Below are 144,179 nucleotides of genomic sequence, written 5' to 3'. Positions count from 1 at the left end.
TGCTATGTAGAATTTTCACTTTGTTCTTCATAACAGCTGCACAGCTCTGTGGGTTTCCTTGCTGGGCTAGCTGATCTTAAAGCTGCTCCAGTAGTTTTTTTTTGAAAAAGTGATGTTTTGAATTAGTTTGCATTCTTACGTCTGTTTCTTGATTTTTACTGCTGCTGTGATTTTCTCGACAGTAGAGCCTGTCACTACCATCATTTTTTTGTCGTGTGGCTTTAAGCACACATCCATGAATTTGGATTCATGACAGACTAGTTGAGGAGAAGGCAAGGTCAAGAACTATTTCAGGTTTAGGCTCCTATCTAAAACTGGCAATAAAATTGAAGATTAGTTACCACAATATATGATGTTCAAAGATATACCAGGTTCTGATCCTACTGTTATAATATTGAAAGACTATTCAATAAACTCTACCACCAAATGCTAGTTGGTTGACTCCACATGCTGCTTTGCATGAATTTCTAACATCTTTCTGGCTAGATTTCTTTGCCCAACTCTCCAAGTGTTTCTCAAATGCAAAAAAAAGGCAAAAAGTACACCAACAAGAGATTTTCCTTCAATTTAATAGATACAAATTTCATCATACCTCCACTTGTCCAATGAATAGTTCTTCAGGTTACTAGCAAAGTTATGATATATTCCTGTAATCGCACTCCAACTCATGCATGGCACTAATAGGTATTAAAATCAAAACTGTATACACTTTTACAAAGTAAGAACTGTTTACAAAGTTATAAAGTATCAACAGCACAGAAACAGGCCATCGGCACAACTGCTGTTACGTCATTTGCTGGTCTTTCTACTAAGGCAGGTTTATTTGGTTGGGAAATTTCCCACTTTAGCCATCCACCTTTACAGCAAAAATCCAGCCTTAAGAACCTTCATGTTATTGAGGAAGACCAAAGGGGAATCTTCTGCTTTTTTTCAAATAGTGACATGATTTAATCATATCTATTGAGAGTTATATAGATGTCGCTGCGTTTTAGCTGAACTGAAGTGTACAGAAGGGAGAAAATGGGAAGTTGGACAGGAGAGCATTGGAATGGTCTTGTCGAGAAGCAACAACAGCCTGGATCAGGATTTCAACAGTAGATGGACTAGTGAGGGAGTAGGGACGTTGGGAATGGGCAATGTTACATGGGTGAACATTGTCAAGGCAAGGACATGGGGTCAGAGGCTCAGCTGAAGCTTTAAGAGGATGATGTTAACCAACTGATATTGAAAATGAGTAGAGAGAGAAATCGAGAGTAATTTAACTCAATCTTACTGTCTCTATTCTCATAATCCTTAATACTCTAGCCTAAAAAACACAACCTCAGTTTTGAAGTTTGCAGTTGATCCTTAGCTTCAGCAGATGTTTTTGTGGGTAAAGTGTTCCAGATTTCCATTCCCCTATTTTGTGAAGAGATATTTGCTGACATCATCCTGAACTAGTTTTAATTGTTCTAATTTTAATGTTCTGCACCTTGTTCTGGACTCTCCTACAAGAGGAATAATTTCTCTCTAACTACTCTATCAAATTGTGTAAACATCTTAAATATTTCAATTACATTATCTCTGAATTTTCTAATTTAAAGTGAATACAAGCTCAGTCTATTGCTGTTCTGGTACACTGGTACTGTTTTATTTATTCACAGATTATGGGTGTTGCTGGCCATGCCAGGCCATCCCTAATTGCCCAGAGGGTGATTATCACTTTGCTGTGAGTCTTGAGTCACGTGTAAGCTAGGGCAAGTAAGGACAGTTACCTCCTTCCCTGAAAGTCATCTGTGAACATGACCAGAAAATCCATTTTTATTAAGCTGATCATGAAACCCTTATTTGCTGCTAGATCCACACAGGGGAGAATCAATCAGAAAATTTCTGTGACATAAACTCTCCAGGGAACCAATCGGGAGTAGAGAAGGATGACTTTGAGGGAGGAACAAGCCATGATCTCAGTTCTGCCAAAGGGCCACCATTTTCACTATTACACCTTTAATCTTTGCTGATCTAGCATCTCTGTTTATGGTCAGAAATCATAGTTGCTTCCTTCCCTAAAAGACGTCAGTGAACCATGTAGGCTTTTCCAACAGTTGACATCATTAAATTCTTAATTCCAAACTTTTATTGAATACAAATTCTACAGTCTGCCATGGTGGAATTCAAACCCAAGTCCCCAGAACATTACTTGGGTCACTTCCTCTTGCTGAGGTTCTGCAGACTTGAGTTCACCATTGCATGAAGGACATCATGTTGTGGCTGTACAAGACATGGGTTAGGAAACTTCTGGAGCACTGTAAACAGTTTTGGTTGCCCTGCTATAGAAAGGATGTTAATAAACTGAGAGGGTGTACAACAGATTTACGAGGATGTGACTGGGACTGGAGGGTGTGATAGGGAGAGGCTGGATAGGCTGGGACTTGTTTCACTGGATTATAGGAAGTTGAAGGGTGACCTTATAGAGGTTTATAAAATCATGAGGGGCATAGATAAAGTCAATAGCAACAGTCTTTTTCCTAGGCTAAGGGAGTTCAAAGCTCGAGGGCACAATTTTAAGGGAGAAGAAAAAAATTTAAAATCGACCTAAAGGACAACAGTTTCACACAGAGGGTGTTTTGTATGTGGATTGCCAGAGAAAGTAGAAAATGCATTTAAAAGATACTTGGACAGGTACATAAATATGAAGGGTTTAGAGGGATATGGGCCAGGCACTGGCAAATGGGACTTGTTTAGTTTGGGCAACCTCGTCGGCATGGACAGATCTGTTACCATGCCATAAGACTCAGCCGCATCATATCTCAATGTATTAACAATGTGGGTGTTCACCTTACAATCTTGCATGATTCATTTCTGGGAAAGATCTTGGGTCATTTTCAAGTGCTTAGTTATTTTAGTTGATTTGAAATTGTTAGAACATAAATATTTTGTACTATTCCCTGTTGTTTAATGATTGTCTGTATACTTACAACTCACAATTTGCATTTTCTCTGAAACCAGATTACCCAACCATTCAATCTGGTGTGCTCCTAGTCACAAATGCATTAAACATCCTGGACAAAATACACTGATCAATGTCACTATAAGTCAAAATACTTTCTCTATCTTCTTTTTCAGTTCCTTTCCCACTTCTAATGGTATATGAGGCATACAGAGTAAGTATGATGTCTATTTCCATGGTGAAGCTCCCTGAAAGAGGTCACCAGCCTGTCACCAGAGGTTACAGGTTGAAGAGTACCACTCTGCATCAAGCATAACCCATCATGACATTCTCCTGCACTTAATACTTATCACAGACATATTGGAAGGATTTACAGGTTGATCTTAATTTGTTTCTCCAATTTATTAAGTACTTTACTTTTTCTGTGAAAAAAAAAAGTTTGTCATTATGATTCATGGCAGTGTGGAGGAACAGGTGGTCCACATCCATAGACCACTCAAAGTTGCCACCCAAGTGGATAGGGTTGTTGAGAAGACATATGGTGTGTTAGCTTTCACTGGCAGGAGGATTGAGTTTAAGAGCCGCGAGGTTAAGATGCAGTTGTATAAAACCCTGGTCACACTTGGGGTATTGTGTTCAGTTCTGGTCGCCTCATTATAGGAAGGATGTGGAAGTTTTAGAGGAGGGAGCAGAGGAGATTTACCAACATGCTGCCTGGACTGGAGGGTAGGTATTATAAGGAAAGGTTGAGGGAGCTGGGGCTTTCCTCATTGGAGTGAAGAAAGATGAGAAGTGACTTGATAGTGGTGTAAAGATGATGAGAGGTGTAGATAGAGTGGATAGCCAGAGACTTTATCCCAGGGCGGAAATGATTACCATGAAGGGGCATAATTTTAAGGTGATTGGAGGAAGATATAGCGGAGATGTCAGAGGTAGGTTCTTTACACAGAGAGTGGTGAGTGCATAGAATGTACTGCCTGTTTTATTTATTTGAAAACACAACCTTTTGGAGCCTCACTCCTTTTTCAAGTGTTAGTGACAGAGGTAGCATCAGACGTAGAATTTAAAAGTAAAAGATTAAAAGGTCAAGTCACTGATGTGGAGGTATTTGACAAACTCAAGATGCTGTTAAATCTTTAATCAGTTAGAAAGTTTTAATTGATTAATGTGTATATGTAAATCCCCAAATTCATTTCAAGACCCTATCCTGAGAGATCTAAAAGTTTTATCAGTGTAAGGGAGAGGGACCATTTCAGGTCAGACAATGTGTGTTAGGTGTGAGGCCATGTTTAGAACCTGTCTCTGTTTTAGTTTGGAGTCAGACTGGTTTTATTTCTAAAAGTGGGAATTTATAAAATGCCACATTGACTATCTATAAATAGTGTACTTTTTGAGTAAAATAGAATGTTTAATATTAATCAATTAAAACCTTCTAACTGATTAAAGATTTAGCAGCATCTTGGGTTTGTCAAATACAGCCTCATTAGTGGTGTGACACTTTAATCTTTTACTTATAAATTCTATGTCTGATACTACCTCTCTCACTGACACCTGAAGGAAGAGTGAGGTTCTGAAAGCTAGTGTTTTCAAATAAACCTGTTGGACTATAACCAGGTGTTATGTGATTTCTGATGTTGTCCACCCCAGTCCAACACTGGTACCTCCACAGCATCTCAGTTTATGGGATAGTACACCGAAGACTCTATGGAGATGAGGCTTTTAATCCTATAGATCATCCCCTCATAAACCCTATAGCTTTCCTTCAGGAAGTACCATCCCTAGCCCATATCATACTTTCTGTAAATATTCCCACCAACTTTGCCTCCGATTCTCTCTCAAAGATTTCCCCTTCCCCTTCAGCGTAATTGTTTTCTCTGAGCTGATATCCCAAACTGATACACTTACGTTGATTCAGTGATTTCTTTTGACCCTCCATTACTCTGCTGTGCACAGGTTCATACTGATGTCACATGGACACATCCCTGGAATCCCTGATTATCCAACCAGAGCATTCTGAACGAGTATCCAATCAGGATACTGAAAGCTGAATCAATCAGGGTAGTAAAAAGGTGTCTAATGGCAAAGTGAGTTTGGGAATGAAATGGTGGTCAATATTTACTACAAAACCAACACTGATGCAGACAACACTGGCTGAAAAATAGTTATAGTAGATTCGCCAACTTTAATACATTTAAGTCATCATTGGACAAGCATATGAACGTACATGGAATAGTGTAGGTTAGATGGGCTTCAGATTGGTATGACAGGTCGGCACAACATTGAGGGCTGAAGGGCCTGTACTGTGCTGTAATGTTCTATGTTATCCTACAAGACCTTTTGGTCAGCATATAATTTGAGTAATCCAGAGCCTTTATTGTAACAGTCCTCACAAGATATTGTAAACTCTTCTGAGGATGTTTAAAAGTTCTGTTACCTACGTCTCTCAATGCATCAGAGCCTTTCCAACTAGCAGGCTAAGAACCGGGAGATCAGTAGCTGAAAGGAGGGAGAGGTTTGATTTAAGGAGTGGTGGGGAAGAATCTGAGTGCTGAGGCGAGGGCAGTGCAGGTCCTGGGAGCAATGGGCCAGGAGTTGCAGTATTGGTCAGTAACCCTACCAAAAATAAAGAAAATCTGCTGCCTTCCAATGCAGCATCCAGAAGAACTCCCTCAGGACAGGAATCCACACAGATAGCAGTGAAGAGAATGAGTGCAAGGATCTGCACAAAGTACAGTGAAGTGAATCAGTAGTGAAGACACACTCCCATTTTACTGTAATAACCAGCATAACATAAACATCCTGCACAAATGTTTGTGCATATGCAACTGGGTCTGTGCATCATTAAGTCAGGTGGTAGACCATATAAATGGGAATGTAAGTTGCTAGGTTTGATGATGTAAGTGGGTATGTGAGTCAGGTGACAGTTGAGTCAGATTGGGGAATGGGTGGGATATTTTGGGTGCAGTCAGTTCAAGAAGTTGTTTTCAGGTTTGGGGCTCATCAGCGTGTGGACAGGTGGTGGAGTATAGTCAGAGTAGGTTAGTTCTCGTAGTGTTGGTGGTAGGGAGGGCTGGTCAGAATGTCAAGCAGGGAGTTACAGAGAGAATCAGTCTGCGTGATTGGGGTCAAGTCTGTAGATACTCAGGAATTGGACTACATTTTTTCACATGCATACATCAGAATTATATGAAGTCTTGGACTCAAACTCAGTCAGAGGTTCTCTTCCAGAAGGTACCGAACACCCAGGAATTTAAAGTCAGACATGTCTATCTCCAAAGCAGTTCCCACAGAGTCAGTGAATTGGGACTTATGGAAAGCCCCAACATCTTGAGTTGTACATCTGATCTTGAACAATCTGGAGAAAGGAATATCAGGCACATTTGTCTCTCTGAGTTGATGACTTCCAGTTCATATTTATTCTGTTATTTCTTGTTGAACCTGGGAGATTTTACACTCTGTACAAACATCATCAACTTCCTTCAGAGAGAGCTGCTGTTGATAGCAGTACCTCAGTACTGGTGTTATGATGTGAGTGAAATCTACTTCCTGTTCCTTGAACCAATACCATCCTTTGCAGTGAGTTACGTAGAGAATCTCACTTTGATGACAGATAAGTATGAATTTAACTAGGTATTTGCTTTGTGCAAGGCTTTATTACAGAACCTACACTGATAGGATTCCTTCCACATGAGTGCATTGATAGACCATGACATATACTGACTGTGTGAAAGCCTTGTTTCAAACACCATCTTGGAAATTTCTCCACTGTGTGCATTTTTTCATGTTCTGGATGGTCAACTCCATCATGAAAGTTTCATCATAAATCTCACATTTGAAAGTTTACTCCCCTGTATGGATCCTCTGATGGAGCAGGAGATTCCATGACCTCGAGAATGATTTGTTGCACACATTACACGTAAATGGTTTCTCCCCTGTGTGGATGCGTTGGTGTACACGGAGGCTCACTGACTGCGAAAATGCTCTGTCACACACACCACATTTAAATGGTTTCTCCCCAGTATGAACCCTCTGATGAACCAGAAGTCTCGAAGAGTCAGAGAATGATTTATCACACACTTCGCATTTGAACGGCTTCTCTCCTGTGTGAATGCGTTGATGTGTGTGGAGATTTCCTGAGTGTGAGAATGATTTATTACACACCTCGCATGTGAACGGTCTCTCCCCTGTGTGAATGCGTTGATGCACACAGAGATCCGATGATGATGAGAATGATTTTTTGCATACATCACAAATAAATGGTTTCTCTCCTGTGTGAATGCGTTGGTGTCTCTGAAGATCTGATGATGATGCGAATGGTTTGTTGCACACCTCACATATGAATGGTTTCTCCCCTGTGTGAATGCGTTGGTGTCTGCGGAGGTGTGATGAGTCAGAGAATGATTTGTCACATTTTGTGCATGTGAACGGTCTCTCTCCTGTGTGAATGCGTTGATGAACACGGAGGGTTGATGAATGCGAGAATGATTTGATACACACATTGCAAGTGAATGGTTTCTCTCCTGTGTGAATATTTTGATGCACGAGAAGGGTCGATGACTGTAAGAATGATTTACCACACACCCTGCACGTGAACAGTTTCTTCCCTGTATGAATGTGTTGATGGTTCACGAGGCCTGCTAACTGTGGAAAGGCCCTATTACACATTTCACATTTGAGCAGTTTTTCCCCAGTGTGAATGCTTTGGTGGTTCGCAAGCATTGATAACTTTGTAAAAGCTCAGTTGCACACTTCATCCATCCCCTTTCATGAAGTTGCCCTTGTGTTAACAGTTCTATAAGAATCCTGTAAACAGGATGCATGAACTAGTGCAACCTTCTCACACTTGAACAGCCTCTCCCCTATAGGAATGAGTCAGTGGTTCTCGAGGCTGAACGAATGAATGAAGTTTTCACCACACTTGGAACCACTTCTTCCCAGCCTCACCCTGAGGTTGGTTTTGATGGAAATTCAACTTCAGAGTTTCAGATCTTGTGATGTGTCAAAGCTCCCTGACCTGAAAAATTTCCAGCTGATAGGTTCACTGCCCAATCTTCTCTGTGTTCAGCACTGCTGTGAAGGAACTGGATCTCTTCCCACAGTTGTGCGATTTTTCCTTTAGTGATGGTCAGGATCTATTTGCGATGTCTATCCTTTCTGTATCCTCTGGTGTAGTACGGTGCAATCCTTCAGTAAAACAGGAAAAGGAAACATGATTTCCTCCAACTCCCTCTCCTCCTTTGCTGGAGGGGCTGATTCCTAAGTGTGAGACAGTTAAACAGCAAGTGCCAGTCTGCTATTCCTCATGTTGGAGGTCGATCAGAAAGAAGTCCTTTCCTTTCCTCACTTGACTGTCACACGCCCTCTGTTTCCAGTAAGGACACTGGATAGTGACCTGGAGTAGACAATGTGGCTACTTGCTCTCCTCCATCCAGACCCCCATTTCCCAGGCACCATGAAAACAATGGAAAAGACAATTGGACAGAGTGTTAAACAGGCTCTCAATTTGCTGAGTTTGTGCATTGCTGGTAAAGACCAGTCTTACCGTACATAATGTGTTTAATATAAAAAACACTAAAATAAATAAAATTTCTTCTTATGTTTTCAAATTACTTTCAGAAAACTCAATGGGCATGAGTGCAGGGGATGGAGCGGAGGACAGTTTAATGTAGCTGGTTGAAGTGTTCTGGTTTATCTTGGGAAATTATTCACACTGCACTCACTGAGACTACACATCCCAAGTTCAGTCGTGAGCTACAGCTCTGGGAAAAAAAATCAAATCCAAGCCCAGGTTTTAAGCATTAAAAGATATTTCAAGAAATGTAACTCCAGTTTTGACAGCTGGATCAACAATCCAGAGACTGAGAGTTCAAATGAATCCATACGATGACAGTGAGAAACTGGTCACTTGCCAAACGGTCCATGCTGGTGTTTGTGATTCATGTGAAATAAAAGTGTGAAAACTTTTAGTTTGTCCTAAAAATCCAAATATTATCCTTCAAGGAAGGGAATCTACACAAATGCTTCATCCTGTCTACATGTGACTCCAGTCCCACACAACATGGTTGACTCTGAACTGCCCTCTTAAGTGACCAAGCCAACAATGATAAACAATCACTAACAAGTCCAATAATAAGTAATCTCCCTCAATCCTGCCCATCTGAGGAGGGAGCTCTCCCTTAGTGCTGCCCCTCCGATTAAGCAACACTTCCTCAGGGAAATGTATTATTCCAGACCTCCACCATCAGTAATCTACAGGAATTTTAATTACTTAAAGAGAAATGAAAGGATTCTAGGGTTAAACCTTCTGGAAATGATCCCATTCTACCTTTAAAATTAAAGAAGGGAATACAGTCCTCAGGCAGCTTGGGAATGTCTGATATTTACGCTCACTGGATGCACAGAAAATGTGTCCCTCACCAAGAAGGTTGCTGCATGTGTTAAAACCACATCATCATCATCATTCACCTCAACATTCCAAATCTTTGCTGCCTACATCCTCACTCACACCATGTACCATTCACTCATTATACTTGTGCTGGCTAATTTGTAATTGCTCCCACTCTGAAAACACCTCTCTTCCTGGTTTGAAAATCCTTCTACAAATTTTGTCTTCTCTATATCTGTCATCTCCTCCATTCCTACAACCTTGTCAAGCCCCTGTACTACTCCAGATCTGGCCTCATAAACTTCTCCCATTTTTTTCCCTCATACTGGGGTCCGTGGCTTGGAATGCCAAGGCCCCAACCTCTGGAATTCCCTCTCAAAACTTACCCGCTTTTCCACATTGCGATGTCCTTTAAGAGCCACTTGAAGACCAACTTCATTGCCCAAAATTGTAATAATCTGTCCGAATGTCTTCTCATCTGATTCTGAGTCAGTATTTGCCTAATAACTGAAACCTGGACGGTTACATAAGATCAATGAAGATTTATAGCTCCTACCAAACATCCAGTCAGTTTTTGAAGAGACAGTAGGAACTGCCAATGCTGGAGAATCTGAGATGACACGGTGTGAAGCTGGATGAACACAGCAGGCCAAGCAGCATTTAAGGAGCAGGAAAGTTTGACGTTTCTTCTGAAGAAGGGTCCTGACCCAAAACATCAAACTTTCCTGCTTCTCTGATGCTGCTAAGTCAGTTTTTGAAAATTTCCATTGTAGGATAGGAGAGTGCTGTATTATGAGTGGTGCTGGAATTTAGCTATGTTGTTAAATAGATGCTTTTTCTCCTCTCTCTAAGGTGAGAGTGAAAGATTCCATGGTGTAATTTTGAAGATTATGGGAGTTACCATTGGTGATGTGGGCAAAATTAAATCTGCATCAACACCATCAAAAACGACTGTCTGGTCGTCACTACTTTACCATTTGTGAAGCCTTTCCGTGCACGCATTGGCTGCAAATTTTCCTACGCTACAACAATGACCATCTTCAAAACAGACTTCTTTGGCTGTAAAGCACTTTAGGTTATTGGTGGCCACGATAGCCCTATAATAATTACAAGTCTTAGCTCTTTTCTGGTACGATCAGAAAGATAGAGTAGTGGGAGCTCTTCAAAGGTTTCGAAAAGACAGAAAACGTCCAGATCCCAACACAGAGATAGAAATAACCATTCCCAGTTCACACGATCATAACCACTTCCCAACACACATAGAGAACTTAACATCAGGAAATTGACGAGAATCCTCAGACACCCGGCATCCAATTTCAGGAATGAGCCATCAACAAAACTCAGCCTGCAAATCAAAAGGGAAATTCAACACCCAACACTCAAACAGTTCAGCACAAAGCGCCGAGTAAACAGCTCTCTCAGCTGGGTCTTCTCACACAGCATAAGGGACATTTCCACCCCTGATTACCCACAGGACAGTCAGACTGCCTGAAGATTGGTGTGGATATTATGGGATACAATTTGTATAAAAGCTGCTCCTTCACTCACCATCTCCTCACTTGGTTTTCAGTCCCTGTAGGAAGTGAACCGGCTCTGGAAGAGGAAGAGGATAGAATGGGCAGAGTGGGTGGGCTCTCTAATGAACAAAGCTGTGAAGCTGGATGAACACAGCAGGCCAGGCAGCATCAAAGGAGCAGGAAAGTTGACGTTTCGGGTCGGGACCCTTCTTTAGAAATCCATTTCTGAAAGTATATTTTTTCACCCAGAGAATGATGAGGGCTTGAAACTCACAGTCTGGAAGGGTCATCAGAGGCATAAACCACTCATTGTATTTAAATAAAACATTCGGATAAGAACATAAAGGAATCATTTGTTCATGCTTAAAATGAGGCTAGAAATAACTTCTCCATGTTTACACTCCATCAAACTTTCACAAAAGATTCAGCATTTTCTGCGCTACCCTCTCCTGATCTCTGGTGATCAGCGCTGCCTGCTACACTCTCTCTCAAGCCATACTGATCAATACCGTCTGCTCGGCTCTTTTTCAGGCTGGAGAAGAAGCAGGTCAAGGGGAGTAGAAATAGGAGATGACATTGTCCTGAATGAGGACACTCATAGAGCTCTCTCGACAGAAATCAATTCCCCTCCTTCGTCCGGTGTTGATACCCGTGCCTGAGGCAATTCTCATACAGAAAAGCGAGTGGGATGTTGAAGGACTTTTCAGGTACTAGCTACACCTGGGCGGGGATCAGAATGTTCCCTAGAAAGAGGCAGATTGGCCACAATCATCCTCGTGTATTGCACGCTAAACGATATCTCTGATACGAGGCCTAGACTTAGGACAGCCTGGTAAAGGATCTGGGAGACAACGGAACAAAAACAACTTAGAAGTGAAACAAGACGTTGTGAGTGCTGAAACTCAGAATCGGAGCGGGAGGCACTGAAGCTCAACAGCAGGTGGCGTGGGCACGGCTGTCAGTTGCCAACTCACGGGCAGCTTCCTACACGATGAGACCCACCTCATGCCCTGAATCGTTGAATTACTTTGCAAGTCCCGGAACCTGTGCATCTCCCTTCTGTGTACTTCCAGCTGCATTCTTTTCTCTCATGCCCCTCTCCCATGTGTCCATTCCTTCTGTGCAATCAACTCCGACATCCCTCCATCCTGTGCATGTCATCAATGTCTTGCATGCTGTGGGTCTTTCAGATCTGATTTCGTGTCAGACGCATCCGAGGATCAACATCTCACATGTTTCAGTTTGAAAGTATCCGAGGACGAAGAATACTATTCCCACACGAGAAATATCTATCAACATTTACAGGGGAACTGAAACAGTAGCTGTAATAAGTGAGGTTTTATTCAGATGGGACAATGACAAGTTTAAATCTCCAGCTGATCTGCTGCTCAAAGTCACCTCCATTTCACTGGTCAGTTTCACAAGCTTCAGGGAACTCATGTTGCTGCAGAAATATTTGGATTGGCTGTGAGAGACGTCAATCAGAGAGCCCACCCACTCTGCCCATTCTCTCCTCTTCCAGAGCTGATTCACTTCCTGTAGGGACTGAAAACCAAGTGAGGAGATGGTGAGTGAAGGAGCAGCTTTTATACAAATTGTATCCCATAATATCCACACCAATCTTCAGGCAGTCTGACTGTCCTGTGGGTAATCAGGGGTGGAAATGTCCCTTATGCTGTGTGAGAAGATCCGGCTGAGAGAGCTGTTTACTCAGTGCTTTGTGCTGAACTGTTAGACTGGAGCTGTGTGTTGGATATTGAGTGTGTTTATTGGAAACATTTCCCTTCTGATTTGCAGGCTGAGTTTTGTTGATGGCTCATTCCTGAATATAAGAAGGTAAGTTGTTATTGTGCGGGAGGTGCAGAATGTCTGAGGATTCTTACTGATGTCTTATTTTTGTGTTGTGTATGTGTTGGGAGCTGATGATTATCCTGTTGCCCTGGGAATAGTCAGTTCTTTCTAAGTTGGGATCTGGATGTTGTGTGTCATTTTTAATCCTTCTGAGATATCACACCACCCTGACTCTGTGAACCTCTCATGAAAAAAAATACGATTGCTTAGATCTTTTCACACAGATGTCCCATAGTTTTTAAAATTTAGTTGAATTCTCTTGAGGTGTGTTCTCTGTTGTAATATCAGAAACATGGGGATCAAAGTGCACAGAACAAGCTCCCCCAAGTAGAATGTGATAATTTAGGTTATTTATTTTTGCTGGTGCTGATGGCTGACGTATTCATGGGATCCAGAAGAAACTATGACTTTTAAAAGATATTTGAAATCCTAATTATCATCTGATAGAAATCGTGACATGATTTCACATTTTATGATGTTTATTCTGGCAAACCAAGATTGTGTTGAAACAATTCCTATTCACAACTAAAACAGTAGACTGCAGAAGTGTCCTCCCTTCTTAATTTTTAACACCATGATATACTTATATTGTATTTTACATCCAACTTTCATAGCGGCTGGTCCAGTGATACCCTTAACTTTCAATGGGCTCGGCCATTAACATATGCATTAGGCACAGAAGTAGTCCATCTGGCCCTTCAATACTGCTCTGCTATTCAAAACGATCATGGTTGATGTCTCTATGATCCTTTTCTCATGTAAGGGGGCAGTATGGCAGTCCAGTGGTTAGCACTGCTGCCACACAAGGATCCAGTTTCAATTCCAGCCTTGGGTGACTGTCTGTGTGCTCCGGTTTCCTCACACAGTCCAAAGATGTGCAGGTTAAGTGGATTGGCCATGCTAAGTTGCCCATAGTGTCCAGGGATCTGTGCGTTAGCCATGAAATATGGGGTTACATGGACAGGGTAGGGGAGTGTGTGTCTGGGTGGGATGCTGTTCGGAGGGTCAGTGTACACTCAATGGGCTGATTCGCTTGCTTCCACATTGCATTATATGATTCTATCTAATTTGATGATGATAATCCTAGAATGAGGGCTGTGAGATTGTGATGGAATACAATCTTTCTTCTGCTGATGGCTCATTGCACCTGAAGGACACCCCGTTGAGGGAGGTGTCCTCAGTCTACTTCATTCATGATGATGAACATGGTGAAGGTCGCATTCATCAGTTGGGAGCGAAGTGGAATTTGTTTCACCTGAAGCCCTGATAATTCATGGAGTCAATATTAAGGACGGCCCCATCTCTCAGTGGAATGGAACATACGCAAGGACGTGACCAGGAGTTTGGCATGTTTCTCGGTCAAAACAATTTAGTGATGATAGTTAACCATGAATTAATGGCCATTCTAATTCAGACTGACTGTCTTTTCCATTGCCCTAATGATACCTGGGATGATAGGGGAGAGGGTGGGGGCATGGACTGGTTCCATTAGGCGAAGGAAAGAAAGAAGCCACATTATCTGTTCCTGCTTGCTAACCAGGGTTCCTGCTGGAACCACAGGGTGTGTGGCATCAATTTGTTGAAAAAGAAAGGAGCTGATCCACCGCACACAGGGGAATAGCAGACTGGCACTCACTGTGTAACAGCCTCTTACTGAGGAATCAGCTCCTTTGGCAAGGGAGGAGAGGGAGTTGGAGGAAATCATGTTTGTTTTTCCTGTTTTACAGAAGAATTGTACTGTACTACACCAGAGAATCAGAGAGGATGGGCACCATAGATAGATCTTGACTATCACCCAAGGAACAACTACACAACTGTGGAAAGACATCCAGTCCCTTCACAGCATTACTCAATGCAGAGAAGGTTGGGCAGTGAAACTATCGTCCGGAAATCAGTCAGTTCAGAGGAGCATATCATTAGATTTGAAACTGGTCAGTGGTGTGCATCCTTTCATCCAAACCAACCTTTCTGAAGGTTCGGCTGTGAGAGATCAGTCTTTGTGATGCTGGGAAGAAGTGAGAGCAGGCTTCAGGTGTGGTAAGAACTTCATTCATTCATCAAGTCTCATGAAATACTGATTCATTCCTACAGGTAAGAGGCTGTTCAACTGTTGGGTTTGTGAGGAGAGTTACACAGATTCATCAGCTCCCCCAGCAACAGGGAGTCACTGTTAATACAGCTGCATGGAAGAGAAACCTTTCAAGTGTGAATTGTGCAACAAATCATTCTGGTGCTCATCAGACTTTCTTGTGCACCAACGCATTCACACAGGGGAGAAACCATTTACCTGTGACGTGTGTAAGAAATCATTCTCTCAGTCAGCGACGTTACGTGTTCACCAACGCATTCATACAGGGGAAAAACCATTTACGTGTGAGGTGTGTGACAAATCATTCACGCAGTTATCAAGCCTCCGGGTCCACCAAACAATCCATACAGGGGAGAAACTCTTCAAGTGTGAAGTTTGTGAAAAAGCATTTGCAACATCTACAAGGCTCCTGGAACACCAGAGCGTCCACACAGGGGAGAAACCCTTCAGGTGTCAGGTGTGTAACAAATCATTCTCACGCTCAACTCATTTCCGTACACATCAACGCATTCACACTGGAGAGAAACCATTCACCTGCCAAGTGTGTAACAAATCATTCTCACGGTCTTCGAACCTCCTTGAACACCAACGCCTTCACACTGGGGAGAAGACTTTCAAATGTGAGGTGTGTAATAAGAGTTTTGCACAATTGTCAGGCCTTGTGAAACACCGGCACACTCACACAGGAGAGAAGAAAATATTCACGTGTGACGTGTGTAATGAGGAGTTTGAACAATTGTGGGGAATGTTGGATCACCGTCGCATTCACACAGTTGGGGAAACCAAATCAGGTGTGTGACTGAGTATTCACACAGTCAGCGATACTCAAGAAACACAGACACAACCACACTGAGAAAGGGTTTGTGCTAGGCTGTGTGGCAAATGCTTCATAAGGCCAAAATTACTGACCAGGGAGAAACCATTGAAATGTGAGGTATATAGCCATGATTACACACTGTCAGTGACAATGACGTGTCCAACTAGTGCAGGGTGTTTAATGAAGGCTATGTACAATCATTGGGCCTGATGTATCACAAACGTATCCCTGCTGGGGAAAAACTTGATGTGTGAACTCTGTGACATTTTCTTCACACATTTGTGAAAGCTCCTGCTCCCTCAGAGAATCTCCATGGCGGAGTGACTGTGCAATCCTTGACTCTTGCACCACCAGAAGGTTCGGGAAGATGAACTATTCTGGTGTGAAGCTAATAACAAGATATTTATCATCTGATCTCCAAAAATACCACTGGATCCAGACTGGTCTAAAATACGTGACAAGGCTGTTACACAGTGTATTCCGATCCATCAATGCATTTGCATAAGGGAGAAACCCTGTCTGTGTGAGTGCTGTAATAAAGGATTCAATTATTGGACCTCATAGAACATCAGCGAATCCACACGGGAGACAAACCCTTCCAGTGTGAAGTGTGTCCACTGTTTCACATTATTGTTCTCCTCCTGTCATTGGACACCATGTCTGCATATGGACTCGAAGCTGGGTCACCTGCCTCTATTGCTCTGAGAGCTGTCTGTATTGTTTACCCTCTGTGCTCACAAAGGGGAGCTATCATTCCAAAGTTTTGTCTATGTCGACAATATCTATCTCAAACCTCTCCCACCATTGGTCCTATTGTTTCAAAAAAAGTGTAACCTTTGACCTGAATACCAAACATCACCAGAAGACATCAATATGTACAAAAGCTCCTGTGTAAATATGGCATCCTTTCAGTGCTGTGTCAGGAACGAGTCACTCACTGACTCTCACTCTGACCAAGAAGACAATCAGATACTCAGTGGTTCGAAAGACTTCAGCTTCTGATCAACCAGCACATGCAGTCAGGGGAGGAGCCATTCTTGGGGCAGTAATAGAGGTACATCAATTAGCCTCAATGTCTTTGGTCAATGGAGGAGGAGAATCAACCAGGAACCCTATTCCTCACCAGTGAGTCCAGCTGGGGAGTCAGGGGGAGGGCAGGATGTGCCTCAGCTGTGACAGTCTCCATTGTTTCACAACATTCAATGTTTAGCTCTCCACATGGTGAATGGGCACTCAGAGCACTAAAGGCCAATCAAAATCCACAGTCTGCCCTCTGGGTCAGTATCTTGAAGACTGAAGAGTGAAAGGACAACAACTTGCATATATTTAGCGCCTTAATATAATAAAACATCCCAAAGTATATCCTAGAAATGTAATCAGATAGAAATTAAAATAGCAGAGACAAAGGAGTGCTAAGAAAGGGATTAACAAAAATTTGGTCAAACCGATGGGTTTAACAAGGGTCCTCAATAAACGGACAGAGGTATTGATGCAGAGAGGTTTAAAGAAGGTATCCTGAAGAATACTTAATGTCCAAGGAGCATCTGTTCCAAGCACTGTTAACATGGGTGGGGGAGAAGAGAAACCCTTCAAATAAGATTTACATTCAAGCTTTCATTATGTCTTTGAGCCTCCTGGGACACAGAGGAATTATACAGATGTGTGAGGCGTATGACTGATTCTTCAACCCTTGTACTCCTTCTTGCCTTCTCCCCATGGTACATTCATTCTTTGCAGTTCTCTCTTGAATGCTCAATCGAGCCTGTCTCCACCACTCTTGGGCCTAATGTTCCAGACCCCAACTGCTCACTATATGAATTTTTTTTTCTGATGTCATTACTACCGCTTTTGCCAATTACCTTAAGCTTGTGTCCCGTCAGTCTTGATCCTTGCATGAGTAGGATCAGTTTTTTCCTGTTTGCTCTGTCCAGACTTCTCATAATTTTGAAAACTTTTATCAAATATGCAATCAGTCCTCTCTTCTCCAGTGAAAACAGTCCCTTTTCTGCAATCTTATTCTATAACAGAAGTTTGTCATTCCTGAAGCCATTCTTGTGAATCTTCATTCCACTATCGCGAATATATAAAGCCTAGTCCAGAACTGGACACACTCCAGCTCAGGCTAAGACAATGTTTAATGTGGGTTTTGTAGATAACTATCTTGCTTTTGTAGTCTGTGCCCTTGTTGATAACTCCTGGGATGCCATTTGCTTCATTAACTACTTTCTCAAACTCTCTGGCAACGTTCATTGATGTTGCACAGCTTCACCGAGGGGCTTCTGCTCCTCTAGCCTTTTAGAATTGTACCTTTACATTAGGTTGTTTTTCTGTGTTCTCTGTACCGAAACAAATCACTTCACATTTTTGTGCATTAAATTTGATCTCCTATCTCTCTTCCCATTTCACATACCTGTTTATCTCCTTAAGAAATTCTGCATCTTCCTTGTCACAGTTCACAAGACCCCCGAATTTAGTGTAAATGTTGTTATTATGCTGTGTACACCAAGATCTAGGTAATTAATTATATCTAAGGAAGAACCATGTCGCTTAGCACCTAACCCTGAAGAACATCACTATAAACCTTTCTTCAGCTTGAGAAACATCCATTCATCACTTCCTCACTAGTCCTTGTCACTCAGATCATGTTGTAACCATGAAGCTACTTGACCTTTGCTTCACTTTACTCTCAAAGCTGCGTGGGGCATGTTATCAAATGCCTTTTGGATGTTGATATGCACCACATTATCCAGGCTTGGGCTGACATATGGCAAGTAACATTTGCACCACAAGAAGGCCAGGCAATGACCATCTGTAATAAGAGACCATTTAATCAATCCCCCTTGACATTCAATGTTAGCATCACTGAATCCCCTACTATCATATCCTTGGAGTTACCACTGACCAGAAACTCAACTGGTTACATAATACATTGCCACATAAACACGGTGGCTACAGGAGCAGGTCAGATGCTAGGAATATTGCAGTGAGTAACTCACCAAATGAATCCCCAAAGCTTGTCCACCATCTGCAAGGTATAAGTCAGGCATGTGATGAAGTACTTCCCAATTGCCTGGATGGGTGCGGTTCCAATAACACTCAAGAAGCATAACACCATGGATCATCAAGCCTTTCTGCTGCATCATCAGAAAACTTCTGGAGGTTAGTTAAATATTCGTTGTTCTTTATAGATCTGTTGTATCTTTCCTTAGTTAACTCACATTTGCCCAAGTGACTTATTTTGTCCTGATTTATTGTTTCTAGAAGCTTTACACCCACTAATGTTAATTGCTGCATCTATCTTTAAACCTTATTTGAACAGGGTGTAGTATTTGCAGTTCTTCCATTCTCCTGCTCCACTTCCAATTCTCAGGAAGACTGGAAAGTTATGGCCAGTGCCTCCATAATTCTTACTCCAACCAAGTAATCTCTTCTTTAAAAGGCAGTCCATTGTTCATTTACCATTTCACCTGACAACCTTTTAATCCAATTTATCTGGCCAAATCTGTTCCTTACCCAACTGCTGTTGGTTTTCCCCAGTTCATTATTCTTGTTCATTATTGTTCCTTGTCCTTCTCAATCCCCACACCTAAACCTTCTGATACAATGATCACTGTCCCCTCAGTATACTCCTCCTGACACTTGTACCCACTCGGTGACATCCTCGATCCTGGTATTAGCAAGGTTACATACAATCCTGGATTCATGTCTCCAGCCACAGAAACATTTGTCTATTCTTGGAACTATTGAGTCTCTTACTGCTCTTCCAGTCTTCAGTGTACCTCCCTGTACAGTTAAGCCGACTGTGATGCTGTGGACTCCCGGATCACCCACCTCTTTCATCAGGATTTGGAGCTCAGTACTGGCTAGAAAGTGAGAAACATTCAGAGGTCTTGCAATACTTGCCTTCCTCTCACTTCCTAAACTGACCCCTTAACAGCCTTGTTCCAATTTTAGTGCAATGGCCACTGTGCTTGTAAGGGTATCCAACTCCCAGGAATAGAGAAGGGGTAGAAACAGACCTGTTGTGATATGAATTATAGACAGATCCTCCTCAGGTAATGGGTGTTTGACTAATACCATTGTGAATGTTTGTACTCTCCTGTCATGAAAACTCCTGAGTATTCATGAGTGAGGAAGTGAGGATGAGACTGTACAGATCTCCGAGTATCCTCAGCCCATAAAAAGCTTGATGTTGTCACAATGTGGTATGTTCACCTTACACCGTTCTGAGGTTCATTTCATGATCTGAGAAAGATGTTGAGTCATTTTCAAGTGCTTTGATGTTTTAGCTTCATTCTAAATTTGGTGTAAGCTAAATGTTGTGGTGACATTCCTCAGTTGTTTTATCTCACAATAAATTCACTGCTTAGCGTAAGCCAAGAAATTTAATATCTTAGCCTGGTGTTTTGTTTTCCACAGAAACAATTAGGATCCTATGTAAGAGTCTGATATACAATATATTGGTCAACGTCATTATGAACAGGGACATTTTGTCTATCCAGGGGTTTATAATTTCAAAATATACAGCATAGAGCATGGAAACAGACCCTTCAGTCCAACCAGTCCATGCTGACCAAAACCCCAAAATAAACTAGTCCCGCCTATCTACACTTGGCCCATATCTCTCCAAGCCTTTCTTATTCATGTACTTACCCAAATTTTATTATTGCTTTTTTTGAATATTAAAGATCCAAAAAAAAGTAAAAATCTTAAACTACAGAAACGTAATAATAAAAACAATAGTAAAGTTAGAAGTAAGCCTGCAATCTCAGCAGCATCTGCAATATCCACACTACTCTCAGTCTACCGTTTTTCGTCAAGCATCCATATCCCTTAAAGAAAGACTTGCATATGTCAACTTTCACAACCTTAGGGTGTCAAAAATCATTTCACAGCCAATGAAGTTAAGGGTTTGTAAGTAACTGATTCCATAAATCTTATGTTCCCAGAAACAGCGGCATATCAGCCTCAGTGCTCTTGTCTCTACAGAGAGTCAAGAAACTACAGCTTTCTAACTCAGAGACAAAAATGCAAACTAAACCATAACCAGCCTTCAGTTGCACAAACAGCCTTTACCAGCACCCTCCGTCTCCTTCCACTACACCAATTTTCTAACTTGCAAAATTACCTTGGATCCCATGTGCTTTTACCACCTTTCATCATTCTCCCATGTGGGACCTTGTCAAAGGCTTTGCTGAAATCATATAAACGACATCAGCTGCAAAGCCCTGATCAACATACTTGGACACCTCCTTGAAAGATTCAGCCAGATTTGTTAGGCATGACCTACTTCTGACAAAGCAGTGGTATCTACCCATGATAAACCTTTCTTCATTTGGCATAAAATGGATATGAAATAAGTGACTCATACTGGTGTTGAAGGAAGAGGTTTTGATGAACCGTTGCAAAGCACATAAGTAATCTTGAGGATTTGGCATGTTTTAGAAATGAGCAAATGGTGACCAACACGTTGTTGAAGACTGAAAAAGTAGAATCAGTGTAAATGAGCCAGAAATAGCAAAACTGATTCTAAAGCTTTCATAAATAAGGAAGAGAGAGGCTGAGGTAAATGTTTTGGTCACACAAGCCAGAAGCATAAGTAATTGTCATGAGGAATGAAAAATAATTTGTTACATATCTATAATAGATTGCAATCAAGGGTCGAGTAAGAATGAGAAATTCCAATTTTTTTTCTGCTCCTGCTATTTACTTTTGGATAAACTTGAGAGAAAAAGCTGGTGAATTTCTATGACATGATTCTCTATAATAGTGCATCAATTACAAGATATTTAGGTCCAAAGAATAAATTATTGAATATTCCAGAGAAACGCTGCACTCGTTTTATCTTGAAATCAGTATGACTTGTCAATCATATCTATCAAAATTTGAATGCACGCCTGTGAATTGTGGCTGCTGAAGTTTTTAATAAAAAGATATTCTACTGCCACAGAAGTTCATTAAATATGTTTTCTGCTTCTCCTCCAACATTGATTACTATTATTGGGTTGCAACTCTTCATATATTGGCCTAAATAGATATTATAAAATTGGAAAGAGTGCAGAAAAGATTTATAAAGATGTTACTGGGGCTGGAGGGTTTGAGTTGTAAGGAGTGGCTGGATAGGTTGGGACTTTTTTTGCTGGAGTGTCGGAGGTTGAGGAGTGACCGCATAGAGATTTATAAGATCATGAGGAATATAGATAAGGTGAATGGCAAATCTCTTTTCCCGAGGGTAGGGGAAAATTTTAAGTTGAGAGGAGAAAGATTTAAAAGGGGCAATGTGTTCACGCATAGGGTGATTGGTACGTGGAATGAACTGCCAGAGGAAATGGTAGCTGGAGATATAGTTCCAATGTTCAAAAGACATTTGGACAGGTACATGAATAGGAAAGGTTCGAGGGATTTGGGTCTAGTTTAGTTTGGGAAACTTGGTCAACATGGACGAGTTGGACTGAAGGTTCTGTTTCTGTGCTGTATGACTCTTATGACCAACAACAACCTCTAACATTTCTAAGGGGTTACATCCCAAGGCCATGTACAAAATACTTTTCACTTCCAAACCTTAAAGTTTGATTTGATTTAAAGTAGGGCTCCTGCGATAGGGATAGGGTCTCCATCCCCTCTGTGACTGGCCTGTCTCCTCTCCAACTATCTTCTCCTCTATCCATCTTCTATCCGCCTCCATCTCTCTCACTATTTATTTCAGAACCCCCTTCCCCTCCCCCATTTCTGAGGAAGGGTCTAGGCTTGAAATGCCAGCTTTCCTGCTCCTCTGATGCTACTCAACCTGCTGTATTCATCCAGCTTTATACCTTGTTATCTCAGATTCTCCAGCATCTGCAGTTCCTACTATCTCTGGACCAGTTAGTGCTACAGGTGTCACTGTTGTCTTTGTATCCGGGCTCCTGAAGCTGCAAAAGGTGGTAAAATCTCTGCTGTCAGGAGAAGTAAATCTGATGGACAAAAGTGGGTTAATTCCAGGAATGATGAACAACCTACAGACTAGGTACTGATAGAGGATCCCACATAAATAAAGACCCAAACATCCTAAATCCCGTTGACCCAAGCACAATCTATCTCCCATCTGAAAATCTCCGGGATTCTTCAGAGCCTGAACTGCACTGACCATCCCATCATTAGATGTGCTGGAAGGACAGGCTTATCCAGGTCCTGCTCTAAAACCTTCCATCCCATGACATTAAGATCAGGAATACAGCAGTGTCTGAGTGACTTAGGCAGGAGAGTCTTGGTCCTGATCTGGGTTTTTTAAATTCATTTGTGGGATGACAGCATCACCAGTTGGGGCAATAGTTTCTATCCGTCCCTTTCTGCCCTTGAGAAGGTAGTGCTGAGTTGTTATCTTGAACAGCCAAAGTCCAAGTGCTATGGGTTGACCCAAAATGCCCTTAGGGAGAGAATTCCAGGATTTTGACCCAATCCCAATGACACTGAAGGAATTTCTGAGTCAGGATGGTGAGTGGCTTGGAAGGGAACTTGCAGGTAGTGATGTTTCCATGTATTGCTGCCTTGGCCCTTCAAGATGGGAGTGGTATGAGTTGGAAGGTGCTGTCTAAGGATCTTTAGTGAGATTCTGCAGTGCATCTTGTAGATGGTACACTCTGCTGTTACTGAGCATCGATGGTGGAGAGAGTGGATACTTAAGGATATGCTGCCAGTCACGCAGGCTGCTTTGTCTTGGATGGTGTAAAGCTTCTTGAGGCTTTGCATAGTCAGGAGGAGAGTTACTTGCTGCAGTATTCGTTGCCACTGACTTACTCTTGTAGCCACTGTGTTTATGTGGTGAGTCCAGTTGAGTTTCTGGTCAATGGTAATCCTCAAAATAAAGGGGGATTCATAAGTGGTGACACCATTGAATGAGAAGGGAAGTAATTATATTATGTCTTATTGGAGGTAGTAATTGCCTGGCCTTTGTGTGGTGAGAATGCTAATTGCCACTTGTCAGCCCAAGCCTGGATATTGTCCAGATCTTGTTTGGTTTGAACATGGACTACTTCAGTATCTGATGAAGTGTGAATGGTGCTGAACACTGTGTGATCATTGACGAACATAGCCATTTCTGACCTTATGTTTAAGGGACAGTCATTGAGGAAGCAGTGAAGATGGTTCGGCCGAGGACACTACCCTGACGGATTCCTGCAGACATGTCCTGGAACAGAGATGACTGACTTCCAACAACCACAACCATCTTTTGTGCTAGGTATAACACTAACCAAAAGAGAGTTTTCCCAGATACCATTTGATTCCAGTTTAACCAGGGCTTTATGATGCCACACAGTCAAGTGCAGCTTTGATGTCAAGGGCTGTCACTTTCACATCACCTCCAGTATTCAGCTGTTTTGATTATGTTTGAACCAAGGCTGTAATGAGGTCAAGAGCTGAGTGCCCTGGTGGAACTCAAACTGGGCATCACTCAGCAGGTTATTGCTGAACAAGAGACAATAGGAACTGCAGATGCTGGAGAATCGGAGATAACAAGGCGCAGAGCTGGAGTGAACACAGCAGGCCAAGCAGCATCACAGGAGCAGGAAGGCTGACGTTTCGGACCCAGACCCTTCATCAGAAATGGAGAGGAGAAGGGGGTTCTGAAATAAATAGGGAGAAAGGGGGAGGTGCAGAGAAGATGGATAGAGGAGAAGACAAGTGGAGAGGAGACAGACAGGTCAAAAAGGCGGGGATTGGGCCAATAAAAAGGAGAGTGTAGGTGGGGAGGTAGGGAGGCGACGGGTCAGTCCAGGGAGGATGGACAGGTCAAGGGGGCAGGATGAGGTTGGTAGGTAGGAAATGGGGGTGCAGCTTGAGGTGGGAGGAGGGGGATAGGTGAGAGAAGAACAGGTTAGGGAGGTGGGGACGAGCTGGGCTGGTTTTGGGATGCGGCAGTGGGAGGGGAGATTTTGAAGCTTGTGAAATCCACATCGATACCATTGGGCTGCAGCATTCCCAAGTGGAATATGAGTTGCTGTTCCTGCAACCTTCGGGTAGCATCATTGAGGCACTGCAGGAGGCCCAGGATGCACATGTCATCTGAGAAATGGGAGGGTATGTTTAAATGGTTTGCGACTGGAGGGTGCAGTTGTTTTTTCAGGCCCCAAGAAGACTTTCCACATCAAGCAGATGTTCACCTGCACATCTGCTAATGTGGCATACTGAATCTGCTGTACCCGTTGTGGCTGCCTCTACATCAGGGAGACCAAGCGGAGGCTTGGGGACCACTTTGCGGAACACTTATGCTCGGTTTGCACAAAACGACTGCACCTCCCAGTCACGAACCATTTCAACTCCCTCTCCCATTCCTCAGATGACATGTCCATCCTGGGCTTCCTGCAGTGCCACAATGATGCCACCGGAAGGTTGCAGGAACAGCAACTCATATTCCGCTTGAGAACCCTGCAGCCCAATGGTATTAATGTGGATTTCACAAGCTTCAAAATCTCCCCTCCCCCTACCGCATCCCAAAACCAGCCCAGCTTGTCCCTGTCTCTCTAACCTGTTCTTCCTCTTACCTATCCCCTCCTCCCACCTCATTTCCTACCTAGTAACCTCATCCTGCCCCCTTGACCTGTCCGTCCTCCTTGGACTGACCTATGTCCTCCCTACCTACACTCACCTTGCTCCATCCCCACCTCTTTGACTTGTCTGTCTCCTCTCCACCTGTCTTCTCCTTTATCCATCTTCCGTCCGCCTCCCCCCTGTCCCTATTTATTTCAGAACCCCCTTCCCCTCCCCTATTTCTGATGAAGGGTCTTGGCCCAAAACGTCAGTGACACTTTCTATCACTTTACTGACGATCATGAGTAGAATAATGGGGTGATTATTGGCCAGATTGGATTTGTCCTGCTTTTTATATACAGGACAAATTTACTGGACTTTCCTGGGTAATTTTCCACATTGTTGGGTATGAGAGAGACACCCATGTTAGTGCGTGTTATCCAATATTATACCTGATTCTCTTTCTTCATATTTGCTGTTTCTACCCTCTCATAAAACACGAGCCCTCAAGTTCAGGCAAACAACCGTCTCATCTCTAACCCAACCTTCCTTACATTACACCATCAATGTAAAGTCACCTCTAAATTGTGGAAAGGGACATTTGTCAGGTGAGAGGTGAGGGGCAAAAATGAAATGTCAGTCAAAGTCAAAAGATTGCGAAGATGTCTGCTGCAAAGTGAAAGATCAGTGACTCCTCCAGTCACAGTCAGTCCCTGAGCTACAGTCATTCTCCAACTGTGGGTATGCCCAGAATACAGAATGCGCTGCCTGAGGAAATGGTGGAAGCAGGTAGAATAACAACATTTAAAAGGCATCTGGATTGGTATATGGATAGGAAGGGTTTAGAAGGATATGGACCAAATGCTGGCAAATGGGAATTGGTCAGATTGGGATGTATGGTCGGTGTGGACCAGTTGGACAGAAGAGTCTGTTTCCATGCTGTATGACTCTATCTAAACCAGATGCTTTTGTTAGAACTCTGCAGATTGAAAGACTGAAAAAGTCTAAGATCTCACTTGTGTCGTTGGTCAAGGGAAAAGGTCTTACACGTAACAGGACTTCAAGTGGGAGGAAGCAATTGAGTCAAAAGTATAGTTTTGAGAGGGAAGGAGTTTCTCTGCATTTTGAAACAGAGAGAAACTCCTTGTGTGTTGAATTGAAAAAGAAAGCATGATCAACAAGATTTCATTCAGGGATCTGACTTGTAGCCACATAAGCTGGGATCATAAGACTTTCTACTTCAGTGTTTTATAAATTGTACACATATTCTAATATAAATTTGGTCTTTGCCAGTAGAATTCAAGCCAATAATGAATTATCAGCCAGTCTTATACTCTGCGTGACTGTCCTTTCCTTTGACCTCATGTTATCTAGGGAGATGGAGTGCTGCTGGGCAGAGGAGATAAATTTGTGGGCGGCACGGTGGCTCAGTGGTTAGCACTGCAGCCTCACAGCGCCAGGGACCCGGGTTCGATTCCAGCCTCGGGTAACTGTCTGTGTGGAGTTTGCACATTCTCCCCGTGTTTGCGTGGGTTTCCTCCAGGTGCTCTGGTTTCCTCCCACAGTCCAAAGATGTGCAGGCTAGGTGGATCGGCCGTGCTAAATTGTCCATGGTGTTCAGGGGTGTGTGGGTTATAGGGGCTGGGTCTGGGTGGGATGCTGTAAGGTGCGGTGTGGACTTGTTGGGCCAAAGGGCCTGTTTCCACACTGTAGGGAATCTAATCTAAAGGAGCCACATTGTCTCCTCATGATCACTATCCAGTGTTTCTGCTGGAAACAGAGAATGTGTGACTGAAGTGAGGAAAAAGAAAGGTATTGCATCTAATCCTTACATAGGAGAACAGAAGACTGTGGAATAGTCTCTAACTGAGAGGGCAATCTCTTCAGTAAAGGGGGAGAGGAAGTTTCAGGAAATGCTTTTTTTTCTGGTTTTACAGGAGTGCACCACACTACACTAGAGAATACAGACAGGGTAGACACCTAACCATCATCTAAGAAACATCCAGTCCTTTCATAGCATTGCTCAACATAGAGAAGATTGGGCAGTGAAAGCATAATTGGGAAATTAGTCGGGTCAGGGGAGCTTTGACATATCAGATCTGAAACTGGTCAGTGGTATGGAACCTTCCATTGGAACCAGCCTTACCAATGATTTGGCAATGGGTGTTCTGTCAGGTTGAAGCTGGGAAGAAGCATGGGTGAGCTCAAAGTGTGGTGAGAGCTTCAATCATTCATTGAGCCTCATGAACCACTGACTCATTCCTACTGGTGAGAGACTGTTCAATTGTAAGACTTGTGAGGGGGAACTCCACAGATTTATATGAACTCCTAACACAACAGGCATCTTTTTTAGCAATTCACAGAAGCCCTACAGTGTGCAAACAGGTCTTTTGGCCCAATTTGCCCACACTGATGCTCCAAAGAACATCCCACCCAGACCTACCCCTAAATCCTTTCCCTGTAACCCTGCATTTCCTATGGCTAACACACCTAATTTACACATCACAGAACACTATGGGCAATTTTGCTTAGCCAATCCATCTAGCCTGCATAGCCTTGGACTGTAGGAAGTAATGGAGCACCAGCTGAAACCCCTTGCAGACACAAAGGGAGACTGCAAACTCCACACAGTCACCCCAGGGTGGAATCAAACCCAGGTCCCTGATGCTGCAATGCAGAAGTGCTAACCAATGAGCCACATGCTGATAACAATTATTAACATAAGGGTGGCTACATGGAAATGAAGCCATTTGAGTGTGAGGTGTGTCACTGAGCCTTTTTGCATCCATCAGCATTAGATAACCAGCAATGTATTCATACTGGAAAGAAGCTGTTTAAATGTGTGGTATATAACAAGGGCTTTGCATGTTTAACGAGCCTCATACAACACCGCCTTATTCCCAAGGGAGTACACAGGGGAGAAGCCATTTACATGGGATGTGTGCAAGCAATTGTTCTTCTATTCGTCAACTTTGCAAGTGCACCAATACATTCTCACAGTGAGAAATCATTTACCTGCAAGGTGTGTGACAGAATATTTGTGTCACCATTGATGGTCCATGCATTCTAATGCACTCACACAGGAGGGAAACCTTTCATCTGTGAGATGTGCAAGAATTTATTCTCTTCATCATGATTCTCCATAAACACAAGTGCATTTGCACATCGGAGAAACCATTTATATATGATGTGAGCAATAAATTGTTCTCAGTCACCACAACGCCAACTCCTTTACAGGATTCACATTGGAGAGAAACCATTCACATGCAAGGTAAATGACAAGTCATTCACCCATTCATCAGGCGTCCATGTCCACCAACGTATTCAGACGGAGAAATTTGTCACATGAAATATGTGACAAATCATTCTCAAGGTCATCATACATCCTGCTCCATCAGTGGATTCATACACAGGAGTGACCTTCAGCTTTGAAATTCATACTGAAGCATTTGTGATGTTCTCGACTCTCCTGGCACCAAGAATTCCAACAGGGAAAAATCGCTTCTGATGCAATGCAGTGATTAAGGGTTTTACCCTTGGTCCCCAAAATTCTTGAAGGAATAGCAGATTCACTTTGGGGAAAATCCAAAAAAAGTGTGTGACAAGGCTTTTACACAGTGTTTATGCTGGATGATAACGCACTTAGATAGGGGAGAAATCCTATCAGTCTAAATTCTATAGTAAAGCCTGATCTCAGTTGTTTTATTTCCCAAAACATTGGCGATCCTACACAAGGACTACCAGACCGAGTTATTTTCCAATTTGTAGTCAGGGTGTAGACAGTCTCAATGCACAGGGCGCTCAGTGGGACTGGGACACAGAACAAGAAGCAGCTTTCACTCCCATCAAACACCTAGTGATGACATCACCAGTGCTGAGGGATTATGATGTCAACAATGGAGCCACCCTGCAGTGTGATGTCAGTGACACAGGACTTGGAGTAATCCCCATGCAGTGAGGGCAACCCGTTGGGTTTGTATCCAGAGAGTTAACACATACTGGACAGTACTGTCTACACATTAACAGAGCCTGGTTGTTGCCTTTCATTGTGTATTTTTCAGCTCGTAGCTGTTCAAGAGAGAGAAAATGATAGTAAGGTCTGACCACAAGCCAATTCAAAGCATCTTTCTCGAACTGCTTCTATCTGCTGTATATCATTTGCACGATGTTTAAAGATGAGTCATTTGCAGAGACATCACTTGAAAACAAAGTACAAGCAGGGGAAGCAGATGTACATCACTGACATGCTGTTGGGGGCATCACTGTCTTTGAAGAAAATTGATGCTGACAGAGTGTGAAATATTTAAGATCCAACAAGACAACAAGATTGATCTGAAACCATCAACGGCACATCTGATTGTCAGGGAGAATGGGCAAACAGATGGTATCTTTTAGAAAGGGTATGGTCTTCTTGTGTTTTTCTGATAATACTTTTTCTCCTTTTTTTTGTGTGTGTGTGCGTGTCAAGAAATAAGGAAAGAACTGTTTTTGAAAACCGAGGATTTATTGAAAGCAAGTAACCTGGCACCCATAGGCACTGTTTACTGCAGCTGCTGATTCAAGGAGTTGTAGAGGGCAGAGATGAACCAATCGTGCGTAGAAGTGGAGTTTCAACTGGCAACAAGCAGCTTGTTTGTGGACTAGTGACAAGTTTTCAATGAAAAAGATCATTTGCCTGTCAACAACTATGTGAATAGTTTTTGAGTATCTGAACAGCTTGGGGCTGTGAACAAGACAGCGGGAAAACCGTCAGATCTCCACCAACTCAGGATCTCTCTCTGTTCTCTGCTCCAAAAGCCACCTTAAGCCTGAAGAAAAAGCAGTTTTTTTTTCCTTCTGTAAATGCTGTATGTTGTGACTTTTAATGAATAAATCAAGGATCTTTTTATGTGAAACAACCATCCTGTGCCTCCTGCACACCAATGAAAGACTCAGAGAAGGAAGACCAACATTCTGATTGGCACAAGAATCCACTCAGTAGATCCTCTGAACAGAGATGCCCCCACTTGAGTACTTTCCCAGTTTTCCCTTCACCAACAATACCCACATTTTCCTTCTGTGAGTGTGTGTGCGTGTTTGTGAAGGGCAGTTTATAAGTGTATTAGAGTTTTAACTTGTGTAGATATATGGAGACAAATAATAATTGTTGATTTGTAGCTAGAATCTATTTATTTGTAATAAGTAGATAAATTTGTACTGTACTTTCTGCCAACCTGGATTGGAAACACCAGTAAATTAGATGGTTCTGTGTACTTCAATAGAATGTTTAATGGTGTGATGAAGCTGCGAATAACAGGACTTCCTTTCCCGTGCACTGTCCCTGTGAAATCTAACTGTATGTGTATGTATGTGTGTGTGTGTCTGTGTTTATGTGCGTGGGAAGGGGGGTTTCGAAGAGGGTAAAGTTGAATGTACATAAATTAGAAATTCCGTTCTTGTTAAAAGTTAACAATGTGTTACTATAAATAGCTTTTTAGTAGTGTAAATGAGCAGAGAGATCTCGGTGTCCATTGACACAGATCATTGAAAGTTGCCAACCAGGTTGACAGGGCTGTTAAGAAGGCATACAGTGTTTTAGCTTTTATTAATAGAGGGATCGAGTTCCAGAACCAAGAGGTTATGCTACAGCTGTACAAAACTCTGGTGCGCCGTACTTGGAGTATTGCGTACAGTTCTGGTCACTGCATTATAAGAAGGATGTGGAAGCTTTGGAAAGGGTGCAGAGGAGATTTACTAGGATGTTGCCTGGTATGGACGGAAGGTCTTACGAGGAAAGGCTGAGGGACTTGAGGCTGTTTTCGTTAGAGAGAAGGTTGGGAGGTGACTTAATTGAAACATATAAAATAATCAGAGGGTTAGATAGGGTGGATAGGGAGAGCCTTTTTCCTCGGATGGTGATGGCGAGCATGAGGGGGCATAGCTTTAAATTGAGGGGTGAAAGATATAGGACGGATGTCAGAGGTAGTTTCTTTACTCAGAGAGTAGTAAGGGCATGGAACGCTTTGCCTGCAATGGTTGTAGATTCGCCAACTTTAGGTACATTTAAGTTGTCATTGGATGAGCATATGGACGTACATGGAATAGTGTAGGTTAGATTGGCTTCAGATCGGTATGACAGGTCGGCACAACATTGAGGGCCCAAGGGCCTGTACTGTGCTGTAATGTTCTATGTTCTTTTTACTGTTACTTAAGTAAACTAATGTGGTTTACTTTTATCCTGGGGAGTAGTTCATCAATTGGCAATTTTGATAACTTCATTAACTTTGAATATTTATGGTGACTTCAACAATACTGGCAATGGCCTAGTTGTATTATCACTGGGCAGTTAATCAAGAGACCCAGGTAGTGTTCTGGGGACCTGGGTTTGAATCCCACCATGCAAGACGGTAGAATTTGAATTCAATAAATATCTGGAACTAACAGTCTAATGATGAAACCATTGATTGTCAGAAAAAACCCAGGTGGTTCACTAATGCTCTTTAGAGATGGAAATCTGCTATCCCTACCTGATCTGGCCTACATCTGACTCATAACTGCCCTCTGCATAATCAGTGATGAGCAATAAATGCTGGCCTAGCCAGTGACGCCTTCATCCTGTGAATGGATAAAAAGGGGGAAAATACAGGTATCTGACTTCCAACAGAACTACCCCAGTGAATATTAACACCAATAACACTTGCCATGGCAACAAGAGAGGCAGGAACCAGCAGACACCAGATGAACAGACAACTATATCTCACACGTGTACTATAAGAAAACCTGAGAACTTTAAACAAGACAGGATGGTGAAGGAGGTGTTTGGTACGCATGCCTTTATTGGTCAGTGCAGTGAGTGTAAGAGTTGAGAGGTCATGTTGCAGTTGTATAGGACATTGGTTGGGCCACTTTTGGAATACTGCATGCAATTCTGGTCTCCCTGCTGCAGGAAGGATGTTGTGAAACTTGAAAGGCTTCAGAAAAGGTATACAAGAATGTTGCCAGTGTTGAAGGGATTGCACTATGACCTCATAGAGATTTATAAAATCACGTGGGGCAAGGATAAGGTGAATAGACAAGGTTTTTTGCTCAGGGTGGGGGAGTCTAAAACTAGAGGGCATAGGTTTAAGGTGAGAGGGGAAAGATTTAAAAAGAACCTAAGAGGCAACTTTTCCATGCAGAGCGTAGTGCTTGTATGGAATGAACTGCCAGAGGAAATGATGGAGGCTGGTACAATTACAACATTTAAAAGGCATCTGGATTGGTATTGAAGAAGGATATGGTCCAAATACTGGCAAATGGGACTAGATTTATTTAGGATAGCTGGTCGGCATGGATGAGTTGGACCTAAGGGTTTGTTTCTGTGTTGTACATCTCTAGAAGTCTCTGTGCAGCAGTGCTGAATAGGGATGAAGGAAATTGGAACAGAGTAAAAGAACAAAGAGTTCTTCTTCCAAGTGATTTTTTTATGGACTACATGCAGGAAGTTGTAAACAGTGTGTGCAGTCTTTTTTTAAGAAAAGGAAGATGTTTGGACAACTACATTTTAGAACAGTGGCGTCCCATTAGTGTGACTTCTGATGTTGTATATATGTGAAGGTATTGAGGGCAGCAACATTTTAGACAGTGCATTGAATACTGTTTGAAATTCAATTATTTCTGCAACAACATGAGTTTTCTGAAGCATAGGAAACTGACCAGTGAATGAGAGATGGCTTTGAGCAGCAGATCAGGTGGGGACTGAAACTTGTCATTGGCCCATCTGAAGAAAACATTAGTTGTTCAGCTGCAGTCTCCATTCCACAGGTAATTGTTTGACAGAAATTTCTAGTGTGGGAATAACATGCTTCATCCTTTGAGAGTTTCAAACTGACAGTATCAGTGAGGGATGAGTATCCTTGGATGTCTTTGACAGCACATTGGTAAAGGAAGACCCACAGCATCCAAGGCATATGTATTGAGAAGATGCTGGAAATACATAGGCAACATCTGTGAAGAGAGAAGCCACCTCTCTGCAGCCACTGATATGTCTAACCACACTGTCATCCTCAGTTGCCCAGTGAGTAAAACTGCTATCGATTGGCCACTATGGCCTCTTCAGCTGAAGCCAGAGAAACTCCTTCAATGGCTCTGGAGTTCAATCAAGGGTTTATTCTAGGCCCTCATCTATTTTTCATCCACATGCTGACTACTCACGCAAATCCACCAGATGACATGAACACCAATTTACACTCCTGCTTTGGGTATGTAGAGTCAGAAAACCTCTGCAAAACCAACATTTTGGAAATGGATGACTGGTCTTCCCAATTTTGATGCAGTGAGGGGGCTGGTTGGGGTGAGTGACACAGGAGAACCTGAGGACATATGCCCAGTGTAGGAGCAGGATGGGCAGAAAGCTTACCTTGGGCATTGGCACGGTATCAAAAGTTTAAAATCAAGAATTAACACATAAAATGAATCCCTCGCCCTCACATTCCTCCATAGAATCTCCATGTCTCAACCATGCCATCTAATACCCTATCTTCATGCCATGATCCCTTACCTTATAGCCGAATAATGTTCCTACACTCGTCACCCATGGCCTTTTATTGCCCCAGTGACAACTCTTGCTAAAATTATGCTAACTCACTTAGAAACTGCCAAGAGCAAACCTTGGGACCATGCACATATATGAAGAAATAGAATACTGCAGTCTCAGTATATTGATAAAAACATTCATTCATAAAAGCACATTTACTATGCTTACATTTTTCACATGATAAAGCTTTGTAACCAAAAAATACTTAATTCAAATGTAAAAAACCTTAGAATTCAAACTTCCATATTGAAGAGTCCAAAAGCATTTGTTTTGTGAAATTGTGGAAGTGAAGGCACCTTGTCTGGTAATAGTTTCATGTGAAAACAGAAATGCAACATTAATCCTGTGTAGGAGCCTCTCAGATTTGTACCCACGGAATATAATGGAAAACAACAATTACTTTTTTTTCAATTCTCAAACTTCTTTTTAAGTATTAAAAGATCTAGAGTTTTAAATGCCTTCATAGTTTATTTAACTATGGTCCACTTGATATCTTTGAGAGTTCTTTGCAAATGAAAAGTCCTTTGACACTCTTTGAACAGCTTTGACTGTCCTTGGCCAGCTTTGACCATCCCGATGAGTTAATGCACTTATTAATGCACAATCTTCTTCACTATTAATCATTTCAAAGGCCATCTGATCTCTCCAGAGGTGTTCATGGACCAGATCCAAATTTTCCAAAAGGGACACTGGCTTTCCAATGAAACACACTGAGAACAGACTTGGTATGACCAGGTCTGTTTCACGCATTTGCACTGTTCGAGATTGCAGCAATACCAAAATGTGTCTTAGTTGGAGATAGCTGAGCACTTATATCTTCAGACGACTTGTGAAGTATGCAAGTGTGAAATCTGGACCACCACCAAAGCTGTTGCCATGACAATGGAAAATTACATGTTATGGGGACAGTGGAAAAAAAACAATGACTGTATTAGAGATGCCCTTGGGATTGAACAGCACAAGAGATCTGAACCAAATAAATAGCAAATTCTACTTCACAGACATAGTTTGATAAAATCATATTCAACAAATAAATTCAGAAGCAATTTTTGGTGGCAAATGCACTGATGCATGAAATCCATATGCAAGAAAATGTTTAAACATCCTCCAAAGACTTTACAACTTGTAAAGACCATGTATTTTTATTTTTTTGTATTTTTGATTGTGCACTAAAATGGATAAGAACTGGTTTAAAAACCAAAGACTGTTGAAGGATTTTAAAAGCAAGTAAATGGAAACTCATTTTAAGTACTGTTTTCACAGCAGTGGAAGCTGAGTTTGGAGATGAGCTAAGCCAAATTATGTGTACAAATGGAGTTTTGGTTGACGCAAGTTGTTGATGACAATGGCCTTCTAGCTGCCAACAGCTATTTGATTGGCTTCCAGGTAACTCAAAACTTTGGGGGATGAATGTTTTGGCAGAAACTTTTGGACATCTGGAGAAGAAGCTGTTCTTGCTTGATGGTAAAAACCATCTAAAACCTGATGATAATCAGTTTATTTCCCCTTTCCAGTCATTGTAAGCTGCAAATTTTAATTGTTAAGTCAAAAATATTTATTTTTATTTTAAGTGTGAACCAGAAATTCAACTCCACTGCCTTTTAGTCTGTCCTTCCTAAATCCAAAATACTCCTGGATGTTTACTTCCCATCCTTGTTCATTCTGCAGCTGAGCACTGGAAAGTGGGATTATGGTACTAAGTGGTGTTTTTTTTTCTGTTGTTGCAAATGTGATGGGTCAAAATGGTCTCTACTGTACAGCTCTATGACTGTAAAGAATCTGCAGAACTAGAATCAACGAACAGCACATCCTAACAAGATAAAAGGACCATCTCAGTAAACCCTGTAAACAGAAAATGTTGAACTGCCTTACCACTCTTTCCCTCCACCCATAACATATTTGTTTTCTTGGCTGTGTTTGTCTGTACGTGTTCTGGGAGAGTTGATAAAGGGGATTAGAGTTTTAACTAGTAGAGTTATGCGTTGATGATTCATTATGTTTATCCAAAATTAGAATTTATTTATTTGCAATAGTTAAGTGCAGAAATCTAGTCTTTGCATTCTCTCGACCTAGGTCTAAAGGATGGGGAAGACAGGGAAATTTTGTGCACTTTTTAATATTCTTAACTTGTATTGGGAGTCGCAATGCTTAATTTCCAGGACGCTACCCCAAGAAGATTGAACACTATGAAGGCTATTGCATTAAGTTTGTAATAGTGATCCAGATTAGATGATATGCAACACAGCCTCTGGAAGGAGAATCAAGCAGCAGTGAGAGTTCAGCACAGTTCTCCTGATGGAGGTATATGTATCTTTATGACTTCATATTAGTACGGGTTAATATACCACAACGTTAATGTAACCTGTTATAATTACTCATATGAATTAAAACACATCTTTGTGCAAAAGGCAATAGCCTCTTCTTACTCATGCTCTAACCTCCATGAAAAACTAGCATAAGAAAGACGAATGGTGGCAACCTATGACCGAAGATATAAACAGCAAATATGTGGTGATAATGGTAAGCATCATCATACAATCTATATTGGTGATTGGTTTTGCAATAAATATTGATGGCATTTCATTCCCAAACTCACTTTAACATTGGACACCTTTTCACTGCCCTGATTGATTCACCTTTTAGTGAGCTGTTTGGTTATTGGTCAGAGCACTCTAATTGAATAATCAAGTAGTCCAGGGATGTGCTCACGCGACAGCAGTTTGAACATGTTCTCATGCACGTGGCAAAGTAATGGAGGGTCAAAAGAAATCACTGATATGAACAAAGTGTATCACCTAAGGAGATCAGCTCAGAGGAAATAATCACTCGGAAGGGGGAATGTTTATCAGAGAATCGGGGAGAAGCAGATGGTGGGAATTTGTGGAGATCACATGGTTAATTTTTGGCACGTGTGGGTCTGTGATTTACTGGAGCTGATCTATTAGAGTGAAACAGAGATCCACTAAGGTCTCCAATTGATAAGCCCATAAATTAAAGTGCTAGATCAGTAAAGATGACCAAATGTTATCCTTGTAGTAATAAGCAGCTTACAATTGATAAACAATTTGAGAAACTACAAATGTAACAATATTCCTATATCCTGAGATATTAGCCTAAAAGCAAAGGTCAAAAATAATTACCCAAAATTGGAAATAACAAAATCTAAATAATACACAATAGTTTTCCATGAGCTGAGTTAGAGTGTGTGTACCCTCCACAGGTCCGAGATGTAAAATACAAGGATTGTGGAGCACTTCTTCCTGCCATGCTCTATACCTGGAGACCAAAGCAACCAGGAATTCAGCTCTGAGCCCACAGCTCAAACTCCTCATCTTGCTACTGAAATTACCAAGAAAGTCAAAAGGACACATTGATCATAAAACCTCATCAGCAAATTGTTGTTTTTAAGAAGCCACTAACATGGGAAGTAATTTATTTGGTGGGACACGAAGACGGTCGCGGACTATGTGTCCACAAAAGCTGTGCACACAACTTCCACATCGGATTGACCATTAGAGCGGGTTTCACACAAGATAATCCAAAGTTTCAACTCGTTCCTCACAAACACGTTTTAAATGGCAAGGCAATGGCTTAGTGATATTACTGCTTGACTAATAATCCAGAGAACTAGGTAATGTTGTGGGGACCTGGGTTCAAATCCTGCAAATGGTGGAATTTGAATTCAATAAAGAGTCCAATGACGGTCATGAAACCATTGTCAATTGTCAGGAAAAACCCATCTAGTTCAATAATGCCTTTCAGGGAACGAAATCTGGCATCCGTACCTGGTGTGGACTACATATGACTCCAGACTCACAGCAATGCAGCTGATTCTGAACTGCCCAGTGGGCAATTAAGGATAGGCAATAAATGCTGGCATGAATGAATGAAACAGAAGCTCCCATAATTAGTGTTAAAATGTTGTTTGCAAACTTAAAATATCAGCAGAAATCGACCATTCAGCCTGAATCTGCCGATTTGGTTCTGTTCTACTTTCCCATCAATCCCATTCACACTTAATCGCTCACATTGAAGATTTATTTTAATTAGTGTTAAAATAACCTAAGAACAGTCATACTTCTAATAGAAGTTTAAATGTCAACATTTATCAGTTAGTCCCAACATTTCCAGAAATATGTCGGACACTGCAGTAAAAACTCACATTTGGTGAGAAAACATTGTGGAGATTTTCTCTGCAAGTGCCATCCTGTGCTGGATAGAGTGAGAGACAGGCCATTTCCTGTCTTGTTGCAGTCCCAAATCCAGGAAGCTCCCCTTCGACTGAGGTCGTTTTAAACCTCCCCAAGGGACTCAGCTCATTTCACCCAAACTGCTCACAGTCCCGCTCCGAACTATATTACCCATGCTGCTTGTGGGCCCCGCAAATACGTAGTAAGGAGACTATATGGAATCAGGAAAGAGCCGGTCCGCAGTACCTGATGGAAGGTGTAGTTCTGACTCCACTCAATGGTGGCTGACAGCGGGAACGGGATTCACAGCTTCTTCTGCCTCGAGCCAAACCCCCCCCTCCATCAAAGCAAACAGATCATCCAGCTCTACACCTTATTATCTCAGATTGTCCAGTATCGGCAGTTCCTACTATCTCTGAAAGAAATTAACAGTTGGGCAGACAAAAGAATCAATAGGTGCTAACGGGAACCATTATTGAGGCCCAAAGACTGCAAATTTTCCAAGTGGAAAACGAGCTTCCTCTACCACTCCCCCTCATTATTTCTTTGGAGAAGCTGCCTCACGAATGCCCTAAAGGATTTGGAGATTCCATTTCTGCTCCCATGGAATGTGATGTCACTTGAAAGCTTGATGGTGGACAGTCTTTGGCAAGTCAGGAAGTGAGTTTCTGAAGAAGGGTCTAGGCCCGAAACGTCAGCTTTCCTGCTCCTCTGATGCTGCTTGGCCTGCTGTCCACCTCTACACCTTGTTATCTCAGATTCTCCAGTATCTGCAGTTCCTACTATCTCAGGAAGTGAGTCACTGGCTGCAGTAATTCTAGCCTCTGAACTGCACTTGTAATGACTACATATATACAGCTGCTCCAGTTCAGCTTCTGCTCAATGGTAACCCCAACACAGTGAGGGATTCAGCGAATGTAACAACATTGAATATCAGGGGGGACTGGTTAGATTGCCTCTTATCAGAGATGCTCATTGCCAGGCATTTGTGTGGCATGATTGTTATTTGCTACTTTTCAAAGGATGTTGTCCAGATTTTACTGCATTCGCATTGGATTGTTTCAGTATTTGAGGAGACGCAATTGCTCTGAACATTGTGCAATCCATCAATGAGCATCTCACCTTTGACCTATGACGGAGTAAAGCTCATTGATGAAGAACCTAAAGATGGTTTTCCAGGATACTCCCTGAGGAACTCCTGCAGAGATGTTGTGGAGCTGAGATGACTGACCTCCAACAAGCACAATCAACTTCCTATATTCTAAATCTGACAAAAACCAGCAGACAGTCTCCCCCAATTCCCACTGATTGCATTGATCCTGAGTTGTCCAGATGTTGCTGTATTCGCATTGGATTGGTTCAGTATCTGAGGAGACGCAATTGCTCTGAACATTGTGCAATCCATCAACGAGCATCTCACCTTTGACCTATGATGGAGTAAAGCTCAACGATGAAGAACCTAAAGATGGTTTTCCAGGATACTCCCTGGGGAACTCCTGCAGAGACGTTGTGCAGCTGAGATGACTGACCTCCAACAACCACAATCAACTTTCTATATTCTAAGTCTGACATGAACCAGCAGACAGTCTCCTCCAATTCCCATTGATTGCATTGACCCTGAGGAAGGGTCACTCAACCCGAGACATTAACTCTGATTTCTCTCCACAGATGCTGCCAAACTTGCTGAGCTTTGCCAGCAATCTCTATTTTTGTTTCCCACTGATTTCAGGTTTGCTCGGCTCCTCAATGCCATACTCAGTTAAATGTGGCCGTGATGTTACTTTCACCTCGGCTGTAGACCTCAACTCTTTAGTTCATGCTTGTTATGAGGTGAGAAACTGAGTGACACTGGGCATCAGTGAGCAGGTATTGCTGAGCAGATGCTGCTTGGTTGTACTGTTGATGATACCTTCCATCACTTTGCTGATGTCGAGAATAGACTGATGGGCTGGGTAGGATTTGTCCTGCTTTTTGTGGATATACCTGGATAATTTTTTTACATTGTTGGGTAGACAGCAGTGTTGAAACTATATTGGAATAGTTTGACTAGGGGATGGCAAGTTCTGGAGCACACTCTTCTGTACTTTTGCTGGAACATTGCCAGGGCCCAAAGACTTTGCAATATCCAGTGCTTTTATTCCCTGTCTTGCTATCATGTGGAGCTAATTGAGTTGGCTGAAGACTGGTACCTGTGAGGTTACATACCACTGTATGTGGCTGAGATGGATCATCCACTTGGCACCTCTGGCTGAAGATTGTCACAAATGTTTCAGCCTTATCTTTTACACTGATGTACAATGCTCCCCTGTCATGAAGGTTGGGGATATTTGTGGAGTTTCCTCCTCCAGTCAACGGTTTAATTGTACAGCACCATTCACGACTGGATGTGGTAGGACTGCCGAACTTATATCTGGCCTGTTTGTTGTGAGATCACTTGGCTCCATAAATGTGAGTGGCTGTTATATTGTTAGGCACATAAGTAGTTCTGTTTTGTAGCTTAATAGCTCATTTTGAACTATGCCTGCTGATGTCTTCCTGCATTTTTCTTTGAACCAGGGTTGATACCCTTTCTAGGTAACTGTATTTTTTTGTCCAGATTTTGCTGTATTTGGACATGGATTGGTTCAGTATCTGAGGAGTCGCAAATGGTGCTGAACATTGTGCAATCCATCAATGAACATCCCACCTTTGAACTCATGATGGAGCAAAGCTCATTGATGAAGAACCAGAAGATGGTTTTCTAGGATATTCCCTGAGGATCTCCTGCAGAGATGCTGTGGAGTTGAGATGACTGGCATATGTTCCTGCATTCTTCATTGAACCGGGGGTGATCCTCAAGCTAGGTAACAGGAGAATGAGCTAGATGCTAGGTCATGAGGTTACACATTATGTTGCAGTATGACTCTGCTGCTCATGTTAGCCCACAACATCTCTGATGACCAGTCTTGAGTTGCTAGATCTGTTCAAAGTCTGTTCCATTTAGCACAATGATAGTACCACACAACACAATGTAAGGTATTCTCATTGTGAAGGCAGGACATCATTTCCGCAAGGACAGTGCTGTGGGTAGTCTGACTGATACTGTCATGGACAGATGCATTAGTGCAGGTATAATGGCAATGATGAGGTCAAGTACATTTTATCCTCTTGTTGGTTCCCTCATCACCTACCTCAGACCCAGTCTAGCAGCAATGTCATTTAGGCTACTATTAGCAGAGGACCATTGAAAAGCAGACAAGTTACATTCAATTTGTGCAGAACCTTGGTTTGGCCACCCAAAGTGTTGTGCAATTGAAAAGGACACGAAAGAACTGGGAAAGATGCAAATAAAACTGACAAGGATGAGATTGAGGATTGAGAGACTGTAACTACAGGAAAGACTGAACAGGCCAATACACTTTTCCCAGAAAATAGAAGGCTGAGGGGCGACGTAATAAAAGTCTTTCAAAGATGATGAGAATATAGAGCTCATTGCACAGGGAATGATTGAGGAAATAGTTCAGATGCATTTGCCAGGAAGTTGGGTACATTACGTGAGAATGGAATAGAAGGATCCACTGAAAGGATGAGATAAAATAGTCAGGGAGATAGCTCATGTCAAGGACAGGCATCAAGAGAAAGCAGTTGGGCCAAATGGTCTGTTTCTGTGCTTTAAAAATTAAAATGAAAAAAATGCTAGAAATTCTCTGCAAATCAAGAAACATCTGTGAAGAAAAACAAGTTCACTTTCAACTTGAGATGATCCCTCATCAGAAATTAGACTGAAGTTGGCTTTTCCTTTTGTTGGTTAACTCTCCCCATTTTCACCAACACTGACTGGCACCAACTGCACAGTGTAGTTGAAGTGCTTCTCATTTTCATTCCTCAGCATTGGTCAGCCTGGAGTCTGCAAGTCACAATCACTTCCAAGCAGACAGTAACTCTCTGAGTCACAGACACTCTCTAACCACAAGATCCATCCTGGAGAACGGAGTACCTCCCAAAGTCACTGCCAAAATCTGGTTGACGCTCACTCCCAGCATAGAAATCATTCCCTAAGACCCAGAGTCACTCCCAAACACTGGCTCAATCTCTTCTCCCACTCTATTCTCAGTTCTCCCTCCATTTTTCAGTCTACTGTGCCTCTCCCTCCTGTGCATCTGCTGATCCTACCACTGCACATCATCATTGCCTTGGAAGCTGTGGGTTTGCCTCTTCTGAACTGCTGACAGACACATCCAAGATAACACGTATCACACTGATCTGTGTAATCCATGAAGAAAATGATCACATATGAACAACACAACTTACAGCTATTTCAAGTCTTTCTTGGTACCAACTTTGTCAGTCACCATGCAGCACAATGCACAATTTTTAAAGCATCTTCTTAAATATGTGTGTTGTTATACTTTCATTCCGGTGTCTGCTGGTTCCTGAGGTAACACTGCCTTTCAGCACCGTTGTTATCATGGTAACTATTGCTGCTGTTCCATTACATTTCTTGAGGAACAACTGACTTCTGATACCAATGGTCATTCAGTTCCTGATATTTTTTAATATTCATTTTGTGGAATGTGGGCATCACCGACTGGCCAGCAGTATTGCCGGTCTTAGTTGCCTTTGAGAAGGTGGTAGTGAACTGCCTTCTCGCACTTTTCCAGTCTACCTGCTGTGGGTTCACCACAACGTAATTAAGTAGGGAATTCTAGGATTTTGATGGAGCAACAGTGGAGGAACAGTGATATATTTCCAAGTCAGAATGATGAGTGTCTTGGATGGAAACTTGGAGGTAGTGGAATTCCCATATATCTGCTTTCCTTGTTCTTCTAGATGGAAATGGTCATGGGTTTGGATGGTGCTGTCTGAGGAGATTTGGTGAAGTTCTTACTGCATCTTATAGATAATACACACTGCTGCTACTGAGCAGTGCTGGGGGAGGAAGTGAAAGTTTGTGGATGTAGTGGCAATCAAGCGGGCTGCTTTGTCCTGGATGGTGTCAAGCTTTTTGAGAGTTGTTGAGGCTGCACTCATCCAAGCAAGTGGAGAGTATTGCATCACACTCCGGATTTGTGCCTTGTAAATGAAGGACAGGCTTTGGGGAGTCAGGAGGTAAGTGATGTGCCACAGTATTCCTGGCTTCTGGCTTGCTTTTGTAGCCATTGTGTTTATATAGAACATAGAACATTACAGCACAGTACAGGCCCTTCGGCCCTCGATGTTGTGCCGACCTGTCATACCGATCTCAAGCCCATCTAACCTACACTATTCCATGTACGTCATATGCTTATCCAATGACTTAAATGTACCTAAAGTTGGCAAATCTACTACCGTTGCAGGCAAAGCGTTCCGTTCCCTTACTATTCTCTGAGTAAAGAAACTACGTCTGACATCTGTCCTATATCTTTCACCCCTCAATTTAAAGCTATGCCACCTCGTGCTCGCCGTCACCATCGTAGGAAAAAGGCTCTCCCTATCCACCCTATCTAAACCTCTGATTATTTTATATGTTTCAATTAAGTCACCTCTCAACCTTCTTCTGTCTAATGAAAACAGCCTCAAGTCCCTCAGCCTTTCCTCGTAAGACCTTCCCTCCATACCAGGCAACATCCTAGTAAATCTCCTCTGCACCCTTTCCAAAGCTTCCACATCCTTCTTATAATACGGTGACCAGAACTGTACACAATATTCCAAGTGCGGCCGCACCAGAGTTTTGTACAGCTTCACCATAACCTCTTGGTTCTGGAACTCGATCCCTCTATTAATAAAAGCTAAAACACTGTATGCCTTCTTAACAGCCCTGTCAACCTGGTTGGCAACTTTCAAGGATCTGTGTACATGGACACCGAGATCTCTCTGCTCATCGACACTTCTAAGAATCTTACCATTAGCCCTGTACTTTGCCTTCTGGTTACTCCTACCAAAGTGCATCACCTCACACTTGTCTGCATTAAACTCCATTTGCCACCTCTCAGCCCAGCTCTGCAGCTTATCTATGTCTCTCTGCAACCTACAGCATCCTTCGCCGCTATCCACAACTCCACTGACCTTAGTGTCGTCTGCAAATTTATTAACCCATCCTTCAATGCCCTCATCCAGGTCATTTATAAAAATGACAAACAGCAGTGGACCCAACACCGACCCTTGCGGTACACCACTAGTAACTGGTCTCCAGGATGAACATTTCCCATCAACTACCACCCTCTGTCTTCTTTCAGCAAGCCAGTTTCCGATCCAAACTGCTATATCTCCCACAATTCCATTCCTCTGCATTTTGTACAATAGCCTACTGTGGGGAACCTTATCGAACGCCTTGCTGAAATCCATATACACCACATCAACCGGTTTACTCTCATCTACCTGTTTGGTCACCTTCTCAAAGAACTCAATAAGGTTTGTGAGGCACGACCTTCCCTTCACAAAACAGTGCTGACTATCCCTAATCAATTTATTCTTTTCTAGATGATTATAAATCCTATCCCTTATAACCTTTTCCAACACTTTACCAACAACTGAGGTAAGGCTCACTGGTCTATAATTACCAGGGTTGTCTCTACTCCCCTTCTTGAAAAGGGGAACCACATTTGCTATCTTCCAGTCATCTGGCACTATTCCTGTAGACAATGACGAGTTAAAGATCAATGCCAAAGGCTTGGCAATCTCCTCCCTGGCTTCCCAGAGGATCTGAGGATAAATCCCATCCGGCCCAGGGGACTTATCTATCTTCACCCTCTGTAGGATTTCTAATACCTCTTCCTTTGGAACATCAATCCCACCTAGTCTAGTAGCCTGTATCTCAGTATTCTCCTCGACAACATTGTCATTTTCTGGAGTGAATACTGTTGAAAAATATTCATTTAGCGCTTCCCCTATCTCATCTGACTCCACACACAACTTACCATTACTATCCTTGATTGGGCCTAAACTTACTTTCGTCACTCTTTTATTCCTTAAATACCTATAGAAAGCCTTAGGGTTTACCCTGATCATATCCGCCAACAACGTCTCATGTCTCCTCCTGGCTCTTCTGAGCTCTCTCTTTAGGTTTTTCCTGGCTACCTCATAGCCCTCAAGCGCCCTAACTGAGCCTTCACATCTCATCCTAACATAAGCCTTCTTCTTCCTCTTGACCAGAGATTCCACCTCCTTCGTAAACCACGGCTACCGCACTCTACAGCTTCCTCCCTGCTTGACAGGTACATACTTATCTAGGACACACAGGAGCTTTTCCTTGAATAAGCTCCACATTTCTAATGTGCCCATCCCCTGCAGTTTCCTTCCCCATCCCATGCTCCCTAAATCTTGCCCCATCTCATCGTAATTGCCTTTCCCCCAGCTATAACTCTTGCCCAGTGGTATACACCTATCCCTTTCCATCACTAAAGTAAACATAACAGAATTGTGATCGCTATCACCAAAGTGCTCACCTACTTCCAAATCTAACACCTGGCCAGGCTCATTATCCAGTACCAAATCTAATGTGGCTTCGCCCCTTGTTGGCCTATCTACATACTGTGTCAGGAAGCCCTCCTGTACACGCTGGACAAAAACTGACCCATCTATAATAATCGAACTATCGTGTTCCCAGTCAATATTTGGAAAGTTGAAGTCCCCCATGACAACTACCCTGTTGCACACTTCACAGCTGAACAGTTTCTCACCTCTGTGAATCCGTTGGTGTCTGAGCAGGTTCCCTAACTGTGAGAATGCTTTGTCACACACCTCGCTTGTGAATGGTTTCTCCCCGATGTGAATGCTCTGGTGTCTCAGAAGAATTGTAGAAGTCATAAAAGCTTTATTACAATTTTCACACTTGAATGGTTTCTCTTCCATCTACCTTTTCTTGTCTTAACAAGCGCGCAACAGATGGACCCATGTGGCAAGGGATCATATGAACCTGTACACCCCCTCACACACCTCACACTTGAACAGCCTCTCACCTGGAGGAAGCAGCCAGTAATTCATGAGGCTCAATGAGTGACTAAAGCTCTCACCACACTTGGAACCACTCACACTTTTCTCCAGCCTCACCCTGGCCGATCATTCACGGCTAAGCCTTCAGAAAGGGTGGTCTGATGGAAGGTTCCACATCAATGACAGTTTCAGATCTGATGATATGTCAAAGCTCCCTGACCTGACCAATTTCTAGATGATGGGTTTGCTGCTTAGAGAGTGTCTGTGACTCAGAGAGTTACTGTCTGCTTGGAAGTGATTGTGACTTGCAGACTCCAGGCTGACCAATGCACAAGATCCATCCTGGAGATCGGAGTACCTCCCAAAGTCACTGCCAAAATCTGGTTGACGCTCACTCCCAGCATAGAAATCATTCCCTAAGATCCAGAGTCACTCCCAAGTACTGGCTCAATCTCTTCTCCCACTCTGTTCTCAGTTCTCCCTCCATCTTTCAGTCTGCTGTGCTGCTCCCTCCTGTGCATCTGCTGATCCTACCACTGTACATCATCACTGCCTTGGATGCTGTGGGTTTTCCTCTTCTAATCTGCTGACAGACACATCCAAGATAACACGTCTCACACTGATCTGTGTAATCCATGAAGAAAATGATCACATATGAACAACACAACTTTCAGCTATTTCAAGTCTTTCTTGGTACCAACTTTGTCAGTCACCATGCAGCACAATGCACAATTTTTAAAGCATCTTCTTAAATATGTGTGTTGTTATACTTTCATTCCAGTGTCTGCTGGTTCCTGAGGTAACACTGTCTTTCAGCACCGTTGTTATCATGGTAACTATTGCTGCTGTTCCATTACATTTCTTGAGGAACAACTGACTTCTGATACCAATGGTGAGTCCAGTGTTGGTAATACCAATGGATATCAAGGGTCGGTGGTTAGATTGTCTCCTCTTAGTGATGGTCATAGCCTGGTATTTGTGTGGTGTGAATGTTACTTGCCACTTGTCAGCCCAAGCCTGGATATTGTCCAGATCTTGTTGCATTTGAACATGGACTGCTTCAGTATCTGAGAAGTCACAAATGGTGATGAACATTGTGCAATTATCCATGTACATACCTATTTTTGACCTTTCGATGGAGGGAAGGTCATTGATGAGGTGGCCAAAGATGGCTGGGCCGAGGACACTACCCGAGGAACTCCTGCAGAGGTGTCCTGGAGCTGAGATGACTGACCTGCAACAATCACAACGATTTGCATGTCATGAACCAAGATTGTGTTGAGGTCAGAAGCTGAGTGGGCCTGGCAGAACCAGAACTGGGCATCACTGAGCAGGTTATTGCTGAGCAGGTGCTGCTTGATAGCACTGTTGTTAACACCTTCCATCACTTTACTGCTGATTGAGAGTTAACTGATAGAGAGGTAATTGGCCAGGTTGCATTTGTCCTGCTTTTAATGTACAGGACATACCTGGGCAATTTTCCATACTGTCAGGTAGATGTCAGTGTTGTAACTGTACTGGACTTGGTTAGTGAAATCAATTTGACCTTATCAACTCTTGGCTGCAAAGGAGCAGTTTCCGCAGTTGTGACATTCAGTTTCATCGGGCATGATCGAGGTGACAACTTCTTGACACAGACCCAAGTTTCGATGACTATGTTTGCACTTTGTCCAGTTTCCTAATTCTGAGCCCTGGCAAAGATTTTGTAGATTTATAAAAGTGAGATATGGCTTTTTGTTGTTCATTCAAGTTTGTTACACTTTTATTAGTACTTCTGGTCTCAGTAATACTCTAACAATTGGAACAGATGCCTGGGTGCCATATGATATTGGTCTCTGGACTGGACAACTTTCCATACTTTCACTTGCTATATTATTCCCTCTAAGTATGCCTCCTACACATTGGTACCAGGTCTGTTGATTAATTTTTAATGACAGATTTGACCACTTCTACCATCACATTTCCATTTGACAGTGAGTGTGTGGAGATGGTGTGTGGAGCTGAATTTTCCCATCATTCAGGAAGTGTTTGAATTGAGGTCTTTGTCACTGATCACAATGTCAGGAATGCCATGTCGACTGAAGTGTGCTTTCAGAAATTCTACAATCTCATGGGGAATCCTTGATGACAGCTGCTTTAACTCCCTGACTGTGACTATATAATCAATTCCAGTGAGAGTGAAGGGCTCTGCTCCAAGGTTCATCCATGGACCGTCTGGGATGTCATGAGTCATGAGCAGCTCTTCATCTCACTTTGCTTGATGTTCATTACAAGCACTGTACTGGCTGATGTGGACCTTCATCACATTGCTCATGTTTGGCCAATGCAACACTTCTCTTACCTTCCTCAGACTAGACTTGGTCCCTTGATGGTTTGTGTAGGATGTGTTTCAGCATTTCTTTTTTCATCTCTTTACAGACAATGAGCCTGTTTCCTTTATGCAAGATGCCAACTTGGGTGATCACTTCATCTCTGTTTGCCCAATACTCTCTTACAGTCACATGGTTGTCCAAAATGATTTCAGTCCATCCTTTCATCACAACTCCCTGTAACATTTGAAGAGTTGCATTCCATTGAATAGTTTGCTTAATCTCAGTAATACACTTAGGGTGTAAGATTATTGTCTATGCTTTGTTGCCAATTTCCAGAGCGTGTCATTGCTATTGCTTCTGGTTGAAATTGGAAGATTTCTGTACCAGTATTAAATTCCATCAAAGACAGTGCAGTTCTCAGCAGTGCATTCGTGATGTACATCTGCTTCCCTTGCTTGTACTTAACTTCCCAGTCATATCTCTCTAAATTAAGTTATGTCTGTTGCAAAAACTTTGGAATAAAGAGTATTAGTTTGAGAAAAATCCTTTGAATTTGCTTGTGGTCAGACGCCACCATTGCTTTTTCTCTCCTGAACAATCAAAGACATTATCCAGACCATCTTTCTCAATCTATGTACAGCACTGTTTCGTTGATGTTAATGCTCTGGATACAAACCCAACGGGTTGCCCTCACTGCATGGGGATTACTCCAAGTCCTGTGTCACTGACATCACACTGCAGGGTGGCTCCATTGTTGACATCATAATCCCTCAGCACTGGTGATGTCATCACTAGGTGTTTGATGGGAGTGAAAGCTGCTTCTCGTTCTGTGTCTCAGTCCCATTGAACACCCTGAGACTATGAGAATGTGTACACCGTTAAAAATTCTGAGGACAAGTTGGGCAAAGATATGGGCAGGTCATTTCTCTGTAGGTTCATATTCCAGGAGGTCCAACTGTTGTGTCAAGACTTTATTACAGATATTCTGATTACAAGACTCACACTTGAAGACTGAGTCTGCTGTGTGGATCCCCTGATGCAGCAGGAGTTTTGATGTGCCTGAGAACATTTTCTCACACATGAGTAGTTTCTCCTGTGTGAATGCGCTGGTGTCTGCGGAGAGTCGATGACTGTGAGAATGATTTGCTACAGACCTCACACTGAAACGCTTTCTCCCCTGTGTGGATAATTTGGTGTCTGCGGAGGGCTGATGATCCCAGAAAGGATTTGTCACACACCTCACACGTGAATGGTTTCTCACCTGTGTGAATACGTTGATGTGTGTAGAGATTCCCTAACTGTGAGAAGGATTTGTTACACATCTCACACGTGAATGGTTTCTCCCCCGTGTGAATGCGTTTGTGTCTGCGGAGGGTTGATGATTCCAGAAATGATCTGTCACACTCATCACACACAAATGGTTTTTCTCCTGTGTGAAGGTACAGATGCGTGCGGAGGTGTGACGATGACAAGAATGATTTGTCACACACCTCGCATACAAATGGCTTCTCCCCTGTGTGAATCTTCTGGTGTGACAGGAGATTGGATGATCTGTAGAAAGCTGCCTCACACAAATCACACCTGAAGGGCTTCTCCCCTGTGTGAATCCTCTGGTGTCTCAGGAGTGTCGTAGATGTCAGAAAAGTTTTATCACACACCTCACACTTGAATGGTTTCTCCCCTGTATGACTGTACTGGTGTCTGTGGAGATTTGATGACTGTAAGAATGATTTGTCACACACTTTGCATATGAATGGTCTCTCCCCAGTATGAATCCGTTGGTGTCTGCGGAGGGTTGATGACTGTGAGAATGATATGTCACAGACCTCACACGTGAATGGTCTCTCCCCTGTGTGAATGCGTTGGTGTGCTTGAAGGTTCGAAGAATCAAAAAATGACTGGTTGCACACTTCACAGCTGAACAGTTTCTCACCTCTGTGAATCCGTTGGTGTCTGAGCAGGTTCCCTAACTGTGAGAATGCTTTGTCACACACCTCGCATGTGAATGGTTTCTCCCCAGTGTGAATGCTCTGGTGTCTCAGAAGAATTGTAGAAGTCATAAAAGCTTTACTACAAATTTCACACTTGAATGGTTTCTCTTCCATCTACCTTTTCTTTTCTTAACAAGCGCACAACAGATGGACCCATGTGGCAAGGGATCATATGAACCTGTACACCCCCTCACACACCTCACACTTGAACAGCCTCTCACCTGGAGGAAGCAGCCAGTAATTCATGAGGCTCAATGAGTGACTGAAGCTCTCACCACACTTGGAACCACTCATACTTCTCTCCAGCCTCACCCTGGCCGATCATTCACGGCTAAGCCTTCAGAAAGGGTGGTCTGATGGAAGGTTCCACACCAATGACAGTTTCAGATCAGATGATATGTCAAAGCTCCCTGACCTGACCAATTTCCAGATGATGGGTTCGCTGCCCAAATACCTCAGTGTAGAACAATGCTGTGAAGGGACTGGATATCTTCCCACAGTTGTGCAGTTGTTCCTTGGGTGATGGTCAGGATGTATCTGCAGTGTCTATTCTCTCTGGTGCAGTATGGTACAATTTTTTCTGGAAAACAGAAAAAGGAGACATGATTTCCTCCAACCTCCTCTCTCCTTTGCTCTAGTGCTGACTGCTCAGTCTTTTTTTAAATTCATATCTTCACAGGATATGGGTGTCACTGATGAGATGAGCATTTATTCCCATCACTGACTGTCCTGAAGAGGAGGTACTAAGCTGACTTTATGAACCACTGCTGTCCATGGTGATGTTGGGACATCCATAGCATTGTTTGGAATGGAGTTTTAGGATTTTGAACCAGCACAATGAAGCATTGATGATACAGTTCCAAGTTAAGAGGCAGGGTGGCTCGGAGGGGAATTGGTAGATGGTGGTATTCCCATGGAGTTGAACACGAAACACAAACAAAAGGAGGCCATATGGCCTGTCAATCTACTCCACCATTCAATACAATCATGGCTGCTGTAATTTTGGTTTCAGCTCCGGATACCAACCTAGCCATTGCTGTTCCTTGTCTTTCTAAATATTTGAGGTCACAGGTTTGTAAGATTCTTTCAAAGGTGCCTTGGTGAGTTATTGGAATGCATCTTGAAGACGGTACACACTGCTGCCAGAGAGCAGCAGTGGTGAAAGGACTGAATGCTCAGGGTGCCAGATGGGGTGCTAACCAAGCAGACTGCTCAGACCTGGATGGTATTAAGTTTTCTGAATATTGTTGGAGTTGTGCTCATCCAGGCACATGGAGAGTTTTCCATCATGCAGAGGATGTTGAAAGAGGTAAGACATCATGAAAATAACATGAACAGGGACAGAGAATAATCTAAAGGTTTTAGATCTCGAGAAAAATTATGCAAGAGTAGAAATCATGTTTCAGAGGCACAAAGCATTGGTTTGACCACACCTGAAATACCAGGAACATTAGAGGAGATATTAGCCTTGGAGGGAATGTAGTGTAGATTTACTGGGATAATTCCTAGACTGCAAGGGTGTTATGATGAGGAAAGATCAAACAAATTCAGCACTTGAGAAGATTTGATCAATATATACAATTCATTATGGGGACAGTGACAAGTTTATATCCCCACTTGTACTGCTGCTCAGTGTCACCTCTGTTTCACTGGTCAGTTTCAGGAAATTCATATTGCTGCAGAAATATTTGGATTGACTGTGACAAACATCAATCAAACAGCCAACTCATTCTATCTATTCTCTCCTCATTACCATCAACAAACAATTCATTAATTACCATTCCACAGGATAATAACCAGCTTTCAACACACACAGAACTCAACAATGGGAAATCCGTAAGAATCCTCAAACACTCTGTACCTCCCAGATAATGACACCTCACCATCTCAAACTCAGGAATGAGCCATCAACGAAACTCAGCCTGGAAATCAGAAGGGAAATGATTCCAATAAACACACTCAATATCCAACACACAGCTACAGTCAAACAGTTCAGCACAACGCACTGAGTAAACAGCTTTCTCATCTGGGTCTTCTCACACAGCAGAAGGGACATTTCCACGTCTGATTGCCCACAGGATAGTCAGACTGCCTGAAGATTGGTGTGGATATTATGGGATACAATTTGTACAAAACTGCTCCTTCACTCACCATCTCTTCCCTTGGTTTTCAGTCCCTATAGGAAGTGAACCAGCTCTGGAAGAGGAAGAGGAGGGAATGGGCAGAGTGGGTGGGCTCTCTGATTGACGTCTCTCACAGTCAATCCAAATATTCCTGTCGCAACCTGAGTTTCCTGAAACATGGGAAACTGACCGGTGAAATGGAGGTGACTTGAGCAGCAGATGAGATTGTCACATCTGAATAAAACCTCATTTATTGCAGCTGCCGTTTCAGTTCCCCTGGTAAATGTTTGACAGGGATTTCTAGCATGAGAATAGCATTCTTCAACCTCACAGGCTTTCAAACTGATAGCATCAGTGTGGGATGTGTATCCTTGGATGTGTTCGACAACAGATCAGAAGAGGAGGATCCACATCATCCAAAGCAGAGATGACATGCAATGGTGGGACTGGTGCAAAGAACAGAGGAACACAGTAGGGTGGGTATATAGGAGTGGGGTCACAGGAGCAGGAAAAGGAGATTGAGCCAATGCTGGAGGAACAATGCTTCTCAGGGAGTGACTCTGACTTAGAAACATCGAAAATAGTTGCATGAGTGAGCCACTAAGTCCTTCGAGCCTGCACCACCATACAATATGATTGTCGTAGATCATGCAAACTCGGTATCCCATTCCTGCTTTCTCTCTGTACGCCTTGAATGCTTTAGCAGTAAGGGCCACAAGTTTATATCTCCACTTGTACTGCTGCTCAGTGTCACCTCTGTTTCACTGGTCAGTTTCAGGAAATTCATATTGCTGCAGAAATATTTGGATTGACTGTGACAAACGTCAATCAAACACCCAACTCATTCTATCTATTCTCTCCTCATTACCATCAACAAACAATTCATTAATTACCATTCCACAGGATAATAACCAGCTTTCAACACACACAGAGCTCCCTCTTGAATATTTCTAATGAACTGGCCTCAACAGCTTCCTGGGGGAGAGAATTCCACAGCTTCACAACTCTGAGTGAAGAAATTCTTCCTCATCTACTCCTAAATGGCTTACCCCTTATTCTTAGACAGTGACCCTTAGTTCTGGACTTCCCCAACATTGGAAACTTTCTTCTCACATCTAGCTTTTCAAGCCTCATCATGATTTTACATGTTTCTAAGAGACCTCCCCTCAATTCTTCTAAATTACAGTGAGTACAAGCCTAGTCAATCAGTCTTTCCTTCTCTGCTAGTCCTGACATCCCGGGAATCAGTCTGGTGAACATTTGCTGGACTCTCTCGATATCAGGAATGTCCTTCCTTCGACTAGGAGACCAAAATTGCAAACAATACCCAAGATGTGGCCTCACCGAATCCCTGTATAACTGCAGCAAGACATCCTCACTCCTACACCCAAATTGTCTTGCAATGAAGGCCACCATGTCATCACCTTTCCTCACCATCTGCTGCACCTGCATGCCAACCTTCAGTGACTGTTCTACCATGACACCCAGGTCTCACTGCACTTCACTTTTTACCGGAAAAAGTGCCACCATTCAGATAACTATCTGCCTTCCTGTTATGAGATTTATCAAAACACCCGTGCTCACAATCACAGAACTACTGGAGACAAAGTCGTGGAAACAAGTTCTTTTATTGTGAGTCTGCAGAGTCGGGTGCCCCCGGAGAACTGGAGAGACCCTGATACAGAGTTTGCAGTCTTCTTTTCTACATCCCATTCATTATGTATTCAGGCGCCAGTGTTTGTATTCCCTCGGGCCTCCCTAAGTGGGCGTCTCCATCTGTATTTCAGCTCTGGCTTTTACTATTCTCTACTACGCATGTGCCATAGCTGCCTGTGGCCACATACTCCTCACCTTTCACATAGTTAGCCCCAAGTGTTTCCCGGATCCAGTTTTAGCTGGTTCTTAATCGCTCCTTATTGTTATCTTCTGCTCACTCAAGCTGATCCCCCACACTGTGCACTGCCGCCTCACCACTTCTCCTTATTGCTATCACATCTGTGACTAAATTCCTGTCCAACTGTTAACTGTTGTGCCTAAGTTCATGTACTGGCGTTAACTGTAGTTTAACCACTGTCTTGTAGCACTCCATTTCTCTCACTGTTTTGCAATCAAAGTTGATAACCTCACATTTATCAAAATCATCTTGCATTTGCTAAGTATTTGTTCACTCAGCCTGTCTGTCCAAGTCACCCTGCAGCCTCTTAGCATCCTCCTCACAGCACACATGCTACGCAGCTTCATGTCATCTTCAAATTTGGAGATATTGCATTCAATTCCTTCGTCCAAATTGTTAATGTACATCGTGAACAGCTGGGGTCCGAGTACTGAACCCTGCAGAACCTCACGCATGACTGCCTGCCGCTCTGAAAAGGACCTATTTATTCCAACTCTCTGCTTCCTGTCTGCCAACCAATTCTACATCTATGTCAATACATTACCTCTGATACCACTGAGCTTTAATTTTCTTTACTAATCTCTGTGTCAAAAGCCCTTTAAAATTCCAGATACACAACATCCGCTGATTGATCCATGTCCACTCTACTGGTCACATCCTCAAAAAATTTCCATAACATTTGTCAAGCATGATTTCCCTTTAATGAATCTATGCTGACTAGAACCAATTCTGTCATTGCTTTCCAAATGCTCAATTATTACATCCTTTATATTGATTCCAGCATTCTCCCCACCATTGATATCATGCTAACCGGTCTATGATTCCCCATTTTCTCTCTCTCTCCTTTTTATAGAGTGAGGAATGATTGAAATCTCGGAACCACGTGTTACTCAGACAGTAACACAATGCCTACTAAAGTGACTTCTTATTTGGGGTTTGACTGTGGTTTGGAGACTAACTCCAGAATGACCAACTCTGAGAAAATAAAATGATGGACATTGAGACTGTTGACCTGTTGAATCAGTGATGGGAGAGGAGCTATTGAGGGAGGTATGCTGGTGTGAATACAGAGGATATGTGTGGGTAATTATTTATGGTCAGACCTTGTTTTATTTCTCCCTACATATTGACAGGAACATATGGGAATAGGTCATTCAGCCCCTCCAGCCCGTTCCTCCATTCAAGGAAATCGTGGCTGATCTGTGGTCTAACTCCATTAACGTGCCTTTGCCAATCTCCCTTAAGAACTTTGCTTAACAAAAAAACCCATCTCAGATTTAAAGTTAACAGCTGATCCTGCATCCAATGTTGTTTTTGGAAAGCACTATCAGCCCAGTCTCTATCATGTCTTCCCATTAAATGGATTTAAACTATTTCATCAAAACATTCCCTATGGGAGCAATTTCTTCATTTTCATTAAAAACCAAAAGAACTGCGGATGCTGTAAATCAGGAATAACAACAAAGTTTCTGGGAAAGCTCAGCAGATCTGGCTGCATCTGTGGAGGAGAAAACAGGGTTAACATTTTGGGTCCAGTGACCCTTCCTCAGAACTTCATTTTAATTATTGTCTTGGTGAAGATGTTGCTTCTGAATTCTTCATGGATTCTGGACCTAAGTTTGCTCGCTGAGCTGGAAGGTTCGTTTTCAGACGTTTCGTCACCATTCTAGGTAACATCATCAGTGAGCCTCCGGTGAAGCGCTGGTCTACTGACCATTTTATTTTGATGACACATCGACGTAGATTCCCAAAACAAGTGGAAACATTTTCTCTCCATTTACCCCTAAATTCTTAATGTTATAATTTACCATTTTTCTATTATATAATCCTTCAGCCTTCTCTTTTCAGAGGAAAGGAAATCTGGCCTGTTCAGTCTTTCCTGATAGCTCCAATTTCTCAATTCACCATGTCATCCTCATCAATTTTTTTTGCATATTCTCCAGTTCCTTGACGTCCCTTCTCAAGATGGCGTTTAGAACTGTGCTCTGATTGTGGTTGATACAAGTTTGAAACAACTTCTGTATTCATCAATTCTAATTCTTGAAAAATGACCCTTTGTGAAATTGTTTAATTTTTGTTTAAATTACCTTGTCGAACTGCCGTACTACTTGAAATGTTTGGTGAATCTGTAGTTCTGCCCTTGCACAACTTGGAACTATAATTTTTAGTCCTCTTTAACCCATCTAAAACAAACAGTAACAACAGCAACACCAACATTGTGATCAGTGGCCTTCTCCTCATCACCCAAATGCTCCCAGCTCAGAGAACATGAGTCAGTTCAGGAAATATAGGCAAACATTTCTTCATCAACTGCCACTGTATATGGACACAAAAGTCACAATCTACACAGTCATTCTCCTGACAATATAGTGGTTCTAATTTGAGTAATGAGACTATGACACAGGGAGTGGCAATTGAGATCAGGGAGTAACTCCCTGCTCAAAGTGTTACCCATACTTAAGGAGTGACTGTGACTTGGATATTGACTTCAGCACAACCAACTTTGAGGAAATCACATCGAAATGAAAATGCTGTGGAGGACAGGATGTCAGAATCACAGAGTTTCTCTTGCAACCTCTCCCCTTTTCAGTCGTCAGAAAGAAATGCTACTCACCACTGGACAAATCAGAAAACTAGCCCTAAAGGAATAGCAAGCAGAAAGCTTCATCAAGAACAGAAATGATTTGAGGACTGTGCCAAGGAGCAGTACACCTCATATCTCTAATATTAACTGGCTTAGAGAGTAAACAGAGGACAGGACTTCCAGCATCAATGTGGGAGATGTATTCGAAACTGGGAGCCTTAAACCTTTATACTTTTACACTGTTTGTCTATCACCAATCAGAGAAAACAATGGCAGGAGGTTAAAACAAAGAATCCTTCCTCCCACACAATTGGTCTAGAAACAGTGACTGTAGCGCAATACTGTTGCCATGATGCATCCATAGCCAGTCTCAATGTCAACAGCAACAGAAAGACACAGCACAGATTTTGAATCTGCTCGTTCCTCAGGATATGGGAGCATGCAGTGTGCCTCTTGCAAGAAACCCACTCCATTCTGGGAGACAGAGCTGTGTGGTTCTGGAGTGTCAGAGAGAGTTCCACATCAGTCACCTGGCCTCTAATTCTGGTGGGATGACTATCTTGTAGGGCCCATCATTTCAGCCAGAGATCTTGAGGGTCAAACAGCATGTGCCAGGCCATGTGCTCCAACTCAAGGTATGGTTCAGGCACACAATGCTTCACTTTGTGAATGTATAAACACCTTGGATGGCATGTGAACAGATATGCTGCTTTGACTCTCCTCAGCTCCATCAGTGAGGGTGAAATAATTGTCCTCAGAAGAGATTTCAATTGTATGCTCCAGAGGAGGGACTGTAAAGGTGCCTGTATGAGCTCGGCATAGGTGGAGAAGTTGAAGTACTTGATTGAGTCATTTTACTTGGTAGACATCTGGCTGAATCGCCATCCTTACTCCATCACTGTCAGCTTTGTGAGGCCTGGAGTCAGAGAATTCAGAACTGATCGCCCCTACATTTCTAGAGCGTAGGCCTCGCATGTTCTGAAGGCCTCCACGTGGCAGGTGCTATTTACAGATCACAACCTGGTGTGATTGGAGCTTGTTCCGTTAAGTGCCAAGGCAAGGTTGGCGTACTGGCACTTTAATAACCTGCTGCTGGAGGGCGAACGGTTCTGTCATTTTTGGACCGGATGGGGAAAGAAGCAGCAGACCATATCCCACTCAAGGCTATGGTGGGATGTGGGCAAAGCTCATATCCATGCCTTTGCTCAACAATATGCGTGGGGGTCAATGAAGAGGCAGAAATCCAGGATCAAGGAGTTGGAGGAGGGGGTGCTCAACCTGGAGCCACTTCTCAGTCATCTTGGCGAGGACCCAATCCTGTGGGGGATATACTAAAGAAGAAGCACCTGCTCCAAAATCAGCAGCTTGTTGGGTGCCGTGATAGGAATGTGAGGTTGAGGATCTGGGTTCTTTGGAATCCAGACTGCAGCTGGCCCTCCTTCAACTTGCTGGAAAAGATGCACAGAGTCCTGCAGCTGACTGACACTCTTAGTTGGTTCTCCAGAGCAAGTCCTAGGGACTGGACGGGCTGTCTTTGGAGTTCTTTGGGGCATTCTGGGATGTCCTGGGTGGGTGGGTGCAATTACATGATGGAGCAATGTGTGGTGACCAGAGGGATGCTCATTTCTGGGCATAGGGTCATCATCATCATCACTCTGTTGCCCAAGAAGAGGGATCTCTGTTTGTTAAAGAATTGGCGTCCAGTCTCCCTCCTTAGAACGGACTACGAAAACTTTGCCAGTGCACTTTCAACTTCCCTTGACAATGTGCCGGACCACATATCCACCTAGACCAGACCTACACCTTCCATGGCTGGCTCATTCACAATAACATCCACATGGACATAATCCATTATTCCCAGAGGGCTGGCTTGTTGAGCACTTTTCTCTCAATCAGGAAAAGGTATTTGACAGAGTGGATCATGAGGATCTGCTCGGAGAATGCTGCAAGCTTTTGGTTTCAGGATGTAATTGTCACCTGGATCTGACTTCTGTATGCCACCATGGCGAAGGTTAATTGGTCCCTGATGGTGTCTTTATGCTTTAGGGTGGAGTACATCAGGGGTGACCCTGTCCAGCCAGCATTATTCTTTCTCTGCATGGAGCCATTCCTGTGCCTCATGAATAAGCAGCTGTTGGAACTGGCTCTGTGTAGGCCAGGGCTGGTGGTGATCCTTTCAGCTTGTGCTGACAATGTGCTCCTCATGTTCACAGACCCAGCTGACTTGAAGTGGATGTATGAGTGACAATGTGCTCCTCATGTTCACAGACCCAGCTGACTTGAAGTGGATGTATGAGTGTTAGGAGGTTTACTCTGCAGTGTCCGACATGAGGATCAACTGGAGAAAATGTTCTGGAATTCTGGGTGGTGCATGGCAAATGGACCATCTGCCAGATATCTCCTCTACCTGCAATGCAGCACCCCACAGCCTGAGTTGTCTCCAGGGAATCTCCCCGTGACCTTTAGAATGGCACAGAGATGTTTCCAATATGGGCTGCACCTGCACACTCTCAACACTCCCTTTGCCTGCTGCTTGAATATGCTTTGGCACGATATTTTGCTCACCGGCAGTGGAGACCTCCAATGGAGGGCCCTCTACAGAGCCTTTTTCATTGTGAATCTAGGCTGGAGAGTGCTATACACTGTGGTCCCATGCAATCATAGAATGAGTAGCTCACTGGATGCCAAGTAATGTCTAGTTTCTGCGTCCTGGAGTCAACAGGTGCACACAGAATGTTTCCGTTTGTAGCCCCTTTTTAGTTTCTTGAAGGGGCTGCTCCTTAAAATTGGGTTATACTTCAGTCCACACTTGATCTATGGATACCCTATTGTGGGGAGGGATGGACAAGTCAGAGGGCCTTCTCCTGGGTCTGCTCGTGGACCTAGCCAAGGTCCTGATTGTTTGCCCCTGGAAAGGTAGCGTACATTGCTCACTGGCACCGGGCCGGGTGTGCAGTGCAGGGTTGGGGTGCATCATCAGTCCAGACAATGTTGTATTCATTTAGTAAGTTTTTAATTTGGTCTATAAGTTTCCATTGAACTGTTAATTGTGTTTGGTTTCGATAGTGTCCCACCAAGGGCCGTTTTATTATTATTATTATTATTTTTGAGTTTCTGTTTTCAGAAAAGAGTAAGGGAGTTTAAAAGAGTGCAGGGAGCTTTACTTTTAGTTTAAAACAGTAGCAAGAGCTTTACTTTGTATCTGACACTGTGCTGTACCTGTTCTGGGACGGTTTGATGGGGACAATGTCAAAAGAGCTTTATTTTCAGTTTAAAAGAGTGAGCTTTATGCTCAGTTAGACAGAGAGTTACCCACAATTTAAAATAGTGCACAGAGCTTAACTCCGTATTTAACCCACCCATCCCCTCTACATGCTGAGCCTGTCCTGGGAGTGTTTGATGGGGACTAGGTCATGGGAGTTTTCATTTCAGTTTAATAGAATAGATAGAGCCATATGCTGCACCAAACCCCATGCTGTCCGTGCACTGGGAATGTTTTGATTCGAACAGTTTTGAGGAAGCTTTACTTCAGTTTACAAGAATAAAAGGAAGTTCATTTTTCAGTTTAAAAGAATGGAGATAGCTTTACTCTATATCTAGTCCTATGCTGTCCCTGTCCTGGGAGTGTTTTATTGGAACATTATATGCTTTACTTCCAGTTTAAAAGAGAAGAAGGTACTAAATAATCCAAAATTTTAACTCCTTAACAAAATGATTCCTGTAATTAATGATAAAATATTTTATTCTGAGACTGTAATATCCCCAATAGAAGAATAGATTTCAACATTTTTCAGGTTGGTCCCAAAATCTTAAGCTCCACCATCCCCTCTCATGACACAACCAAATCGCTGACATTCCTATCAAGTACTCTTTAATGTCTTGAGTTTGATAAAGAGGATATATAAATGCAAATCTTTCTTTTTCAGGGTAAGTTCTGCTTCCTATGAGCCTGACATTATAAACCCACTAACTGAGAAACTATCCCAGCTCACAGTGACATTGATCAATATGTTGTGTAGAGGAAAGAACTGAAGTAAATCATCATTAATAGGAAAAAAATGTATAGGGGAAATTGATGGGTACAAAGATTTATAAATTCCTATGGTCTAATAAGTTAGGTCTCAGAGTATTTACAAAAGTAGCCCTAGCAAAAATGGGTGCATTGGCGGGCATCTTTCAAGATTCTATAAACTTTGAAACCGTTTCAATGAATTGGAGGGTAGCTAATGTCACTCCACTTCTTATAAAAGGAGGTAGAGAGAATACAGGAAAACCAATTAACCTGACATCAGTAGTGAGAAAAATGCTAGAGTCCAGTCTAAAATATTTAATTACAGGCTTAGACAGGGCCAGCTTGGATTGATTAATTAGTATTAGATTAGATTAATTAGTAAGGGGATCACCGGTTACAGGGAGAAGCAGGAAAATGAGATTGAGAACCATATCAGCCATGATCGAATGGTGGTGTGGACTCGATGGGCTAAATGGCTTAATTCTTGTCATATATCTTATCGTCTTATGGATTTACAACAGCAAAATCAAGCCTGACAAACCTACTGAAATTTTTAAGGACATAATGGGGAAAGTTGATGTGGGGCTTAGCGGCGGCGGTGGTTGTAGTTATTGGATGTGGTTTACTTGGACTTTCAGAGATCTTTTGGTAAGGTTCCACAAAATAATTTAGCACATAAAATTAAAGTACATGGGATTGTTGACTTGGATAAACTGCTTGGCAGATTGGAATGAAACAGTTAGAATAAATCAGAATTTTTCTGAGTGGCAGGCAGTGACTATTGGGGACCACAGGGATTATTGATTGGACCCCAGCTATTCACAATATACATTAATGATTTTGATAAGGGAACTAAATGTAATATCTTCAAGTTTGTAAATGACACAAAGTTGGATGGGAGGGTGAGCTGTGAGGAAGATGTAGAGATGCTTCAGTATGATTTAGACAAGTAGAGTGAGCAAGCAAATACATAGTAGATGAAAAACAATGTGGATAAATGTGAGGTTACCCATTCTAGAAGCAAAAAGAGGAAGACAGATTATTATCTGAACACTGATAGATTGGGAAAGGGGGAGGTGCAAAGAGACAAGGGTGTCCTTACACACCAGTCTTTGAAAGTAAACATGTAGGTGCAGCAGGGGGTGAAAAAATAAATGGTATATTGGCCTTCATCGTGATAGGATTTGAGGAGCAGGGGTGTCTTGCTGCAGTTTTACAGGGCCTTGATGACATCACTTTGGGAGTATTGGATACAGTTTTGGTTTCCTTATTTGAGGAAGGATGTTCTGGTTAGGGAGGCAGTGCAACAAAAGTTTACCAGAATGATTCCTGGGATGCAGGGATTGACAATATGGTAAAGTCACAATAGACCCGGAGGGTCATAGGGTTGCTGTCTCATTAGAGAGAGAGACAAATGGTGGTGTTTTCAACCTGAGATCATCCCGGTTCAGGCAAGGTTGACAAATGGGACCTTCCCGGTAACCGCAGCTGGAATAGGAATTGAACCTGTGCTGTTAGCATCACTCTGCATTGCTAACCAGCCATCCAGCCAACTAAAGTAACTAATCTTTCACTGATGAATGAAGAGAGACTGTCTTGGTTTTTGGTCTATATGCATTGGGGTTTATGAAAGTGAGGGAGGATTTCATAGAAACCTGTAAAATTCTAACAGGCCTAGACAGGGCAAATACCGGAACGAATTTCCGGATGATCAGGGTGCATTCTAAGGATATGGAGTAAAACATTTAGGACTGAGATGAAGAGAAATGTCTCCATCCAACAGTGGTGAACCACAGGAAGCAGTTGAAGCCAAAACATTGAATGTTTTCAACAAGGAGTTCGAAATACTTTTTGGGGCTAAAGAAATCAAATGGTATGGGGAGAAAGCAGGAACAGGTTCCTTAGTCAGGTGATCATATCAAATGCAGAGCAAGCTTTAATAGCCAAATGGCCTACCCCTACTCCTGTTTGCTGTTTCTGTGTGGACAAGACTCTTACTGTAGGGTTCTGAGTGCTTTAATAAATAAGAACATGCCATGTTGACAAGTGTAGTCTTGATTAAATTAAAAATATAAATTATTGAGAGTTATAAATCTATACAGAAGATTTATCAAATAACAAATTAACAAACAACATAATATTCAAATAAATATAAAATTCTGCAGATGCTGGAAATCTGAAACAAACACTGAGAATGGCAGAGAAACTCAACAGGTCTGGTGCTATATATGGAGAAGAAAACATAGTTAACACTTTGAATCCAGTATGGCTTTTCTTCAGAACTTTTTATACTTTTGATGGAGGCAGACGAGGACTAAGTGCGCTGATAGTATGGAGACCCAAAGAAAAAAAGACAAAGGTGTTATCATTGGTGGTGAAATAGAAAAGTATGAGATGTGTGAGGAGGCCCCCACTAGCTCCTAAGATTTCCTAATGCACAAGATGCATATATTGTACAAACTGTTAACACAAGGCCAGATAAATGTAATGGCAACCCTTCAAGTGAAGCACAGCATTTGTGCAGTTATTGATGTTCCTGAATCAGCAACACATTCCCACTACGGATAAACCATTCGTAACTGAAGTATTCACAGAATCATGAGATCTCCATAAACTCCGAGGCAAACACACAGGCAAGTAACCATTTATATTTGAGGTGTGTGACAAATTGTTCGCACAGTTGTCAAACTTCCATGCACAGAAACACATTCAAATGGGGAGAAATCATTGACATGCAAGTTGTGCATTCATCATTCTGAAGGTTATTCAAATTCTTGCTTTATCAAACGATTCAGCTATGGGGATTTCACTTCATTTGGGAAGTCTGCTATAAAGGTAAAACGCCTGTGACATTAGAGGATTCACAACAGGATAAACTCTTCAGGTGCAATATAAGTGATGAAATTTTCACTCAAATCTTTGAAGCACTAGAGGATTCACTGGTAAGAAGTGAATTGTGTGAGGTGTGTAAAAAGACTTCCATACTGACAGCATAATTCATGGTCCATCGACACAGCACACGGAAGAGAAACCCTGCTGGACTGAGTTCTGCAATCAAACCTTCCCAGTGAAACCACTTGGGAGAGAAACCTTTCCAAATTAACATGTACCAGGATTGTTTCTCTCTTATGAGACATCAGTGTCTCCACATGGGCTTGGAGGATCATCTGCTTCTATTACACTGAGAGCTATCTGTGTTGCTTACCCTCCAGTGCTCACTCAGGGGAGCTGTCATTCCAAAGCACTGTCTGTCTCAGCAGGGTCTGTCTCAAACCTGTCGAACCAGCAGGCTATTCATGTTATGGGGGGCAATTTAACCTTTGACCTGATTGTCAGAAATCACTAAATGAAAACATTGATATGTACAGAAGCTCAAGTTTGTGCACAGATACCACTGTGTCTCTGGGAGGAATTCCTCAGCAACAATAAGAAAGTGATGCAGGAGAACACAGAACATAGAACAATTAAGCGCAGAACAGGCCCTTCGGCCCTCGATGTTGCGCCGACCTGTAAACTAATCTAAGCCCATCCCCCTATACTATCCCATCATCATCCATATGCTTATCCAAGGACTGTTTAAATGCCCCTAATGTGGCTTAGTTAACTACATTGGCAGGTAGGGCATTCCACGCTCTTACCGCTCACAGAGTAAAGAACCTGCCTCTGACATCTGTCTTAAATATATCACCCCTCAATTTGCAGCTATGCCCCCTCGTACAAGCCGATGTCATCATCCTAGGAGAAAGGCTCTCACTGTCCACCCTATCTAATCCTCCGATCATCTTATGTGGCAAGATTTTCCTGCTGTGCACAAGAAATACCTCAACAGTTTCTGCAGCAAGATTTATCTCCCTTCTTGAAGATCGTTACAATTGTAATACTGCTGAAGTAAGAAAGACATGGAATGTTCTTTCTCCTTCCAAATCCAAATTATAAGTTTATGAAGTTTTAATTTATGCAAATGTTTAACAGCTTTTTAGTCCTCAACTGGAACACCTTTGAGGTAGCTGGATTTGTTGATTGTCATTGGTTTGACTGCTTATTGTGACTCTTGCATCAATGGTGACTCATCCGTGGATCATAGGACACTGGAGATAGATTGGGGTGGTGAGTGGGGGTAGTTACCAGCTATTCTTGTGGATACAATGCTTGAAAAATTGTTCAAAATATTCTTTCCAGCATGAGCGGAGGGAACTGCCATCCTTAAGAAAGGAAAAACCATCTTGTGAATGAAGGGGATTTTGTCCATTTGACCTGAGTCCATAGGTTGCCCTGGCGACTTCAAAGAACTTCACACATCATGATGATTAGCTTGTTTTTGAATCTCTCAGGATTACTCTTCCATCACATGTCTTTTATGTTCTGGATTTGTCTTTGGGCAACAGTCTTGAGCTGTTGAAATTCTGCATTTCTTGAGTTGTAACCCTGGGTTGTGGACGTTCATCTCTGATTGAACAAGTCAATGGATTGTCCAACAGGCCCCCACATGGATCGAGTAATTCTGACATCACTTCGAACTTTGACTTGGCTTTTGAGAAAATCTGAGAAAATTATTGGTAACAACATCCAGAATTCTTCATTACATTCATTGATGGAACCAAAGCATTTGACTCAGTATATCATGATGCTCTGTGGATTTTACACCATTGATTTAGATGCCTAAGAAACTCCATCATAATCCAGCAATGTTTAATGCAGATATGACTGTAACCATTTGAGTGGGAGACCTGAAACAGAAACCTTCAAAATCCAAACTTGTATCACAGAGTTATAGAGAATGAAAACAGACTCTTCGGTCCAATCAGTCGATGCTGAACATTGTCCCAAACTAAAAAATCCCACCTGCCCGCTCCTGGCCCATTCCCCCCCAAAACCTTTACTATTTAGAACCCTCCATGTAAAAAAAAATGCCTCTGATGTCTTTTTTAAACCTCTCTCTCACCTGAAAAATGTATCCCCTAGTCTAGAAATCCACCATCCTAGGAAAAAGATTGCTATCATTAACTCAATCGATACTTCTCATTATTTTATAAACTTCTATCAGGTTGCCTCTCAACCTCCTACACTCCAGTGAAAAAAGTCCCAGCCTATGCAGTCTTTCTTTACAACTGAAACCTTCCATAAGGCTATACGGTAGTCACCATTCTATTTACAGTCTATGTGACCATAATTATTTACCTCATCAAAGATCAACTGCCCTTTGTGTCAGTATTAAATAACATTTTAGTAGGAAGCTCATTTACCTTAGTCATGTCCATACCAAAACCAAACCGACCACCATTGATACAAATGATCTACAATTATCTGTAGTGTTGTTGTACACTTTGTAACAGATTTGCAATACACTCTTGATGTCTTCAGATCTACGGGTATTTGTATGTTGGAAACAAGCTCCTCCCGTGCTAATGAAGCTCTGTCTAACTTTTGATCATCAAATCAGGAGCCAGATGATAATACAAAAAATTGAACTAACCTTCTGCAGCATTCTGAGAGATTTTCTCCTCTCTGACTGTGTGAGTTTGTAAAGTGAGCAAGCTCTCATGAGTGAGTATGGGGTAGAATCAGACCCTGCTTTAGGTGGGGATGCGAATTATAGACAGATCCTCTTCAGGTGATGGGTATTTCACTGATACCATGGGGAGTGTTTGTATTCTTCTGTCTGGGAGGGACACTATCCTTAGTATGGGGAGGGAGTGTGTGAGAGTCTCTACAAACCTGAGTTCCCTCAGTCATTCATACCCCTATATAATAACATTGTGATATGTTCAGCTTATACTTTCCCAAGATTCATTTAATATTCTGGGGACTATTTTGAGACATTTTCAAATGCTTTATTATTTTGGTTGATTCAAAGTTTGGTGTAAGCTGAATCTTGTACTGTTGTTTGTTTTGTTAAACTTCTGTATACATGATTTCTCAGCATGGCATGTTCCCATTCACTGAAACACTCAGGATCCTACAGTAAGAGTTCTGCCAACAATATATTGGTCACTATCACAGTGGGCTGTGACATTTTTACCATCAATAAGTTTACAATTGCCAGTTCAATGGATGCATAAAGTTGCTCTAAGAAAGAAATGTATTTTTTAAAAAACACAACTTTCACAAATTCAGGGTGTCCAAAAGCATTTTAGAGCCAATGACGTACTTATTAAAGTTTCTGATCTGCTGCAAACACATCTAAGGATACAGATCCTACACTGATATTCATTGTTTGAGAGCACCTCAGGATGAAGAATGCTATTCCCACTCTAGAAATCTCCGAGAAACATTTACCTGGGGAACTGACACTGCAGCTGCATTGCGAGGTTTAATTCAGATGGAATAATAACGTTTAAATTTAAATCTGACCTGTGGCTCAAAGACACCTCCATTTCACCACTCAGTTTCCCAAGCTTCTGGAAACACACTGCTGCAGAAATATTTGGATTGGCTGTGAGAGACGTCAATCAGAGAGCCCACCCACTCTGCCCATTCACTCCTCTTTCTCTTCCAGAGCTGGTTCACTTCTTACAGGGACTGAAAACTAAGTGAGGAGATGGTGAGTGAAGGAGCAGCTTTTATACAAATTGTATCCCACAATATCCACACCAATCTTCAGGCGGTCTGACTATCCTGTGGGTAATCAGGGATGGAAATGTCCCTTATGCTGTGTGAGAAGATCCAGCTGAGAAAGCTGTTTACTCAGTGCTTTGTGCTGAACTGTTTGACTGGAGCTGTGTGTTGGATTTTGAGTGTGTTTGTTGGAAACATTTCCCTTCTGATTTCCAGGCTGGATTTCGTTAATTACTCAATTCAACTGCTATACCTGGAGACGCATTGATTGAAATGTTATTTAACGTCATTTAGTGTCTCCTTTAAAGATTTTTTTTCCTTGAAAGCTTTGGCTTTTCGCAAAAGCCTGGGCTTGGATTTGATCATTTTGCCCAGTGCTGTCACTGACAGCTGAATTTGGGATGTGCAGTCTGAGTGAGTGTGTTGAATCTAATTTCCCAAGATAAATCAGATTCTTTCAATCAGCTACTAGGAAGCAATATTTTCTGCACCTTCTAGCACTTCCTGCTCAGTGTGTTTTCTTCACTTTGTTTTTCGCAAACAAGGCGAAACATTTTAACATATCCATTGAATTATCATTGAGTTCATATTGATAATAAACAAATACTTTCAAGGTAAAACTTTACGACAGCACATCTTGACCAACCATCATTTTGCACTCTACCCAACTGTCTTTTTTTATTGTCTTCTCAGTGCCTTAGAGGATTGGGAAGCTAAGGGGAGCTGTGGAGGGGGAAGAAAGTAACCTCATTATCTGCTTCTGCTCACTGTCCATTGCCCTTGCTGAAAATAGTGTGTGTGCAACAGTTGAGTGAGAAAAAAGGATTTGGAAAGGAAAGATTTACTAAAATGCTACCTGTACTGTAAGGTTTGAAGGAGAAACTTGATAGGCTGAAACTTTTTTCCCTGAAGTGTAGGACAGTGAGTGGTCACCTTATAGATATCTATAGAATCATGAGAAGCATAGATAAGGTAGGTAGCCAACAGCATTTGCAAGTAAATGGGATTAGATTAATTGTGAAAACTGGGTAGCATGGACAAGTTGGACCAAAGGGTCTGTTTCCACATGTAAACCTCCAAGACTTATATCTGATATCTCTTAAACCAGGGATTAGCAGACTGGCACTCACTGTGGAATTGAGGAGCTGGTGGTGACATGGTACTGAACTCAAAATCCAGAGGCCCAGGAGAATGTTTACATGACATGGATTGAAACCCACCACAGCTGCTGGTGGAACTTAAATGCCACTGATAAATCTGGAATTAAAAATCTTAGAAATGGTGGCCATGAAATGAAGGCAATCTACCATCCTTACCTGGTCAGGCCTACATCTGACTCCAGACCCACAGCAACATGACTGACTGTTAAATATCAACTTAAATTGCTTAGGGAGCAATTTAATTTGTATCAGACTGTTATGAGGTAAGAAAATAATGAAACCGCATGAATAACCCAGCATTGATCTAGGCTCCAGAAACAACAAATCCACCCCTCTCAACCCTGAAGAGTCCTCCATCACTAGCATCTGTAGGTATTTTTACAAAATTGAGTAAGCTGCCCCATAGACAGACAAATAATAACCTGATATAGCCAGTCGAACTGAATCACACCTTGCCGACTTTGTCCCAAAAAAGACCTTTGCCAGTCCTGGGCACTTCTTGATAACAGGGCAGATATTGTCACACTGACAGAATCATGCCTGACAATTCCCACACAACCATCACCATTCCTTGGCATGTCCTGACAACAGTCTGACATAGTCATGCTAACAGAATCAAACCTTAAGACAATGTCCCATCACCATCCCTGGATATACCCGGTCCCCAGGCCAGACTCAGCGGAAGTGGTGACACAGTGGTATACAGTCAGGACGGAGTTGCCCTTGGAGTACTCAACATTGACTCTGGACCCTTGAAATCTTAAGGTATAAGGTCAAATAATGGCAAGGAAATATCCTGTTGTTTAACACCCATATTGCCCCAACTCGCACTGGACAATGAATCAGTGCTTCTTCCATGGTGAACACTACTTGAGGGTTGTCAGAGCACAGAATGTCTCGAGGTGGAGGACTTTAACATCTGTTGCCACAGGTTGATTGGAAGCACCATGATTGACTAAGCTGGTTGAGTTTGAAGGACAGCTGCTCAACTGGGCCTGAGCCAGGAGGTGAGGGAATAATCTGCTTGCTCTCACCCTCACTGGTCTATCTGCTGCTAGAAGTATGACCATACTGCTAAATGGAATCAATTTCAAACTGAAACTTAGCATCTGTGAGACTGGTGATGTGGTGGCTAGTGAAAAAGGCTATCCCAGAGTACAAAGATATCTTGATCAGATGGGCCAAGGAGTGGCAGACAGAGTTCAATTCAGATAAACGTGAAGTTGCATTTTCATAACGTAAATCAGGGCAGGACTTATACACTTAATGGCAGGGTCCTGGGGAGTGTTGCTGAACAAAGAGACTTGGGATGCTGATTCATTGTTCCTTGAAGGTGGAGACACAGGTAGACAAAGTGGTGAAGAAGGCATTTAGTACACTTGCCTTTATTGGTCAGTGCATTGATTATAGGTGTTGGGAGGTCATGTTGAGACTGTACAGGACATTGGTTGGGCCACTTTTGGAATACTGCGTGCAATTCTGGTCTCTCTCCTATAGAAAAGATGTTGTTAAACTTGAAGGAGTGCAGAAAAGATTGACAAAGATATTGGCAGGGTTGGAGTGTCTAAGCTACAGGGTGAGGCTGAAGAAGCTGGGGCTATTTTACCTGGGGCATCAGAGGTTGACGGGTGACCTTATAGAGGTTTATAAAATCACAAGGGGCATGAATAGGATGAATAGCCAAGGTTTTTGTCCCAGGCTAGTGGAGTCCAAAACTAGATGGCATAGGTTTAAGGTGAAAGGGGAAAGACTTAAAAGGGACCTAAGGGTCAACTTTTTCATGCAGAGAGCGGTGTGTGTATGGAATGAGCTGCCAGAGAAAGTGGTGGAGGCTGATACAATTGCAACATTTAAAAGGCATCTGGATGGGTATATAAATAAAAAAAGTTTAGAGGGATATGGACCAAATGCTGGCAAATCAGACTAGATTAATTTGGGACATCTGGTCAGCATGGACAGGTTGGACCAAAAGTTCTGTTTCCTTTCGCTTTGATACTATGGACATCAGCAGCAGCAACAGAATTCTATTAAACGACAATTTGTAACATCCTGGCACAGCATATTCTCCACTCGACTTTAACATCACATTTGCAGAAGTCATACTAGGCATACCTATACATGAGGTTTCAACCTGATGAAGCTACATCACAGGTTCAGAGATAGTAGGAACTGCAGACGCTGGAGAATCTGAAATAACAAGGTGTAGAGCTGGATGAAGACAGCAGGCCAAGCAGCATTAGAGGAGCAGGAAGACTGATGTTTCGGGCCTAGACTCTTCTGAACCGTCAGTCTTCTTGCTCCTCTGATGCTGCTTGGCCTGCTGTGTTCTTCCAGCTCGACACCTTGTTATCTTTATCCTACATCACAGGTTCTGCTACATCACAGGTTTACTTGCACACTATAAAGCAGAAGCAATGTGCAGAAGACAGGGCACATTGATGTCCCACCAGCAGCTGAGATTTAACATTGAAGGAGGATCTACAAGTATCCTTATAATTTATAATGGTGACCCCAGTACATGAATTCGAAAGACTAGGTTGAAACATCTGCATCTATCTACAACTTGAAGTGCTGAGTTTATGTTCCATCTCAGAGTCCTCCAGAAGTCCTAGAATCACAGATGCCAGTCTTCAGCCAAATTATTCACTCCTCACAATATAGCAAGAACAGCTGAAGGTATTAGCGACTAGAAAAGCAATCTGCCCTGACAACATTGACAATATTTCTAAAGACGTGTGCTCCAGAACTGGCTGACCCCGAGCTAAACTGTTCCAGGACAATAACAACATTGGCATTGATCCTGCGATGTGGAAAATTGCCTAGATTTGTCCTGTGATTGAAAAACAGGAAATATCCAACCTGGCCAATTACTTTCACAACAATCTACTCTCGATCATCAGTGAAGTGGTGGAAAGAGTCATCCACAATACTGTTAATAATCTACTCACTGATGCTCTGCTTGGACTCTGCTAGCTTCTGACCTCATGACAGCCTTTGTCCATACCTGGACAAAAGCGTTTTATTCCAGAGATAAGGTGAGAGTGACTACCCTTGACATCGAGGCAGCATTTGACTGAGTGTGGTATCAAAGGTTTCTGAGCAAAACTAGAGTCATTGGGATAAAGAATGTGGATGCTGGAAATCTAAAACAAAAATGGAAACTGGTGAGAAACTCAGCAGGTCTGGCAACATCTCTAAAGAGAAAGCAGAGTTAATGTTTTGGGTCTAGTGAATCTCCTTCCGAACAGTTCTGAAGTAGGATCACTGGATTCTCTCCACAGATGCTGCCAGACCTGCTGTGTTCCTTCAGCAATTTCTGTTGGAGTCCTTGAGAATTGCTGAGGGGAAGCTCTTGGCTGGTTAGTGTTATAACCAGCAGATAGGAAGATAGTTTTCAACATCAATAATCTCAATCCCAGGAAACCTCTGTGGCAATTCTTCAGCAAGTTTCCTAACCCCAACAATCTTCTGAAGAAGGGTCTCAACCTGAAACGTCAGCTTCCCTGCTCCTCTGATGCTGCTTGGCCTGCTGTGTTCATCCAGCTGTACACCTTGTTATCCCAACCATCTTCAGTTGCTTTAGTAACCTAACCACTATTATAAGGACTGAAATGGTGAGTTTTCTGATGACTGCATAATGTTCAGTGCCATTTGTGCCTTCTGAAACAGTGAAGCAGTCCATGTTTGGACATCATTCAAACTTGGGCTGACAAATCACAAGTGTTAAGCATTGCTTAACACAAAGAAGGTTGGGCAGTGAAACCATCATCTGGAAATTGGTCGGGTCAAGGGAGCTTTGACACATCATCAGATCTGGTCAGTGATGTGGAACCTTCCATCAGAACCAACCTTTCTGAAGTGTTGACTGTGGTGATCAGTCAGGGTGAGACTGGGAAGAAGTGTGAATGGGCTCCAAGTGTGGTGAGAGTTTCAATCCCACACTGAGCTTCACGAATCACTGGCTTATTCCTATAACAGAGAGGCCATTCAAGAGAAGTATCGACAACTTATGAGGTCTTGTGACTTACAAGGCATCAAAACATCAGAGAAAAGAATCTAGCATGAGATGTGGGAATGAGCCTTTTCAAAGATAATGATTAGCGTGATTCACTGATGCATTCACACTGGGGAGAAGCCATTTTCTTGTGATGTTTGTGACAAAACACTCTTGTAGACATCATAACCTCTGTGCAAGTCAATGCATTCACATGATGGAGAAACCATTCAGGTGTGAGGTATGTGACAAATCATTCTCGCAGTCCTCGCACTTCCTTGTACACCAATGGAGTCACACAGGGGAGAAACCATTTCGGTGCAAGGTGTGTGAGAAATCATTCTCGCAGTCACCAAGCCTTCATGTGCATCAACGCATTCACACAAGGGACAAAACCTTCTTGTGCAAGTTCTGTGACAAATCATTTTTGCAATCATCATTAGTGTGGAATGTATATCCTCAGATTTGCCTGACAGCAAATCAGAAGAGTAATTCAAGGCAGTGATAATGTGCAGTGGTGGGATCAGCACATGCACAGGAGGGACAAACAAAGGAGAGAGGAGCGTAAGGTGAAGTGGGCACTTTTCACCGAACTCTCCGTCTTTCTTGCACTTTCTGGGTTAAATTAGTTCTTAATGAAAGGAATTGTTAGCTTTTATTAAAATAAATCAATTAAGGCTTGGAGTCTTGATCAATTTAATAATACTGTTGTGTTGGGTAGTGCTTCTGAAATGACTAATGTCGGAGGCTGCATCGAGCTGCACCCAATCTCAATATCATACGGTCTCGGGTCAGAAAAAGTAGAGTTTAGCTTAAGATCCTGATGAAGACATGAGTGTCATCATTGTTTCCAGATAAACTTACTTATCATGACTTATTTATTAGCCAATAATGATTTCTACCCGTTGTTGTGTAATATCTTGTTCAAACAAAATTCATCTTCTCGTTAAGAAAACCTTATTTTTGGCTACAGAGGTGAAGAAACATCCACTTTGCTTGCAGAAAGCAGGAAACCAACATTTTGAATGCAAAAGCATGAGACCCCAGTAAGCAGAACAGAAATGCAACATTGCTTCAATGCAGAATTTAAAGCATTAAAGGAAGATAAATAATGGAACAAAGCTACAAGGTTTAAAAGACCAAGAGATTAAAAACAACAAATAACTATGGGAGAGAGATAATGGGAACTGCAGATGCTGGAGATTCCAAGATAATAAAATGTGAGGCTGGATGAACACAGCAGGCCAAGCAGCATCTCAGGAGCACAAAAGCTGACGTTTCGGGCCTAGACCCTTCATCAGAGAGGGGGATGGGGGGAGGGAACTGGAATAAATAGGGAGAGAGGGGGAGGCGGACCGAAGATGGAGAGTAAAGAAGATAGGTGGAGAGAGTGTAGGTGGGGAGGTAGGGAGGGGATAGGTCAGTCCAGGGAAGACGGACAGGTCAAGGAGGTGGGATGAGGTTAGTAGGTAGCGGGGGGTGCGGCTTGGGGTGGGAGGAAGGGATGGGTGAGAGGAAGAACCGGTTAGGGAGGCAGAGACAGGTTGGACTGGTTTTGGGATGCAGTGGGTGGGGGGGAAGAGCTGGGCTGGTTGTGTGGTGCAGTGGGGGGAGGGGACGAACTGGGCTGGTTGAGGGATGCATTAGGGGAAGGGGAGATTTTGAAACTGGTGAAGTCCACATTGATACCATATGGCTGCAGGGTTCCCAGGCGGAATATGAGTTGCTGTTCCTGCAACCTTCGGGTGGCATCATTGTGGCACTGCAGGAGGCCCATGATGGACATGTCATCAAGAGAATGGGAGGGGGAGTGGAAATGGTTTGCGACTGGGAGGTGCAGTTGTTTTTTGCGAACTGAGCGGAGGTGTTCTGCAAAGCGGTCCCCAAGCCTCCGCTTGGTTTCCCCAATGTAGAGGAAGCCGCACCGGGTACAGTGGATGCAGTATACCACATTGGCAGATGTGCAGGTGAACCTCTGCTTAATGTGGAATGTCATCTTGGGGCCTGGGATGGGGGTGAGGGAGGAGGTGTGGGGACAAGTGTAGCATTTCCTGCGGTTGCAGGGGAAGGTGCCGGGTGTGGTGGGGTTGGAGGGCAGTGTGGAGCGAACAAGGGAGTCACGGAGAGAGTGGTCTCTCCGGAAAGCAGACAGGGGAGGGGATGGAAAAATGTCTTGGGTGGTGGGGTCGGATTGACCCTGCAGCCATATGGTATCAATGTGGACTTCACCAGTTTCAAAATCTCCCCTTCCCCTAATGCATCCCTCAACCAGCCCAGTTCGTCCCCTCCCCCCACTGCACCACACAACCAGCCCAGCTCTTCCCCCCCACCCACTGCATCCCAAAACCAGTCCAACCTGTCTCTGCCTCCCTAACCGGTTCTTCCTCTCACCCATCCCTTCCTCCCACCCCAAGCCGCACCCCCCGCTACCTACTAACCTCATCCCACCTCCTTGACCTGTCTGTCTTCCCTGGACTGACCTATCCCCTCCCTACCTCCCCACCTACACTCTCTCCACCTATCTTCTTTACTCTCCATCTTCGGTCCGCCTCCCCCTCTCTCCCTATTTATTCCAGTTCCCTCCCCCCATCCCCCTCTCTGATGAAGGGTCTAGGCCCGAAACGTCAGCTTTTGTGCTCCTGAGATGCTGCTTGGCCTGCTGTGTTCATCCAGCCTCACATTTTATTATCTTAAATAACTATGGGCGCTGGCAGTCTGAAACATAAACAGAAAATGCTGGAGAAACTCAGCAGGTCTGGCAGCATCTGTGGAGAGAAAGCAGAGTGAAAAGTTCAAATTAAGCGACCCCTCTTCAGAACCCATAATCAAAATTTCTAAGCCAAGTTGCTATCAAAAAGGAATGTACTAAATCCAAAGTTGAAGAAATAAATTTATAAATGTATTCAATAGGATTTATAACAAGATGTTATAAATCATCAAAATATAAAAGGCATAGATACATTTGAAGATGTTTTACAAGCTTTTGACAATTACTTGAATCCGAGAAGCAACAAAATTCTTGTAAGTACAAGATTTACCAGACGAGTTCAGTATCCAAGAAATCCATGCATAATTTTGCTGATATCTGCAGATTAGTGGAAAACTGTGATTATGGTGCTTTGAAACTAGAATTCATAGTAGATAGTATTGTTGAAATTATTGATGAATCTTTCTCATATCTATTATAGTCAAAAGAATATTTCAGTTTGGAGAAAGTCATTTGATTTATGCTTGATGCATAAACCAGGCAGACTCAGACAAATCTGAGAGGAGATCAACCTTTTCATAAAGGATCAGCAGAACTTATCCACTTTATAATGTATGAACACTCTAAAGACACATGGACAAGCCAACTCAGTTAGGAGACTGAACAGAAGATGTCAATGTTGTGGACTAAAAAGAGCCTTAGGCATAAGCCATTACTAAAGAAAGGCCATTTTTACATAATAGGCAGATGTTAAGATACAGTTTCAGAGCAACAAAGAGGCCAACTGCTTTCTCATACAATGATGTTGATTTGATGGAATCACCACCATTGGGAAAATACCTGAGGCATTCCAAAAGGAAACTGTAATTCAAACAACTTAATTTGAAAAATTGTTATGTCAATGGACATTTCATAAGCTTGGTACAGGGACCAGTGATACTGTCTTGTTTGAATGGAAGAAACAGCTTTTAGAGATGAGACTGCCTGTTCCATGTGAAATAAATCACAACATTTAAAGTTTGCCACAAGTAACAGTGCAACACAAAGAGTGTGAGAGTTGAAAATGTACATATAATTCACAATCAACACTTACTTTTGAGGCTGCACGCAAATCCTCAGCTCAATGTCCTTGAGGTAGCAGAAAGAATTGAACCAGTTACCAAGGGAGCAACTGGCCCAGGACCTAACTTTTTGACCAACTAGTCAATGGGCAAACAGGCAGCTTTAATTTAGCTTCCAAGATTGTGGCAGAAGCCAAAAAGAAGAAATCTATTGACATACCTGCAATGGCACAAACATTTCACATGGTCAAGAAGAATCAGTGTCCAGCAAGCCACAGAGATTCAAGCAAATATGACAGAAAAAGGTGGTACCATTGATATAAATGAAATGAAATTTTCACCAGAAATCCAGCGAATTGGCCAAGAATATATACTTTGAGCAGTGGCAGCATTTCACTATTACTGACAGGGTCTTAGCGTTTGATCAAAGACGAATTATTCTAATTTATTGAAGAGACTGGGAACACTGCAGCATTGCCAGGTGTACAGCCATGGCTCAGTAAGTAGTGTGACATTCAGAGATCTCCTAAGAGATTGAAGATCTCACAAACTGTTGTAAAATCCATGACTATACAGGACTACATAAATTTTCCATTCCTATCATCGCTGAAGAAAATTCAGATGACAGAAACCAACAAAGCTTTCAAGAAGACACAGATGTGGAGAAAATGAATTTGCAATATAACCCATTTGAGCTCATGGGTGAATATTTAACTGAAGTTATTGAGACAGCAAAACAATGTGGTGAACAAATTAGTGCAGCAGATTTGACCTTAATGTCAGGTGATGAGGTGGGCCAAGTTAAAGAGGGAGATCTTAATCCTCCATCTTCTAAAGAAGAACTGACAGTCCCAATACTAAATTAGCAGTAAACCTGGAGTAACATGATTGAGGATGTCAAAATACCTAATTCACAAGGAAATCACCCACAGAGGGCCAATGAAAATGTCCAATTTAGTCAATCAGTCAAATTATAATACTTAAATGTTTCAACACAGGTAATTCATCAGATTGGGAATTCAGATTTTCTTACACAAAATGAAGATGAACTGCATATGATTCAACTGTAGACAAACCAAATTAAACACCACCAATTCAGGATATCATTCAGTAGAACTGAGCTGGCACAGAAATCAAGGATATTGCAAAAAAGCATCTACCACGGAGCTGCCAAGTGCTACAATGGAAATTCAAGTGATTAAAGATTCACCAGATTGTGTAATGGGGCACCTGCATGAGTTAATAGGAAAGAGTTCCTCAGTGAAGGGAATTTGGGAGAGAAAGTGTTAACCCAGAAAATAGAAATAGCCAAGGACTGCTTTTAGTGGGAATGACACACATCTTAGGGGCAAAAAGATAAAACATCCTCCAGCAGAGGAACCGTTCCGAGGAAGGGTCACCAGACCCGAAACACTAACTTTGATTTTTTCTTCACAGGAAGTGCCAGACCTGCTCTGTTTTCCCAGAAACTTTTGTTTTTGGTCCAGCAGAGAAACCATTGATAGACCAGTTAAGGCTAAGATCTCCTGTACTCTTATCTGTTTACCAGCACTCAATCCATGTTGATATTTCCACTTTAATCACATGAGCCCTCACTCTGTGACATAAACTTCTGTGACTCCTCATTGAATGTTTTTGAAAATGCAAACACGTGACAACCACTGGGAACTCAGGATCACATCACAACTGAGGGCTGCTGCCATCATAATGAGAACCATTACAACACCTTACAACATTACAACACCATTACAACAAGGACTTTAAAAATAGAAAGTGGGGGTAAGCGAATGGTGAAACTTGCCCCAGTGGGAAACAAAGCAGCAGTAGTGGTGGATTCAACTAAGTAGAAAAATTTGAAAGAAATGACAGGGAAGGAGAATTCAGGACAGGTTATTAACATCTCCAGCACAAACTGACAGAGTGTTTGGAAAAGGCTAGCAATCAAACATTGGAAAAACATAGAAAATGAGAAGAGTGAGGGTTAATACAGGACTGAAGGTGTTATATCTGAATGCACGCAATATAATGAATAAGGTAAATGAGCTTGTGGCAGAGATCGAAACTGGCAGGTATCACGTGGTCGGCATCACGGAGACATGACTGCATGGGGATCAGGACTGGGAATTGAATATCCAAGGATATACATCCTATTGAAAAGATAGGCAGGTGGGCTGAGTGGGTGGGGTTGCCTTATTAGTGAGAAATGAAATTAAATCAGTAGGAAGAAACAAAGTAGGGTCAGATTGTGTATAATCTGTGTGGGTAGAATTGAGGAACCGCAAAGGTAGAAAAACCATAGTTCGGGTTGTGCACAGGCCGCCAAACAGTAGTCAGGAGCTGGGGTGCAAGATACACCAGAAGACAGAAAAGGTGTGTAAGAAAGGCAAAGTCACAGTGATCATGGGGCATTTTAATATGCAGATGGACTGGGAAAACCATGTTGGCAGTGGATTACAAGAAAAGGAGTTTGTTGAATGTCTTTTGGACCAATTCGTGGTGGAGCCCACAAGAGGACAGGCAATGCTGAATTTAGTGTTGTGCAATGAGGCAGACTTGTTAAGGGAGCTTAAGGTAAAGGAACCCTTAGGAGGCAGTCATCATAAGATGATAGAATTTACGCTGCAATTTGAGAGGGAGAAGATAGAATCAGAGGTAACGGTATTACAGCTGAATAAAGCTGACTAAATTGACTGAACGAGGAGCCTAACCGGAAAGACAGCGGAATAGCAATGGCAGGAGTTTCTGGGAGTAATTCAGGAGACACAGCAAAATTTATCCCTAGGAAAAAGAAGAATGAGGATGGAGGATGAGGCAACCATGGCTGACAGAGGAAGTCAGGGATAGCATAAAAGCAAAAGAGAAAGCACATAATGTGGCAAAGAGCAGTGGGAAACCAGAGGACTGGGGAGCTTACAAAGACCAACAGAGGGCAACAAAATAAGAAATTAGGAGGGAGAAGATTACAAATGAGGATAAGCTAGCCAGTATTATAAATGAAGACTGTAAGAGCTTCTTTAGGTATATAAAGGCCAAAAGAGAGGCAAAATTGGAAAATGACAGTGGAGAGGTAGTAGTAGGGAACAAGGAAATTGCTGAGGAACTGAATAATTACTTTGCATCAGTCTTCATAGTGGAAGACACAAGTAATCTCCCAAAAATTCAAGAGAGTCAGGGAGCAGAGCTGAGTATGGTGGCCATCACCAAAGAGAAGGTGACGGTAAAACTGATTTGCTTGGAAGTGGACAAATCACCTGGACCGGATGGAGTATACCCCAGAGTTCTAAAGGAAATAGCTGAAGACATAGTGGAAGAGTTAGTGGTGATCTTTCAGGAATCACTAGAATGAGGGAGCATCCCAGAAGACTGCAAAATTGCTAACATGACACCCCTGTTTAAAAAGGAAGCAAAGCAAAAGATGGAAAATATCAGGCTGATTAGCCTAACCTTGGTTGTGGGTAAGATTTTGGAGTCCATTGTAAAGGATGGGGTTTCTGAATATTTTGAAGTGTATAGTAAAATAGGGCAAAGTCAGCATTGTTTCATCAAGAGGAAGTCATGCCTGACAAATCTTCTAGAATTCTTTGAGGAAGTAACGAGCAGAATCGACCAAGGAAAGCCAATGAATGACATCTACCTGGACTTTAAGAAGGCCTTTGATAAGGTGCCACACAGGAAGCTGCTGAGCAAGATAAGGCACTTGGTGCTAGAGGTAAAGTGCTAGCATGGATTGATGATTAGCTAACTGGCAGAAAGCAGAGAGTGGGAATGGCAGCCAGTGACAAGTGGTGTTCTGCAACCACAACTTTTCACTTTGTACACTAATGATCTAGATAAAGGAACTGTGGGCATTCTTGCTAAGTTTGCAGACGATACAAAGATATGTGGAGGGACAGGTAGTATTGAGGAGTTGGTGAGGCTGCAGAAGAATTTGCCAGGTTAAAAGTGTAGGCAAAGAAATGGCAGATGGAGTACAATGTGGGAAAGTGTGAGATCATGCACTTTGGTAAGAAGAACAAAAGTATGGTCGATTTTCTAAACGGGGAGAAAATTAGAAGTCTGAAGTGCAAAGAGACTTGAGAGTTCTCATCCAGGATTCACTCAGGGTAAACTTGCAGGTTGAGTCAGTGGTCAGGAAGGCAAATGCAATGTGGGCATTTATTTTGAGTGGACTTGAATATAAAAGCAGGGATGTACTACTGAGGCTTTAATAAGGCTCTGGTCAGGTCACATTTGGAGTATTGTGTGCAGTTTCGGGCCTCATATCTCAGAAAGGATGTACTGGCCCTGGATTGGGTTCAGAGGAGATTCACGAGAATAGCCCCAGGAATGGAAAGCTTAACATGTGAGGAATGTTTGAGAACTCTGGGACTATACTCACTGGAGTTTAGAAGGATGAAGGGGGACAGAACAGAATGCCTACAGGGGACCCTTCAGCCCAACAAGACCACACCAAACCTCAAAGTATCCCACCCAAACTCATCCCCCTATAACCCACCTAATCTACACATTCCCATGGGCAATTTAGCGTATCCACAGAGACAGCTGCCAGAGGCTAGAATCAAACCCGGGTCCCTGGTGCTGTGAGGCAGCAATGCTAACCACTGAACCACCATGCCACCCTAAATCTAATTGAAACTTTCAGCATTCTTAATGGCCTGGATAAAGTGGATGTTGGAAAGATACTTCCATTGGTAGGAGAGTCCAGGACCCGAGGGCACAGCTTTAGAGTAAAGGGAAAACCTCTTAGAACGGAGATAAGGAGAAACTTCTCCAGCGAGAGTGGTGAATCTATGGAATTCACTGCCACAGAAGGCTGCGGAGGCTAAGTCATTGGGTACATTTAGACTGAGATAGATAGGTTCTTGATTATCAAGGGGATCAAGGGTTACGGGGAGAAAGCTGGGGAATAGGGCTGAGGAATTTATCAGCCATGATTGAATGGAGGAGCAGACTAGATGGGCCGAATGGGCTAATTTCTGCTCCTATGTCTTACGGTCTTATTAACAGTCATCACAGGTTCAGAGAAAATACAACAAAATGAAGCAATCTGTGCACATGTGTAGGACAGACAACTAGAGAGGACAGAAAGCCGAGTGCTCTTGGAAACTCAATCCATACCTCTCCCAGGAGAGAGGTAATGGCCAGAGTTGAATCATTTAGTTGAGTTAGAACATATTCAAAAGCAAACTGAACAATAAAACCTGTTATTCATTTCTTTTCCGTTGCAGTCGAGAAGTTCATTGCTGAGATGGACGATAAGTCTCAAACCATCCATAAAATTAAAAAGGGGATCTTGTCAACGGAAGACAGCGAGCAAGAAGCAACAATACACAGAATCTCTGAGTGGCTAGTGATTTATTCAAGCAAGCTCGATGTCAGCAGGGAAGTGCTGGGCAATCCTGTGGGAGCACTGCTCAGAGGACTGATTCAACACTGTGCATGATCGTTCTGTTGCAGTTCAACAGATGGCCCTCAATGCAGTCTATACTATTCTCTCCATTCAGTTAGTGGGCCACCTGGAACAGCATCAAGGGCACTTAGGGATTCTGAAGACCCTTCCTTAAGAACTGATGGATCCTGATGAACAAGGGCAGTTCCAGAAGTGTCATTGGATCAAGAAGCTGATTTGCCAGAGCCTGCCCCATGGTTAGCTGGACAATTGGCTGCTCATGGTCTGTGGCAGATTTTCTGTCTGACCAACACCTCACTGTGTCTGGGTCACTTCCTTGCATTTAGACAATTTCTTCTTATGACAGAGACAACAGCTTCAGGTCTGGGTTCAGATATCTTTCATGGGCTGGGGCCTCATTTGCAGTTAATCCCTTACCAGGAGGTGAAAAGATGAGTTTTACGAGGGATGACCACTTTGGCTTTACAGAATTTGACAGCAGCTATGTCCCAGCTATTGCTCTGTCGCCCTCCTGGGGACAGGTTCATCTGGGCTGTGTGGAAAGCAGCAGCTGAAAATACAGCCTACACGGTGAGAACTATCAAACATCTTGTGTATTCACACGAGAGGAAAACCTGTCCTGTCAGTGGGAACACGGACAAAGCCAATATCTTGCTGACTGACATCCATGGTCTACATGAAATTCTCACTCAGCCCAGGTTAGCAAACATGGTGATGACAATGTTCCTGCAGATATTCAGTGGCCTACTTGTATCTCTCACCAGTTGGGTGAGTTTCTCTGCCCAATGATTTGGATATTGAATCACAGCAGAGATGCTTCACAGCTAAGTTTGATGCTGATACAAGTCAGTCACTGAATGAGAAGTGTGTGAGGTCACTTGAGGCCCTGTTTGATCAGGTCGGTTAAGTGACATCTGTGACAAGATAGTGATATGAGGATGACAACAGAGAATAGGGGTTGCATTTGATCAGTGGGTTGTTCTGCTGGCCAGAGCAATGACTGCATTTGCCAGCAATAATTTGTGTGTTACTGTTCATTAAGTTGCTTCCCAAATCTTTTGACTCCAAGACTGTCAGGCAGTTCCTGTGATCATCTTCTTTGGAGAACTCCTGAAAATCTTGTGTGTTTCAGAGCTGGGTCTCAGAAACACTGTGATTAACAGCTTGATCCAGTACCTCTGCTGGTATGACTTCTTGTCTGTTACCCAGTTGCTCTGTGTCAGAGCTTCAGAAAACATTAATTTTGGAGTGAGACAACACAGTTGGAGTGTGACAAATGTATTGATGAGCCTGTTGGGGAATAAAGAGAACATCAATGTTTTCACTCTTACCATGCTGTCTTATCCACCAGAAAATGTTCTTTAGGCATGAGCTGAAAAAACCAAGCCCTTTTTAAAACTAAATCCTCAACAGGATTCAGTCACTCTTCGGGGCAGATGATGAGCTAGTATCAATGGAAGCTTTCCAAATGTTAGGAATATTGGCCAAGACTGGGGAGTCTGGTGACTTCCAGCAACAGATGCATGCTAACATCATGTGCTCGCTATTGCACTTGAGCAATAAGAGTGAGAAAATCATCCAAATGTTGTATTAGAACACTGAAGATATCTTCACATTCACTGGATCTACAAAGGCTTGCTCCCTGATTGAAAGGTATCTGGAGGAACTAAGATGGAGTTATCTGAACTTACTGGGACGTATTTCACGTTAACTGATTACCCCAACCTGGTGAATTCTCACATCGTGGACTGTGTGCGCTTCATCTCCATCCATGACCATCTCCACAATCATGCAGTGGCCTTAGCAATATTCCTCACGAAGCAGACACAAAGGTACCAACTCACCTTCATCACAACATTTGATGTCCTTAACTTTGTAACAGCATCTGATCTCTGTCACATCCTCGACTTTCAAACGCTTAAGTGATCTCCCCAATCCTCAATTTTGTATCACCATTAATCTTCTCCAGATCGTGGACATTGTAACAAAAACTGATCTCCTCCAGATCCCTACCTTAGTAAAAGAAACTGTTCAAACCTTTGCATAATGCTGGTTGATCTCATTCACAGCCTCCAGTTCATAGAAACAACTAATCCTTCTCCCAGTTATATTTGGATATATTGTAAATAAGTAATTTAACTGTCAAGAAATATTCTGTTTCACTGTAAAAGATATTGTGATTGTTACTGTTGGGTCTGCACATGTCACATGAATGCACTCATCTTCTGGGGGTGGAGACTGCTGGACCACCAGGATCATGTCGTCCTGGGCAGCAGATGAAGAGAGAGCAAGGTTCAGGGTCTTCACTCACCTTCTGGGAGTGGAGACAGCTGGAGCTGAGGGAGACACTTACAGAGAGTCATGGATCTGACCAAAATTCATAAAGACTGACAAAAGTGACATTAGCATAAAGCAGATAGCTGATTGGTAGTTAGTCATTATGTTGTTTTCTCAACTTCAAAGAGATAGCAAGCAAAGGTAAAAATTGTAGTTTCTATTTAAATAAAATATTAAATTTTTTTACTCAACAACAATTACTGGCTCAGTAGAAAGATGATGAGAGTCAACAATATCAACTAACCACTATCTTTGTTAGTTTAGTTAAAACAGTCATACAATTCATATAATCTGATTAAGAATAAGGTTAGCAGCAGGTATGCAATTCATACAAGTTGAAAATTCAAGCGTAGACCCACAAAGTTTGCTGTGGCCTGAACAGTGAACAAAGATAATAGCTAATATCTAAGAGGAGAAGTTCACGTTGGCAATTTCTCCCAGGTCTTGCAGCACTCTTCACACATCCGAGTCCGGGGTCCACAACTTCACAAAGGTTACCAGCTGGAGTTTTCACTGATGGTATACCAAAATCCTTCATTTTCATCCGTTTTTTTAATCTTCACAAACTGTGTTGTCCTGTTCATGTAGTTTATAGTTCATCTCAGAGCTGGTATGTTTCCACTATAGGGTCACTCCAAGGGTCCTGAGTGGAATGCTCTTCAGAGGGTCCAAATATCCTGCTTCCACACTGTGGGGATTCTGTGACTTCGCAAAACCCTAACTGACCAGCTCCAAACCACCTACCATTTTAGCCATCTCATCCATCTAGCACCTGACTTAACGACCATCCTACACTCCTGTCACTGTGCTGACCTGTCCCCTCATCCACTTACCACTCTGCCAGATCATCACCTAAACTTTTCCTCATTGACAGTGCCAACTCCCCAACTTAGGTTACCTACCTCCTCACTTTACCATCTGATTCTCACTAACTCATGCATTTGCCAGCTTTCACACTAGACCTTTACCTCACAGCAGTTAATGTTGTAAAATGAGGGTGAGTCATCTGCACTGATTCTTTTCACTGCTCTCTGTGAATATTATATATATATATAAAAACACAAATATAGATGTGAGTTCCTGGGACTCATGTAAGTACAGAATCAGAAGAATTAATTCATGTCTTCAACAACTACATGATACACAAAACAGGAAACCATAACATTCATGGAAAATCCTAATACATCAGTACTTAAATTTTCACAAAGGTGCAACAACTAAATTCTTTTTTGAAGTAACTAGCACATACTTCTACACACAAAAAGCCATCACTCTGAGCAGACTTTATGCAGGCAGAATGTGTTTCCACTGCATTGCATGAATTTAGAATATTTTAACCAAGTAGTTACTACCCTTTTTTTGCTACATCACAAATCTCACTCGGATTTAAATTTACTGATTGACACAATATTCATTACAAGGGCATCCTCTACATTTTTCCCACAGCTCCTGAACATATGTGGCTTTTAATTAGAGTTCTCACATTCATTTACATGTAATTTATTGTCTCAGTGATTTCAAATTGTCACTTCCTAGTTAGCTCTGTGTTCCTTTGCTGACAGGTTCGAAACTGTTCTCTCTTCTTTGCAGCCTCCCTGACCCTATTCTGTGTCCTCGCAGCCTCTCTCTTTCTCCAAACCTGCTTTGCATCCTCCAACTTTGCCATCCCTCTTCCAGCCTCCCTCTCTCCTTGTCACTCAAATATCAGTCTCCTTTAATTCCTCTCGCTCCCAGCCGTCCTTGAAGATTCCTCCATCTCACCTCCCTATCACTTTGGCTTTCAGTCCTCATTCCCTTCTCAGGAGAGGCAATGGCCCAGTGGTATTACCACTGGACTGTTAATCCAGAGAACCAGATAATGTTCTGGGAACCCGAGTGTGAATCCTACCACGGCAGATGGTGGGATTTGAATTCAATAAATATCTGGAATTAAGAATCTAATGATGACCATGAGCCCATTGCCGATTGTCAGAAAAACCCACCTGGTTCACTAATGTCCTTTCGGGAAGGAAGCTTCCAACCTTACCTGGTCTGGCCTACATGTGACTCCAGGCCCACAGCAATGTGGTTGACTCTGAACTGCCCTATGGGTAACAAATGCTGCCTAGCTAGCGATCCTCTCATCCTGTGAATGAATAAAAAAAAAGTTCTTGTGGTCTCCCTGTTTTTCTCCTCCCTCTCCAACACATTTACATTCTCATTCTCCCCCGTCACATTCTTTCAGCTTCCATGTAATTTTCCTGTGTCACTCCCCACAACCTCAATTTCCCTGTCTCACCCTCGGCCCCTTTGCAGCCTTCGTGGTACTCCATCAACTTACTACGCTGACAGCCACTGTGGGATATCCTTCTGGTACTGGGAAAAACTCTAGCTGGCTCTCATTTTTGGCTTTCACCACCTAGCCTCCTGAGACGTTAACTGGTCCTCCTCACTGTCATGCCACACCTCCCTTCCTCAACCAACCCTACCATTTCCCCAGCTTGCGGCTTGCTTCTCCCAGGCCCAATGCCCTCCTAGCTGCTCAACTCTTCTGGTCCCTGCACATGTTCCCACCTTGCTCCTGTTCCAACTGTTTCTGTACCACTGGCCTCTGGCTTCCCAATTGCAAGACTCTTAAATGGAAAGACCATTTGAGAGATGCTCAGGAACAAAGTAAGCAACATATCTGACCCAGTCAATTGGCAAATTAGTTTCGAGACATTACTTGATCAAGCTACAAGGCACAAATTAATCCCCAAGCAGATTTACAGGACCAAAGACTGTCATGCACGGAACATCAAAAGATGTTCTGTAATGTCTTATGACAGCTATTGCAATGAACACTGTGGTATATTCAAACTATATTCCTGCCAATCAAAACGTGAGATCTGACATCTTTTCCTCAAAATGTACTCTGTGTCAGTCATTGGTTTTGTAATAAATATTGACCACATTTCATTCCCAAAATCACTTTGACATTAGACATCATTTCACCGCCCTAATTAGTTCACCTTTCAGTGACCTGATTGGTTACTCAGTCAGAGCGTTCTGATTGGATAACTGAATTCCAGGGATGTGCTCGTGTGACATCAGTTTGAACATGTTTTTTTGCATGCAGCGGAGTAGTGGAGAGACAAAAGAAATCATTGGCTTGACCAAAGTGTGTCAGTTCAGGAAATTAGCTCAGAGAAAACAATCACTCTGAGGGGGAAGGGTAAATGTTTGTGAGTGAATCAGGGGAAAGGAGATGGTGGTCATTTTTGGAGATCACACATTTTTGTGACATACTTTGGGGATGGGACTTACAAAGAGGTGATCTATATGTGTTATGGGGGTTAACGGGGAAACCACGATCACTGCCTCTTCCCCCTCAAGCCCATCCCAAATCTTGTCCCGATTGGTTCCCCGGAGGATCTGCACTTCAACTGCCATTGGGACTGGAGATTCCAGCTCCACCCTAATGGAATTGTTTCTGATTGTGATGTCAGGGTCCAAAGGTGGGGCTTGTCCTGTTGGGCTGTGTCCATTCTCAGAGGGGTCTCAGGCTGGAGGAGAGACCCTCGATCAGGAGAGAGAGAAGTGGAGGGGAAAATGAGGAGAAACATTTCAAATACACATTGGCCTTCAGCGATAGTTAGGGAGGGAGCCCAGTGTAAATCAGTGAATACAAGGGGCACAGAGGAATGGGGTTTGCAGCACCTTCAGCTGTGGGAGGCAGAGTTTGGATGACTTTACCAAAAAGGATCCCTGAGCTTTCAAAGGAATAATCCTACTAGCTTTAGACTTTTACCTCAAATGGACAAAGCCCACATTTTGGGGTTTGGAAAATCCCAGGAATGGAAACACCTTCAGATTGTTCTCCCCATGTGAATCTGCTGGTCAAATTGATCCCACAATCCACTTTACAAGAACAGAACATTGGTCATGATCACATTGCAGTCTGTGGGACTTGCTGTACGCACCCTGGCTGTCATGTTTCTGTCATGTCATTATAACAGGGAAATCAATTCAAAAAGGGCTCCATTCACTTTAAAGTGTTTTTTGATGCTCTGAGATTGTAAAACTTGGTTTATCATGCAAATCTTTCGTTCTCAGGGAAACAATGAGTATTGTCTCTGCTTCTGAGTCAGAGGTTCTGGGTTCAAGTCCCACTCCCGAACTTGATGGTCATGTCTGTTTAAACATGGTTAAACAAGTTATATCTACCTGTAAATCCTTCCAAAATGCCTGCTTTAAATAAAAGTGTGGGAATCTCCTAATTGGTTATGCTTGAGACAGAGTGTTGTCCCTCGAGCTCTGTCCTCTAGTGACAGGCTAGTTCCCTGTTCCAGGGATTTTAGCCATGGAGTGGACATCAGCACATGCTCTGTTTCATACACTACTAGAAGTGGGAAGGAAACTGAAGAAGATGGACGAATTATCCCAGCTCACAGTGATACTGATCAATATATTGTGTGCAGTACTCCTACTGTAGGATCCCGAATGTTTCAGTGAATATGGGCATCCTGGGCTGACAAGTATTGGAATTTTGGTCAAGTTGATAAATATATTGTTCATTATAAATCTATTATTGCAACACAGAGACAAATAGCTGAATCAAATCACGGTTAAAACCTTCAAAACCCTCAAGATTGATGCAATGTTTCCTACAAATACTTGTGAATAATCAATCTTAGATTCTGCAACTAATCAATTCAAGTCACTGAATTGTATCTTTAACAAAAGACTTAGCAATTTATTAAGAACACAGTAACTTTAGGAGAGTAAAATGAAATACAAAAGTAATCTAATTGTTTTAGGCTATAAGCCCAAAATCCTTTGCTTCCAGGCCCATTCACACAAAAGACAGATATAAGAAAAAACACAGTTAAGAGATAAATAAAAGAAAATAACAAAATTGGGGATATTACTTAAGTGGTTTTCAAGATGCATTGTTCCACAGACATAAATGATGGCTTTTTGATTGGCATTTTCCGAAATCAATCAGGACCACATTCACAGTTCACCCAGATAAAGTCAGCAATATTTAGAACTTGATTTTCTATTCTCTGAGCTCATGGTAGTTTGGGCAGGGAGCTTTCAAATCTTCATGCCGTGTTATCAACAGTCAGTGATTTCTTTTTCACAGAATTCACAGTTCAAAACCCAACCCTGTCCTGTCCCTAAGATAGTAGGAATGGCAAATGCTGGAGAATCTGAGATAACAAGGTGTAGAGCTGGATGACCACAGCAGGCCAAGCAGCATCAGAGGAGCCGGAAGGCTGATGTTGCGGGCCTAGACCCTTCTTCAGAAGAAGGGTCTAGGCCCGAAACATCAGCCTTCCGGCTCCTCTGATGCTGCTTGGTCTGCTGTGTTCATCCAGCTCTACACCTTGTTATCTCTGTCCTGTCCCTGACAGATTGAGCATCTCCTCTATGATATTCCAGTTACCATTCAACATCTGCCATTTGCTTGAGCAAAAGGCCTTTTCTAGACTTGCTGGAACTAATTCCAAGGAACTGACCTTCTTAACAGTCTACTTCTTCTAACTGCTTTAACATAATGATCTTCCTTAGTGATGAAACTGCTGCAAAACCTTTTGATCAGGAACTTCAAAGTCTGGCCTCATGAATAAATAAAAACTTGTTAGTCCATTTTTATTTTAACACAAGCAGTTATCCACAGTCTAAATGTCATCTTTAGCTCACAGTTCCCAGGTCCAAACCAAAATTGATAAAAAGAAGAAAAATCAGTGAGAGATCTAATGCTACACAGAAGGTCATTGAAATAGACATAAAGAACTCAATATTCAACTTACACCAAACTTTGAATTGAATCTTGTGTGACAGTAAGTTGAACATACAGCACTGTTGTTACATTGATGTATGAAGTGCTGAGGTATCTCAGGTTTCCAGAAACTTAACACCCACTCATCATTCTATAAGGCACAACATTTTTTCAATTTAAAAGGTAATCTGAAATGAAAGTTGGGATTGGCTTACACATAAAATACCCAGATAGCTTTGCAACTTGGAAAATTCTTGAGTACAGTTTTAGTTACGAAGGACAATGTTGCTTTTTGAAATACAGAGGAGGTTACATCAAGACAGAATGGCAAAAAGAGTCTGGATTTGAAGAAAGACTGTCGGTAGTCCCCAGACTGATTGAATATATCTCACTCTCTTTATCCCAGTTGAACGAAAAGGTAAAATAAATCAAGAAGACTTCGAAATGAGAGTTCCAAAAGAAAAAAACTGAGGTCCATGGATCAAACAGAAAGTGGAGAACAAACATTGCCTTACAGTCAACAGCAGGTTATCGTTGCTGAAACCAAAAGTAATTGTGCAAGAATTCCACACACCCTTCATCTTTTCATTGTTGGAATTTTGTTTTCCTGATCTATAATTGTTTCTAACCATAATATCGCTGTTAAACTGTATCTCTTTTGTCTGTTTTAACTGTGAATGAGTGTGTGGATATGTGCATTCGGAGAATTTAAATGGATACAGTTTAAGACATATAACAGTAGATCAGTAATTCTTCTTTTTCTCTGCCATTTGTTCAGTATGTTACAATTGTTCCTGTTAATGATACAATTTGATCTGAATTACTTTTGTCTTGAATACAGTCAGTTAGACAAAATGGTCATATGGTGAGATCATTGGGATTCTATACATTTCGGGATGAGTTGTTGAACAGTGAGGTATGATCACAGCTCTTCCCAGTGAAATCATGACAATACTCAGAATAGTCGTCCTCCACAAAGGACAGTACAAACATTCTCCATGGTATTAGTCAAACATTTGTCACCAGAAGAGGATCTGTCCATGATTCACATCCCCAACTAAAGCAGGGTCCGATTCTACTCCTGCTCACTCCTTCTAACTTTGAATTTAAATGATTTTTTGTCACTTGCATTTTACAGTGACTAATGCAGCATAATGGTGAAAAGCTTCACCTGTCATCATGATCATGACAGCTGGCTCACTATACTAACAAACACACACTCACATCAGGGGTAACTCTCTCAGAATACTACAGTCAGAAGTTTCTTGAAATTCCCTGTGTATTAGCCTGGCTCCCAATTCCAATGGTCATAAATCACAGTGGACTTTAATAACACAGGATGGAGTTCAATTCCATCATGCAAACTCACCAAAGGCGACAAAGATCCAGTGATCAAGTAGGTCCACTGGGCTGATCAGTTTCCCTTCCTGGAAGCTGCTCTTCCTGGAGGTGAGTTGGTTAGAACTTTTTAATTCCCAACTCTCTGCTCTTTTGCCTTCCATTCACCACAATGCTCCTGGAGCTGTCAGTCTGGTTAACCACTTTTGCATACTTCATGGGTTCCAAAGAACCACATGAGCCATCTGGTTCACAAAAACCTTGATAACAATGCAAATCTCTTTTATTTTGCAGCAAGTTACAGGTGAGATGGTGGGAGGTATAGGGGTGATTTGAAAAGATCCCAACACACAGAGAGAACTGACCATTCACAGACGACAGGATAATCAGCTCCCACAGCACACAACCTCAACAATAGGAAATCAGTAAGAATGCTCAGACACACTGCACCTCTCAGATAGTTACACTTCACTTTACATTCACAAATGAGCCTTACACAAATCTTAGCCTGTAAATTGGAAGGGAAAGAGAGACCTTGACAGAGACATTTGTATCCTCTTTAGCCACAGGCTGGGTTGCAGAAGACTGGAAAATTACCAAAGTTGTTCCTTTGTTCAAGAAGGGAAACAGAGATAATCTAGTAGTTACAACACTGACTTCTACTTGGCAATGTGGAAAATCACCCAGCATGATCTGCACTTAAAAAGAAGGATAAATCCAACCCAGCCAATTACTGCTCTTGATCATCAGGAAGGTGTCATCAACAGCACCTGCTCAGCAATAACCTGCTCAGTGACAGCCAGTTCGGGTTGCACCAGGGCTACTCAGCTCCTGATTTCATTACAGCCTTCGTTCCAACAGGGACAAAAGAACTGAATTTGAGGTGAGGTGACAGTGACATCTTCAAGGCTGCATTTAGAACATAGAACATTACAGCACAGTACAGGCCCTTTGGCCAATGATGTTGTGCTAACCTATTATCCTACTCTAAGATCAAACTACCTTCCATACCCTACATTTTACTATCATGCATGTGCCTATCCAAGAGTCACTTGAATGTCCCTAATGTATCTGACTCCACTGCCACCGCCGGCAGCGTTGACTGATTGTGGCATTCAGAAGCCCTAGCAAAACTGGAATCAATGGGTATTGGGGGCAAACTCTCTGGTGGTTGGAGTCATATCTGACACATAGGTAAATGGTCATGGTTGTTGGAGGTCAGTCATCTCAGCTCCAGAACATCCCTGCAGGAGTTCCTCAGGGTAGTGTCCCAGGCTCAACCATCTTCAGTTGCTTCATTGATGACCTTCTGTCTATCACAAGGTGAGAAGTGGGGATGTTCCCCAATGATTGCACAATGTTCAGCACCATTCATGACCTCACAGATACTGAATTGGAATTAGAATAACCTTTATTGTCACGTGTACTTCAACGACTGCAGTGTAATGTCATCACTTGGTGCCATCTTAGGAACAGAATGCCCAGGTACAGATACTTTAAGTGTTTGACAGAATTGAAGTAATTTTAAAAAATTATCATGGAATACAGGGTTTAAAAGTCCAGAACGACAATAAAAAGTCTGTGTAAGTTATAGTCCTTATAGCCCTTTTGCAACATGAGTCCGAGCCATGCTGCCTCCACACGTTGGCCTCTGTGCTGACTTGCTCTGCTGCCACTTTGGGACTCGGCTTGCGCTCATTCTGCTGCTGCTCTGGCACTTGACCCGTGCTTTGTCTGTTGCTCCTTCAGTATCCAGCTGTGACTCACTCTGCTCCCTTTTCCAGGGCTCAGCTCTGCTGATCCACATGATCTGGACAATATCCAGGCTTGGGCTGACAAGTGGCAAGTAACATTCGTGCCGCATAAATGCCAAATAGTGACCATCACCAAAAACAGTCTTTCTTAACACCACCGCTTGATATTGAATGGTATTACCATCACTGAATCCTCTGCTAATGACATCCTTGATTTGCTAATGACACCCTATCATTGAATATACTCACCTGGACTCAGGTCAGAAGCTTGGAATACTGTGGTGAGTAACTCACCTCTTGACTTTTCAAAGCCTGTCCACCATCTATAAAGCACAAGTCAGGAGTGTGATGGTATACTCCCCACTTGCCTGGATGAGTGCAGCCCCAACAACACTCAAGAAGCCTGACACCATCCAGGACAAAGCAGCCCGTTTGATTGACACCACATCCGCAAACATCCACTCCCTCCACCACCAATGCTCAGTAGAAGCAGTGTGCAGTATCTACAAGATGCACTGCAGAAATTCACCAAAGCTCCTCAGATAACACTTTCCAAGCTCACGACCACTTCCATTTGGAGGGACAAGGGCAGCATATACATAGGAACACCACTACCTTCAAGTTCCCCTTCAAGCCAAACAACATCCCGACTTGGAAATATATCGCTATTCCTTTATAGTCACTGGGTCAAAATCTTGTAAGTCCCTCCCTAACAACTTTGTTGGTCAACACACATCAGGTGGACTGCAGTGGTTCAAGAAAGCATGTCACCACCATCTTCTCAATGGCAACTTAGGGACAGGCAACAGCCACTGACCAGCCATGGATGCCCACATTCCACAAGTGAATAATAATAAAAAACAGGCTGGTGAGCTTTACACTTGTTTCGAGAGGATTCTTAGAGACAGGATTTACTTTCATTCAGAGAAGATGGTTTAGTAGGGATAGTTAGCATGGCTTTCTGCTGGAGAGGTCTTGACTCACAAATACGATTGAGCTTTTTGAGAAGTGACAAAGATGATTGATGGGGTTAAGGCAGTGAATATTGACTACTTGGACTTGAGCAAGGGGGTCATTCATGGTAGGCTGGTTCAGAAGATCAGATCGCACAGAATCCATGGTGAATTGACAAGTTATTTACAAAATTGGTTTAGCTATAGAAATAAAGGGTAGTTATGGTGGACTGTTTCTTGGACCGGAGGTCTATGACCAGTGGTGTTCTGCAAGGATCAATGCTGGGTCCTCTGTTGTTTGTAATATATAAAAATGATTTGGATGGAAATGTTGGTGGTCTGATTAGTAAGTCTGTAGATGACATGAAAAGTAGTGGAGTTGAGAACAGTGAGGAAGGGTATCAAAAGATGCAGCAGGATATGGATTGGCTGGAAAGTTGGGCAGACAAATGGCAGATGGACTTTAATCTGGACAAGTGTGAAGTGATGCATTTTATGAGGTCAAATGCAAGAGAAAAGAATACTGTAAATGCCTGGACTCTTTGGACTCCCTGATATGCAGAGGGATATTGCAGACCAAGTCCAGAACTCACTAAAAGGGGTAAAGAAAGAAAAAGGCAAGCTTTCCTTTATCAGTCAGGGCATTAAATATAAAATTGATAAGTCATGTTACATCTGTATAAGATTTTGGTCAGGCCACATTTGGAGTAGCGTGTGCAGTTCTGGTCGCTACACAACAGGAAGAATGCAGAGGCTTTGGAAAGGGTACAGAAAGAAATTTCCAGGGTGTTGCCTATCTGCTCTTACCAACTCCCCAGGAGCAATTCAAGGCACCTATAAACATTTCCTTAAACATGCTGGGTGTTGCCTGGATTGGAGTGTATTAGCTATAAGGAGAGGTAGGACAAATTTAAATTTTTTTCACGACAGCAACAGAGGCTGAGGGGGAGCCTGATAGAAGTATGTACAATAATGAGGAGCATGGATAGGACGAATACTTGGAGCCTCTTTTCCGGAGTGGAAATGTCAAATACTACGTGCGGCATGGATTTAAGATGAGAAGGGTCAAGTGTAAAGACCATGTTCAAGGCAAGGTTTGTAGGTGCCTTGAGCTGCTGCCGGGGAGGCGATAAAAGCAGATAAGGAGGTAAGGTTTCAGAAGCATTTTGACAGACACATGAACAGGCAGGCGAATAGAGGGATATGAACCATATACAGGCATATGAGATTCGTTTAGGTTTGCATCGTGTTTGGCAAGACATGGTGGACCAAAGGTTCTGTTCCTGTGCTGTAATATTCTATGTAAATGGCTTCAATGAACACGCTAAATATCCTGGACTTTTCCAGTACAGATTTTGTTTGAGAGATATTATTTTGTATGCAGTATACCAGGACGATCGCAGCCATTCTGTCTCTTGAAGAACACTGTGATCCACCTCCAGGTGGAGCTCATACCTGAAACCATTCTTTAACATCCTACGTACTACTCTCTGTGAGCTTCCTCAAAGAGACATGGGTATCAACAAACAATATCACCTCTTCAGTGCAAGCTGCATGAAATGGTGACATCAGCCATGGAAGGAAGGAATAGACCTCATCCCTAACCAGCTGACCATCAGCTACATCTCCTTCCCCAAATATGGATGTGGTGTCTGAGTTCCTGACACAAAAGCATTGTGGAATGATGCAGCGTGAGTGGGTTCATATGAAGTATTCTTAGACTGTCATGATACACGACATGAAGGAGGGGAATTGATTCCTCTCCTGGGAGCCCTGTGAGTCTCTCCGGGTAGCCTTCAATACAGTGTGAGCCATCACTCACTCCCAGTACCTTGGGGAAGGAACTCTTCCATAATACCTTAGTGAGCTCTGCTGCTGCTCTTTTAGTGTTGTGTTAAATTTAAGAAAGTCAGTGATGCCATGTTATTGAAATATTGTTAACAATTCATCCGGCATCAGAAATACCCTATTATCAGTAAGAAAAACTTAAAGAACTGCAGATGCTGTAAATCAGGAACAAAAACAGAAGTTGCTGGAAAAGCTCAGCAGGTCTGGCAGCATCTGTGAAGAAAAAATCAGAGCTAATGTTTCGGGTCTGGTGACCCTTCCTAGAACAGACCCTTTCTGAGGAAGGGTCACCAGACCCGAAACATTAACTCTGATTTTTTTCTTCACAGATGCTGTCAGAACTGCTGAGCTTGTCCAGCAACTTCTGTTTTTGTACCCTACTATCAGTGCCTGCAATTTGGGGAATAATGTATACATTTACAAACAAACAGAAGGTCCTTGCAATATTATTGAAATAATGATGTCATTAGGATGATCCGAAACAATTTTATGTAACATGAACAGGATAAATAGTTAAATGAAACAAACTATGGGTTTGCTAAATTAATTGCTGTCCACAGCATGTAGACTGGAGTCACGAATATGACTAACTGTTGATGCCTGATCACCTAAAAACCCGAATGTATTTTTTTAACAGCTGCCTCAAACAAATATAATTGGCAGAAACAAACCACTTTCATTATTCCCATCTAGGCAGTAGTAATTTCTGTGATTAATACCAGTTTCCTGGTTGATATTTAATAAACCAGCATTAAAGATTCCAAAAGTTCAACTTAGAGTCGATGTAACTGATATTTAAAATTCCTGATACATCAATTTCAGCTGAACTATATTGATAAAATTACATTAATCAGTGTAAACTGTTTGCTTGCCTCAGTTGCTTACTTGTCAAAGGAGCTTTATTCAAACAGGCAAAAATTTTAAGAAAGACAATCAAAATTGTGCAAAACTAAGAAGAAGTAGTTTTATTTAAGCATGGCATATTATGATCTGATTGGCTTCATGATCAATATTGTGTGTACACATTTACTGAATCATTTCCTCATTAATTTTTCAGTATCTTTGTGTTTCAAGTAAACGTAGTGTAGCTTGGTGGGGAAGTGAAGACCTTTCTTGCTGATAAGCATCAGGTTATTAATTGTCTCGGGATATTCAGTGTCTCTGGACATTCACAATACTCCTTTGTCTTAAAATTATACTAAATTCAGATAAAATCCCAATCATTTTACACTTATCATTACAGAGAGGGATTAGTGCTAAGATCAAAGACAGTGTATGTGTCACTTAATTAGAACACTCTTCAAATACTTTGATCATTTAGCTGTGTACAGTCAATCATTTGAGAATCTTCTTCGTTCATCCTTTTTGTGTCACTGAGAGAGACACTGCTTCCCACCTGGTGCTAATGTCTTTCTGGACATGAGTGTCCGGTTCCAATGTGTGTGATAAAACAATTTGAGGAGGCCAAATAATTGTGAAAAGGGAGCAACATTGTTTATGGGAATGTCGTCTGTATGTTTATTTATGCAACATCTGGAGGCAGTATTGAGAATGAGGAGCGAACATCTGTTTTTATGTCAGCTGAGCCACGATAAAGCTGGCAAGTTATTTTTAACCAGCTAATGGGTTATTACAAGTCCTATCCAAATGTGGGACAGAGGCATTCTGAATTACTTCAATATTCCTTCTTAGGAAGCATTTAAATTGTTGGAATTCCTGATCTCCTGCCCTCCTCTATCTCTGTCCACAATCCTAGCACATAGATAATAACTAGTTATTGATGTCTAGTTCACTAAATATTCTCCAATTGGTTCACGCATGTGTCTGCCTACTGCTTGAGATCCAAGCCCATCTTACATTCTCTAGTTCCCCTTACTGTGTGTACCCATCCTGATATCCCCAATTTGTCAACGCTTTCACATCCTTTCTCCTCTCCCGCCACTACCCTACCTAGGCTTTGCTCCCTCTTAAAATATCTGGCAGCCCCTGCTTACACACTCCTCTCTTACGTACAAATGACAGCTTTGCCATCCTTGATGATGTTAAGGATGATTCCAATTGAGTTACGGCCCTGATGGAAGGACATGGTTGGCGACTGATACTCTTTCTCTTGAACCAGATGTCCTTGTTTGGTTATACTGTTGCTGAAATCATGGTGGTGCTGTTGCTGGTAGTTCAGCACTTATGTGTAAGTTGTTGCTTAGACTGTCTACCTAATCTTACATTTGCCTTTAAAATTCTTAGTCAGTACAGCCTCCTTCTCCCCTCCACCAACTCAGTGTTACACTAGGTTTCTCCCCGAAATATCCTCTGCACTCTAGAATTTCCAACTATCTAACCATCGACTTTGATTCATCCAGCTGCTAATTTATTAAATGGTGCCCTCCTGAACCAGCGTTGATGTCTATCTCCTTAATGAAATTGTTATCACTTTTTAACCTTGTTGTTTCCCTTGATAAAGCTCACTATCTTCACCCTCTGAAGTCTAAGAGAGCCTTAATTTTGATTGTCTCTAACAGACAATTGACTTTTTGGTCCATCACTAAAATCTGGCTGGCTTGTGTCATGCAGCAATCACTAAAATTGTTCAAGTGTTAAAGTTGTTTAAATAATACTCAGGCAAGTGAAAATGACACCCAGCCTTACTTCTTTAAAGAAAATCTGATCAGGAATAGACGATTCAACCTTTCAAGCCTGCTCCCCCATTTAATGTGGTCAGGGACAATCATCCAACTCAGTACACTGTTCCCACTTTCTCCACCATATCCTTTTATCACTTTTGCTCAAAGAATTATATCTAATTTCTTGAAAACATTCAATGTTTTGGCCTCCATCGCTTTCTGTGGCAGACAATTCCACAGACTCATCATTTTCTGAGTGAAGAAATTTCCCCTCATCTCAGTCCTAAATGGCCCATCCTGCATCCTTAAACTGTGAGCCCTGATTCTGAACTCCCTGGTCATAGGGAACATCCTCCCTGTACTTAATCTGTCTGGTCTTGTTAGAAGTTTATAGCAAACAACACCCACCACACTGCTCTTCATTTACCGCCGCTTGTTCACTCACCTCCGAAGGAACTTGTGGTCCTTTTGTTGCAACAATTAATACCATCTGTTTGGCTCTGTCTGCTGTATCCCTCTATTTCCCCTTGGCTCACTATGAGAACCTCCTTTGAGGTTAACTCCACCCCAGCACTCAGTTTGTATTAGTCTTGAGTTTTCATCACATTTTCCATCTTCGATAGGAGTTGGGGTGTCATGTTGCAGCTGTACAAGACATTGGTGAGGCTACTCATAAAATATTGTGTACGATTCAGGACACTCTTCTACAGGAAGGATGTTGTTAAACTTGAAAGGCTTCAGGAAAGATTCAAATGTTGCTGCTGGGTTTGGAGGGTTTGAGCTATAGAGAGTGTGTGAATAGGCTAGGGATTTTCTCCCTGGTGCATCAGAGGCTGAGGGTTGACCTGACAGAGGTTTTATATAGATTTTCAGAAAGAAGAAGGGGTGGCACGGTGGCTCTGTGGTTAGCACTGCAGCCTCACAACACCAGGGACCCAGGTTCAATTTCGGCCTCAGGCAACTGCCTGTGTGGAGTTTGCACATTCTCCCCGTATCTGCGTGGATTTCCTCCGGGTGCTCCGGTTTCCTCCCACAGTCCAAAGATGTGCAGGCTAGGTGGACTGGCCATGCTAAATTGCCCGTAGTGTTCACGGGTGTGTGGGTTATAGGGGGATAGGTCTGGGTGGGATGCTTCAAGGGGCGGTGTGGACTTGTTGGGCCGAAGGGCCTTTTTCCACACTGTACGTAATCTAATCTAAAAACATCCTTCTGAAGAAGGGTCCTGACCCTGAACATCAGCTTTCCTGTTTCTCTGATGCTGCCTGTCATGCTGTGTTCCTCCAGCTCCATACTTTTTTTTAATCTCTGGCTCCAGCATCTGCAGTTCTTGCAATCTCAATGAATTTAAAATGTTTTCTGGATACCATAACTTAATGGAAGTTGATACATAAATGCAAGTGTCTCTCTGATGAGGGTAGATTATATTCTCCGTGAGCTGGAAATGATAAACACACTGAATGCCTGGCCCACAATGAAATTGACCAATATACTGTGTTGAGAACTGTTACTGTTGAATCCTGAGTGTATTGGTGAAGTGGGAACATATCATGGTGACTCCCTCACCATACTCAGGATTTTAGGCCTCCCAGAATGGAAAGTACAAGTCAAACATCCATCACCTGAAGAGGATCTGTCTATAATTTACATCCCTAATTAAAGCAGGGTCTGGTTCTACCCCATGCCCACTCCCGAGAGCTGACTCACTTTATTAACAACAAACACTCTCACATGAAGCGACATTCTCTCAGAATACTACCGATAGCAATTTCTTTAAAAACCGTGTACTTTAGTCTGGTCCCCAATTCCAATGGTCTGAAATAACACCAAACTTTATTGATGCATGATGACACCAGGACTGCCTTGGTGAATATGAGGACTCTCAAATATTTAACCTTCTGGGATAAAATTATCATCAGCCCTCAGTGATGGGCAGAGGTAGCCAAGGTCACTACACAAGGGGTAGCATTTCAACAACTGAAAGGTGACACTCAAAGCTAAATCTGGAAGACAAATGACATGTCGTGCAAGAGAAAGCCTGAAAGATCCAGCTACAGGCTGATCTTCATGACATGTAAATTAATTTGAAGTCACCAAAGCCACCTATAGACTGAGGTCAAAAGAACAAAAACCCTTACATTCTCAGGATGGTGTTTCTCTTCCGAAGAATGACAGACACCCATTAACACTGGAGAGAACATTTTGTTCAACACATTAACCATGAATCCACAGGGAAGGTGGCTACCCTCGAAGTGTACGTGGAGACGCCAGTGTATGGTGAAACAGCAGGAGAAGGCACAAGAATCCCAACACACAGCACACTGGAAGAGTAAATTTCTGTGTGGATTTTACTGATATTCCAGGAAGTCCGAAACTGTGTGAAGACTTCATTACAGAACTCACATTACTTGGGACTCTCCCTGTGTGAGCGCATTCATGGACCAAGAGAAATGCTGACTATTTGATAGCTGTGACACACATTCTCACACCTGGATGCCTTTTCTCCTTTGGGAATTCCATGATATTGAGCAGGATTGAAAACTGAAAGAGAACATCAGCGCAAACCTCCCAGTTCAAGTGTGGGTCCTCTGATGAGCCAGGAGTGTCGACAAGTGCCTATAGGCTTTGTCACACAGCTCACATGAGAATGGTTTCTCCCCTGTGTGAGTGCGTTGGTGGTCACGGAGGGTTGATGACCGCGAAAATGATTTGTTGCACACATGACATGTGAAAGGTTTCTCCCCAGTGTGAATGCGTCGATGTTGCATGAGTGTCGATGGCTGTGTGAAGGCTCGATCACACACCTCACATTTAAAGGGCTTCTCCCCTGTGTGAATCCTCTGGTGCATCAGGAGATGTGAGTACTGAGTGAAAGCCATCTCACAAACCTCACATCTGAAGTGTTTTTCTGCTGTGTGAATCCTGTGATGCATCAGAAGCCTGGTGGATGTCGGGAAAGTTTTACCACAAACCTCACACTTGAAGGGCTTCTCCCCTGTGTGGATTGTCTGATGGCGCAGGAGGTTCGATGACTGTGTAAAGGCTTTGTCACATATTTCACATGTAAACAGTTTCTCTCTGTTATGAGTACGCTCGTGAGCACGAAGGCTTGATAAATCAGAGAATGATTTGATACACACCTCACAAGTGAATGGCTTCTCTCCTGTATGAATGTACTGGTGCATGAGGAAGGTTGATGACCGCGAAAATGATTTGTTGCACACTTCACATTTGAATGGCTTCTCCCCAGTGTGAATGCGGCGGTGATTTACGAGTGTAGATGAGCGTGCAAAAGCTTGGTCACAAACCTCGCATTTGAATGGTTTCTCCCCAGTATGAATGCGTCGGTGACTCACTAGCCTCGAAAAATGTATAAAAGCTCGGTCACAAAGTTCACACTCAAATCGTTTTCCTTCCATTTTGCTGCTCAGCTCAGGGACAACTCAAGTGTGTTAGGATATATTGTGAGTTTATGTAGCCCGCCCAACTCTTGAACAGTCTCTCATCAGTAGGAATGAGTCAGTAGTTCAAGAGGTTTGACAAATGATTGAAGCTTTGACCACGCTTCTTCACATTTTTTCCCAGTCTCACCCTGATCGATCACCCACAGCCGAACCTTCAGAAAGGTTGATTCTAATGGAAGGCTCCACATCACAGATCAGTTTCAGATCTGATGATATGTCAAAGCTCCCCTGACCCAACTGATTTCTAGGAAATGGTTTCACTGTCTAACCTCGTCTGTGTTGAGCAATGTTGTGAAGGGACTAGATGTCTTCCCACAGTTATGCAGTTGTTCCTTGGGTTATGGTCAAGATCTGTGGTGTTTACCGTCTCTGCATTCTCTGTTGTAGTACAGTGCAATTGTTCTGAAAAACAGGAAAAGGAAATGTGATTTTCTCCAACTCCCTCTCCCCATTTGCTGAAGGAACTGACTCCACAGTTAGATACTGTTCCACAATGACTGCCAGTCTGCTATTCTCCTGCGTGGGGGAATCAGATACAAGTCCTTTCTTTTTCCTCACTTGACTGTCACCCTCTGCTTCCATCACTGGGTAGTGGCCAGAAGCAGACAGTGCAGCAATTTTCTTTCTTCTGCCCATACCCCCATTTTCACAGGCACCATGAAGGCAATGGAGAAGGCAGTGTAAAAATGGAGTGTAAAAGGAGCTGTGAGTTCATCGTGAGCTAATATCACTGAAACAAGTCAATCTGGAAACATACAAGACTCCTCCGTCACCACTTTACGTATCCTTCCTCCTGAACTGTTGGGTAAATGCCCTCCAAACACATAAACCCTCACCACTGTCAAGCAGGCAGAGGTCAGGTGAGCTTTATTGGTCTTTGTAAGTGCGTTATATTTTAAATTTAAAACAACACAAAGAAGGTTGTTTTGAGGTTACAGAACTCTGCCTGGTAACAGGCCACGTGGTTTGGTTACCATGGGCAAAAATTGAAACTTGCTATGCAAGATGAGAAGTTATCACACCTGAAAACAAAGTCAAGTGAAGTTGAGGCTGACTGGAAAGATCCTGTCTCTGAGATTAGAGAAAGAGAGAGAGAGAAAGAGAGGGAGAGAGAGTGAGAGAGGGAGACAGTGTGTGTGACAGGTCAGAGAGAGACCCCGAGGACTGCAGCCAGTATGGTCAGCAGACAGGAGAGGGTGTCCTTCTATGGGCTGCCAAGGAGAATGTGGGAGGGACCACGGTCTCAACAATATGACATGTTCTGTGATAATCTTAAAAATCCTGGAAATTTTGTCCTGGTAAGGCCAAGGAAGGTTGGCAGTCAGTTCTGGAAACTCAGAGAAACACCTTTTGATGGTCATTGAAAGTTATGAATCAGTGAAATGGGAAAAGTGAATCTCCTGAAAGCTGGGTGTGAACTTGGAACAGTTCTTTCAAAAACTGAGATTCTGGAGAAAGTGGAATGTAAATTATAACTGTGGTATATTCAGTTCTGTTAAGTTAAAGTAGACATCCCTTCTGCAATTCGTAGCGCTAGTTGCTGACTTGATGCAGTGTAGACAATGTTTCTTTTCATTGGTTTATTGGAGTAAAAAGTTGGAAATTTGAAACCTTGTCATGCAATTTAAATTGGTCATCAGGACTTCAAATCACTTTTTAAAAATTAACAGAATCTAAGGGATGATATCAATATCTCATTGACGAAACAGATAGAGTGATAAAGTCATACAGCATGGAAACAGGCATTTTGGACTGAAAGGTTCACGCTGACCATGTTCACAAACTAAACTAGTCCTACTGCCTGTGCTTGGCCCATATCGATCCAAACATTTCCAATTCATGAATTTATCTAAATATCTTTTAAACATTGTAACTGTAACTGCATCCATCACTTCCACACATGAACCAATCTCTATGTAAAAAGGTTATCCCTCATGTCCTTATTAAATCTTTCTCCTCTCACCTTAAAGATTTGTTTCTTGTTTTGAACTCCCCCATCTTACGGAAAAAACTTTCGCTATTCACTATATCTGTGCCTCATGATTTCACAAAATTCTATAAAGGTAACCTCTGTAAAGGAACCTCCTAAGCTTCAGTGAAAAAAAAGTTCTAGCCCATCCAGATTATCTTATAACTCAAACCCTCCATTCCTAGAATCATCCTGGGAAATCTTTTCTGAACCCTCTCCAGTTCAATAATATTATTCCTATGACACGATGACCAGAACTGGACACAGTACTCCAGAAAAGGCCGCACAAACATCCTGTGCAACATCACAATGACGTTCGAAGGAGATTGCTATGCATGCTCACCACTTTCTGACATTACGACAGCAAACACAATACAGAAAGTACTGAATTGGCAGGAAAGCACTTTGGAACATCTGGTGGTTACGAAAGTCTGCAAATCTTTTTGCAAGTCTTTTCTTTCCTGAGAAGGACACATTGATGGTGGAAGGAGGCCTTGGAAGGATATGAAAGGCCAGTAAATATCCACATCGCAATACGAACACACGTGACCATTTACAATCCACAGGCTAATACCCAGCTCCCCACACACATATAAAACTCAATAACAGGATAGCCGTTTGAATCCTCAGACACTCTGCATCTCCCAGATAATTACACCTCACCTTTTCATATTCAGGAACGAACACAGCCTGAAAATCAGAAGGGAAATGCTTCAAATAAACACACTCAATATCAAAAACACAGCGCCAGTCAAACAGTTCAGCACAAAGCACTGAGGAAACAGCTCTCTCAGCTAGATACTCTCACACAACAGAAGGAATATTTCCACGCATGATTGCGCACAGGATAGTCAGACTGCCAGAAGATTAGTGTGCATATTATGGGATACAATTTGTATAAAAGCTGCTCCTTCACTCACCATATCCTCACTTGGTTTTCAGTCCCTGTAGGAAATGAACCAGCTCTGGAAGAGGAAGAGGAGAGATTGGGCAGAGCGGGTGGGCTCTCTGATTGACGTCTCTTACAGTCAATTCAAATATTTCTGCAGCAACATGCGTTTCCAGAAACTTGGGAAACTGACCGGTGGAGGTGACTTTGTGCAGCAAATCAGTTGGGGATTTAAACTTGTCAGTGTCCCATCTGAATAACTTATTGCAGCTGCTGTCTCAGTTCCCCTGGTACATGTTTGACAGAGATTTCTTGTGTGGGAATAACATTATTCATCCTCAGAGACTTTAAATCTGACAACATCAGTATGGGATGTGCAGTATCGAATGTATTTGACCACAGATCAAAACAGGAAGAAATACAGCACATAGAACAGTTTTTCCGCTGCCTTCACCTCCACGCTTACTTCTTCAACCGGGAACCTAACCCTCCCCTCCACTGACCCCTTCCAACACAAGTCCTCCTCCTGGACACGACCCCCAGGCCTCCTACCTTCCCTCGACCTCTTCATCTCCAACTGCCGTCGAGACATTAACCGCCTCAACCTCTCTACCCCTCTCACCCACTCCAACCTTTCCCCCGCAGAACGGGCAGTCCTCCGCTCCAACCCCAACCTCACCATCAAACCCGCAGACAAGGGTGGCGCAGTGGTAGTATGGCGCACTGACCTCTACATCGCCGAGGCCAAACGCCAACTCTCCGACACCTCCTCCTACCGCCCCCTCGATCATGACCCCACCCCCGAGCACCAAACCATCATCTCCAACACCATTCATGACCTCATCACCTCAGGGGACCTCCCACTTACAGCCTCCAACCTCATTGTTCCCCAACCCCCGCACGGCCCGTTTCTATCTCCTTCCCAAAATCCACAAACCTGCCTGCCCTGGTCGACTCATTGTCTCAGCCTGTTCCTGCCCCACCGAACTCATCTCCACCTATTTGGACTCCATTTTCTCCCCTTTGGTCCAGGAACTCCCTACCTACGTCCGTGACACCACCCACACCCTCCACCTCCTCCAGGACGTCCAAATCCCTGGCCCCCAACACCTCATTTTCACATGGACGTCCATACACCTGTATTCCTCATGCAGATGGCCTCAAGGCCCTCCGCTTCTTCCTGTCCTGCAGGCCTGACCAGTCCCCCTCCACCGACACCCTCATCTGCTGAGCCGAACTCGTCCTCACCCCCAACAACTTCTCATTTGATTCCTCCCACTTCCTATAGACAAAGGGGGTGGCCATGGGCACCTGCATGGGCCCCAGCTAAGCCTGCCTCTTTGTAGGTTACATGGAACAGTCCGTCTTCCGCACCTACACAGGCCCCAAACCCCACCTCTTCCTCCGTTACATTGATGACTGTATCGGCGCCGCCTCTTGCTCCCCAGAGGAGCTCGAACAGTTCATCCACTTCACCAACACCTTCCACCCCAACCTTCAGTTCACCTGGGCCATCTCCAGCACATCCCTCACCTTCCTGGACCTCTCAGTCTCCATCTCAGGCAACCAGTTTGTAACTGATGTCCATTTCAAGCCCACCGACTCCCACAGCTACCTAGAATACACCTCCTCCCACCCACGCTCCTGCAAAAATTCCATCCCCTATTCCCAATTCCTCGGCCTCCGCCGCATCTGCTCCCATGATGAGGCATTCCACTCCCGCACATCCCAGATGTCCAAGTTCTTCAAGGACCGCAACTTTCCCCCCACAGTGGTCGAGAACGCCCTTGACCGCGTCTCCCGCAACACATCCCTCACACCCCACCCCCGCCACAACCACCCAAAGAGGATCCCCCTCGTTCTCACACACCACCCCACCAACCTCCGGATACAACACATCATCCTCCGACACTTCCGCCATCTACAATCTGACCCCACCACCCAAGACATTTTTCCATCCCCAGCCTTGTCTGCTTTTCGGAGAGACAACTCTCTCCGTGACTCCCTTGTTCGCTCCACACTGCCCTCCAACCCCACCACATCCGGCACATTCCCCTGCAACCGCAGGAAATGCTACACTTGCCCCCACACCTCCTCTCTCACCCCAATCCCAGGCCCCAAGATGACTTTCCATATTAAGCAGAGGTTCACCTGCACATCTGCCAATGTGGTATACTGTATCCATTGTACCCAGTGTGGCTTCCTCTACATTGGGGAAACCAAGCGGAGGCTTGGGGACCGCTTTGCAGAATACCTCCGCTCGGTTCGCAATAAACAACTGCACCTCCCAGTTGCAAACCATTTCCACTCCCCCTCCCATTCTTTAGATGACATGTCCATCATGGGCCTCCTGCAGTGCCACAATGATGCCACCCGAAGGTTGCAGGAACAGCAACTCATATTCCGCTTGGGAACCCTGCAGCCCAAAGGTATCAATGTGGACTTCACCAGCTTCAAATTCTCCCCTTCCCCCACCGCATCCCTAAACCAGCCCAGTTTGTCCCCTCCCCCCACTGCACCACACAACCAGCCCAGCTCTTCCCCTCCACCCACTGCATCCCAAAACCAGTCCAACCTGTCTCTGCCTCCCTAACCTGTTCTTCGTCTCATCCATCCCTTCCTCCCACCCCAAGCCACACCTCCATCTCCTACCTCCTAACCTCATCCCACCTCCTTGACCTGTCTGTCTTCCCTGGACTGACCTATCCCCTCCCTACCTCCCCACCTGTACTCTCCTCTCCACCTATCTTCTTTTCTCTCCATCTTCGGTCCGCCTCCCCCTCTCTCCCTATTTATTCCAGAACCCTCACCCCATCCCCCTCTCTGATGAAGGGTCTAGGCCCGAAACGTCAGCTTTTGTGCTCCTGAGATGCTGCTGGGCCTGCTGTGTTCATCCAGCCTCACCTTTTATTATCTTGGATTCTCCAGCATCTGCATTTCCCATTATCACTCAGAAATACAGCATGAGTGGGATTAGCACATTCATAGGAGGGAGGTGCATTGGAAAGAGGGTCTCATAAGGAAGAGATCTGAAAGCACCTCTTGGCAAGTCGCAATGTGTATTTTGAACGTGACTGTCAGTCAGAGGTTGAATGGGGGACGGACACAGGGAACTGATTCCTCACAACTCACCAGACTTCCTTACTGGACTCTCATTCTTTACCTGATGCCACAACATTTCCTTTACTGTCATCTCTGCCTCTCACTCTTCAAGTGACTCTAAGTCCTTCCGAGTGTTTGGAAGATGACAACACATTTAAGGACCTTGCTAGGTTCTGGGAGGTTGGAAATCAGACGATAATTTGCAGGGCGTCAAGTTTTATTCTTAAGAGAGGGGTTGATAACAGCCAATTTAAAAGAGAGCTAAAGAGAGACAACAGTGAGCAATGCAAGCGAACATGGAGCCATGATAGGAAGATGACTGATCAGCAGTCATTGACAAAACAATTAGACAGGGAGTTGAAGAGTCATTTTTTTGGTGATGATCTGGAATTCACTGTCTGAAATAGTGATAGAAGCAATAGTTCTATCACATTCAAAAAGCACTCACATGAATTTGAAGGAGCAACAATGAGGATGGAATAACTTTTTCCCACTGTCCCATCAAAATTCACAGAGGAGCGATAGCACTGGTTCGATACAGTCCATGTAAACTGTCCCTGGTGTGTCAGATTAACCCAAGTCACTCATACCTGGATGAGGATCAAGGTTCATGTACCTCAAACATTCAAATGTTCCTGCATTCCCAACTTTTCTGTTATCAGACACTAGACTTAGGAGTAAGACCTGGGCCAAACAGGGAGAAGAGGCATCCAGACTCAATGTGTCTTAGTGGTGAGCGGGTGCACTGCAGCTCAGCCTCACTGAAACAAACCTGCAACTTTCAGACAGTAAATTGTTGTTCTGGAGTATGGCTGTATTTAAGCAAGTGGGATTTAGGATGTTTAGGTTTTTGATGTAGAGATTCTCTATTATTGCCTAGCCTGTGGGCTGTAACTTCGTTCTGGAGTCTACACACTTTCCCCCATCAATTTCAGTTCTCCTGACACCAAGGCCTTTACCATTTTTCACAGTGAAACTTCTCGAGTCTGAGGTTTATGATAAAACATTTGTGACACCTTTAAGCCTTCTGATATACCAAATAATTCGCACTGAAGAGAAACTCTTCCAATATGAGGTTTATGAAATGGCTTTCATTCAATCCTCTGATCTCCAAGGCAACAGAGAATTTATACGAGAGAAATGTTTTGATACTCAGGTTTGCCACCAAGACCCCATAGGTGCCAACCCTTGCAGATCTCTGATTTATTCACATGAGGGGGAAGCAATCCCATATGAGTTGTGTGAAAAATTCATCTTGAGGTCATCACACCTTCAGAGATATGAGAAAATTCACACAGGGGAATATCCCTCAGATGTGATGTTTCTGAAAAGGCTTTCACCCAAGCCTCTGATCTTCTAAAATGCCAGTGGCTCTATATTAGTGAGAAAACATTCAGGTGTGAGATGTGTCTTTCACACAAACAGTGTAACTCCTGGTCCATTAAACCATTCAAGCAGGGGAGTAATTGTTAGAGTCTATGCTCCATAATAATGGTTCAGATAGTTGTCAAATCTCCTGGAACATTACTGTTATGGACCGGACTAAATGACCTCCAAATATATTACGAAGACAGTATATATCCTAACATTTTCTAATCTTATCAAGGTAAGTGTAAGGCGTTGTGTTCCAGATGCAGTTTAATTGGTTAAATTACTCAATATTAAGCCAAACATGTGTTATTTTTATAATACAGTTAAAAATCAGGCAGAATAAAAATAAAAGAATTGGCTTAACCGTAACTTTATCAAAATTCTGAACAAAATAGTATACATATTAACTACTACTAATTAAATGTTTCAATATAGTAACATCCCATAAACACACCCTTGGCAAAGGCAAATTCAATAAAATAAACTGTCTCACTTGCAATTCTAGCAGCAGGAAATGAATTTCAGCTTCTGGCTGTAACAGAGAGACAGGAAGTAAGAGTTTCCATATTCCGCTTCAAGACCCCAGCAACTGCAGAAGGCTGAAACTAAAAATCTGTTTCTGTGGTACCTTTACCCCATCCATTCAGACGGCTTCTGTTATTCCAACCTCAAAAGAAAGCCATTGTTTACTCCAATGGCTTTCAGCAGTCTGCTCAACATCTTTGTCTCAACCTGTAATTTTAAAAAAGTTAGAAATAAATACACCAGTTACTGAACCCAAAAAAGTGACAAACCTTTACAAATGGCACCAAGTTCAGCTGTCAGCCACAACACTGTCAAATCCAAACCTAGTTTTTTTGGAAAGGCCAAGGCAATGAAGTGAAATCTTTAAAGAAAGCTTTAAAATACATTTCAGTAAGTGTATCTCCGATTAACACAGCTGAATTGCTATGGAGATTATACAGATAGGGAGAGGTGAGGCCTTTGTAAACAAGGAGGAGAATTTTAAACTCAAGGTATTGCTTGTATAGGAGCCAATATAGATCAGCAAGCACAGGGCGATTTGGGGAATGGTGACAACTAGGATATGTGCAGCAGAGTTTTGGAGGTGCTCAAGTTTACAGAGCAAAATGTGATGGTGTCCATGACAGCATTTGAATAGTTGATCTACAGCCTGCAAAGGTATGGATGTGGGGATTCAATGGCAGATGAGCTGAGCCAAGGGGTCACTGGTCTCTCCTATGAGTGAAGCTTGCAACTCTTCAATATACAGTGTCTCCATTCCTGACCATCATCGGGAAATGACAGTGACAGCCAGGGATGTAATGGGGTACCCTTCATAGAATCAGACACTAACATACAATAAGCCAGTAGAAAAGCTTTCACTCCAATTGCGACAGCGGATACTTTAAAAAAGTACTTCATTGGCTGTAAGCAGTTTTGGGATCTGGTGTCCATGAAAGGCTCAATACAAATGCAAGATATCGGTTTGTTTCCTTAGGAGATTACAGAAATAGGGTGGTGGGATGTCTTGGAGGGATTTGAAAAGACCTCAAGATTCCGATACACAGAGGGAACTGACCATTTACAGTCCACAAGATAATAACCAGCTCTCAAAATACTCAGAATTCAATAATAGGAAATCAAAAAGTATCCTCAGACTCTCTGCATCTCCCAGATAATTGTATTTCACCTTCTCATTTCAGATGTCATTGGTGTTATTCACTCATTAACAAATATGATTGTCCAAGTAACAAACCCTGGTCATGAAGATGGTAGGAACTGCCGATGCTGGAAAATCTGAGAAAACACAGTGTGAAGCTGGATGAACACAGCAGGCCAAGCAGCATCAGAGGAGCAGGAAAGCTCGACATTTCAATTCGGGACTCTTCTTCAGAAATGGGGGAGGGGAAGGGGATTCTGAAATAAATAGGGAGACAGGGGGAGGCAGATAGAAGATGGATAAAGGAGAAGATAGAGTGAGAGGAGACAGACAGGTCAAAGAGGCGGGGTTAGAGCCAGTGAAGGTGAATGTAGGTGGGGAGTTGGGGGGTGTGGGTCAGTCCAGGGAGGACGGACGGGTCAGGGGGATGGGATGGGGTTAGTGGGTAAGGGATGGGGGTGGGGCTTGAGGTGGGAGGAATGGTTAGGGAGGTGGGGACTAGCTGGGCTGGTTTTGGAATGTGGTCGGGGGAGGGGAGATTGTGAAGCTTGTGAAGTCCACATTGATACCCTTGGGCTGCAGAGTTCCCAAGCAAAATATGAGATGCTGTTCCTGCATTTTTCAGGTCAAGTCACTGTGGAAATGCAAGAGGTCCAGGATGGACATGTCGTCCGAGGAGTGGGAGGTGGAATTGAAATTGTTTGCAACTGGGAGGTGTAGTTGTTTGTTGTGAACAGAGCATAGGTGTTCCGCAAAGTGGTCCCCAAACCTCCGTTTGGTTTCCCCGATGTAGAGGATGCCACACGGGAGCAGTGGATACAGTATATAACATTGACAGATGTGCATATGCCTGTTTTTTATCCTTCGTAAGATCCACAACCTGAACTCTCAATTTTATTTAGCTTTATTAGACTGTAAAAACCAAAAGTACTTTAAACTCACTGGTGCTTGCCACCAAACCCAGAACCTTCCCCACCATTATGCCTGTGGCCACCTTTGGAGCACCACCAGTTTTCACGGATGACGTCACATCTGCTGTCACCCTATACACCACTTCCGGTAAAACTGACGCGATCATCCATGCTATTGATGCCACCGCCGCCTTCGTTTCCAAGGTCAACACAGACATCGAGAATGCCGCTGCCAACATTCCCGATTTGCCGGCCAACATCGCCCCGCCCACCGGTGACATTGCTCTGCCCACCACTGAGGTCACTCTACCCATCGCCAACATCGCTCCACCCACCACGTTCACAGCCAGCATCTTGAGACAGAACAATATTACAGAGCCCTGCTGAGTCTTCACCATCCTCCCAGACCTCAGTAAGGGTCTCACCTTTGTCCCCTTCCACCCACACATCGATGAATTCAACTCTCGTCTAAATATTGAGCAATTTTTCCACTGCCTCCGCCTCCGCGCTTATTTCTTTAATCATGAAACTAACCCTCCCTCTACTGACCCGTTCTCCCGCCTCCAATGTACCCCCTCCTCCTGGACACCACCCCAAGGCCTCATACCCTCCCTCGACCTCTTCGTCTCTAATTGTCATCAAGACATTGATCGCCTTGACCTCTCCACCCCTGTCACCCACTCCAACCTCTCCTCCACAGAATGTGCAGCCTTCCGCTCTAATCTCAACCTCAACATTAAACCTGCGAACAAGGTGCAGATGTAGTATGGTGCACTGACCTCTACATTACTGAGGCCAGACGTCAATTCTCCGACACTTCCTCCTACCGTCCCCTGGATCATGACCCCACCCCCGAGCACCAAACCATTATGTCCCAAACCATACACAACCTCATCAGCTCAGGTGACCCTCCCAACCTCAGTCTCTAACCTCATCGTTCCCCAACCCCGCACCGCCCGCTTCTATCTCCTTCCGAAAATCCACAAACCTGTCTGCCCTGGTCGACCCATTGTCTCCGCCTGCTCCTGCCCCGCCGAACTTATCTCCACTTATCCCGATTCCATTTTCTCCCCCTTGGTCTTGGAGCTCCCTACCTATGTCTGTGACACCATCCACGTTCTCCACCTCCTCCAGAACATCCAACACCCCGGTCCCCAACACCTCATTTTCACTCTGGACGTCCAGTCCCTATACACCTATATTTCCCCATGCCGATGATCTAAAAGCTCTCCGCTTCTTCCTGTCCCGCAGACCCGACCAATCCCCTTCCACTGACACCCTCATCTGCTTATCTGAACTCGTCCTCACCCTCAATAACTTCTCGTTTAATTCCTCCCACTTCCTACAAAGGGGGTGGCCTTGGGTACCCGCATGGGCCCAAACTATGCCTGCTTCTTTGAAGGGTATGTGGAACAATCCCTCTTCCAAAGCTACACTGGCCCTATCCCCCATCTCTTCCTCCGTCACACTGATGACTGTTTTGGCACCGCCTCGTGTTCCCACGAGGACTCGAACAGTTCATCCACTTCAGTAACACCTTCCACCCCAAACTTAAGTTTACCTGGACTATCTCTGACACCTCTCTCTCCTTCCTGGACCTCTCTGTCTCCATCTCTGGCATCCACCTGGAAAGCGAAATCCATTTTAAACCTCCCGACTCTGACTACTACCTGGAATATTCCTTCTCCCACCCACCTTCCTGTAAAAATGCCATCCCCTGTTCCCAATTCCTTCGTCTCCGCCGCATCTGCTCCCAAGATGAGGCATTCCACTCCTGAACATCCCAGACGTCCTCGTTTTTTTCAAAAACCGCAACTTCCACTCCAGTGATCAAAAATGCCCTTGACGTGTCTCGCGCATTTCCCACAACTCATCCCTCAAACACCCCATTCGCAATAATAACCAAAACAGAATCCCCCTTGTCCTCACGTACCACCCGACCAACGTCCAAATCCAACGCATCATCCTCCAACATTTCCACCATCTGCAATCCGACCCTACTACGGAAGACATTTTTCCCTCCCCATTCTTATCTGCTTTCCGGAGGGACCACTCTCTCCGTGACTCCCTTGTCCACTCCACACTCCTCTCCAGCCCCACCACCCCCGGCACTCTTCCCTGCAATCGAAGCAAGTGCTACACCTGCCCCTATGCCTCCCCACTCACCCTGGTCCCAGACCCTATGAAGACTTTTCACATCAAACAGATGTTCACCTGCACATCTGTCCCAGACCCTATGAAGACTTTTCACATCAAACAGATGTTCACCTGCACATCTGTCAATGTCATATACTGTATCCGCTGTTCCCATTGTGGCCTCCTCTACATTGGGGAAACCAAACGGAGGCTTGGAGACTGCTTTTCGCAACAAACAACTACACCTCCCAGTCACGAACCATTTCAATGTCCGCCCTCCGACCCACTCCTTGGAGGACATGTCCATCCTGGGCCTCCTGCATTGCCACAATGACACCACCCGAAAGATGTAGGAACAGCATCTCATATTATGCTTGGAAACTCTGCAGCCCAAGGGTATCAATGTGGACTTCACAAGCTTCAAAATCTCCCCTCCCCCGACCACATGCCAAAACCAGCCCAGCTAGTCCCCACCTCCCTAACCATTCCTCCCACCTCAAGCCCCACCCCCACCCCCTACCCACCACCCCCATTCCACCCCTCCCGACCCGTCCGTCCTCCCTGGACTGACCCACACCCCCCAACTCCCCACCTACATTCACCTTCACTGGCTCTAACCCCGCCTCTGTCTGTCTCCTCTCACCCTATCTTCTCCTTTATCCATCTTCTATTCACCTCCCCCGTCTCCCTATTTATTTCAGAATCCCCTTCCCCTCCCCCATTTCTGAAAAAGGGTCCCGACTTGAAACGTTGAGCTTTCTCGCTCCTCTGATGCTGTTTGGCCTGCTGTGTTCATCCAGCTTCACACCATGTTAACCCTGGTCATAGGTTCTGTGATTTTTTGCATGGCTGTTGAAGCCGATCCTGGGGGCGCATCTCTGGCCACACATATGGCAGGTGTTTTTCCAGGAGGTGGAATTGGTCGTTGGCCTCATGATTACTGGTATTCCTTTCTCTAGTTGCTTTTCCATACTTCCACTTGTTGACAGATATTCTTGAAGAATATGTCTCTTCATACAGGAGACTCCCCCAGGTCAGTGTCATCTGAGTAAAGGTCTCCGGGACATAGATATCTGTACTGCATTTCTCGAGGTAAACCTTCAGGACATCGTGGAAGCATTTCCTTAGTCACATCATTCAAATGCCTTCCTTGAGCTTCAATTTTAGACCACGTGGTGCTGAAGCCAGCACGCAAACAAGGTGTATTTGGCAATGAAAACTCAGGCATTCCAAAGCACATCAAACCCAGGAGATAACAAGGTGTGGAGTTGGATGAACACAGCAGACCAACCAGCATCTTAGGAGCAGGAAAGCTGACATTTCAGGCCTAGACCCTTCATCAGAAATGGGGGAGGGTAAGAAGGTTCTGAAATAAATACGGAGAAAGGGGGAGGCAGACAGAAGATGGATAGAGGAGAAGATAGGTGGAGAAGATACAGACCAGTCAGGGAGGCGGGGATGGAGCCAGTAAAGGTGAGTGTAGGTGGGGAGGTAGGGAGGAGATAGGTCAGTCCAGGGGACGGACATGTCAAGAGGGCGGGAGGAGGTCAGCAGGTAGGAAATGGGGGTGCAGCTTGAGGTGGGAGGAGGGGATGGGTGAGAGGAATAACAGGTTAGGGAGGTGGGGACGTGCTGGGCTGGTTTTAGGATGCAGTGGGGTCGGGGGGAGAGTTTGAAGCTGGTGAAATCCACATTGATACCATTAGGCTGCAGGGTTCCCAAGCAGAATATGAGTTGCTGTTCCTGCAACGTTCAGGTGAGGAGGCCCAGGATGGACAAGTCGTCTGAGGAATGGGAGGGGGAGCTCTTTATCGCGAACCAAGCGTAGGTGTTCTGCAAAGCGGTCCCAAAGCCTCCACTTGATTTCCCTGATGTACAGGACGCCACAATGCGTACAGCGGATGCAGTGTACCACATTAGCAGATGTGCAAATGAACCTCTGCTTGATGTGGAAAGTCTTCTTGGGGCCTGGGATGGGGGGGTGAGGGAGCAGGTGAGGGGGCAAGTGTAGCACTTCCTGCAGTTGCAGGGAAAAGTGCCGGGTGTGGTGGGGCTGGAGGGTAGTGTGGAGCAGTCAAAGGAGTCACGGACAGAGTGGTCCTTCCAGAAAGCAGAGAAGGGTGAGAAGGGAAAAATGCCTTTGGTGGTGCGGTCAGATTGCAGACGGTGGAAGTGTTGGAGGATGATACGTTGGATCCAGAGGTTGGTGGCGTGGTATGTGAGGATGAGGGGGAGTCTCTTTTGGTGGTTATTGCGGGGGCAGGATGTGAAAGTTGTGGGAAATGCAGGAGACAAGGTTGAGGGCGTTATCGACCACTGCCGGGGTAGGGGGTGCGGTCCTTGAAAAACGAGAACATCTGAGATGTACGGAGTGGACAGCCTCATCTAGGGAGGAGATGCAGCAGAGGTGAAGGAATTGGGAATAGGGGATGGCATTTTTTCAGGAAGGTGGGTGGGAGGAGGCATATTCTACGTAGCTGTGGGAGTCGGTGGGCTTGAAATGGATTTCGGTTTCTAGGTAGATGCCCGAGATGGAGATAGAGAGATCCAGGAAGGTGAGGGAGCTATTAGAGACAGTCCAGGTGAACTTAAGGTTGGGGTGGAAGGTGTTGGTGTTGGGCAGAAGACGGATTGTTCCATGTAACCTACAAAGAGGCAGGCATAGCTTGGGCCCATGCGGGTGCCCATGGCCACCCCCTTTGTCTGTAGGAAGTGGGAGGAATTGAAAGAAAAATTGTTGAGCGTCCGTTTTCCGCACCTACACTGGCGCTAAACCCCACCTCTTCCTCCGTTACATTGACGACTGTATCGGCGCTGCCTCGTGCTCTCACGAGGAGCTTGAACAGTTCCACTTCACCAACACCTTCCACCCCAACCTTAAGTTCACCTGCACCATCTCCAACACATCCCTCACCTTCCTGAACCTCTCTGTCTTCATCTCAGACATCTCAGATGTTCTCGTTTTTCAAGAACCGCAACTTTGCAGCCCCCCCCAACCCCGCAGTGGTCGAGAACACCCTCAACCGTGTCTCCTGCCTTTCCCGCAACTCATCTCTCACACCCCGTCCCCACAATAACAACCAAAAGAGAAATCCCCCTCATCCTCACATACCACCCCACCAACCCTCCGGATCCAACGCATCATCTTCCGACACTTCTGCCAGCTGCAATCCGACCCCACCACCAAAGCCATTTTTCCTCCCCACCCTTGTCTGCTTTCCGGAAGGACCAATCTCTCTGTGACTCCCTTGTCCGCTCCACGCTCCCTCCAGCCCTACCACACCCAGCACTTTTCCCTGCAACCGCAGCAAGTGCTACACTTGCCCCCACACCTCCTCCCTCATCCCCACCCAAGGCCCCAAGAAGACTTCCCACATCAAGCATTAGTTCAATTGCACATCTGCTAATGTGGTATACTGCATCAGCTGCACCTGTTGTGGCCTCCTCTACACTGGGGAAACCAAGCGGAGGCTAGGGGACTGCTTTGCAGAACACCAATGCTCGGTTCGCAATAAACAGCTGCACTTCCCAGTCGGAAACCATTTCAACTACCCCTCCCATTCTTCAGATGACATGTCCATCCTGGGCCTCCTGCAGTGCCACAACGATGCCACCTGAAGGTTGCAGGAACAACAACTCACATTCCACTTGGGAACCCTGCAGCCTAGTGATATCAACGTGGATTTCACAAGCTTCAAAATCTCCCCTCCCTCAGCCGCATCCAAAAACCAGCCCAGCTCGTTCCCGCCTCCTTAACCTGTTATCACCCATCCCCTCCTCCCACCTCAAGCCACACCCCCATTTCCTACCAACTAACCTCATCCCACCCTCTTGACCTGTCCGCACTCCCTGGACTGACCTATCTCCTCCCCACCTACACTCAACTTTACTGGCTCCATCCACGCCTCTTTAACTTGTCTGTCTCTTTCATCCACCTCCCCCTCTCTCCCTATTTATTTCAGAACCCACTTCCCGTCACCCATTTCTGATGAAGGGTCTAGGCCCGAAACGTCACCTTTCCTGCTCCTAAGATGCTGGTTGGCCTGCTGTGTTCATCCAGCTCCGCACCTTGTTATCTCGGATTCTCAGCATCTCCAGTTCCTATTATTTCTGGGGACGCAGGAGAGTTGGTTTTGTATTATTATGGCCTCAATGCTGGTGCAATTGGCTCCTTCAAGGAAACTGATGTTAATATGCAGTTTATGCGAGACTCCATCTCAAAGATTGTTGACGGTACTTCTCTTCCTGACATGGCTGCTATATGTAGTCCAAATGTTGGAGCCATATAAAAGGATGTTGGTAAATGTCACAGCCATTGAAGCCTCTCATCCTTAGGTGCCCAAAGGTGGCACTCATGGATTGGATGCAAATTTCCACATCAATGTTCGTCTTAGATGATAGTAACTTCACAGGTAGGGGAAATGTTCCATATTTGTGAGGAATTTTCCATTGATTTTTATGGAGGGATGGCCTGGAACATGACTTGGGACAAGATGTTAAAGGACTGTGAAGAAAGAAATGGAGGCTAGACTACTCAGGGAAATAAATATTGAGGTTTTAGAAACAGTTCACATTACAGAAGATGCAGTTCTGGAGGTCTTGGAGAATATAAAGGTGGATAATACCCATGAACCATATCTAATGTATCCCAAAGCGCAGTGGGAATTAAGGGAGGATGTTGTGGGGCCCCTTGCAGAAATATTTTCACAATCTATAACTAAGGCTAAGGTCGCTGATGATTGGAGGGGAGCTACTATTGTGCCTTTGTTTAACAAAGGTCGTAAGGAGAAACTGGAGAACTACAGACCTGCAAAGGACCTCTCCTGTTTTTTGATCCTCCACAGGATCCACAGACTGAACACCCAGTTCCACTCAGCTTTACTGGACATCAAAAATCGTAAGTACAACAAACTCACTGGCTCCTGCCACCTTACAAAGGATTCCTGCACCTCCCAAATCCTGAGCCTCCCCCACCATGCACCCGCCGCCATTGACCATGAGGACACGGCCGGTGAACCCAACGATGACATCACATCCGCCACCGCCGGGCACGCCACTTCCGGGACTGCGAACGCAACCACTGCTGCAGTCACCGCCTCCATTTCCAGCAATAACACCACACACATCACCTCACCGCTGTTGCTGCCGCCCACCCCGCTCCTTCCACCGCCGACAGAACCCCGCCCACAGCTGATGCCGATGGAGCCCCGCCCACAGCCGACGACTTCATCGCTCCGCCCACAACCTCCACAGCCAGCAACCCCAGAGAAGACAGCCACACTGAGCCCTGCCGCATCTTTACCATCCCCCCAGATCTCCCACTGACTGAGGACGAACGGTCAGTCCGAAGCAAGGGGCTCACCTTTGTCCCCCTCCACCCACACATCAATGAATACCAGTCACGTTTGGACATCGAGCAGTTTTTCCGCCACCTTCGCCTCCACGCTTACTTCTTTAACCGGGAGCCTAACCCTTCCTCCACTGACCCCTTCACCCGCCTCCAACACAAGTGTTCCTCCTGGATACCACCCCCAGGCCTCCTACGTTCCCTCGAACTCTTCATCTCCAACGAGACATTAACCGCCACAACCTCTCCACCCCTCTCACCCATTCCAACCTCTCCCCCACAGAACGGGCAGCCCTCCGCTCCAACCCCAACCTCACCATCAAACCCGCAGACAAGGGAGGCGCAGTGGGAGTATGGCGCACTGACCTCTACATCGCGGAGGCTAAATGCTAACTCTCCGACACCTCCTCCTACCGCCCCCTTGATCATGACGCCATCCCCGAGCACCAAACCATCATCTCCAATACCATCCATGACCTCATCACCTCTAGGGACCTCCCAACCACAGCCTCCAACCCTACCATTCCCCAACCCTGCACGGCCCGTTTCTATCTCCTTCCCAAAATCCACAAACCTGCCTGCCCTGGTCGACCCATTGTCTTAGCCTGTTCCTGCCCCACCGAACTCATCTCCACCTATCTGGACTCCATTTTCTTCCCTTTGGTCCAGGAACTCCCTACCTACGTCTGTGACACCACCCACGCCCTCCACCTCCTCCAGGACTTCCAATTCCCTGGCCCCAAACACCTCATATTCACCATGGACGTCCAGTCCCTATACACCTGTATTCCTCATGCAGATGGCCTCAAGGCCCTCCGTTTCTTCCTGTCCCGCAGGCCCGACCAGTCCCCCTCCACCGACACCCTCATCTACTGAGCCGAACTCGTCCTCACCCTCAACAACTTCTCTTTCGATTCCTCCCACTTCCTACAGGCAAAGGGGGTGGCCATGGGTACCCGCATGGGCCCAAGCTATGCCTGCCTCTTTGCAGGTTGCGTGGAACAGTCCCTCTTCCGCACCTACACAGGCCCCAAGCCCCACCTCTTCCTCCGTTACATTGATGACTGTATCGGCGCCGCCTCTTGCACCCCACAGGCGCTCGAACAGTTCATCCACTTCACCAACACCTTCCACCCAAACCTCAAGTTCACCTGGGCCATCTCTCAACTTCCTGGACCTCTCAGTCTCCATCGCAGGTAACCAGCTAGAAACTGATGTCCATTTCTAGCCCACCGACTCCCACAGCTACCTAGAATACACCTCCTGCAAAAATTCCAGCCCCATTCCCAATTCCTCCACCTCCGCTGCATCTGCTCCCACCATGAGGCATTCCACTCCCGCGCATCCCAGATGTCCAAGTTCTTCAAGGACCGCAACGTTCCCCCTGCAGTGGTCGAGAACGCCCTTGACCGCGTCTCCCGCAACACATCCCTCACTCCCCGCCCCCGCCACAACCGCCCCAAGAGGATCCCTCTCGTTCTCACACACCACCCCACCAACCTCCGGATACAACACATCATCCTCCGACACCTCCGCCATCTACAATCCGAACCCACCGCCCAAGACATTATTCCATCCCCACCCTTGTCTGCTTTTCGGAGAGACCACTCTCTCCGTGACTCCCTTGTTCACTCCACACTGCCCTCCAACCCCACCACACCCAGCACATTCCCCTGCAACCGCAGGAAGTGTTACACTTGCACCCACACCTCCTCCCTCACCTCCATCCCAGGCCCCAAGATGACTTTCCATATTAAGCAGAGGTTCACCTGCACATCTGCCAATGTGGTATACTGTATCCATTGTACCCAGTGTGGCTTCCTCTACATTGGGGAAACCAAGCGAAGGCTTGGGGACCGCTTTGCAGAACACCTCCGCTCGGTTCGCAATAAACAACTGCACCTCCCAGTCGAAAACCATTTTAACTCCCCCTCCTATTCTTATTACGACATGTCCATCATGGGCCTCCTGCAGTGCCACAATGATGCCACCCGAAGGTTGCAGGAACACCAACTCATGTTCCGCTTGGGAACCCTGCAGCCCAATGGTATCAATGTGGACTTCACCAGCTTCAAATTCTCCCCTTCCCCCACCGAATCCCAAAACCAGCCCAGTTCGTCCCCTCCCCCCTCTGCACCACACAACCAGCCCAGCTCATCCCCTCCACCCACTGCATCCCAAAACCAGCCCAGCCTGTCTCTGCCTCCCTAACCTGTTCTTCCTCTCAGCCATCCCTTCCTCCCATCTCAAGCCGCACCTCCATTTCCTACCTACTAACCTCATCCCACCTCCTTGACCTGTCCGTCTTCCCTGGACTGATCTATCCCCTCCCTACCTCCCCACCTATACTCTCCTCTCCACCTATCTTCTTTTCTCTCCATCTTCGGTCCGCCTCCCACTCTCTCCCTATTTATTCCAGAACACTCTCCCCATCCCCCCTCTGATGAAGGGTCTAGACCTGAAACGTCAGCTTTTGTGCTCCTGAGATGCTGCTTGGCCTGCTGTGTTCATCCAGCTTCACACTTTACTATCTACAGACCTGTGAATCTGACTTTGTCGTAAGTAAGCTGTCGGAGGTGATTCTAAAAGATAGGATTTATAAACATTTAAACAGGCAAAAATTGATTAGGGATAATCAGGAAAAAATATTGGAATGGAATCCTATTGGAGAGAGCAGCAGAACTTCTTCAAGGTAGGTATGCCGAGAAGAGATGTGGCAGCGAGTTAAATATGAAATAAAAACTGAAAGAACTGCAGATGCTGTAAGTCAGAAACTAAAACAGAATTACTGGGAAAGCTCAGCAGGTCTGGCAGCATCTATGAAGAGAAATCAGAATTAAGGTTTTGGGTTTCTGAGGAAGGGTCACCAGACCCAAAATGTTAACTCTGCTTTCTCTTCACAGCTGCTGTGAAACCTGTTCAGCTTTTCCAGCAACTTGTTCTTGTTCCTGATTTACAGTATCCACAGTTCTTTTGGGTTTTATTTAGGAATAGTCAGCATAGCTTTGTGCAAGGAAAACTGTGTCGTACAGACCTGATTGAGTTTTTTTTAGGGTGTTACCCAAAAGGTTGATGATAGCAGAACAGTGGACGTTGTTTACTTGGACTTCTAAAGTCTTTGGCAAGGTTCCGCATGGTCGACTAATTAGTAAAGTTATGTCACGTGGGATTCAGGGTGAGCTTGCAGGAGACAGAGAATGATGGTAGCAGGTTGCTTTTCGGACTGCAGGCTTGTCACCAGTGGTGTTCCACAAGGATCAATTCTGGGTCCCCTTTTGTTTGTTATTTATATAAATGATTTGGATGAAAGTATAGAAGGGATGGTTAGTAAGTTTGCCGATGATACCAAAATTATTGGCAAAGCAGACAGTGAAGAACGTTTTCTAACGTTACAGAGAGATCTTGATGAAATGGGTCAGTGGGCTGAAAAACAGCAGGAGTTTAATATGCATAAATGCAAGGTATTGCATTTTTATGACAACAAGCAAGGGTAGGGCTTTGCGTAGTGTTGTAGAACAAAGAGACCTGGGTGTTCAGGTACATAATTCTTTGAAGTTTGCATCACATATGACAGGGTAGTTAAAAAGGCATTTGGCACGCTTGCCTTCATTGCTAAGTACTTTGAGTATAGGAGTTGGGAAGTCATGTTGCGGTTGTATTTGTCATTGACAAGGCCTCTTCTGGAGTATTGTGTTCAGTTCTGGTCGTCCTGTTATAGGAAGGATATTATTAAGATAGAGAGGATTCAGAAGAGATTTACAAGGATGTTGCTGGGGATGGAAGGTTTGAGTTTAACAAAAGATTGGATAGGCTGGGACTTTATTCACTGGACCATCGGAGGTTTAGAGGTAATGTTATAGAAGTTTATAAGGTCATGTGGGCTGGAGATAGGGTTGATGGTAGATGTCTTTTCCCTACGATGGGGGATTTTAAGACTCGGTGAGAGGAGAAACATTTAAAAAAGACATGAGGGGCAATTTTTTTACATAGAGGGTGGTTTGTGTGTGGAATGAACATCGTGAGGAAGTGGTCGATGTGGGCATAGTTACAATGGTTAAAAGACACTTAGATAAGTACAGGGTAGGAAAGGCTTGGAAGGATATGGGCCAGTGTCAAGGAGGTGGGATTAGTTTTTTCTGGGATTATGTTAGGCATGGACTGGTTGGACCGAAGGGTCTGTTTCCATGCTGTATGACTCTATGACCTGAATGTTTTTGAGGTTGAGGCTGAGACCAATTCTTTGATTTGCTTCCAGGAGCATAAAGCATGACTTGAAGATTCCCTTCCAAGAGAGGGGAGATGGATGTTGTCATCCCCATACTGAAGTTCCACAAGTGAAGTTAATGTCATTTTCATCTTGGATTTTAATTGGTTGAGGTTGAAAAATGTTTTGCCATCCTGCAAACAATGTCGACAGCATCGAGAAGCCAGTTCTTGACAAGGTGAAAAATGGTGATGACATACATATAGAAAAGGGTCAGAATGATGATGGGTCTTTGCTTGACTCCTGCTTTGACCTCAAAGGATTCTGTCATATTTCTGTGAAGCTGGATGAACATAGCAGGCCAAGCAGCATCTCAGGAGCACAAAAGCTTTTGTGCTCCTGAGATGCTGCTTGGCCTGCTGTGTTCATCCAGATTCACACTTTATTATCTTGGATTCTCCAGCATCTGCAGTTCCCATTATCTTTATCATATTTCTGTTGGAGTTGGCCAGCACTGAAAATTATGTCCACAGTTCCACAGATGGTTCAGAAGCCACACTGGCTTTCAGAAGGATTTCTTCAAAGACTGTGAGAAGGTGCCTTGTGAGATTTGGCAACGAGGGAGTGTCGTGTGATTCTTCAAAAATTCCCACAGTTCATTTTGTCTCCTTTTTTGATGACGGTGGTGATTGCAGCATCTGTGAGATTAGCGTGGATTTCTTCTTTGTCTGTGATTTTCAGGAACAGTTGGAGACGATGAGTAAGCTCTGCTCCCCCAAGTTTTAAAATCTCCACTGGAATCCCAAACATTCCTGCAGCTTTTCCGTTCTTCATTTGTCTAATGGTGGCTTCGACGTCTGTTCCACTAGGTGAGAGTCCAAGATCATCTTTGATAGGGAATTGGTGGACTTCCTCAAACATATTCTCAAGTGTATTGCAGTTTAGGCGTTCTTTGAAGTGTTCTCACCATTGAAGGCTGATATTTTCCCTTCCTTCATCCTGACTATGCTCCTACACCAAGGCTGTTGGGTCCATATATTGTATTCATGGCACTGAAGAAGCCCTGGGTGTCATGCTTGTGGAAAAGGAGTTGTAGCTCCTTAGCTTTGTCAGTTCACTATTGGATCTTGTTTTCACTAGTTCTTCTTTGCAACTCCACACTGTTTGTTGAGTTTTCCTAATTGGCTTCTTGGTGACGTCATTTTGCCAGGCATTTCTGGTATTTTGCCAGCTTTCCTCTTTTATTGATGAGGTTTTAGATGATGTGGTCATTCTTATTCGACAAGTCTTGGTATTCCTGGTCTTATATTCCATTATAGCATGAGATGATGGCTGTCTTCAGCTCTTACTCGATTTGTTACACTCCATTATCATCAATTCTTTGGAGATCTCGGTAAAGACTGTTGGAAATTCACGAGCCTGCTTAGCTCTTGAAGTCACTGAATGTTGAAATTTCTCCTGAACCTTTTCTTCACCTTCAGCTGTTTTTGGTAGTATTTACTGGACACTGAGGAGTGGATGAGTCAGTGTTCTGTCCAGCAGACATCTGTACTAATCATCACTTTGATAATGCGGACATTCCTTTAGTCTTGAAAGTCGATCATGTGCCAGTGCTTTGATCATGGATTTCTCCAAGAATTCTTGAACTTGTCTTTATGGCAGACTACTGAGTTGGTGATGACAAGCTGGTATGCAGCAGAATTCTAGTGGAGTTACAATTCCCAACTCTTTCCTTTCCGATAATTTCTTTCCAGAGTTTGGAGTCCCCTCCAACCCTGGGATTGAAGTATCTACTTACCATAGGTTACAAAATCAGAAATGAGCCATTATTAGGATGAAAATCAGCAAGGAACTGCTTCCAATATTCATTCAATATCCAACACACAGCTCCAGTCAAACAATTTAGCACAAAACATCGAGTAAGCAGCTTTCAGCCGGATCTTCCCACACAGTAAAAAGGACATTTTCACTGCTGATAATCAGAATGCTGAAGATTGATGTGGACATTATGGGATTCAATTTGTAGAAAAGGTACTCCTTCACTCATCATCTCCTCACTTGGTTTTCAGTCTCTATGGGAAATGAACCAGCTCTGGAAGAGGAGAGAATGGGCAGAATGAGTGGGCTCTCTGATTGACGTCTCTCACAGTCAATCCAAATATTTCTGCAGCAACATAAGTTTTCTGAAGCTTGGGAAACTGACCAGTAAAATAGAGGTGACTTTGAGCAGCAGATCAGGTGGAGATTTAAACTTGTCAGTGTCCCATCTGAATAAAACCTCACTTATTGCAGCTGCTGTCTCAGTTCCCCAGGCAGATGTTTCTCACAGATTTCTAGTATGGGAATAGCATTCTTCATCCATGGGGACTTTCAAACTGACAACATTCCGCCTCGGCTCATCTACTGCTGAAACTCTTATCCCCAAATTTGGAGGCTTGAGACTCAACAACTGCAATGCTCTCTCGATGCTCTCACATTTTGCACTGTAAACCTGAGATTGTCCAAAACTCTACCATCAATGTCCTAGTTTACATCAAGACCCAATCACCAATCACGCTTGTGCTCGCTGATCTACATTTACTCAAACAACACGTCAATGTTCTCATTCTTGTTTTCAGATCTTTCTGTGGCTTTATTTGTCCCTATGTCTGCCATTTCTATTGCAATTTGACTGCTGGGCATGGAAATACATTTATTTGAAATGACTTTTGATGGCTAAACATTTCCCTGGGAGGCCTTAGCCTTCCCCAAAGATTTGGCTTGGATTTGACAGTTTTGCCCAGAGCTGTGACTGAGAGCTGAATTTGGGGTGTGCAGTCTGAGTGAGCGCAGTGTATCTAATTTCCCAGGTTAAACCAGAACCCTTCAATCAGTTATGCTGAAGTAATATTTTCCCTAGCTTCTGGCACTTCTTGCCCATTGTTTCTTCAACCAATTTTGGAAAGCAAGGGAAGAAATTTCAAAATTTCCACTCAATTAATATTCTTCGTAAGGTTTTTGAATTTGAACACATATTCTAACAACAAACCTGGTCTTCACCAGCACAATTCAAGCTTAGAGTGAATTGATGGCACAGTTTACATGTTATCTGACTATTGATATTCTAAGGTATGTCAATATAAGAATTAGAAGGTGCTGGGTGTTTTGAAAAACATTAAGGTAGATAATTCCCCATGGCCTGAGGGGATCAGGGAAGATATTACTGAGTCTTACACAAATCTTTTGTTTCCCGTTTAGCTACAGGGAAGATCCCAGAAGACTGAAGAAGACCCAATGTTATTCCTTTTTTCAAGAAGGGAAACAGGGATAATCCAGGAAATTATAGACTTACAAGCATTACACTACTGATACAGCTATTGTTGGAGAAGATTCTTAAGAGTCAGGAGCAAAATGGACTTATGGAACAGCCCAGCATGGCTTTATGCAGGGGAGGTTTTGTCTCACAAACTTGATTGAGGTTTCTGAGGAAGTGATGAAAATGATTGATGAGCCTACGGCAGCAGATGTTGTCTACATGGACTTTAGCAAGGCCTTTGACAAGGTCACTCGTTGTAGGCTGATCAAGAAGATCAAAGAACATGGACTCCATGGCGAGTTGGCAAGTTGTTTACAAAATTAGCTTAGCTTTAGAAATAAATAGCATTATGATTGTTACGGAGCCGTCTGAAAATTAAAACTGAAACACCCACAGAGGCTTGCCTCACCTCATAATCTGCTAAAGGAAATGTGAAAAGTGGTTTAATGTGCCTGTCATCTCCCAAGAAAAGCACATCATCTTTTGAACAGACTATGTACTCTTCCCCCCTAATATTTTACAAACAAATTCTAACATCTTGCCTTCCAATCCACAAGTACTCTACCCAACTTTGCAGCACAATAGAAGTCTATGACTCGTGGTGCTTCACAAGGATCTCTGTTGTTTGTAACATATCAGACTGATTTGGCTGAAAATGTTGGGAGTCTGATTAGAAGGTTTTCAGATCACTAAATGGTGGAGTTGATCATCAGGAAGGATATCAAAAGATGCAGCGGTATACAGATCAGCTGGAAAGTTGGGGATAGAAATGGCAGATGGAGTTTAATCTGAACAAGTATGAGATGATGCATTTTGGGAGGTCGAAAGCAAGAGGAAAGTATACTGTGTAAATGGTTGGAACCTTTGGACCATGATATGCAGAGGGATCTTGGGATCCAAGCCGATAACTCCCTGAAAGTGGCAACACAAATGGATAAGAGGTAAAGAAGGCATATGGCATGTTTGCTCTCTTCAGTCGAGGCACTGAATATAAAAGTTGGCAAATCATGTTGCAACTATAAGATTTTAGTCAGGCCACATTTGGAGTGTTGTGTGTAGTTCTGGTTGCCACATGATAAGAAAAACGTGGAGGCTTTGGAAAAGGTGCAGAAGTAGTTTTTCAGGATATTGCCTGTATTAGCTAAAAGGAGACTATGACAAATGTGGATTATTTTTGCAAGAGTATCCAGAGCGTTAGCACAAACTGAATAATGCTGTACACGGATTGAGAAATAAACCCCAGATTAATCTTTGCTTCTGAGAATTTCAACAACACGTTGAAAGAGATAAAATGATAGTGGGCATCTACAATGCAAAATATCTTTCTTAAACCTCTTCTATCGACAGCAATGCAGTTATTGAGGATGGGACTGAATTTGCAGAAATAGTGCAGCAGTTGCCATGACAACAACATTACCATGACGTCACCTCAACACCTGGCAGAAACAGAAGGAACAGCGAATAAAACATGCATATTGTATGTATTCCTGAACATTTTAAAGATTATCTGCTATGAAGAAACCGGCAAATTTGGAAACCTCTGGAAGAATAAATAGTTTTGTTCATGTGAGATAATCCGGACTATGTATGTTGAGTAATGGACAGTGTGTACAAATATTCTACTTATAAACATGGAAATGAATTTTTGGATATAGACCTTTATACGCTGTGATCACAACTTTAATGTGACTGCTGATGTCACCACAGGCAAATACAGGTTTGAGGCAACACATGACATGGGACATCATTTGTAATACAAATTGCTCCAAATATTTCTGGAGCAACGAGTTTCCTGAAGCTTGGGAAACTGACCGATGAAATGGAAGTCACTTTGCGCAGCAGATCAGGTGAGTATTTAAACTTGTCATTGTGTCGTCTCAATAAAACCTCACTTATTGCAGCGAAGAGAACAAGGTGTAGAGCTGGGAGAACAAGGTGTAGAGCTGGATAAACACAGCAGGCCAAGCAGCATCAGAGGAGCAGGAAAGCTGATGTTTCGGGTCGAGACCCTTCTTCAGAAATTGCAGCTGTTGTTTCAGTTCCCCTCGTAAATGTTTGACAGAGAGTCCTGGTGAGGGAATAATATTTTTCATCCTCAGAAGCTTCCAAACTGACAACATCATGGTGGGATGTGTAGCCTCAGATGTGTTTGACAGCAGATCAGAAGAGGAAAACCCACAGCATCCAAGGCAATGATGATGTGCAGTGGTGGGATCGGCACATGCATAGGAGGAAGGGACACTGGAGGGAGGAACAAAGAAGAATATGGGAGAGGAGACTGACTTGCAGTCCGAGCAGTGATTTTGGGTTTCATTTTACGAGTTGTGGAGTGATTCAGGGAGCCTCCGAGAGTGATTCTACACATCTTGTGAAACCTCCCAACTGGCCCATCATTCTCCACCCGATCCAACAACCCTGACTAATCCCATACTCAGCTGACCCATGTCCTTGTCCAGGATCTAGGAAGTAACAGCATGTTGAAGGAATTTAGACAAAATAGGATGCTGGAAATGGGGCAATAGTGTCAAAAGACAGAAGGCAAAGCATTTGTTCCTTTTTTAAAGGAGAGGATGATAACAGTTGATTAAAAGGAATGAGGAGCAATATCTGAAGAGACAGAACCATGAACAGTATTGCTAACATGGAGTCTAGGAGGGGAGGTTTTGTGTACAGTACGTTGGTGAGAATATGGTAATGGGAACAGGAGGTTGGTCTAATGGACAAGATGAGCTCAGACAGGGCATGAGGGGCGGCAGGGGAGAAATTAGAGAATGACGAGAGTTCAGGCTGAGGGCTGTGGGGAGAGTTAATGGACATTTGTCCAGGTGGATGAGTGGAAGAGACAGAAATGGCAGAGGCAACTTATGGGATTCTTTCAATCTTATTTCCCTGAGCAGAGAGTTCAATAACCGGAGAGCAGAGATTTAAAGTGTTGATGGAAGGATTATAAAGGAATTGAGGATTAATTTGTTTCATCCAGAAAGCTTTCGTACAGTGGGTGGTTGTTCTGGAATGTAGGATTTAGCATGTTTGGTACTCTTTCTTGTTGCACCCAGTCTATAGGTTCCTCACTCTGGAATCTACCCACTTTTCTCCATCAGTTTCACATCTCCTAATATCAGGAACTTTACCATCTTTCACAGCTTCAGAAAACCAGGCACAAACACTGTAATTCTAACCAGTTACAACTTTAAATCAAACACTCAGGCTGCCTGTTTACTGGGGGGAAAAGCATTCTGTACTCTGCCTTAGAATTTAATCCCTTAGAAATTGCACGTAATACATCAGAAACATTAATCCATGACTGACAACAACATAGTTGACACTCTCATTTTAGTCAGAAGGTTTTGGATTCAAGTCTTACTCCAGAAACTTGAGAAATGAGGCTGACGATCCAATGCAGTACTGAGGGAATGCTGTACTGTCTGAGGTAGCATCTTTTAGAGGACCATACCACAGCCCCTCCTTCTTTCTTAGCTAAATTTGAATCTAGGGGAATGCAGCGGACGTATTGCTAATGGAATTTCTCAAACACTCTTAAATGAAGCCGGTACGTAGAGGACCTGCTGCGTGATAACAACAACTGGTCTGTCTGGTTTTGTTCAATTATGAAGCCTTCATTGTTTGTTAGAAGTTTGTTTGTGAGATTTAAGCATCACTGGCAAAGTCAACATTTGTTGCTCATCCCTATTTGTCCTTGATAAGATGGTGGTGAGTCACCCTCTTGACTCTCAGCTGTACAGACTGCTGCAGTGAAACTCTCACTAGCTGTCATTTGTACAAGGCTGAACTAACACAGTTGATCCGGTTCAGGGTCCCCTTGAAAACGTTATCTTTTAACAGATGTGGCTGTCAAGGAATGCGAAGTGAAAAAATGTGTTCCAGAGTCTCTAAGTTAACAAATGTAGGAAGGGAAATTTTCAGCTGATTATGGTGTGGATTGATATGAGTTTGGTTTTGGCAGAATTCAAGGGAAGTGCCAGTTGCCTCCATGGAGAATTGAAGAGTAGACCAGACTAGACCATTAAATCCATGTTATGATCTGGCTAGGGATCAGTAACTTCTGTTTGAAAGTGGTCAAAATGGAGGTGCAGGGCACTTAACAACGAATTGAAGACACAAGATTCTATAGATTTGAATAAACAACAATTAACTTTACTTCACAACATCAGAGCAGTAGTACAAACAATACATGTACAGCTTACATTCGAATGTGTGCAGCTAACATTGTAAATATTGATAATTAACTGTGATCAAACACCCCACAGCACACGTCACACAGCAAGTAGGACCAAATATGATCCCAGAGATTTCACAGTAATATATGCCTCCCCACACAGGGTGTTCATGACAAGGTGGGTCATCAACTCTCATTAATTTTCAAAAGGAATCATAATTCGTCACTTTTTCTGTCTTTGATGTTCACTCGCAATAACTATTCAATCATGTACTACTTCAATGACTGTTCTAGTTCTGTTTGATCACCATTTCTTCCTGCATCTACGGTCCCTTGGACTTCAAAACTGCACTCCTATATGCACAGGCTTAAGATCAGCTTTACACTGACAGCTAACTTCACCGAGCTAGGTTTCTCCTAAGCTCTAGTCTTACCTGGTTACAACATGCAAGTACTGCTTGCGAGTTCTTCGAAGGCTCACATTCCAGCTGGACTGAATTTTTAACAGCTCAGATTCTTCTGAGCCATCATAGTTCCCAGGTCATAAACAGGGCCCTGACTCAACATTTAGGTGTTTTCCAATTCCAATTCTCAGAACCTCTTCCTGTGATCTAACAACATTGAACTGATCTGACCTTCTGAACTCTACACAGAACCTTCGTAATTCAGCAGTGTTCCTAGTAGTACAGCTAACAGCAATACCACCTAACATGGATAACAAAGTGTGAAGCTGGATGAACACAGCAGGCCAAGCAGCATCTCAGGAGCACAAAAGATGACGTTTCGGGCCAAGACCCTTCACCTAACATGGAGTCTGCTTCTGTTTGTCTTGTGTACTCACTGACTGTAACTCTGGATCTGTTCTTCACTGGACCCTGAACTGGCTCGTAATCAATTGAAAACTTTGCAAGAAGCCACAATCTTAATGCTGTGCAAAATTGAATGCAGCCAGCTTACAACTCCTGGTATGCTCTGAATACTACAATTCACAGATTGCTGACTTCTCCTGTACAAATGGATTTCATCACAAAGGATTGACAGTGATTGGTAAATTTGTTGCAGAGTGGACTGCAAAACTGCAGTCATCTGAAACCCGTAGATCATTAGTATCTGTGATGGTCAGTTTAGTTTTGGCATACGGGGGACTTAGGTAAGTGGGTTTCACATCCCGATGCTAGTTAAAACTGATGAAAGGGCAGTTGGTCTTTGAGGTGCAAGGTCACTGGCAGGTTGATTGTAAATAGAATGGGGGGGCTATCACACAACCTTGCTTGACATCAGTCTGAATTTTGGAGGTTTGGTTTCAAATCTCCCACTCCAGACAATTACAGTCATATCACCATGAAACAACTGCAGGATTGTGATGATGTTTCTTGGACATCCAAATTAATGGAGCACAATCCACAAAACCCCTTGATTTGCTGGTCACATACTTTGGTCACACAAAATATATAATGCAGAATTTCTGATGTTGTTCTCAATATCTTTCTCGGATTTGGCTGGCAACAAAGATCATGTCAGAGGTTCCTCTGAAAGATCTAAATCCAAGTCAGTGTTCTAAGTGACGTTTCTATCATACAATCCATTTGGGTGACTGATGATGCTGGACAAATCATCGACTTGTTCAATCAGTGATAATCATCCATGCAGCACCAAAGCATCACGGGGCTCAAAGTCCAAGACGAAGATGATTAATGTCTCAGCTTGAAAACATCCCAAATGAAGATTGAATTCTAGCCAATCTGAAAACACTTCACACACGCAACTCAATTCTCAAATAGTGGGACCAATATATGGTAAACCGTACTGAACCCCATGACTTGATCATTGGGTTCGACCACTGTGGTCAGCAGGACTGGCTCACTGAATATGACGCTCAAATATGTGACTTCCAAAAACAATCAGCCTTCATTGCGGTAGAACAACCCAAGGCAGTATTTCAACAGCCTGCAGCTACCATCCAATGACAGATTCAGAAGATAAAGGGCAGATTTGAACAGAAAGCCCATGAGATCCAACAATACGCCGATCATGATCATATAAAAGTTTTAAAAGTCACCAGAGCCATGTACAAGCCAAGGTCAAATGCACAAAAGCCCCCTTGTTCATAGGATGGTGGTTCTCTTCTTTAGGAAATGCTAGACAACATTCTGAACAATTTCTCAGCCATTAATTCACAGGGCCACTGATATTCCCCAGTGTCCTGTGGTAGAATCCTTGGGTGAGTCACCATCAATATGACAGCAGCAACAAGCAATTAAAAAGACAAGAAACAACAAAGCCTATGGCCCCAATGGTCTAAAAGCTCGGGCCTTCAAGTTGGAAGGCTTTTGTAAAATTGAAGACTTACCATGCAGATTTGGGAAGAAAACACATTTGCCTGATTTCCTGACCTCAGGAATGTGACAATCATAAATATTTTCAAGAAGGCAGATAAATTATGCTGCATAAACTATTAGGGTATTTTCATCTTGCCCATGGCAAAGAAAATCCTAACACAACCTGCAGGGGAAGAGTCTCTCCTGTCTCAAATGTTTGTTGGTGCTGGAAGTTCCTTTATCTGATGAAGGCTTTGTCTTACACAGGCCAGTTTCTCCCTTACGTCAATGTACTGCTGTGCGGAGAGGGCCATTAATTCCAAGAATGATTTGTCACTCATGTTGACGGTTTTTCCTCTGTGTAAATGTGCTGGTCAAGCAGGAGATTGAAGGAGTAAATGCAAACCTTCTCACAAACTGAACAATTCCCACGAATTCTTCAGTAAATCAGAAGGCTGTGACATGTCACGAAAGCTTTGCTGAAACATCACACTCCAAGACTTTCTCTCCAGTGTGGATCTTCTGATGGATGACTAGGTTTGATAAGCGTGTGAAAGCTTTGTTACAAATCTCACACTGGAAGCGTTTCTCCCCTGTGTGAATCCTCTGGTGCCTCTGGAAAGTGGAGGATTGGGTGAAGGCCTTTGCACAAACCTCACACCTGAATGGTTTCTCGCCTGTGTGAATCCTCTGGTGTCTCCTGAGTTTTGATAACTCAGAGAATGATTTATCACACACCTCACAGGTGAATGGTTTCTCCCCTGTGTGAATTCGACGGTGGGTGCGGAGAGTTGATGAGTCTGAGAATGATTTGTCACACACTTCACATGTGTAAGGTTTCTCCCCTGTGTGAATGTATTGATGTTCAAGAAGGTGCGTTGGCCGTGAGAATGATTTGTTACACAATCCACACGTGTACGGTTTCTCTCCTGTGTGACTGCGTTGGTGGTCAAGGAGGGTTGATGACCGCGAAAATGACTGGTTGCACACAGGACACGTGAATGGTTTCTCACCAGTGTGAATGCGTTGGTGTACACGAAGGTGTGAAGACTGAGAGAATGATTTGTCGCACACCTCGCAGATAAATGGTTTCTCTCCTGTGTGACTGCGTTGGTGTGTGTGGAGGTTCGGCAACTGTGAGAATGATTTGTCACATATTGTGCATGTGAATGGTTTCTCCCCTGTGTGAGTACGTTGGTGCAGGCGAAGAGCTGATGACTTGGAGAAAGATTTGTCACACACTTCACACGTGAATGGCTTCTCTCCTGTGTGAATGGGTTGATGCATAAGCAGGCTCCATGATTTAGAAAAGGATTTGTTGCACACTTCACACTTGAAAGGCTTCTCTCCTGTGTGAATGCGTCGGTGATTCACCAGTGTTGATGAGTGTGCAAAGGATCGGTCACAGACCTCACACTTGAAGGATTTCTCCCCCGTGTGAACTCTCTGGTGTATTTGAAGGGTGTATAATTTCACAAATGTTTTATCACAAATTTCACACTTGAATGGTTTCTCTTCCATCTGCCAGTCGTGTTGACAGAATTTTTAAACAAATTCACCAAATGTGTTAGGAGAACGTAAATATCCACAGGGCCCTCCTCACACACGTCACACTTGAACAGACTCTCACCCGTTAAAATGAGTCAGTGGATCATGAGGCTTTCACCACACTTGGACTCCACTGACATTTCTGCCCAGCCTCACTCTGACTGATCAGCCACAGCCAAACCTTCAGAAAGGTTGGTTCTGATGGAAGGCTCCACACCACTGACCAGTTTCAAATCTGATGATATGTCAAAGCTCCCCAGACCCGACTGATTTCCAGATGATGGCTTCACTGCCCAACCACCTCTGTGTTGAGCAATGCTGTGAAGGGACTGGATATCTTCCCACAGCTGTGCAGTTGTTCCTTGGGTGATGGTCAAGATGTATCTGCGGTGTCTATCTTCTCTGTACTTTCTGGTATGGTACGGTGCAATCCTTCTGTAAAACAGGAAAAGGAAACATGATTTCCTCCGACTCCCTCGTCTCCTTTGCTGAAAGAACTGACTCCTCAGTTCCAGACTGTTCCACAGTGAGTGTCAGTCTGCTATTCCCCTGTGTGGGTATTCAGATACAAGTCCTTTCTTTTTCCTCACTTGATGGTCATGCATCCTCTGTTTCCAGCAGGGGGTCTGGACAGTGACCTAGATCAGATATTATGGCTACTACCTTTTCTCCCTTCTTCGCAGGTGTCATAGGACAAAGGAAAAGACAGTGTAATTTATTATGAACTCATTACTTCTAGGGAAAAGCAGTTTTACACTAATAATATGTTTTTAATATGAAAACACACAGGAGATATGTCAAATCAATGGATATTTAGAAATTTTTCTCCTTGTTTTCAAGATTATTTGAAGGAAAAAAAACACCAAGCAGGAACTGCAAAAAGCTGAAGAAAATATTGCTTCATTGTAGCTGATTGAAAGGTTCTAGTTAATCATGGGAAATTAGACACACTGCACTCGTTCAGACCACATATCCGAAAGTTAGCTGTTCGTGACGGCACTGGACAAAACTATCAAACCCAAGCCCAAGCTTTTGGGAAAGGCCTAAGCCTTCAGACCAAATCTTTAAAGGGTAGATTAAAAAATATTTGAATAAATGAGTCCCCAGTTGCGCAGCGAAATTGCTATGGTGCGGAATTAACAATTCAGAGATTAAGAGTTCAAAAAGAATGATGGGAAGTTACAAACATAAAATTACTGAGAGAAACAAGCTATTCAGCCCAACTGGTCTATGCTGATATTTATGCTTCCTAGGAACCTATTCTCACCCTCTTCATATCACTCAATCAGCAGATCCTTCTGTTCCATTCTCCCTAATATGCTTATGTACCTTCCCCTCAAAGGCATCTCTGCTCTCAATGTCAACCACTCCATATTGTGAAATTTAATCAATTCCAGAATACAATGAAAATAAAAACATGAAAATATTCAACTTGTACTAAAACCTTAATATTGCTCTTTGGAAAAGGTTAACCATCACAATTGCCGAGTCTGGTCTGCGTGTGACTCCAGTCCCAAACAACATGGTTGACTTAGAACTGCCCTCAGAGGTGACCAAACAAACAATGATAAACTATCCCTACAAAGTCTAATAATGAGAAATCTCATTACAGTAAAGGTCTTTTCCCTGGGATGGGGGAGTTCAAAACTTGGTGGGGGGGCTATATTTTTAAGAGGAGATGAAAGATTTGAAAGAGACTTGAGGGGTAACTTTTTCACACAGACAGTGGTTCAGATATGTAATGAACTGCCTGAGGAAGTGCAGACGCAGGTACAGATACAACATTTAAAAGATATTTGGATAGGTAAATGAATAGGAAAGGTTTAGAGGGAAATGGGTCAAACGTAGGCAAGTGGGACTAGTTTAGCTTGGGAAACTTGGTTGAGATGGACGAGTTGGACAGAAGAGATTGTTTCCATGCTGTATGACTCTATCACTCTACTGCCTCACCAAACATATATGATGACATACCTGATAACATATTGGTTTGAAAATTCTGTTCTTTGTTTTCAAATTAACCATGAATTCACTCCTCCCTACATCTGTAATCTCCTCCATCCCTACAACCCTCCGAGATCTCAGCAGTTCTCCAATTCTACCTCATGAGCATCTTCGATCTTAATTACCAACCACTGGTGGCCATTCCTTCAGCTGCCAAGACCCCAACCTCTGGAATTCTCTCTCTAAACCTCTCCACTTCACCTTCTGACTTTAAGACCCTCCTCTTAAAAAAACCTCACCAGTAATATCTGGATATTTCCACATTTGATTTGGTGTCAGTGTTTATAACAAGAACAATGGAGATTTATGAAGTTCTCCTGCCCTAACTGAACACCAGCCACTTCCCGATTTGTACAAAATGACAGAAGACAGCAACAACTTGCATTTATATAGCACTTTCAACATAGTCCAATGGCCAAAGTGTTTTGCTGAAGTGTCAACAATATTTGATCCTGAGGCACATGAGGTAATCTGAGTACAGATGACAAAAAACTTGGTTAAAGTGCTAGATTTTAAGGAGTGCCTTACTGAAAGACAGAGAGGGAGAAAAACGGATATTTAGGGATGGAATTCCAGAGCTTAGGGTGTAGGCTGCTGAATGCTTAGGATCCAATGGTAGAAGGATTAAAATCATAAATCCTCTAAAATCCAATTTCTAGGACTGTGGAGAACTTAGAGGGGTGCAGGTCCATGGTGGCTGTCAATCTTTACTCTAGAGGGTCGTGGTTCGAGTCCCACTCCAGGTTTTGAGTACTGAGGCTGACACTGCAGTGTTCTAATTAAGGAGTGCTGCACTGTCAAAGATGAAGTCTTTCAGGTCGGATCTTAAACCAAAGCACCATGCGCACTCTCTAACATCAGATAAAAGATCCCTGGCAGTATTTTGAAGAAGAACAGGAGAGTTCATCAATCAACACCATGAAGAAAATAGATTCACATTACTGCTTGAAGGAACTTGCTGTCCAAACATTGCTGTAGGAAACGCAACATCCAGTGTCCACATTTGAAAGGACGTTAACTGGCTGCAACGCACTTTGGGAAACCAAAGGTCATTGAAGTTTCCAGATGAAAGCCCGTTTTTGTTATCGAAGGTGATCACAGAGATAGGATGGTGAGAAGCTTCAGAGAGATTTGAAAAGACATGCAAATTCCAGATCGTGACACACAGAGAAAACTAACCATTCACAGAATAATAACCAGCTCTCAGCACACGCAGAGAACTCAATAAGAAGAAATCAGTAAGAATCCTCAGACACTCGGCACCTCCTAGATAACTGCACCTCACCTTCTCATATTCAGGAATGAGACATCAACAAAACACAGCCTGGAACTCAGGAGGGAAATGCTTCCAGTTAACACACTCAATATCCAACACACAGCTCCAGTCAAACAGATCAGCATAAAGCACCGAGTAAACAGCTCTCTCAGCTGGATCTTCTCACAAGCATAAGGGACATTTCCACGCCTAACTGCCCACAGGATAGTCAGACTGCCTGAAGACTGGTGTGGATATTATGGGATACAATTTGTATAAAAGCTGCTCCTTCACTCACCATCTCCTCACTTGGTTTTCAGTCCCTAGAGGAAGTGAACCAGCTCTGGAAGAGGAAGAGGAGAGAATGAGCAGAGTGGGCGGGACTGTCTGATTCACGTCTCTCACAGTCAATGCAAATATTTCTGCAGCAACATGAGTTTCCTGAAGAAGATAATGGGAACTGTCAATGCTGGAGAATCCAAGATAACAAAGTGTGGGACGAGATGAACACAGCAGGCCAAGCAGCATCTTAGAAGCACAAAAGCTGATGTTTCGGGCCTAGACCCTTCATCAGAAAAGGGGGATGGGGAGAGGATTCTGAAATAAATAGGGAGGGGGGGGGGGTAGGCGGACTGAAGATGGTTAGAGGAGAAGATAGGTGGGGAGGAGAGGATGAGTGGGGAGGTAGTGGTGAGGTAGGGAGGGGACAGGTCAGTCCGAGGAAGACGGACAGGTTGCATTCCTTCATAGCCAGACGTCATTCCTCAGATAATGAGACCAAAACTGCATCTCGGTTTCTAGCCTTGGGTGGCTGTCTGTGTGTTTGCACATTCGCCCTTGGTCTGCTCTAGTTTCCTCCCACAGTCCACGGATATGCAGCTTAGGTGGATGGGCCATGCTAAATTTCCCATCATGTCAAGGGTGTGCAGGCTAGGTGTGTTAGCCACGGAAAATGCAGAGTTACAGGGGCAGGGTAGGGGGTAAGTCTAGGTGTGATGCTTTCTGGAGGGTAGGTGTGGTCTTGATGGGCCAAATGGCCTGTTTCCACAATGTAGGGATTCTATGATTCGTGATTCCGTGAGATATGGTCTCACCAAAGCCATGTACAATTGCAACAAGACATCCCTGCTATTTAACTTAACTCCGTTCACAATGAAGGTCAACATACCATTTGCCTTCTTCACTATCTGCTGCACCCGTATACTTGTTTTCCATGACTGACGTACAAGGACACCCAGGTTTCATCAGCAGCTGCAATCAGATGATAAACTGCCTTCCTATTTTTACTACTGAAGTGTATAACTTCATATTTATTCACATTTACAGTTCATTGTCACATATTTGCACACTCACTCACCTTGTCCAAATCACAATGAGGCATCTCTGTATCTTTCTCACAGTAAACTATCCCACCCAGATTGTGTCATCTGCAAACGTGAAGATATTGCAGTTTCCCTTAACTTCTCTTTCAATTCCTCCCACTTCCTACAGACAAAGAGGGTGGCCATGGGTACCCACATGGGCCCAAGCTACGCCTGCCTCTTTGTAGGTTACGTGGCCTACGCAGGCCCTAAACCCCACCTCTTCCTCCGTTACATCGATGACTGTCGGCGCTCACTCATGCTCCCACAAGGAGCTCGAACAGTTCATCCACTTCACCAACACCTCCCATGACTTAAGGTTGGGGTGGAAGGTGTTGGTGAAGTAGATGAACTGTTTGAGCTTCTGGCATCCACCTGGACCTCTCGATTTCCATCTCTGGCAACCATCTGGAAACCATTATCCATTTCAAGTCTACCAATGCCCACAGCTACTTAGAATACACATCCTCCCAACCAAATTCCTGCAAAAATGCTATCCCCTATTCGCAGTTCCTTTGTCTCCACCGCATCTGCTCCCAGGATGACGCATTCCACTGCCAAACATCTCAGATGTCCTTGTTTTTCAAGGACCGCAACTTCTCCCCCTCAGTGGTCGAGAACGTCTCGACCATGTCTCCCACACTCATCCCTCACACCCCCTCCCAGCAATAACAACCAAAACAGAATCCCCTTCATTCCCATGTACCACCCCATCAACCTCCAGATCCAACACATCATCCTCCGATACTTCTGCCATTTGCAATCCGACCCCACCACCAAAGACATGTTTCCCTCCCCACCCTTACCTGCTTTCCAGAGGGACCACTCTCTCCATGACTCCCTTGTCCACCCCACACACCCCTCCAGCCCACCACATCCGGCACTTTTTCCTGCAACAGCAGAAAGTGCTATGCCTGCCCCTACATCTCCCCCCTCACCCCCATCCCAGGCCCCAAGAAGACCTTCCACATCAAGCAAATGTTCACCTGCACATCTGCTAATATGGTATACTGTATGTGCTGTTCCAGATATGGCCTCCTCTACACTGGGGAAACCAAACCAAACAATTGCACCACCCAGTCACAAGCCATTTCAATCACCCCTTTCACTCCTTAGACGACATGTCCATCCTGGGCCTCCTGCAGTGCCACAACGATGCCACCTGAAGGCTGCAGGAACAGCACCTCATATTTCGCTTGGGAACCCTGCAGCCCAATGATATCGATGTGGACTTCACAAGCTTCAAAATCTCCCCTCCCCCAAATGAATCCCAAAATCAGCCCAGCTTGTCCCCACCTCCCTAACCTGTCACTCCTCCCATCTATCCCCTCCTCCCACCTCAAGCCCTACCCCCATCTCCTACCTACTAGCCTCATCCCGACACCTTGACGTGTTCGTCCACCCTGGACTGACCTACCCCCTCCCTAACTTCCCCTCTTACACTCACCTTTACTAACTCCACCCCCTGCCTCTTTGACCTGTCTGTCTCCTCTCCATCTACCTTCTCCTCTATCCATCTTCTATCCACCTCCCCCCTCTACCTATTTATTTCAGAATCCCCTTCCCCTCCCCCATTTCCGAAGGGTCTGGTCCAAAACATCAGCTTTCCTGCTCCTCTGATGTTGCTTGGCCTGCTGTGTTCATCCAGCTCTCCACCTCGTCATCTCAAATTCTGCAGCATGTGCAATTCCTACTAAGTCTGTTTATTCCTATTCTTTGTTTCCGATTTCTAACAAGTTCTTAATCCATATCAGTAGATCACCAGCAATCCCATGTGCTTTAACTTAATATGCTATCTTTTATGCGGGGATCTTATGAAAAATCTTCTGGAAGTCCAATTAAACCACATCCTCAGGTCTCTCCTCATCAACTTGAACCTGCTTTGATTTTAATATCTTTGGCGTCACTGGGAGCCACCTGTAGCTGTGAAAATGGCTCCATGGTGGAGCAGGAGCAGAGATTGGTAAATATTAGTGTTGTGAATAAGCCTTTTAAAATTGATTAATAACAGACTCACCATCTGAGGAACTCCATATGTGACAATATTACTGGATTCTGAGGAACTGACCTGAACACAAAGGGCAAGAATAATTACGGATATTGAAAATCACAGAACCTCAGTAACACACAACCAAAATTCCCCATGATCTGGGTAAGAGCGTGCATACCCTCCAAAAGTCTGAGATGTAAAATCCAGGATTGTGGTGCGCTCTTTCCTGCCATGCATCTGTACCTGGAAACCAAACCAACCAGGGATTCAGCTCTGAGCCTGCAGCTCGAACCCCTCACCTTACTGCTGCAATGACCGAAAGTCAAAAGGACATATTGACCATAAAAACTTATCAGCAGGTTGCTGGTTTTTAATGAGCCACTAACATGGGGATGTAATTTATCTGATGGAATGACAACAGATGTTGGACACTGACTATGTCTCTATAAAAGCTGTGACCACAATTTCCACATCACACTGACCATTAGAGATAATGGGAACTGCAGATACTGGCGAATCCAAGATTACAAAGTGTGGGGCTGGATGAACACAGCTATGTTCATAGAACATAGAACAATACAGTGCAGAACAGGCCCTTCGGCCCTCGATGTTGTGCTGACCTGTGAACTAATCTAAGCATCTCCCCCTACACTATCCCATCATTATCCATGTGCTTATCCAAGGACTGTTTAAATGCCCCTAACGTGGCTGAGTTAACAACATTGACAGGCAGGGCGTTCCACGTTCTTACCACTCACAGAGTAAAGAACCTGCCTCTGACATCTGTCTTAAATCTATCACCCCTCAATTTGTAGCTATGCCCCCTTGTACAAGTTGAAGTCATCATCCTCGGAAAAAGACTCTCACTGCCCACCCTATCTAATCCTCTGATCATCTTGTACGTCTCTATTAAATCCCCTCTCGGCCTCCTTCTCTCCAATGAGAACAGACCCAAGTCCCTCAACCTTTCTTCATAGGGCCTGCACTCCAGACCAGACAACATCCTGGTACATCTCCTCTGCACCTTTTCCAATGCTTTCACATCTTTCTTGTAATGGGGCGACCAGAACTGCACGCAATATTCCAAATGAGGCCGCACTAGCCCCATGAAGTAGCCATTCATCCAGCCCTACGCTTTGTTATCTTGTTAAACTGACCATTAGAGCGGGTTTCACACAAAATAATCCAAAATTTCCACTCCTTCCTCACAGAATATTCCTGTAATTATTCGTTGAAATGTTTTATATTGAGACATTAATATCTTTAAAAGAAGAATAGATGTCAACATTTATCAGCTCTGTCCCAAAATCTTGTGAAAACCCAAAATCTCCAGAAATATCTCGGACATTGCAGTAAAAACTCACATTTGGTGAGAAATTGTTGGAGAGATTTTCTCTGGAAGTGCCTTCCGGTGTTTGATGGAGTGAGGGATGGGCCATCTCCTCAAACATTAACTGAATTACAGCCCCAAAACCAGAAAGCTCCCCCTTCACTGAGGTCGTTTAAAACCCCCACGGTTACCGAAACACCTCAGAATCCCGCTCTGAACTACATTACCCATGCTGCTTGTGTGACCCGCACCTGCGTAGTGAGTGGCAGCAGTAGAAGTTTCATGAAGCGTGCACGCGACGCCTGACGGGAATTGTAGTTCTGACCCGCACTTTCGACTGTTAGCCCCCAGCCTTTGAGTGTTCGAACCTGAGAGCGCGCGAGCCGGAGCGAATGTCACGTGGACGGTTCAGGCGTTGGAGGTGCGCCTCTGTAAATGACGCCCTCCCGGAGGCGGGAACCAGGATTATAGTCTTTCCTTCCTCGACCCCGTTGGCTGAACGTTCCTTCAGTCCAAACCTCCACTTTCCTCCTTCTTCCTTCCTCACTATAGTCTCCCTTAAGTTCCTTGTCATCATGCTCTTCCTTCCCAGAGTATCAGGGATGTCACAGATGTCATTTGCAAAAGGCAACGACGACCTGTGAGAAAAAAAACGTTCCATGCAGGGAGGACTGAAGATTGGAACCGCCTGAAAGTCTAGTGGCGGCAGGTTTACTAGAGGATTCAAGAAGGAATTAGTCATTTTCAAGATGGGAAAAATGTTGTAGATCATGGGGAGAAAGTTGGCAAGTGGCAGAAGGTAAACTGCTCATACTTAAGGCCACGACTGGGATAGGTTATGGTCAAGTAGTATTATCACCCAGGGACTTGGCTTCAAATCCTGCTATGGCAGATGATGGAGTTTGAATTCAATAATAAACTGGAAATAAGAGTTTGATGATGACATGAAACCATTGCAGATTATGAGGAAAAACCCTCTGATTCACTAATATCCTTTTGGGAAGGTCATCTGCCATCTTTACCTGGTGTGGCCTTCATGTGACCATTGAGCCACAGCAGTATGGTTGACTCTTAACTGTCCTCTGGGCAATTAGGAATGAGCATTAAATGTTGGTCCAGCCAATGACACCTACATATCATGAATGAATAAATGAAACAAAAAAAATCAACTTCTTGTGCTATGATGATTCAATATGAAGCACAAGAGAGACATAATGAGGAGGATGAGAAGGGGGACAATGATGACAAGCAAAAGAATGATCTTGATGAGCACAAGAACGATGGCCTCTCGGGTGGGAAGTGGCTGGAAACCCTACTATGATGGTAATACCAACCTCACGGGTATTACTCTTCGACCAGTTTCTTCTGCAATTTCTTCACAGTGAAATTCCACAGACCTATAGAATTCTCTGCCACTGAAAATGATTGAGGTCAAAGCATTGAACATTTTCAAGAAAAATATATTTCTTCGGATGAAAGGGAAGAAAGGACCTTGGTAGTAAATGGGAATAGGGTAATGAATTGGATGATCAGGCATGATCATTTTGACTCTTCCTTCTATTTTCTCAGAAAACTGATATTCCCACATTGTATGTCAAGCATTTATCAGAGAAACTGAGACAAAAGCTGTATTAAGTGGGGTTTTCAAGATAATAAAATGTGAGGCTGGATGAACACAGCAGGCCAAGCAGCATCTCAGGAGCACAAAACCTGACGTTTCGGGCC

At 43.6% G+C, this 144,179-nt stretch overlaps 3 protein-coding genes across 4 annotated transcripts; 1 reads left to right on the top strand and 2 right to left on the bottom strand.

The window, feature by feature from the left end:
- Positions 1 to 5,085: 5,085 nt before the first annotated feature.
- LOC125446388 (zinc finger protein 271-like) lies at positions 5,086 to 10,853 on the bottom strand. Its single transcript, XM_048519928.2, has one exon. The coding sequence runs from the start codon at positions 7,643 to 7,645 to the stop codon at positions 6,767 to 6,769; it is 879 nt and encodes a 292-aa protein (XP_048375885.1). The 5' UTR covers positions 7,646 to 10,853; the 3' UTR covers positions 5,086 to 6,766.
- A 1,482-nt stretch (positions 10,854 to 12,335) lies between these two features.
- On the top strand, positions 12,336 to 22,013 carry LOC125446394 (zinc finger protein 239-like). Of its 2 annotated transcripts, none has more exons than XM_059639702.1 (2): positions 12,336 to 12,395; positions 14,407 to 22,013. In XM_059639702.1, exon 2 carries the CDS (start codon positions 14,863 to 14,865, stop codon positions 15,565 to 15,567), a length of 705 nt encoding a protein of 234 aa, XP_059495685.1. In that variant the 5' UTR covers positions 12,336 to 12,395; positions 14,407 to 14,862; the 3' UTR covers positions 15,568 to 22,013. The 2 variants fall into 2 exon arrangements, with proteins under 2 accessions (XP_059495685.1, XP_048375901.1); XM_048519944.2 differs by having other exon boundaries at positions 12,371 to 12,395; positions 14,771 to 22,013.
- Positions 22,014 to 33,750: 11,737 nt separating this feature from the next.
- On the bottom strand, positions 33,751 to 138,018 carry LOC125467695 (zinc finger protein 91-like). The gene is made up of 19 exons (XM_059639404.1): positions 137,804 to 138,018; positions 133,439 to 134,952; positions 133,233 to 133,326; positions 130,270 to 130,323; positions 114,517 to 114,726; positions 111,524 to 111,845; positions 100,702 to 101,565; positions 97,515 to 97,686; positions 92,594 to 92,776; positions 90,982 to 91,055; positions 87,636 to 87,745; positions 83,717 to 83,794; positions 81,947 to 82,092; positions 81,113 to 81,191; positions 61,652 to 61,656; positions 58,608 to 58,740; positions 57,489 to 57,632; positions 45,474 to 50,143; positions 33,751 to 34,514 (listed from the first exon to the last, which is right to left on the bottom strand). The coding sequence occupies exons 2-18, from the start codon at positions 134,488 to 134,490 to the stop codon at positions 49,112 to 49,114; spliced, it is 4,752 nt and encodes a 1,583-aa protein (XP_059495387.1). The 5' UTR covers positions 134,491 to 134,952; positions 137,804 to 138,018; the 3' UTR covers positions 33,751 to 34,514; positions 45,474 to 49,111.
- Between the last annotated feature and the right edge of the window lie 6,161 nt (positions 138,019 to 144,179).

This window comes from Stegostoma tigrinum, chromosome 34, assembly GCF_030684315.1.
Source record: "Stegostoma tigrinum isolate sSteTig4 chromosome 34, sSteTig4.hap1, whole genome shotgun sequence".
NCBI classification, from domain to species: domain Eukaryota; kingdom Metazoa; phylum Chordata; class Chondrichthyes; order Orectolobiformes; family Stegostomatidae; genus Stegostoma; species Stegostoma tigrinum.
Note: the sequence above shows the minus strand (reverse complement) of the source record. Positions and strands in the feature narration are given on the sequence as shown.

Excerpts from the sequence above, each read along its gene's own strand:
- LOC125446388 (XM_048519928.2), bottom strand. The coding sequence starts at position 7,645 with ATGCTTGCGAACCACCAAAGCATTCACACTGGGGAAAAACTGCTCAAA.
- LOC125446394 (XM_059639702.1), top strand. The coding sequence starts at position 14,863 with ATGGAAGAGAAACCTTTCAAGTGTGAATTGTGCAACAAATCATTCTGG.
- LOC125467695 (XM_059639404.1), bottom strand. The coding sequence starts at position 134,490 with ATGGAAGAGAAACCATTCAAGTGTGAAATTTGTGATAAAACATTTGTG. Across the intron at positions 111,846-114,516 it reads TGGAAAAACACCTGCCATAT|ATGCTGGCTGTGAACGTGGT; the intron begins GTGTGGCCAGAG and ends TTCTGTCTCAAG. Across the intron at positions 97,687-100,701 it reads GGCTCATCAGAGGACCCACA|TGCTGAACTACCAGCAACAG; the intron begins CTTGAACTGGGA and ends CTTACACATAAG.